The following is a 121,896-nucleotide window of genomic DNA, read 5'->3' as shown; positions in this document are numbered from 1 at the left end:
GCTGCCATCATGGTGTGAGGTTGCCTCTCACAGGCTGTTAGGGGAACAAATAAACAAATAGAGATAACAAGACGTTAACGCCACCTCAAATCTGTCATCTCAATTGGAAGCGATGCAACAAATAGTGCCTGCTAAAATATTTAAAGAAGCACATTTTATACAACATAAGAATGTAATCAATTCTGATGAATTAGCCAAACCGTTCAGGATTGGTGATCTTATTTTAAATTATTTCTTCTCCTGTTCAGGAAAGTGTTGAAACTCCCCGATAACTGAGAGGCAGAATGATTGCAGTTGGACACTCTTTGTATCAACCAGCCAGGACTTCGCTCCAAGTATCTGAGGTGGGAATCACCGAGGCTGCTGGCTGGTTAAACTGATCCGATTTCCTATCTTCTTAATCTCAGTGGCCTTTATCATTTTTCTTTTGGTTTGTGCTTATTTATCTGGTGCGAATAAATGGGTTTTTGTTTCAGTCTTTGATCACAGTCTCCCAGGTTTGACCCACTGCGCTCCTTGAACAGCACGAGATGCGCGTTCCTCCCCGGTAAGCCCGGAACCTTTGAACGGCCGGACTGTTTGCACTGGGGCGACGGATAGCGTGGGGATGGGATTTAGTGCTGCACAGTGACGGATGATGATTAGGATTTAGCCGGTTTGCAATGAGACGGTAACTTTAGCAGCGCCTTCATTAATAACGGGCAGGAAGGCAGCGGAGGATTCGAGCACCGACATTTCCGTTTCGGTCTCCCCTCCCCTCGCGCTGATGGTAGAGTGTTCCGGTTCCGTCTGCTGTCGGCCGTTAACCGTTGGATGACGCTGCTCGCTGTGAAATTTCGGCGGGGAAGGCTGCACTGTCAGCTGGGTGTGTGCTGTCGGGGGACCGCCGCAAAGCTCATGCTGGAAGGTTGTTGATCCTTCGTGGAATTTGGGAGCGTTTTGAGCGTGACCTGTATCCGCATTCGTCATTATCACTTTCAATGTGACTGCGACTTCACGGACCAGTCCAAATGCGGATATACGTGCAAATAATTCCTGGTATAACCTGTCTGACAGATCCTGCCACCTCTCTGATCCAACTAACCATACCTTCTCTGACTCCCCCCGCCCCAGTTCAGCCTCTCCCTATAGCCCAAATCCTCCAACCTTGGCAGTATATTAGTAAATCTTTTCTGAATCCTTTCAGGTTTAACAACATCTTTCCTGTAACAGGGAGACAGGGGTCCTGTCAATTTTGATGGGAGAGTAAATGGACATACCTGGGTCCAATTCTTTTAACAAAGGCGAGATAAAGTCTCACGACTGAACAATGAGAAAAACTGATGCTCGTGGGATAAAAGGAGCAGTAGCAGACGGACCCAACCTTGGCTCAGTGGTAGAACACACATGAGCTGCACAGCGGTAGATGGGAGTGAATCATTTCCCTGTTACCTGCAGTGTACTGGATACGTTTCAAATTAAAGCAAGTATTGCTGATGGTGGAAATCTGACTATTAGTGGCACAAAGTTAGAACTCAAAATATCAAGAGCAACTTTCAAAAGTTATAAAACTGTAGCTTAAAAGTTTCAAATGATAATTGAGACTTTAACAACTATCCACAAATATAAAACTTTTTTTTCCCCAGGGCAAGTCAATTTGTGCTGTGATCAGCATTAAAACTAAGGTGCACCTCATGGATCAAAACTTGTCTTTGCAACAGTGATGTTAGATTGGAAACGTATACAGAGAATGCTGAAGAAACTCAGCAGGTCTGATAGTGTCTGAGAGAAAGAAATGCAGAGTCTGGTATGAATCATCTTTAGACAACTAATGTGAAGCCACACCGGAGTCAAAAGTTCATGTTTTTGACTCCACGGAGTTAATTTTGTGGAAGAGTATAGAGAAGGGATCAGGGGCAGGAATTCAAATTGGCAGAATATGACCATTGGTGTCAAAGGATCAATGTTGAGGGTCTCAATTATTCACTTGCGTATTAATGATTTCAATGTGATAAAAAGCCCCATCATCAAATTTGCTGGAGAGACACAGATGATTTCGTGAGATACTAATGGACCAGTCAAATGGGTAGAGCAATGGCTAATGGAGTTCAGTTTGGAGGAATGGAAGGAGTTACTTTTGGATAAGGCTAACAAGGCAAGGGAATACACAAGCGTTCAGAATGGAGAACTGCAGAGTAATTTGGATTGCATGTTCACGTGGCTGGACAGAGGCAAGTAGGGTGGTCAAGAAGGTTTGTGGGATACTTCCTTTTTTTAACAGAGGCATAGAATAAAAGAACTGGGACAATGCTGGAACAACATAGAATGCAGTTAGAATACCGTGTGGAACATTGGTCACTGCACAGTAAGAAAGATATATGATTGCACTATGGAGGCAATTTATAAGGATGTTGTCTGGCCTGGAGAGTTCGACTACAAGGACAATTAATAGGCAAGGATTGTTTTCTTTAAGTAATTTGAGACATTTCAACTATGTTTCACATCATTGAAGGATGCATAACCAAAGTCACATATTTGCAGTATGTGTCCAAAGGTTTAGATGCGATTTGAGGGGAAACCTTTGTATCAATAGAGTATCTGGAGTGGATGCCTGAAAGTGATAGCAGCAGAAATACTCTAAACACTTAATGTGTACGTGAATATACATCTGAAGTGCTCTAACCTGCAAGATTGTGGATCAAGATATTGGCTGTCGGATGAGGCAGGATGGTTATTTTGACTTTATATATGTTTAGGTTAACTGTGGCTTTCTCCAGTCCATATCTTGTTTTGCGTTTCACAGATTTTTGAAATAAACAGTGATTTTTTTTTCAATCAACTATGCTTTCTGACGATAATTTCTTGCATTCTCTTTGATTTTGTTTTGTTATTCATGCTAAAAATTGAATCTGAAAACATTCTGTAAAAATATGGAAATCAGGAGGTATCCATTCCTATAAGTGAGAAAACCTGGATAACGTTCAGACATAGGCAGACATTTGTCACAAAAATAATCACTTCAATAATCACAATGTGTGAATTTAGCCACGTCCCCTCACTGTTCAATGTTATTACCATTATTGAATTCTCCATTATATGTCAAGTCCTGTTTAGTTTTTGATCAGTTGTTAAAATTATGGCTTCTGGAGTGAGTAACTTACTTGACTGTCTAGATGTTCGCCATCGTTTCATGTGATAGGTCAGGTATGTGATGTAATACTCGCTTCACCTGGATGTGCATAGCTACAACAACATTCAAGAACTAAGGTGGAGATTAAACAGAGTGATCAAGGCCTCTATTTTGGTTCACATCCACCAGTTTATGTAGCTTCTTTCTCTTCCACTAGTGTGGCAGTCCTGTGTACTGCCTGTAGAGTAATTGTGATAACTCATCCATGTTTCTTTGTCAGCAGCTCCCAAACCTGTGATCTCTTTCACCTAAAAAAAACAAGGGGAGCAGCTAGATGCCATGTACAGCAATTTGCCTTCCTATCCCCATTTAATCTTGTATTGGATGTATATAGCATGGTTTGTCATACTTCATTAGACTGCTTGTTACTATATTCTCAAGACAGTTAGGAATGTCCAATGAATCCTAGCCTTGCCAGCACTCTGTTTTGTACCAAAAACAGATTGGCAATGGAAGCTCACTTTTATAATCCTTATTTATTTTCTGCACTCAGTCAAAGCTATTTGTTGGAGGATATGAGGCGAGTTTGTTCCACCTCAATGCCTCCCCACCCAGTCCATCATAATCTGCCGACTGTTTCTCTCCTGTATTTATATCCTTCCTTCAGTAGTTGCAGTTGTCCTGAATAACCACTGAACTTTAGAGTAGGAAATTTTCCTTGTACTTTTATCCAAATTATTGTGAAGATTAAACACTATGACCTGTTAGTGACAAATTTAAATCATTCCTTCAAACCAAAAACTGGGGAAAATAATTTTTTTGGAAAATATTCTTGTTGCAAATCTTGTTGCTTGCAATACACTTTACAGAGGAAAAAAAAATTTAGTCCTTATTAGAGTGTAATCTTTTCTGAATAATATTGTACCTACGCAGTTGTTTTAGACTATTTTTGCAAATCTGCAAGTTAATACTATTGTCAGCTCTTATCTTTAGTCTAACTCTCTCCTGATGTCCTAATTGCTTTTTAATGAGGAACTAAATTCTTAGATTCAGCGAACAATTCTGAATGAAGTAGCATTTTAAAATTTTATTGGTATAGATATATGCTAAGCCTTTATCAGGAATAGAATCCATAATGTGGCAGAGATTATATTGCTTTGATGACTCAAACTAATTTTACTGATGATTCTCAGTTCCAAATCCTGGTGATAAATGTTGGAGAGAGTTTATGTTCAGAGCTAGTTTCTAATTATGTAAAAACTTATTATGAATTTAAAATGGAGAAAGCTAGTTTATTCTTGTTACTTTTTAAAAGTTGCAAGAGTGAATGGAAGAAAAACTCACCCAAAGAAATAAAAACAGTAGCTAGCCATTCATCATATCAAACTAACCACGTAGTTTATGTATTTCTAAAATCCTGCATTGACATCTGGCCTGGAAACTGAGTCACTTGCACAGATTCTAAATTAAACAAAGCAAAATTAAGCAAAACTTTCAAAGGTGCCAAATAAAATAATAAATTGACTCATTTCAAAAGTCGTCTAGCGAGTACTCTCAGTACTTAGCTTTGCAATTGATTAAATGTGGAGTTGCTAACTTTTCTGCAGCATTCTTCAAATATAGGAAGATATTTCCAAATAATTGCAAAGAATACAAGCCATGAACAATGATCAGTAAGAATAAACATGAAAGTTTAAGGTGGGAGATTACAGGATTAGTGGAAGCTATATTTTTGAAAGCAAGAATAGAGATTTGAAGCTGGAGTCAAATAAGCATGAAGTTCTCAATGAGTGGCAAAACACTGTGGAAAGAATAACTAGATGTTAGAGGACTCACTCCACCCTTTGCTGAATGATTTTTCTCATATGCCCACAATTTCTTTCATCAATCACCTTAAATGTTTGTTTTCTGTTAAGTGAAAAATGTATTCCCGATCCACTCTATCTAAGCCCCTCGTTAACATTTTAAAAATTCTGCTGTGTCTTCTCTCTCCACCAGTTCTGTCCTTCCTATAATGTGGTGATCAGAACTGTACACAAATTGCTGGTTATGGCCCAACCAGTGTCCTACTTAGTTCCAGAATTACATATCTGCTTTTGGATTCACACTTTTGCCAAGGAAGGAAATCATCCCTTGTTACTTTTTTAACCACCTTGTCTTTGGTCCTGCCATCTTCAAGGACCGAAAGACATGCAAAGCTTTAAGAGCAAGAAGGGTATGCTGGAACAGCATAAAAAGTTGGTTAAGCTACAGTATTGTGTGCAGTTTTGGAATCCGCAGTATAGAAGAGGTCTGATTGAATGGGAGAGGGTGCATAGGAGATTTACCAGGATGTTGTCTGGGCTGCAGAATTTTGTTTACAAAAAGAGATCGGATAGACTGGGGCTGTTTTCCTTGGAGCAGAGGAGATTGAGAGGGGACATGATTAAGAAAGATAAAATTATGAGGGGCATAGGTCAGGAGACAGGAAAGAACTTGACCAGGCAGCATAGATTTAAAGTAAGATGCAGGAGGCTTGGGGGAGGTATAAGAAATTTTTGTCACCTGAAAGATGGTGTGAATCTGGATCTCAATATTTGTAAGGGTGGTAGAGGCATAGATCCTCAACATTTAAGCATTTGATGTCTAATAGACGTTGGTTGTAGTAGCAGCCATGTGATGGTGCTTAACTCTTTGAACTCAGATTTTATTATTTGAACTTTGAAAAAGTTGATAATTGAACGATAACCAGGGAACAATAAAACCATCATTCTGTAGCTTTAGCAGCCACAATTCATCTGACTTAAATGTGGTTCAAAAATCAGTTCAAAGATTGGTTTTTCTACCTGTTATTTGTTTCCCAGCATTCTCTTGCCACTGACCTTGCAAGGCCCTTGTTAACATTCAAACATCTGCTGTTTGTTTGAACAAAATGCTTGTCCGGAGTTGACACATCGATAGAGTACCTTGAACAACATTAACCTGTAATTAACTTCCAGGCCTGGCTCAGAAGCAAACATCAGCCCCGTTTTGTTCTCTTTATTTAAAAAAAAAAGCTGCTGCCTACAATCCAAAGACCATCTTCAGCTCTTTGTACATGGCTCCAAACTAAAAATGATCAAAATAAAAATAATGAAGGTCTCAACATGATAGATTAGACAATCTGGGTTTGTTTGCAATGGAGTTAGAAAAGTGAAGGGCAACTTGTTTGAAGTATATAAGATCCTGAATGGTCTTGATAGGGGTACATCTGCAAAGGATGTTTCCTGTTGTGTGTTAATCCAGACTGGGGTATTCTGATTTTTAAGATTACGGATTGCCCTTGACAAAGATGAGAATTTTTTCCCCAGAGGATTGTACAGCTTTAGGAACACTCCCTCAAAAATGGCATAATTTTGCTCCTATTTTGTTTGTTTAAATAAAGTACCTTGGAAAGACACTGTTATTGAACTGATTTGTTTACCTACAAAATTTACAAGTGCATTAGACTAATGCAATTGTAAAATGTTTCAGTTTCTTCTGACAAAATATTATTTCTTTGGATGAGGGTAGTTAATTGTATTTTAAATCTATATTTGATGGTTATAGTCCTTCAAACTTGTAATAATCATCTAATTTCTGGGTTTATACTGATAATTTAGATCTATAACAGTTACTTGTGGAGAATTAAATGTTTAGATGAAAGCGAACACCACCTGTGGAGGACATTGATGCCAGACTACTGACAATATTTGCACATGAGATCCTTCCATGTGTACTTGACAGGTCAAGAGTTAGGAGGATGAAAGTAATGAAAATAACAATGGTCTTCAGTCAGCAAGCCAAAGGAGATTAGTCCTGAGTTCATTAGAAATTTATATTATTCATGTAGGTCTCTGAATCCGTGTTTGGTGTTGAAACTGAGTTAATTACTGTTAAATTATTTTATTTAGAACATTCCAAATATGCCGCATTGCTATAGAGATAGTTGCAAAGAACTGCCCTTTGATGTTATTTACAGGCAGAGGCAAGTAGTTCACCTTGGAGATCCGTGAGGTTGAAACTTAAATCACCTAAGTTGATAAGCATAAGTCCTGAGTTCAGAAGGTAGAGGAAAAGAATTTCTCAAAACTGTGGAACAGATGTGTACCAGTAGAGTAGAGTTATTAGAAATCAGGGGTACTTATTATTTTCTGATGAAATCACTGAGCAGAAATTGCAAATGAAGTTCAGTCTTGCACTCAAAAGTCTCAGACATTGCAGAGGAGCTGTGGATATGTTTAGAGTAAATCCCAATAAAGTGGTTAACTTTGAAAACCTGATAATAAGCTGAAGACTTTATGATGGGAAACATGTTGAAATTTGAGGTTCATGAGAATTTGACAGTCTTTTTCCAGCATATGTGATTGTAATTTATTGCAGTTTTCCAAGTAAGTGATGACCTAAGGTCATGCTTATTTAGCAGATATAGATTTCTCTGATTATTGTCAAATAATCTATGGAATCTTGTAGCTGCTTCTTTTTGGTAATTAATGTGGATTTTTAATTTCCCTTTAAACATTAATGGCCTCCATAGGGATTGTAACAAAATAATTACTTATTGAACATGCGAGTCATATGGATTGTTAAACTAAAGTTTACAATTTATTTTCAACCAGTTTTCATCTATATCTAAGGAATTCACAAGTTCCAAGAATGAAGACTTCTGAGGCAGTTCAGTGATTGCAGACTACTAAAATGGTAAATTTATTTTTCATTATGCAAATGTTCAAAAATCATCTAGAATCTTTTGTTTTATTTTGTGTGTAGTGTAGTAGTACTTTGGTTTCTGACAGTAACATAATAGAAATAACACTAAAAAAAGTACAGGAACTTCTTATGTGAAATAGAAGCTTTAATGCTTACAGTCTGTTTCTAAATATTTTTAGAACTTCCAGAAAAGTTGGAGATTCAACGCAGGTGTTCAAAACTACGAAGGATCTTGCAAGATTAAATAGGACGAAAGTTTGCTTACTGAGCCGGAAGGTTCATTTTCAGACATTTTGTCACCATACTAGGTAACATCATCAGTGAGACTCTGGTGAAGTGTTGATGTTATGTTGCACTTTCTGTTTATGTGTCTTGGTTCCTTTAGGTGGGTGATATGATTTCCATCTCTTTTTCTCAGAGGATGGTAAATGGGGTCCAAATTGATGTATTTATTGATGGAGTTTCAGTTAGAATACCATGCTTCTAGGAATTCTCCTCATACGTATCTCTGTTTAGCTTGTCCTCGGATGGATGTGTTGTCCCAGTCAAAGTGGTGTACTTTTTCGTCTGTATGTAAGGATGATAGTGGGTCATATTGTTTTGTGGATAGTTGATATTCATGTATCCTGGTGGCTAGTTTCTGTTTTTTCTTTATCTGATGTAGTGTTTGTTACAGTTCTTGCATGGTATTTTGTAAATAACATTTGGTTGGCTGGTTGTTTGCATAAGGTCTTTTAGGATCATTAGCCGCTTTTTAAATGTGTTAATAAGTTTGTGGGCTACCATTGATGCCAAGAGGTCTCAGTAGTCTGGCAATCACTTTAGAGATGTCTTTGATGTAAGGTAATGTGGCTAGAGTTTCTGGGCGCGTTTTGTCTACTTGTTTGTAAATAGACATAAATATTCCCATTGGCAGGACAACATGACCATAGGACACAGATCTGAGTTAAAAGGCAAAAGTTTCACGGAGAAAATTTCTTTTTACAGTGGATTTTTTATTATCTGGAAGGATAACCTGAAAGGGTGATGGGAGCAGGTTCAATTATACACCCTTCTGCAAATTAGGATCAGGGCATACTCCAAAAGAGGATCCTGCTGAAGATATGAGCATTTCTTCAGCTTTACCAGTCTGCATGAACGTTAAAGTCATCCATGATTCATGAGCTACCTTTGTTACATCTCCTCATTGTCTCATGATTTATTCTCTGTTCCACCATTTAGTTACTATTAGAGGGCCTCCTACCAATGACTTCTTCCCCTTAGCGACTTTTGAGAAGATTTGTAACTCAAGTTGAGGTTCTGGATTTTCAGCAAGCAAACCTACATCCAGGACGACTTCCCCTGTTTATTTCTTACCTCCACCAATATGGATTCTACATCTTGCAATCCAAGATTATTTCTTGCTATCGTACTTCTTCCATCCCATATCAACAATGCTACCTCACCACATTTTCCTTCCTGCTATTCCTTTTAAAAAGTCATTTGAAATACCCTTGAATATTGTTCCCAGCTTTGATGTCCTTGTAGCCATATCTCTTTACCCATAACTAAAGTACTTTTTCACTGAACATCTTGTAAATACTGCCAGACAACAGCTGGAGTCACACCCTGAATCTAGAAGGTATGACGTTTCTCTGACATCATTTGAAACCTCAACAAGATCATGCTTCACCTATCATAAGTTCTTAACAGATAAGGGTAGAGTTTGGACTTTATAGTATTAGACTGTTTCGTGAATGCAACTAAAAATCTACACCCTCCATGTCAGTGTCAAAATGCTTGTAATATGTTTGGGGAAATATGTCAGTGAAATTTAATTTAGCAGAAATGTTTGAACTATTCTTAATGAGTAAACACATAATTTGGTATGACCGCAAGAAATAGCAGTAGTTGATGCAGCTCATTTAACCTGCTTTTCCATTTAATATGATCATATCTAATCTTATGCTTCAATTTCTCTCCCACTCCCCTTTTCCTAAAAGACCAAAAATCTGTCTCCCTTAGTATTCAACGATCTAGCATCCATAAGATCCTGAGGCAGAGAATTACAAAGATTCATAAACTTTTAAGTGAGGTAATTTCTTCTTGTCTCAGTCTGAATTGATTGGCCTCTCATCCTGAGACTGTCTCTTTATGTTTTAGATTCTCCAAGTAGTGGAAACGGTCTCTCAGCACCCACCTTATCAAGAATCATCAGACCTTATAGCAGGTCGGTAGAGCAATCCTTTTTCCTCTGTTCCTTTCTCTTCCTCCCTCCATCCCACAACATTGTCCTGAGTAATATTTACATGGCTCTTAATAAAGAGAACCCATTCTCTCCCTTTCACACATTAAATTACACCAACTTTACATTTTGTTTTTCCTTTTTGCCGCCAATAACAATTCCTTTGTCTTTTGCACTTGGCCTTTACAACTTTTTTCTCCTCTGCTTCTGTCAAAAATATATTTAAAAATTCCAACACGTTTCTTTTCTAAAGAGTAATCATATTGGACTCAAGAAGTTATCTGTTTCTCCTTCCACAGGTGCTGCCAGATATGGGTTTTTTAAGCATTCTATATTTGTTTCAGATTCCCAATATGTGCAGTATTTTGCTTTTACTCTTCAGAATCTTGTATGTTTCAATGAAATTATTTCTCATTCTTCTAAGGTCCAGAGAAAATGGATCCAAATTGCTTAGCTGCAAAGTGTAGGACAGTCTACTCATCACACTTGGAAGAACATCTTTCCTCAAATGTAGAAAACTAAACTGTACCTGGTACTCCAGATGTGGTATCACCAAAACCTTTATCATCGAACCAGATCTTTTTGCTTCTGAACTTTAGACCAAAATATAATTTGCCTTCCTAATTCTTGCTGTACCTACATGCTAACGTTCTGCACTCCATAACACCATAAAACATAGGATTGGATGTAAGACCATTCGGCCCATCGAGTCCATTCTGCCATTCGATCATGACTGATGGGCATGTCAACTCCACTTACCCACAGCCCTTAATTCCTTGCAAGAATTTATCAATCTCTGCCTTGAAGCCATTTAACGTCTCGGCCTCTACTGTGCTCCGTGGCAATGAATTCCACAGGCCCACCACTCTCTGGCTGAAGAAATGTCTCCTCATTTCCGTTCTAAATTGGCCCCCTCTAATTCTAAGGCTGTGCCCACAGGTCCTAGTCTTTCCGACGACCAGAAACAAATTCCCAGTGTGGACAACCCTTTCTAAGCCATGCATTATCTTGTGAGTTTGTTGTGGATCTCCCCTCAACCTTCTAAACTCTAATAAATACAATCCCAGGATCCTCAGCCATTCATCATATGTTAGATCTACCATTCCAGGAATCATCCGTGTGAATCTCTGCTGGACACACTCCAGTGCTAGTATGTCCTTCCTGAGGTGTGGTGCCCAAAATTGGACATAGTATTCTAAATGGGGCCAAGCTAGAGCTTTATAAAATCTCAGTAGCACATCGTTGCTTTTAGATTCCAACCCTCTTGAGATAAATCACAACATTACATTTGCTTTCTTAATCACAAACTCAACCTGCAAGTCAACCTTTAGAGAATCCTGGACCAGCACTCCCAGATCCCTTTGTACTTTGGCTTTATGAATTTTCTCACCATTTAGAAAATAGTCCATGCCTGTATTTTTTTCCGAAATGCAAGACCTCGCATTTGCTCACGTTGAATTTCATCAGCCATTTCCTGGATCACTCTCCTAAACTGTCTAAATCATTCTGCAGCCTTCCCACCTCCTCAGAACTATCTGCCTGTCCGCCTAACTTTGTATCATCGGCAAACTTTACCAGGATGCTCCTAGTCCCTTCATCCAGATCACTAATATATAAAGTGAACAACTACAGCCCCAATACTGAACCCTGCAGGACACCAATTGTCACTAGCTGCCATTTCCGAAAAAGAAATTTGTATCCCAACTCTCTGCCTCCTGTCAGACAGCCAAGCCTCAATCCATGCCAGTAGCTCATCTCAAACACTTCGAGGAGAAAGTGAGGTCTGCAGATGCTCAAGATCAAAGTTGAAACTTTATTGCTGGAACAGCACAGCAGGTCAGGCAGCATCCAGGGAACAGGAGATTCGACGTTTCGGGCACAGGCCCTTCTTCAGGAAGAAGGGCATGTGCCCGAAACGTCGAATCTCCTGTTCCCTGGATGCTGCCTGACCTGCTGTGCTGTTCCAGCAATAAAGTTTCAACATCTCAAACACTTGTTATACAAACACACCCAAGTGTCTTTGAACATCAACACTTCGAGTTTTCACATATTTTTGAAAGAAGTTCTGTTTTTCTGTCCTTACAGTCAAACTTTTCAGCTGGCTTTGCATCATGAGAACACTAAAATACATGATTCTCTGTCCTTTCAACTAAATCATGAATATATATGTAGTAAATCCACAAGGCCCCACACTGTCTCTCATGGTATTCCACTATTCACTGCCTGCCAATTTAAAACGTCCACTTTCATAGCACCATGAGTCCCTATCTTGCATATTAAACATTTCTGTTTTACTCTGTTGAATGCCTTTTGAAAAAAAAATTGTTCATGGAATGTATACATCACCGGCTAGGGCAGCATTTATTGCCCATTCCTTTTTGTCTAGATGGTCACCCATATTACTGTGGGTTTGTGGTCACATATAGACTAGACCAGATGGATCAGATTGGATTTATTTCACTTAACAGTGGCTACATATTGCCAACTCTTTAGTCCGGATTTTATTGAATTCAAATTTCATCATCTTCCCAGAACATTTGCTTGGGGTTCTGGGTTGCTAGTCCTGTGACATTACCATTTATGCCACCACCTCCCATGTATGCCACATCTACTAATTTCTCTTCATCAACCTCACTGCTTACATCCTCAGAAAACCAAATTTCTCAAAGAGGATTTCCCTTTTGTAAAGAGATGTTGACTTGTTCTGAGGCATTCATTAGCTTTAAATTTTAAAAAAAGTTTGACCTCATATACTCCTTTTTATATTTAAATGGCAGTTAAGACTGGCTGATCACATTTAATTTTCAATTTAATTGTTAGCCATGTTGATTAGTGGCCATTTTAATATTGAAGCTGAAAGCGAACAATTTTTGTGCACTTTTCTGTCTTTCTTTCTTTATATTTAGAAATACAGTCATTATGTCACATTTGAGTTTCTGGTAAAAGTGCTGTAAGATGCTACCAGATGCTGTATTCCTACTCCTGCATAAAGGCTGATAATGGTATAATCAGTGAAAATGAAATCCATGAAGTTTCCAGGTAAAGTGCTCTTGTATATTTATTGTTCTAAACTGAACACAGCTGTTAGTGGCTCAACTTGAATGTAACTGTCTCCTTTAAATAAATGCAAAAAAAATGTTAGGAATACTGAGTAAGTCAGGCAGCATTTGTGGAGAGAGAAAGAGTTAATGTTTCGGAATTCAGTTGAAGGGTCACAGACTCAAAATGTGAACTGTATTTTTCCACAAATGCTGTTTGACATAACGAGTATATTCACCACCATTTTCTGTTTTTATTCTAGATTTATAACATCTGCAGTATCTGATTTCTATGTTTTTATGTCTTTGTATGAGCAAGATTGTAGGAAATCTAAGTTCCCAAATGTTACCGATGAAATTTGAGTTTATTAAATAGTTGCTATTATTGTAAAAGACACAGAGTCATAGAGTCAAATAGCATGGAAACAGACCCTTCGGTCCAACTAGTCCACTCGACCATGTTCCAAAACAAACTAGTTTCACCTGCCTGCATTTGGTCCAAATCCATCCAAACCTTTCCTATTCATGTACTTATCCAAATGTCTTTTAAAAGTTGTAACTGTGTCTGCATCCACTGTTTCCTTTGGCAGTTCATTCCACACACTAACTACTCTCTGTGTGAAAAAGTTACCCCTTATGCCCTTTATAAATCTTTCTCCTGTCACCTTAAAAATATGCCCTCTATAGTTTGAACTCTCCCGCCTTAGGGAAAAGACCTTTGCTATTCACCTTATTTATGCCACTCATGATTTTATAAACCTATATTACCCTTCAACCTCCTCCAGTCCAATTAAAAAAAAGTCCCAAACAATCCAGCCTATTTTTATAACTTGGACTTTGCATTCTCAGCAACATCCTGGTAAATCTTTGATAATAACATCCTTCCTGTAACAGGGTGACTAGAACTTCACACAATACTCCAATCTCCTGTACAACCTCAACATCATGTCCCAACAGATTTATGTTCAGCATTCAACTTAAATACTGACAGTACTTTCAAATTGATTTAATCGGATGCAGTTTAATTGCACATTATTATGTGATGAAAATGTGGAAATGATTAATTCAGAGTACACTTACATATAGTAGAAGATTCGAGATCATTTAAACTGAGGTGCACTATAACATTACTACATGATGTATATTGCATCTAAAGCAGCCATAGCTAATTCAAAAAGTACAGACATTGTGGAGTGGTCACATCACTGGTACTTCAGCTGATCCAAACCAAAGTAGGTTCATGTGAGGTCTAATCTCAAGGGATAATGGCAGACAGATGCATCACTGTAAATGACATAAACACATCCACCTTAGTGTTTTTACTGCAAACCAGCAGACTTTTGATCAGATATCCTACTTGATAGGCCTTTCGTGATACATTGCAGAATATTTGAAAAACAAATGCTCTGAACTCAAATTATTTGTCAGGGTATGGGTTGGATACCATTGTGCTCAGCCCTGCTAACTGTTTTTACCCATCTCGAGAGAAGATCTTCAAGCTTAGGGCCAAACTAGCAGGAAACTTGACATCAGGATACATGAACATCAGCTGGCCACCAAAAGACACAACCCACTATCACTAGTTTGTATACATGCAGACAAAGAAGTGATTCTTGACTGGGACAACACACACATCCTAGGACAGGTGAAATAAAGACACGCACGAGAATTCTTTAAAGGCATGGCATTCTAACCAGAACTCCATCAATAAACACATCGATTTAGATCCTATCTACCTTCCCTTGAAAAAAAGAACCGGAAATGACATCACCCACCTTAAAAAAAAAACAAGACACATAAATAGAGAGGCGGGACATACCACCACCAGTGCTTCACCAGAGACACTCACTGATGATGTTACCTAGTATGGTTACGAAACGTCTGAAAACTTTCAAACTCAGCGAGCTCACTTGCATACTTTACATCCAGTGTTTTAACAATGCTTGTCTGGTAACGAATCTTCATTTCATTAAAAATCTTTCTGGTTTTGTTGGATTTGCTTGTCCTGTAATGATTCAGCAATTGCCCTGTGGTTCCCTCCTTAGAGGTTAAAGGTATGGCAAGACAGACTCTCAATAAAGTAGATAAGATGTTTCACCCTGAAGGGATTGTAAAGCCTTGTTTATCAATTAGCTTGCTGACTGCATTCCTTGCAAAATTAATTCTACAGTTGTGATTGAATGCTATTTCAAGGGCTTTGTTACTCTACTTAAAATATAACTAAACCTGTTAGATCTGTCCTAGATAACAGACCAGTACTGCAAAGCTGGCTCTGCATTCGACTTACTGCTATCATTATTTGTCACAGCTAATGTGAAAAAGCAGTGTGACTCTTAGAAAAGAGCAGAATCTACAATGTTATTGCTATAAAAAGAGAAAGCAATTCAAAGTTTTGCACTGACTATTCCATGCCTCATAAACTCCATCCACACATTGCAGTTATGTCCCCATTATTTCTGTTAAGATTCTGAAGATTACAAATGTCATAGTGCAAAACCAACCCTCTACATGTATTCTCTTACCTCCTTAACTAGCTACCCATTGAAGATCTACCCACAACCCTTTTTAATCAAATGTAAACCATATTAGATGGGAATAAATGCATCTTGTTCATGTGATAAGTCATATCATAGACAAACATGGATGAAGGACCAGTGACATGTTTGTTAGCGTGAGGGAAAAATTCAGAACTTGGTATAGAAGTGTGGTACCCTTTATCCAAGCCTTTGATCTGCTGTCCCTCTTCCAGCCAAAAGGCTATATTATCAATGAATGACCATGGTTACAGGGGACCCAGTAAGTCCCTGCCCACAGACTTTGCTCATAACAGATGTTAGGAAGTGATTCTTGAAATCCACAATGATGAATTGTATAACTCTCATTATAGATATCTGCAAGGACCCATATGTCAAGCATACATGAAAACGTTATTGATTTTCTCAGGCCTTAGGCACCAAATTGAATAGCAATGCAAAAATTGGTAGGCTTAGTATCAGATTCTCATTGCCACATTCCTGAGAGGTTTTTGATGCCTGTATATAAAAGTTCGAATTGCCTATCTATGTTGTAAGTTTCAGTTGTATTTTGAACTCAAATTTCAATATGAATTATTTCATTTGAATCTTTAACCATTAAGACAGCTTGATGCAGTAATTCAGGAAATTTAAGTTATAAATAATATCTATTAAAGTAAGGCAGTGACTTTACATATGCTACAACACTTGCTTTCTGGTTTACCTCAGGGCACAGGTCAACACTTTGTATCTGGTCTTCCTCATGCGTCATGAGGCTCTTTTACTTCTATTTGGACAGCATGGTAACTTAACTTTCAAATGTTGGTCACAGGAAAAAAAAAACTGGTGATTTAAAAAAATTTATTCATAAGTGAGGGTGTTGCTGGCTAAACAGCGGTTATAGCCCATCCCTAAATGTCCAGAGGGCAGTTAAGAGTCAACAACATTGCTGTGGGTGTAGAGTCACATGTCAGCCAGACCAGGTAAGGATGGCCATTTCCTTCCCTAAAGGACATTAATGAGCCAGATGGGTTTTTCTAGCAATTGACAATGGACTTATGGTGATTATTAGGCTTTTAATTCCAAGCCACAATATGGAGCATGATCAATTTTATTATTACATTCTGATTGGCCTAGGTTGGGCAAGGCTTATTGCTAATTGGGGAGAAAGTGAGGTCTGCAGATGCTGGAGATCAGAGATGGAAATGTGTTGCTGGAAAAGCGCAGCAGGTCAGGCAGCATCTAGGGAACAGGAGAATCGACGTTTCGGGCATTAGCCCTTCTTCAGGAATGAGGAAAGTTGGTCCAGCAGGCTAAGATAAAAGATAGGGAGGAGGGACTTGGGGGAGGGGCGTCGGAAATGTGATAGGTGGAAAGAGGTCAAGGTGAGGGTGATAGGTCAGACTGGGGTGGGGGCGGAGAGGTCGGGAAGAAGATTGCAGGTTAGGAAGGCGGTGCTGAATTTGATGGATTTGACTGGGGAGGGGAAATGAGGAAACTGGTGAAATCCGAGTTCATCCCTTGTGGTTGGAGGGTTCCTAGCCGGAAGATGAGGCGTTCTTCCTCCAACCGTCGTTTGGTTTAAGGAACCAAGAACTGTCATCACAGGAAAAGGCCCTTCTGGCTACCAAGACTGTGCTGACACATGACACCTTTCTGAACTGAACATTTTTTTAGCTGTACACTGTCTGTAACCCTCTCTTCCCTACCTATTTAGGAATCTTGTACAATACAGAGGTCGAAACCCTCTGTTAATTAAAATACCCAGAAAAGCTTGCCTCGCTTTGTAATCTGTTAAAATATGAGTAACAGAGAACTCCAAACTTCCATGATTTAAAAAAAAATTATTTTCCTAACTCTAATAGTGAACACCAAACAAAAACTATTCACAAATCCAAGCCCCCCCCATTTTTCTTAACTACTTAATATCTGACCCAAACTCTATAAAAAAAATGCTGTTCCAATAATACACTTGTTAAAAATTACTTTTAACTTAATCTCAAAACCACACAGTCTCTGTCTTCTCTGCTATCTTCAATCTTCTGGCTGCTGATCTTTCTGGGTCATTGTCTTTCTTTTTTACTGTGTGTATGTTTTACATGAAAAGGTACCTTTGATAGAGACTGTTTTCTAATTTCTTTGGGAGCAAGATGTTAGATGGGCAGTTAGCTCTCCAGCAGTTGCTCGGCTGATCGATGGCAATTGCTCTCTGACAAATTTTCAAAATACCTGCGTGTTTCTTTCCCCCCTTGATACATTACATTTATGTAATTTGTTTGGTTTCAAGGTGTCAAAACAATAAATTCAAACTTCAGTATCCTGGGCATAATTTAAACGGGTTAAATTTGAATTGTTGTCAAAAGAGCAATCACAGCACCAGGGACCCGGGTTCAATTCCAGCCTCGGACGACTGACTGTGTGGAGTTTGCACGTTCTCCCTTTGTCTGTGTGGGTTTCCTCCGGGTACTCCGGTTTCCTCCCACAGTCCAAAGATGTGCAGGTTAGGTGAATTGGCCAAGTTAAATTACCCATAGTGTTAGGTGTAGTAGTCAGGCGTATATGTAGGGAAATGAGTCTGGGTGGGTTACTCTTGAGAGGGTCGGTGTCTTGTTGGGCTGAAGGGCCTGTTTCCACACTGTAGGGAATCTAGTCTATAAAGAAATGCTCAGGTATCCAGTTAACAGCCATTTCCTATATATATCTATTTTGGAACAGCTCGTCTCCCAGGCTTTCCATTCGGGCAGCTGAGCCTTCATTTTCAGTTTACTTCAAAATTCAGAAAACAGTTTCCATTTTAAAATGAACATACAGGCTTTCAACTTTGTAACAGCCTCAAACATTACTTCTACCAACCATCTGCTTCTACCAACTCCTCTGGCAATGCATTCTAGTTGCTTAGCACCCTCTGTGTTTAAAAAAAAAACTTGCCTCTCAATTCTCCTTTAAACTTTCCCCATTTTACCTTATGTCCCCATGTAACTGACATTTCTACCCTGGAATAAAGACTCCAACTATCCATTCTATCCATGTCTCTCATAATTTTGTAAACCTTTATCAGGTTGACCCTCAACTTCCATAAGACATTGGAGCAGAATTAGGCCAGTTGGCTCATTGAGTCTGCTTCACTATTTGATCATGCTGATATGTTTTTTTAACTCCATTCTCCTGCCATCTGCTGTAACCCTTGATCCTCTTACCAACCAAGAACATATCTATCTCTCTTAAATACCCTCGGTGACTTGGCCTCCACAATCCTTTGTGGCAGTGAGTTCCACAAATTAACCACCCTCTGGCTGAAGAAATTCTTACTCATCTCTGTTTTAAATGATATTTGATGATATGTAGTCTATTCTTGGACCTTTACTTGATATAATCACATAAAATATATCAGAATTTTCACTCTGAGGCTGTGACCTCAGGTCATTGTCTTTTCTGTTGCTGGAAACATCTTCTCCATGTCCACTCTATCCAGGCCTCTCAGTATTCTGTAAATTTTAATGAGATTCCCCCCCAATCCTTCTAAACTGCATTGAGTACAGACCCAGATTCCTCAACTATTCCTCATTGATAAGCCTTTATCCCTGGGATCATTCTTTTAAACCTCCTCCCGACTCCCTCCAGTGCCAGCATATCCTTCCTAAGACATTTAAGTGAGAACAAACTGAGTTTGTCCAATCCAAAGATATAATATTCAGAAAGTAATTAAACTTCAAAGCAATTGAGCCAATGCAGAAGATCACAAAGTACAGTTGTGAGATAATCTGGAACTTATATAGTCTACAACCATGGTGAGTAAATTAAGTCAGCAAGCAAAAGTTTAGCATATTGGGTATAATGTGGGTAAATGTGAACTTAGTCATTTTGGCACAAGAATAGAAAAACAACATACAATGTAAATCTTAGAGCTGTACTAGAGAGGGATCTGGACATCCTAACATAAGGTTAGTATGTAGGTACAACTAGTAATTAAGAAGATAAATGAGATATTACCATTTACTATGAGGGGACTGGAGTTGATATGGTGGGTTCCTTCAAATCATTTGTGGATGCTCTCGATTTACTCTTTTATTTACAATTTCCGTTTTAGATATCCAACATTCACAGCTTTATTTAATCCTTGTTGTCTATTTTGCTTTTTCTGTCTTGATTTGAGATTTGAAGTTTGTGAGGTTTTGGAACAGCTATTGGTGGTACCTTTTTTTACTTGATATGTAGTCTATTCTTGGACCTTTACTTGATATGTAGTCTATTCTTGGACCTTTACTTGATATGTAGTCTATTCTTGGACCTTTTCTTGACATGTCGTGTATTCTTGGACCTTTACTTGATATGTAGTCTATTCTTGGACCTTTACTTGATATGTAGTCTATTCTTGGACCTTTACTTGATATGTAGTCTATTCTTGGACCTTTGCTTGATATGTAGTCTATTCTTGGACCTTTACTTGATATGTAGTCTATTCTTGGACCTTTTCTTGACATGTAGTCTATTCTTGGACCTTTTCTTGACATGTCGTGTATTCTTGGACCTTTACTTGATATGTAGTCTATTCTTGGACCTTTACTTGATATGTAGTCTATTCTTGGACCTTTGCTTGATATGTAGTCTATTCTTGGACCTTTACTTGATATGTAGTCTATTCTTGGACCTTTTCTTGACATGTAGTCTATTCTTGGACCTTTTCTTGACATGTCGTGTATTCTTGGACCTTTACTTGATATGTAGTCTATTCTTGGACCTTTACTTGATATGTAGTCTATTCTTGGACCTTTACTTGATATGTAGTCTATTCTTGGACCTTTACTTGATATGTAGTCTATTCTTGGACCTTTTCTTGACATGTAGTCTATTCTTGGACCTTTACTTGATATGTAGTCTATTCTTGGACCTTTACTTGATATGTAGTCTATTCTTGGACCTTTTCTTGACATGTTGTGTATTCTTGGACCTTTACTTGATATGTAGTCTATTCTTGGACCTTTTCTTGACATGTAGTGTATTCTTGGACCTTTACTTGATATGTAGTCTATTCTTGGACCTTTTCTTGACATGTAGTGTATTCTTGGACCTTTACTTGATATGTAGTCTATTCTTGGACCTTACTTGATATGTAGTCTATTCTTGGACCTTTACTTGACATAATCACATAAAATAATCTTTTTCAATAAACATTGATCAAGTTTATATATCCTACTAAAATGTATTTGGCAGCCAGTTTTACATTTGACAATGCCGCCCCCCTCTCCCCACCAAAAATTGAAACTCAGAATTTTCTGTCCCAATGATACAGAATATCAGAGCTATTTAACAGAAAGGTACTGTCATTGTCATAGAGTCATTCTACAGGGAAACAGACCCTTCGGTCCAACCAGTCCATGCCGATTATAATCCCAAACTAAACTAGTCCTAACTGCCTGAGCTTGACCCAAAGGTGAAAGTGTAAGCAGATACTGAATTATACTGAAATTATTTTGTTATTTTGTTCCTCTAACAACCAACAATTAACATTATCTGCTTACACTTTCACCTTTGGGTCAAGCTCAGGCAGTTAGGACTAGTTTAGTTTGGGATTATAATCGGCATGGACTGGTCGGACCGAAGGGTCTGTTTCCCTGTAGAATGACTCTATGACAATGACAGTACCTTTCTGTTAAATAGCTCTGATATTCTGTATCATTGGGACAGAAAATTCTGAGTTTCAATTTTTGGTGGGGGGGCGGGGGGGTGGGGGCATTGTCAAATGTAAAACTGGCTGCCAAATACATTTTAGTAGGATATATAAACTTGATCAATGTTTATTGAAAAAGATTATTTCTCTACATCGTTTCTGAACATGTTGTGGTTTATATTATTTTTCTAACTTGCATTGTTATTTAGTTACATAAAGCATTGTTTAAATGATCAAATAATTTACAGATTGCAATTTAAATGGCAATTGTAATTGAGATAGATTCCACCCGTTCTTTGTGAAACTGTGAATCATCAAATATCATTTAAATTGTCTTCTTTATTTAAGAATTCCAATTCTTCACCTTGAAAAATCTAGCTTTGGAAAGCATGAAAGCATCTTTGATTTACACTGCCTGAATCTTGGCTTATATCCAGGTCATTCAATCTTTTCTCCTAATATCAAGATCCCCAGGACGTCTGACGTTGTTCCCAAGATTCTAATTCCCTGCACAACGCCAGTTTTTATCAAACAGCTAGCTTCACATGACGTGCCATTACATTTCTATAATTGCAGTCTTTATTGGTTGCATCAAGCAAATAATGATTATGGGCTTCCTTTACATAATTCTCAACCTTGCCTAATTATCAGCGGCTTCTAGGGTTTCTTTCTAACCTGAACTGTTTTCCACAGCACTCTTAAGCATCCTCTGAGGACTTAGCCTGAGTCCTAACTGCCTGAAGTCTGCTGAAACTGCTTCAGACTCTTGCACTGATGCATTGAAACTAGAGAACATTCCACACATCTCCATGATGGTGTAGCCTGCTCTGAGTTATCACCAAGATGAATTAGGTTAATTGCATTCATTTACACCTTTTTGATCTGATGAAGTAAGTGTGTTTTATTCAGAGTTCACTGAATGCGTTCAATTGTGTTATCTTAACTCCTTGAGCAACCGTCTTTCTGGAGTGTCATTACTGCAAGTCTCTCATTCAGCAACAGTCTTTCTGGAGTGTCATTAATGCAAGTCTCTCATTCAGCAACAGTCTTTCTGGAGTGTCATTAATGCAAATCCCTAGTTCAGCAAGTCCCACCTACTGTTTCTAATTCTACCTTCTTAGCTGTTAACATTTTAAATAACGTGACCCAACTTTTAGTTGGTTTAGACCTGAAGGTGATTCAATTGCCATTATCCCATTTTCAACTGTTGAACCATAATTTCAATAACATATAAAACATGTACTAACGTAAATGAACGATGAACCAAGTATTTGCAAATAAAATCCCAATGGAGTCTACATCAAATTTAATAGAACCTCACTAACATTTAGCATGTTGGGTAGATTTAGATAAACCTTACAAACTTATTTCAGCCTTGATTTATGAAATCAATAAAAAAAACTAAACATTCTCAATATTAAATGCCTAGATAAAATTTCTAGTTTTTGCAAAATACATGGGGTAGATTCAGTAGCTTCAGGATTTTATCTAGAATTGGACTCTTGGATTCAAACTGTATATCAATAAGAGAAATAAACAAGACTAAGGAAGTTATGTTATAAAATTTCATGCCTAAACATTTTCTTAAAGCACGGAATGTTTATTCAGACAGTTCTGCTGCAAATGTTGAAGGTATTCAAAATGCGACACAGGCTAAGGAAAATAAACCGGAACCACAAACTGAACAACATAGCTGTAGCCTAAAGACATGCACTCAGGTAAGAGTTAAGTCAGACAGTTAAGTCTTCATCTGCCGAGGATAATGACAATTTTACCTGTCTGTTGGAAATTAATATTGATAACTAATATTACATTTTTCAGCCTTGTAAATTAATATTTTATCTCAGTCTATTTTTAAGTGTTCTTGTAATTTAGCTTTTATATCTGACTAATTTCTGTTACTTTTCTCTAAAATGTTCAAAATCCTTTTCAAGTAAAAATTGATACTTTGTTCACGTGTTGAAATGTTTTCTTTTCACAGGGATGCTCTATTTGTAATCGGACAGAAGCTGACTCAAACTCTGAATTTAAGGGCTTCATGGCACCTTATCAACCAAATTGCACAGGTTCTGACAGCGTAAAGCTTGTTAAAAATATTGACAAAGGAGTTGACAGGTGTGAAAGTTAATGATCTATCAATGTAATATTTAAATCAAGCCAGAGTATTAGGCAAATAATCTGAACTGGCAGCAGTTGCGTGATGACATGAGAGCCATACTGTTTGATTTAGTGTGTTCTTTGTTTTGTTAAACTTCGTTGAATCTGCCCTCATATAAAAGCATAAAATATTCAGCAGGTCTGATATCATTCATGGAGGGAGAAACAGATTATATTTCTAGGTCAGCAACCATTCATCAGAACTGAAAATTCTCAGAGATACAAGATTTTAAGCAGAGATAGGATGGAGGACGCAGTGCTGATGATGCAAGGTGAAAGGTAATGCTAATTTAAAAAGCAACAAACAATGTGTCTAGAAGATGTAAAAATGGGAAACTAAAGTCACCATCAACAGTTGGAGAAAGTGAGGGCTGCAGATGCTGGAGATCAGAGTTGAAAAGTGTGGTGCTGGAAAAGCATAGCAAGTCAGACAGCATCCAAGGAGCAGAAGAGTTGACGTTTTGGGCATAAGCCCTTCATTAGGAATCAACAATTACCAACCAAAACCAAAAAAAAGCGCAGAAAGAAAATATAGGAAGACAGAAGTTTTGATTTGAAGTTGTTGAACTCCCTGTTGAGTCCATGACCTGAGGGCATGAAAGATGCTGCAGGAGTACTCTGCTTTTTAATGCTAGTTATTTAAATTTCCTTATTTGATCACGGGGATGGGGGGGAGGGGGGATGAGGGATGAGGGAAAATCAGTCTTTTAGAAACCCTGTGGCTAATCCACACTCAGTAGAAAAATGTTTTGTGTTTTAAAGTATTACATTTCACTTTAGAATTCTAGACAGTAAGCTTTCAGTTACTTTGAGATGTTAATTTCTGTATGTGTGTGTAGTATATGACTTAAATATTGCTGAAGAAAGAAAGATGTTGTTAAAGTTTTCCATCTTACACTCATCAAGCCAAATATGGCCAAATTTGATTGGGAACAATTAAAATGTCTGAGAAAAGGTGCTGTTGGTTAGTAAATTAACTGTTCAGTTGAAGGATTGGCATGGAGAATTATTGTTTGCCACACTTTTGTTGAATTCAAAGAAAATCTCAGTGATTGGACATGTTCCATTTCCCTGTTGAAAGTAGATCCTTTTGTCTGAATATGTGTGGTTTCTAGCAAATACAAGCAAGCCACACTCAAAGCTACAGTGCACTCTGAGGGGAGAGAGTGAACAGTCACCTGAGAAGCCAGCCCATTTATCCCTTCTCTGTTTTTTCCAGTTTGCTAACCAGTCATTTTTCCATGCAAATATGTTGCACTTATGTGCTTTTATCTTTATAGCGACCTCTAATGTGCCTTTTGGAAACCCTAGTATACCATATCTTGATCAACTTTGTACACCTTGCATGATGCTACCTCAAGTAACTGTAACAAATTAGTTGAACATAATTTCCCTTTCACAAAACCATGTTGTCACTGTCTAATCACTTTATGATTTTCTAAGTAATCTACTTCATGAGAAAATGATTCTAGTGTCAGAATAATGGTGTAATTATAATTGGGGTAATTAATATAGGCTGGGTTAGCATTAATTGTTGTGTAAAGAACAGAAATACATAAGAATCTCTGGAGTATGTTTTGGAGAATTTTCTATATCAGTATGCTTCCAGTTTAATGAGAAAGGTGGCTTGCTGGATCTGGTTCTGGAAAGTGAAATGGAGCAAGTGAAATGGACATTGAATACATAAGGATCATAACCACATAAGGTTTGAATTGGTTATGCCAAACAACAAGGAAAATTCTCGAGTAAGAATAACTATTTTGGCAAGAATGAATATTAATGATGTGAGAACAGATTTGATGTAGATAAATTGAATTCAAAGATTTGTAAACAAAACAAATTGAGTAGTGTGCTTGCTGCCTTTAAAGAGGACATAGTTCCTGTGAAGTCATGGTATGTTCCTGTGGAACTAGGAGCAAACATATGCCAAAAATGTTGATGACAAAAGAGGCTGATAAACATTTGAGAAACAGGAGAAGGGTACATATGGTAATTGTCAAGTAGATAGTGCAATTGAGAACCAGGGTTCAGAGGGGAAGTGAAAAAAGAAAAAGAACAAAGTCAGCTAATAGGGGAATCCAATAGTACACTCTTGGCATGCAAATAGTGAGATGGTGGTAAAAAGAAGTATGGTGACATCTATGGATTTAAGAGGATTTAGGCAAAAGGGAGAGAGGTATGACTAAGTACTGAATGAATATTTGGCAACTGTCTTCACCATGAAAGAAGATGTTGCTCATTTCATGATTAGATTAGATTAGATTCCCTACAGTGTGGAAACAGGCCCTTCGGCCTAACCAGTCCACACTAACCCTCCGAAGAGTAACCTACCCAGACCTATTTCCGTCTGACTAACACATCTAACACTATGGGCAATTTATCATGGCCAATTCAACTGACCTGCACATCTTTGGACTGTGGGAGGAAACAGGAGCACTCAGAGGAAACCCACGCAGACACTGGCAGAATGTGCAAACTCCACACAGACAGCCCAAGGCTAGAATTGAACCTGGGACTCTGGTGCTGTGAGGCAGCAGTGCTAACCACTGAGCCACTGTGTCGCCCCTAGTGATAAAGAAGACAGTTGAGATAGATGGGCTGAAAATTAATAAAAAGGAGGTACATAATGTTATTAAATTTACCAGGATTGGATGGATGCCAAGATAATGTGGGAAGTAAGGATAAAAATTGTGGAGGCATTGGTCATGATTTTCCATTCCTCTGAGGGCGTAGGGGTGGTGACATACGACTGGAGAATTGCAGATACAATACTCTTGTTTGGCAAAGGGTATATGGATAATCCAAGCTTTTGCAGACTATTTGTTTTAATGTCAGTGGTAGGGAAGCCTTAAGAAACAATAATAGAAACAAAATCATTTGTCACTTGGTCAAATGTGGATTAATGAAAGAAAACCAAAGTATGTTTGTTAAGAAGAAGAAAATGATGACAGCAGATACTGGAGATCAGAGTCAAGACTATGGTGCTGAAAAAGCACAGCAGGTCAGGCAGCATCCGAGGAGCAGGAGAACTGACGTTTCAAGAATAAACCCTTCATTCCTATGAAATGTCAATTCTCCTGCTCCTTGGATGCTGCCTGACTGCTGCGCTTTTCCAATACCACACTCTCGACTGTGTTTGTTAAGGGCAAATCATGTTTCACTCACTTGCTTGAGTCTACAGTTGAGATGACAGAGAGAATGAATGAGGCTAATGTAAACCAATTGACAAGTCCCAAATAACTAACTAGTGTGCAAAGATAGAGATTATGGGTCAGAATAGAACAGACAGTAGCAGCAAGAATATGAAATTAGCTGAGTGGTAGGAAACTAAGAGCACTGATGATGGATAGTTTCAACTGGAGAAAGGTTTGTTTTGATGTTTATCTTGAATTGGTATTAGGACTCTTGCTGTTTTTGAAATGCATTAATGACTTGAGTGTTAATTTATTCATTTGTGCTCTGCCAAAAACAGATCTGTTGATCATTCACTCTGAGTCATTTTCTTGGCAATTTTTGAGAGCCGTGGTTTTTCAACACCTTCCACTCTTTTGGGCCAGGGAAGCCCAAAGTCTACCTCAGATGGAACAGGACTTCATCCGTAGTGTTCACGTTATTCTGAATCACATCTGCAGTCCTCACTTTCTCCTCCTTAACAAATATACTCAAGTTTTCTTTCATTAATCCACATTTGACCAAATGACAAATGATTTTGTTTCTGAATCACTGTGTAGATAAATCAACTCACCTAGATTTGGATAGAAGTCCCAAATTTAAAACCTACAGATGACACACAACATTGAAGCTTTGTTATCTGTGAGGAGGATACAAATCAGCTTTAAGAGGATGTGAGCAATCTGGTGAAAAAGGTGGAGAAGTGGCAGATGAAATTTAATTCAGAGAAATGTGAAGTAATTGCTTTTGGTAGGAAGAGCAGTGTAACAGTCAGATCCCAGGAGAGGATCCCCGATTTATTATGGTTCCCAATAAGATATTCAAATTTTTGAGCACCCAGATGAAGATAGATGAAATGAATCCAAGAAGAAAGATCAATTACAAGATATATGGTTTAGTCTTTGAGTTGTTTATGAAGAATAGATAGTGCAATGTTGATCGACAAACACATTGATCTCAGGATTTTTGGTTTGGCAGGTTAGTTGCAAGTCTTTTGTCCTATTTCCTGTTTGCTGGCTTCCAGGACTCAGAACAAGAAAGTATCTTTTTCCCCTTCTGTGTTATGCAAAGTTTAATGGCTGTTCTCAAAGCTCAACTCAAGAACATCAGGCCATTCATGCACACAGGCCATGGTCGTGGCTTATTTTTAAATCCTGTCCCTGTGCCTTCTTGAGAGATGAAAACACAAATATGTCTCTTTCTCAGACTACTATATTGTTTTTATGATCATGTTCATAATCTGAGATACTCACGGGGGATTATGTTCAGTTTGTAATGCATATCTGTCTTCCAAGCCGTCTCTTTGATGTTTCTTTGACATTCATCCGGTGTGTCACTCCGCACAGCCACTGAAATTATATCTACAGTCATGGCTGTGGCAGTCTGCCTCTTAAAAAAAATTGTTGGAACTAAGTTTGATATGTGTACAGGTCATAACTGTGGTCATGACAATGGAAAGATACAATATAAAATAAAGAGTACAATTCTAAAGGGAGTGCAGGAGCAGGTGGCCTGAGGTATATGAGGGCAATTCATTGAAGGTGACAGAGCACATTGAGAAAGTGTTCATTAGAGCTATTATCATGGCTTTCTGAAAAGAATTGGAAAATTATCAGAAGAGAAAATATTTGAAAAAGTACTAGATCTAGCAATGGAATAGGACCACTATTGTATTCTGTTGCAGACAGCTGGCACAAATAGGGTGGGCTGAATAACTGTCCATTGTAATCATTCTACGATTTTAATCTACTGCTGTTTACTTTTATCAGAACTTGTAGTATCTGCATCAGGTTGCCCCTTATCATATTCCAACCCAATGAAAAGAGTCTTAACTTAAGTGTCTCTTCATAGCTGTATTCCATTCGTTCCTCGAGATATCTATTTGAATTGAAACTGACTCTTTGCCATTCTTTTTTTATATCCTTTCTATAACTGATAGAACATCACACATAGGGTTTGGGCTATCAGCAATCTTAAACTAATTGAACACGAGCCCCATTACTTTTGTACGTTGGAATTCTAGTATTAACTAAAGGTTCTGTTTCTTTTGTGTAATTGTGGATAGTTCACCTGTTAATGACTTGTGTATTCAAAAACTACTACATCTTTATTGTGTGTTAAATCTTTCTATTTGAGGTACATTCTTCCAAAATGTTTAATTAAAAAAAAGTTAAACATTGAGTTATGTCTGCCACATATCTGCCTGCTAACCTGTATCTGTCTTGTAGTATTTCACAATTTGTCAGATCCCAAACCAAAATTTGTTACCTTCAGCAAATTTCAAATGATCATCTGCCATTCCTAGCAAGCTCTCTCTATTTATTCAAAATTCAATAACTTCATTATATTCACAAATTGGGTTAGACATCCTTTCTCTGTGAAAGTATTAGCTCCATTCAGCAGTTTACATTTTTTACAAATGCAACATTGTTGTTGCTTGTAATCAGTGTCCTCTGCTTTTAAAGGTGTCCTCTTTGGGGAAAAAAAAATTCATGGCACATACATCCAATCAATAATTGTGCGTAAGTAACTCAATAGCTATCAGTCAGTAGCATTAATTAATATTTTAAGTAACTTACCTGCATTTCTTTTATAATTCTGTGTTATTCCCATTCAGTTTTATTTGAATATTCAAATACTACCTACCGATTAGAAATTTGTGCCCACCTTATTCCACCAGCTACTTATTTTATAATGTCTATTATTGCATATCATTTCATTTAAAATAATGAGATGTTGCTGTTTCATTTCTGTTCATGTCTATATTTTGGTGTTCATCTCTCCCTAGTAGCAAACTAACTTCTTCCATATAGGTTGCATTGCAAAAGCCATAGAAGTCATGAAGAAGATGGAAGAAATGAGAAAACCCATGGATCACCCTCTGATGGCTGCAGCAGCAACAGCAGTAATGAGGAAAATGAGAGTTCTAACTATACAGCAGAAACCTTCAAACAGAAAATCAGGAACAAAGCGAAATATGGTAAAAAAAAATATTTTATTCCTTTAGTTTATTCATTGTTGAATTGTTAATAATTTAAAAAGAAGGACAGTTTAGTAAATTGATTTTTTAAATGACTTTAAATGTTGCTTAATTTTTGTCATAAAATTGTACACAAGAGTATAGATTAATTTCTAGGGAGCCAAATACCCTTGCTTTCTATTTGCATCTGAAAAGTAGTGTTAAGATTCTGTACATTGTGAACAAGCATTTAACTGCCTTCCTTAAATTAATGTTATTTAATGTGAAAGTGCTTTGTGCTTGTGGTTCTTTGATGTGGAGGTGCCGGTGTTGGACTGGGGTGGACAAAGTTAAAAATCACAGAACACCAGGTTATAGTCCAACAATCTATTTGTAAGTACAAGCTTTTGGAGTACTGCTCCTTTGTCAGGTAACTAGTGGGGCAGGATCAAAGGACTCAGAATTTGTAATAAAAGATCAAAGTGTCATAAAACTGGTGCGACGTTTTGAACAAACCTAGATTGTTGTTGACTCTTTAATCAGTTAGAATGGGGATGCAGGTTTTAATTGATTAATATGTAAATTCCAGAACTACTTTCAAGTCACAATCCCAAGACAACTTAAGGTTTTATCAGCCTAAAAAAAAGAGTGACTGCTCAGCTCAGGCAGTGCATTTAAGAGTTTGACTGTATCTCAACTTTAAGTCAGACTGGTTCCATTTCCAAAGTAGGAATTTATAAAATGTTACATGGACTGACTGCCTATAGATGGTGTGCTTTTTGAACAAAGTGGAATGTATCTGCAAATATAAATCTGCAAATGCAAATTCACCCCATAGACTTAATTTGTGCCATGAGAAATCAAACAAGTTTTAAGCAGCTGAATATAAATTGTTGTTCATTGATTTTGCTTTCCTTTCTGCTAAGGTGGACAATTCATTAAATGCCAGAAACCTCCTCCCTATTTGTCAGATGTTGATGCAACCATACAGGTAATGTATAAGTATGCAGCTAGTATTACACTTTATGGGATGAAGTTAGTTATTCTACTATGTGTTACTGAACTGAATTTGGTCAAATCTGTATTCCCACACTGCTGCGACTACTTATTTAATTTCCCTTGTTTCGGTGAAAAGAAATTTGAGCACAACTATACACATTTTTTATAAGAAACAGAAAAAAATTTGAAAATGAAGGATTGAGAAAATAATCTGAAGTATATACCAGATTCCATATGGAATGAAGGCTTTTAATAGTTGAGCCATTCAGACTGACAAAGTCACTGGAATGTGCATAATGTAAACATTACTGTGCTTGTCTGATAATCCCTGCAGTCAAATTGCCTGTCAGTACTTAGGCTGACCAGCATCTTGTATGACAAGTGGCATTTGAGAGCGTCTGAATTCTCTACATCGTGTTGGGAATATGGTCTGAATGTCCTAGGAAAATTGACACCAAAAAGAGGACCCAAAAAAAACTTGTTGATGCAGCCTAGCCGAAATTCTGCCTTGAAACTTGAAATCATTATTATACTTGATATTTTTAGTTGAGCTTGCCTAGAGATATATATAACTTCTTTTGACGGGAATTGTTTGATACATTGATTCTCCATTTTCCTGATTTGTTAGTGATGTATGTGAAAGCTTAAAGGGGCTAAATTGTCCTGAATAAGAGATAAAATAAACTTTTCATATAAACTATTCACCAGTATTATATTTATGTTAGGATTCCAGTGTTCCCAAAACATCTTTCCAGGAACATGGCTGTTTCAGTAAGTATTATGTTTCAGACTTTGTAATTAGGCTTAAATAACATTGCTAATAACTGATCACAACACTACCAATAAATATTACAGAAGCTAAAACAAATGAAAACTTTATATTGGATCATTCGCAACCTTAGGAAAATTTGCGGCATATACAGGTAATGAACCATGTGGAAATGTCATAACTGTTGTAATGTAAGAAACACTAGTCAACTTATGCACAAGATCTCACAAACAGAAATGTGATAATGATACAATCCATTTTAGTGATTTGCTTGGTAGATTAAATACTCGCAGGATTATCAAAGAACTCCTGTGGTTTTGCTGGATTAGTTAATTTTAACCTGAGGGAGAACAGTGAATCTTGGCTTATCATTTCAACTACAAGACAGTACTTCTAGTAGTGAAGCATTCTGTCAAGCTGCAATGTCATCCTGGGTTTTATATTCAGTCCACCTGGAGCGGCGCTTGAATGCTTACCTTCTGAGTTAGATAAGAGTACGATCACGAACTGCAGTTAACAGCTAAGACTGGAATAAAAACAGAATTTTGCTCAATTTTCTGTGAATCTCCACACTGGTGCAGAGAATTTAGAACAATGAAGCAGTTCAGTCAGGCCAAGTGTTTATGCTCAAAATGGTCTTCCATATGCACAGTTTTGTCATCTAATCCTCGCAGCATAATTTTTAATTCCTTTTTATCTGTAATGAATTTATCAACCTTTACCTGGAATTTTGACAACTTTGTTGTAGCTTGCTCCAAATTTGAGTAAAGAGGTTCATCCTGAATTTCTTGTTGGATTTATTGGTTACTTTTATATTTATGATACTTGGGTCTGGTTTCCCTCCCAAATGAAAAGATCTTCACTCCAGTTAATTTTATAGAACTCTTACCAAGTCTCCCCACATATTCTTCTCATTTCTAGAGGGCAAATATTGGAATCTATTATAAATCATGCAATTTGCAAAAAGCAGGATACATAAAGGGGAACCAGTAGATGTACTGTACATTTGGATGTCCAAAATCACTTGATAAAGTACTGCACATACGGCTACTGAATAAGGTATGAGCCTATGGTGTATGGGTAGTACATTAGCATGGATAAAGGATTGGCTAAGTTATAGGAGACATAAAGTTGAGGTAAAAGGAGCACTTTTAGGGTGACAATTGTAACTAGTGCCACAGGTATATTGGATAAGAATTATTTAGAATAACTTTTCATGACTTAGATGAGGGAAGAGAACGTGTTATTGCGAAGCTTGTGATGACACAAAAATAAGTGGGAAGGCAAGTAGTGAGTAAGATATAAAAAGTCTGCAGAGGGTTTTAAACAGGTTAAGTGAGTGGGCAAAAACTTGGCAAATGGAATATAATGTGAGAAAATGTTACGTCAGTCAGATTGGCAGGAAGAGTAGAAGAGCTGAATAGTATATAAATGGGGAAAGACTGTAGCAAGTTGCAACACAGAGGGACATGGGGTGCTCTTGTATGAGTCACACAAATCTTGCATCCAAGTTCAATGGTTTAATAGGGAAGGTAAATGGACTGTTATCTATGTCAAAGGGAATGAAATATAAACATGGTCATAATACAAAATAAGTATAAAGACGATATAGTTATACCCCCAGACTTGGAATATTGTGAGCAGTTTTAGTCTTCATGAGACCTTAAGAAATAGGAACAGGCCATCCAGCCCTTGCTTGCTCTGCCATTCAATAGGATCATGATTGATCCAACATTCCTCATATTCACTTTCCTGCCCTTTCACTGTAAACTTCAATTCCCTGACTGATTAAGAATCTGTCTATCTTGGCCATCATATACATACAGAATTTGCACCCATAGCTGTCTGTGACAAGGAGTTCCAAAGATTCTCAACCCCCCCCACCCTCCAAGAAATTCTTCTTCATCTCAGTCTTAAATTAGCACTCCTTTATTCTGAGATTATATCATCTGGTCCGAGACTCTCCCATGAGAGGAAACATCCTCTCAGCATTTACCCAGTGAAGCACCTTTTAGAATCTCTAAGTTCAGTACAATCATCTCTCTGTATCTAAGGAAAGATATTCTGGCACTGGAAGCAGTCCAGAGAAGGTTTGCTAGGTTAATTTTGTTTGGAGGGATTTTCTTATGAAGTAAGTTTGAATATGTTTGACCTGTACTCAATGATGTTTAGAAGAATGAGAGGAGATTATGTTGAAACATATCAGAGTCTTAGGGAGTTTGAAAGGGTAGATTTGGAGAGGTTGTCTCCTCTTATTGAAGAGTCGAGGACTAGAGGGCATAATCTCAGAGTAAGGCACCACCCATTGAAGACACAGCACAAGAGAATTTATTTCCCTCAGGGCAGTGAATCTGTGGAGGGCTCAACAGAGGGCTGTTGAGGCTGAGTTGTTAAATATATTCAAGATTAGGATAAACAGATTTTTAATCAGGACAGAATTGAGGGTTATGGGGAAAAGGCAGGAAGGTGGTGTTGAAGATTATCAAGTCAGTCATGATCTCATTGAATGGCAGAGCAAACTTGATGGGCTGAATGACCTGCTTCTGTTTCTACATCTTAAACGGAATTTGGTAAATAAGCACAAGATTTGAACTCTATTTTGCTCATGCTTTAATTTCATTGATTTTGGCAAAAAGACTGAAATAAAATTTAATTATCAACAAATTTGAAATCCAAGTATGAAGTCTGTGTGTTTTGAATTGATCCTGCCAAAAGAGCTCATCCTGCTGAAAGACGTAAGCTTGGTATCCATTTACTTATTAAACATACTTAATTTTAAAAAAACTAGAATTGTTAATGTCATATTGCCCTGATACTGATAATCTTTTCTGCCCCTTTTCTCAGAAAAAGCTAAATCATTTTGGACTAAAGTACGAGCCACTGGAAGTGTCGATCGTGTATTTGAGGAACTGAGTGACGTGTTAAACTGCCTGAAACAGAAAATCAAGGCTGGTATGGCAAGTGACCAAGGTAAAAAAAAATTGAAGTGACACATTGAGTTATCTTTCCAAAAATATTTTTACATCTGTTTGCATTTCTGTAAACAATGAGTTCTGTTAACCTCTCATTGGTTTGTAGATAACAGCTTGCTAGTTCAGAATGATAAAACAGTTACTACCTTCTCAGGAAAGACTTTCAAACAAGGAACACTTGGCCCTTCGAACCCTTCAATAAAGTTGTGGCTGATCTAATTTTAACCTCAACTGTGCGTTCCTGTATAATCCCAATAATCTTTATCCGCTTCGTAATTAAGAATTTATCTACCTCTCTGAGAAATGTTTTAACATTCTGCATTTATTGACTTTTGAGGAAGTGAGTACCAAAGATTCACAATCCTCTGAGAGGAAAAGCTACTGAATCTCTCTTTTAAAATATGATCCCTAGTTCTAGATTCTCCAGAAGGGATGTTTTACATCTACTCCATCAAGTCCTCTGAGGATCATGTATGGTTGAATTAAGTCATCTTTGACTGTTCTGTATTCCAGAGGATGCAGGCCTGTCTGCAACTCAGAATTCTACATCCTGTCACTGTTCAGATAATATGCTTCATTTTTAACTTTGTCAAAATGGACAATTTCACGTTTTCCCACTTTGTACTCCATTTGCCACATCTTTGTCCACTCACTTAATCTATTCAAACTCCTTTGTAGGCTCCTTATGTCTTATTCATGACTCACTTTCCAATCTATGTTTGCGTCATCAGGAAATTTAGCAACCATATCTTACATACTTTCAAGCAAATGATCAATATAAATTGGAAAGATGTCACATACTACTTGTGACATCTTGTCAGCCTGAAAAAGACACATTTAATCCTACAAACCTAACCATCCTGGTTAAACAAACGCCCTAGTTAAGATAACTGACAAATCTATATCCAAATAACTCAAGTAGGGCTGCCATGTCTTATAAAAACAGTCTGTTGTGTGGTGCACCATGTTTGTTTAAAAAAAAGTCCAAAGGAATGTGCTCCATAATTAATTTCTGCCATCCCAGCAAGCCCGGCGGGTTCTCAGATACCCAGTTTATCAGAATATTCTTCTGTGCACAATATGCAAGAATATTAAATAGTTTCTTCCCCTGAAGAAATTACTTTTGTTATTTTCCAATCCAAAGGAACCTTCCCAAGTCTAATGAGTTTTGGAAAATTAAAAGCAACAAATCAACTATCTCACTCGCTACTTAAATTCCATCAGGACCTGGGTATTTATGTACGTATGTAGTTGGATGCATGTTGCCCCTTTAAGACAGCAGGTCATGTGGAGAGGCAGCCTCGTACCAACTGTAGAGCTGAGAGGATGCACAATAAAGTATTCCCTGTTCAAAATCTCTTGTAAACTCATTTATGAATCTGCAAGCCTACTAACCACACCCCAGTGCTGACTCTGGGTCTTCTTGGGCAGACGTGGCTGATTCCTGGTCTATTATGTGGCTGGTGGCTTGTACCTTATGCTTTGTTCTCTGAACTGTCTCCTTTAGACCCCTGTCCCTTCTCTTGCTTGTGTTATTCTTGGCAATTTCAGGCAATATAATCCACTTGTTTACACCTGCAGCGCTTGTCTTTTCAGATCCAACACGTTGACTCCTTATGGCCGCTCTTGCCTCATCGGCGGCATTCTACTGTTGGTGCCACACTCTGCTGAGTTTCGGCTATTCAGTGCACCTGAGCATTATCACTTGATTGTGTGGCTTTGCCGGCGGCCAACTTCATTGAGGTAGCAATTTTGAAAACTGCCTTGAAATTCAGGTTTGTCCTTGTTCATAGCTTTCACTGGATGTCTTTGTGTTAGAGGTCACAAACTAAATGGTCCCGCAAGGCATCTTTGAGGAACCCTCTGAATTGGGAATGTTCCACTAACCTCTTTGAGACAGCTCCAAATTTGGTGAGGAACTCTCCTTCTTGCTATGCCTGTTTAGAAAAATGCAAATGTTGTACAGTCATCAGTGGCTTTGGTGCAAAATAACTCCCCAAAACTTTGCTTAGTTCTTGGTATGTCTCGAGTCACAAAGGGCTTGCTCCCAGCGGTACTCAAGAAAACTGGTACTGTTACGTGTTCAGCCACCTTAAAAATCTTCAAAATCTTCGGTGTACAGTGACCAACATTCTGTCCCTCCAAGAAAGGGTCCCATCTCTCCAAATTGGCTGCCATTTTGTTTACTTGCCACTCTAGTCCAATAGCAATTTGCAGCCTGAATCCCACTGGTGAATCTTGCCCCTGTCATCTGCTCCCTCACTGACTGTGTTAGCATACCATTCTTTCCTGGCATCACCCGCAGCCTGAGTCCCTTCGGAGCTGCTCTCTGCAATGACTTTGGTAAGCGTCCAGAGAGTACTCCCCTCTTGGGCCCTTAGCCGAAGTCCCCTCACAACTGCTGCTGTCAGCCACTTCCTAATGCATACTGTTCTTCTCTGGTATCGACCACAAGCCAAGTCGCTTCGCGACTCCTTCCCTCCACAATACTGTCACAAACGCACAGTTGTATGAAGTCTGGGTGACATCCTTCTTCATAACAAAACAAAATGGTGTTCGCGCAGAGTTTGTGGCCCAAAACCAATCCTCGTTGCCAGTTTTGTGTTTGTGGTTCACTAGAACCATAATAGAACACCTGGTAAACGGAAGGTTAACTTGAGCAGGGGAATACTTTATTGTGTGTTCTCTCAGCTCCACAATCATGCCTAGCAACTGCCCCCTAGCACATGCCTCCAGGTCACCTGACCAGGTCTGTTAAAGGGGCAACACATACCTAACCATATACATAACACTGAGAACTTGTCTTCTTGCAGTTCGAACAAGCTACTCAGTACTGCTTCCCTGGTAATTATAATTTACTTGGGTTTCACCCTTCCTTTCAATTTCTGATTTACATCTATTTCCACGATGTTGCGTGTATCCTCTCTTGTGAAGACTGATGCAAACTATCTATTCAGTTTGCCTCCTTTCTCCTAATCATCCATTGTTAAATCCCCAGACTCATTTTCTAGAGGATGAAAATGTACTTGTTTACTTTTTCTTTTAAAAAGTGTCTGACAAAGCATTTCCTACATGTTTTCATATGTTTGGGTAAGAAATAAGAACTTGAATTCATGCATAGCATCTTCATATCCTCAGGACATCCCAATATGTTTCTGTGTTTCAGAAGCCACTTTCTGTGCATCCAAGTGATCTAACAAATCCAATGAAGCTGTACCTAGTTGAGCATAACATTGATTATGCTAAACGTTGATCCCTGGAGTGGAATTGTTAGGAAATCAATGCACGAATTGTAGCTTTGTGCATGTGCTTCCATTCTGTGAACTGAGCATGCAACGAATATAATGTGGCACTTATTTTGTAATTTTTTTTATCATTATTGGCACAGCGTCTAAGTTCAGCATGACTTGGGTTACATTCAAGATAATCCAAGGGTATGTTTATTTTCAATGAATAAGAAATGAGAAGAATCTAGAATCATTGGTGTTTACCCTATTATGTGCTGCTTAGAATATGGCAGGCTTACTTGGACAGCATAACACCTGTTAATTGTTATTCTTGAGATCAAGGTCTTAGGAATATTAATTTTTAATAAGTTTTCATATAGTAGCTATCTAGTGATCCTCAGGCACAGATCAATCAGCACTTATCAGAATGATAGCTTACAAGCTTACCATCAGTAAAATTGTGTCAATTTTATAGCTTTTTATTTTCATTTCTAGAGTTGTTTCACACAATTGTGGAGAATTTGCAAGAATGGACAATTGACTTGAGATTATTCTATTTATACTGTATGTCTCAATCAAACTGAGATATTTGTACGGTTAGAACAACTATTATTTATATAATGTGTCTAATATGATAAACCATCCCAAGCTGCTTAACAGTGGTAGTATGAGGTAAAGTATGATATCAAGTCACATTAGGAAATGTTAGATCAGATTGTTACAGATCCTATGAAGATGAATAACTTTTCGAGATTCAAATCTCTAGTTACTGGCTGAAAAAATGACCAGACGAAATTATAAAACACCAACTGTAACAGAAAATAATTTTTGATGAAACACCATTTTGTTTTTGGAGGTAACTAATGCTTTAGACCACAGAAATCAAAATTTCTGATTTATTCTCATTACACATTACACTACCCACAGAAATACAGTCCTTAGAGCAAACAACTTAGAATATCTCCCAGCTTCCAATGGGTTATAATATCTTTGTTTAACTGAGCAGGAACGTCAAGTTCAACTTCAACCATCTCTAGACACTTGCCTTAGTTTTTGGAGAGTTTCTTAAATCAGCCACCAGCAATAAAGCTTGGTCCACTGATGAGGTGGGAGGCTTGCTGGAGGTAACAAAGACAGGGTTTCAATTGCAGATGAGCTGACTGAGGGGAAGTCGAGCAATGTTACAGAGGTGAACTCTTAAGTTACAGAAACTGTAATGTGGTTGAAAGCTCATCTTGGGATCACACATTACATTGAGCTTGCAGACAGAACAGTTTAGCATCAAGCAGTTGCTCGGGAGAAGGTTGGAATAGTGATGGAAAATCAAAGACTGTCTTTGCAGTCTTTGGGAAAAAAAAATTCTGCCCATCTTGTACTGGATCTCATGAGCAATTTGGCAATTTAGAGACATGGGGAATTTGAGAGAAATGATATGGTAGAACTGGCTTCACTGTGCTTGTAGAACTGATGGGCCTTTGGATGCTGCCATGGAGGAACCACATGTAAATGAGAAATAGGAGGAAGACAATGATAGATCCTTGGGGGTCATGAGAGGCGACATTGGAAATGACATTTTTTTGATTGCGATTATATAGAGAAGCATCGAACACACGAACAGTCAGCTAACATGGCAGCCATATATGGCAGTTAGACGGTAGTCGTTTAGTGGGAGGAGTGTGGAAAGGACAGTAGGTGCATCTTATAGGCAAATGATTTCAGAGAGAGTATGAGGCACAGTGGGAGAAAAAAGAAAGAAAATTGCAAATTCAGGGCTGTGGCAGTGAGATGCTTGTGGAATTTTAGCCTGGTGAGCTATGGGAAGGGGTGATGGTGGCAGACACAGTTGATTAGATTGTTTCAATCTAGGTGACAAACAAGCTCCTTGCACTTGTTAAAGGTAAGGGTGGAGGAGATCGGCAAGAGACGTTTAAGATGAGTAGCACTATTGCCTCACAGTGTCAGGCACTGGGGTTCGATACCACCCTTGGATGACTGTGTGGAATTTGCACATTCTCCCCATGTCTGCATGCGTTTCCTCCCACTGTCCAAAGATGTGCAGATTGAGTGGATTGGCCATGCTAAATTACCCATAGTGTCCAGGGATGTACAGGCTAGGTGGGTTAGCCATGAGATATGCAAGTTTACAAGAATAGGGTAGGGAGGTGGGTCTGGGTGGGATGCTCTTTGGAGGATGGGTGTGGACTTGATTGACCGACTGGCTTGCTTCCACACTGTAGAGATTCTATGAAACTTGCTGCAGAGAAAAGGATTCCAGAATATCCCTAAATAGTTGGCAGTTTTCCAAACCAGAGTAGAACACAGTAGCACTTCGTGATCTTGCTAGATTTGGTAGTGATGAGTTGTCTGCCATATCCTTTCAAATCTGCAGTCCTTGGTTTTAGGGGAGTAGAGATGACAGACATATCAGGGAGACAGCTGCGTGAGAACAATAATAGTGTTGATTGGGACCCTGTGAAGGTTGTTGTTGAACATTATTGTATGCTGCAGAAATGTTGTGGTGAACGAAGGGGCTACATAGTGAGCATTTTTAGCTGGCAGTTGTCAGTGAAGTCAAGACACTACTTTTCCAGAGGGCAAATAAAGAAGAAAGTAGGATTTGGAGCGGAAAGTAGGTTACAAGTGGAGAGCAATGCAAGGAATTGAACAGCGAGAGCCTTATTTGATACAATCTCTTGATTGATACTATGGGAGTATTGAGGCCATGGGAAATGCCAAGGTCAAGCAAGTGACTGTGATGATAGGGAGTTTACATTACCACAGATTGCTGACATGGTAAAGCAATGAATATTAAAAAGGTCAAGGTAAAGTCATCGTAGTCTGAGTAGACCATTGGGCTGCTCTCATCAGGGAGAAGATCACCACACCTCAAGCAAAGGGAAAGGTTGAGAATAGGAATCCTTCATAGTAACCTCAGCCAGTGGGGGAATTGAACCCATGTTGTTGGCATCGCTCTATTTAGTAACCAGCCATTCAGCCAACTGAGTTAATCAATCCCCTCCATTAAGAGATCTTCAGTATACATTCAAGTTTTCAGAATATACTCAGTCCAGTGCTACATCGGAATTCAACTTGCTCTGCATTGCAATTTAACTTTAACCATTGACATACAAAATCTTTTCAATATGTTTTACTGGTGAAGGAGATGAAGGATATATATAATTAGAACTGATCCAACAATATTTCAGCAAGCAGTGATCTTAAACAGTTTAAGCATAATTCTTCAATATAAACTTTTCAAATACAGAATTTTTTTTGATGAAGGAACCATGTGCAGGGCTCTTTGGATATTTCGAATTTCATAGATGTTCAGCTAAATCATTCCAACAAAAGAAGTCATAGACATCACAGTGTCATCAGCTAAGGCTTATAGGTTTCAACTTAGTAAGTACATGGCTTACACATTTAGTGCAAAGAGCAGGTACCAGTTTTGCAGGTTGCTATTAAGATATGAGGAATACAGAGGAACATGATGAATACAGTATTTGTTGCCTTTTGAATCCTTTAGGTTTCTTATTCACCACCTGCTCTGACAGTTTATATCTTAATAACATATCTTGATTGACTAAATAAGATGAAGACTTTTTTGTCGTCTTCTAATATACTGAGTGGCTCTAAAAGTTTTTAATTTGGAGAAACCGCAAAAGCTTTGATATGATGGTAAATATGGTTATTTTAAGTCTTACATGAATTTATATTTTTAAAAATGTAATTCTTGCAGTTGAGGCAATGTTAGTATTTATTGCCCATCCCTGATGCCATGCTAAGGTGGTAGTGAGCTGCTGCTGTCAATGCAGTATACAATAAGTGGCTTGCCAGATTACAGTATTTCAGAGGACTGTTAATAGTCAGCCATACGTTTTTAAGATTGGAGACACTTCAAGTGCAGTCTGCAGACTTCATGAGGACAAAATGTTCCCTGCCTCAAAGAAACCAATTGGCCGAAAGAACAGAGATAAAGTTTAAATACAGTATTGGGGAAAATATAGGTTTCAAACCCATATATGTAGCATATTCATGGATTAGCAAACATTGCCATAACCTTTCCATAGTTTTATGGTAATCTTTCAAACTGAATTCAAGTTCTTGCAATGCCTTGGTTTTTTTTTATTCACTTGGGCTTTACTGGCTGGCCAGCATTTGTTGCCCATCTGGAGCTGCACTTGAGAAAGTGGTGATCTGCTGCCTTCTTGAACCACTGCAGTTCATGTGCTGAAGGTTGATTCACAGTGCCCTGAGGGAGAGAATTGGAGGATTTTGACCCAGTGACTGAAAGAACAGTGATATCATTCAAAGTCAGGATGGTGAGTGGCAGGGAAGGAAACTTGCAGTGGTGGTTTTTCCAGGTATCTGCTACTGTTCATGACCTTCTAGTTGAAAGTTCTTGTGGGTTTGGAAAGTGCTATCTAAGGATCTTTGGTGAATGTCTGCAGTTTGAGATGCTATTTATACCATAGCATCATAGGAAGGTGCAGGAATAGGCTGTTCAGCCTCTGAGGCCAGCCATGCCATTCAAAAGAGTCAAGGCTGATTTGATCTTCTTTGCATCTCTTTTCTTTTCTTATTACCCTTGATTCTTCTCATCTCAACCTTAAATATACTCAAAGACTCTGACCCTACAGTCACTGTGGCAAGGAGTTTTGAAGACTCTCAACCCTCTGAGAGAAAATAATTTCTCATCTCAGTCTTAAATTGGCACCCCTTTACTTCTATGAGAACAGTAAAGGAGAAGAAGACGTTAAATTAGAGTTCTTAAAATGATGAAATGACAGGGCAAATTGAGACCAAGCTACTCCATTGATTGGGGAGCCACTATTGAGAGGCCATCAGGGAGAGTGAGGTTAGCAAAACTTTCTTTATGCAAGAACTGTTGGAGCATGGAATGCTATGCCTTGCAAAATACTGAAGGCTGAGTTTATTTGTATCACCTAAGGGAAAATAGTAAAATGTCTGAAGTAGCAGAAGTTATTGATGAGAGCAATACACTCAGATTGACCCACTCAACAAACAGTTGCTGTAAACATAATAGACAAAATCACATTTCTCTTATATGGAAACATCTATAGTTTAGCATAATCACAGGGTGATGTAATTACTGTATACCCAGTCTGAATTCTCTGTTTCCAGCACTAAAGCCAATTAACATAATATTTATCTAAGTACATATGGGTAGATTTATTCCAGAATTTCAGGATGAACAATCATTTGTTGTCAAATAATTTAGCTCGGTAAACAAAATTTCAGTTTAATTTTGCACCTTGAATTATGCTGCTTTGCATTGTCACATGACATGTTTAGTTATCTATACTGTTAGTTAATCACAGATTGAAACGAATGGGTGTTCATGTACCAGTTGCTGCAGATCTCCCAACTGGAAGTGTGCCTTCAAATAACTAGTAATGAGTTTGATGAGAAAGTATGATTTGGTAAAATGTTGAACTGTTTATTTCAAGACTTCTTTCTGTCTCCCTTAAAGTATTGTGGATAGCAAATTTAAATGGACTTTCAAAATTCAGTTATATTTTGTTTTGACCAGTTATAATCTCATAAATTGTGTTTGACTTAAGCACTTCAATATTTCCTGTCTTTTACCTGACGCAAGTTTACTTAAATAGTTGTTGGGAAGGATGGCTGCTACACGAATATCTTTATTGAAGAGACTCTTCTGCTTATCTAAACTCATAGCCTGTCTAAAAACCTGTTTACTTCTTGCAGAGTATTTGAAGGCTTTGATTTTAATTAACAAGGCTGGAATCCAAGACTCTTTGCTTTCATTTGATACATCAGGTAGGCTAAACATATTACTGTTTTATTATACGTCATTGATATTAAGTTGAGGACAGTAGGAAAAGCCCAGTATATATTGTGGGAAGAGCAATAATTACTTGATAAAAGTGATAGAATTTCAGGGGGCGGCATGGTGGCTCAGTGGTTAGCACTGTTGCCTCACAGCACCAGGGTCCCGGGTTCGATTCCAACCTCGGATGACTGTCTATAGAGTTTGCACATTCTCCCTGTGTCAGCGTGGGTTTCCTCTGGGTGCTCTGGTTTCCTCCCACAGTCCAAAGATGTGCAGGTTAGGTGAATTGGCCATACTTAAATTGTCAATTAGGTGCATTAGTCAGAGGGAAAAGGTATTTGGCTGGGTTACTGTTCGGAGTTTCGGTGTGGACCTGTTGGGCCGAAGGGCCTGTTTCCACACTGTAGTGAATCTAATCTAATCTAATTTTGGCTTTCTTGGTTTTTGAATTTTTCTGTTTAAGATAATTAGATTTATTGCGTAAATGTTTGTCACAAGAAACTCCTGTTATGTTTTTGCCACCTTAACAAGAAAGCCTCAGGACAATTAGCAAAGTTCTGTTCTGAACTCATTACAAAGGCTAAAAAACTGCAGATGCTGGAATCCAAAGTAGACAAGCAGGAGGCTGGAAGAACACAGCTAGCCAGGCAGCATCAGGAGGTTGTGAAATCAGTGTTTCGGGTATAACCCTTCTCCAGGACTGGGGGTGAAGGTGAGGGAAACTGCAGATAAAGGGAGGAGGAGGGAGGGTTTTGGGTGGGGAGGGGTGGAGTGGTAAGGTAGTGATGGGCGAACACAGGTAGAGGGTACAGCCTGGTTGGTTGGTGGGAGGAATGAATCCGATTGGTGGCTGGAATGAAGGGTCGGTAAATAGAATAGAAGGGAGGAGGAGGGGCTGGAAAGGGAGTCAGGAGGTGGGAAGGGAGCTTATTTGAAATTGAATAGCTCAATGTTAAGTCCTCTGGGCTGTAGGCTGCCCACATGGAAGATGAGGTGGTGTTCCTCCAATTTGCGATCTGATTCACTGTGGCAATGGAGGAGGCTGAGAATGATCATTTTGGAGAAGGAATGGGAAGGGGAATTGAAATGGGCAGTGACTGGGAGATCAGGTTGGCTCTTGCAGGCCTGGCTGAGATCCTTAGTAAAACATGTTTTTACTTCACATTTGGTCTCACCGATGAAGAGAAGGCCGCATCAGGAGCACCGGAGACAGTAAACTAGGTTGGAGGAGGGGCAGCTGAACCTCTGTCTCACCTGGAAGGACTGTTTGGGGTCCTGGATGGAGGTGAGAAGGGTGGTGTGCCTCCAGGTTTTGCATCTTTTATGATCGCAGGCGAAGGTACTGGGGGTCTGGCAGGGGTAATTTTGGGGAGAGTGGTGTGAACCAAGGAGTGACAAAAGTAGCAATCCTTGCAGAAGGCAGACATGCACACACACACCCAGTACCTTACCCTGCAACTGTAAAAGATCCAAAACCTGCTGCCACATCAGCCCTCTCCCCTCCATTCAGGGCCCCAAACAGTTCTTCCAGGTGAGACGATGGTTCACCTGCCTCTCTTGCAACTTAGTTTCCTGTATTCAGTGCTTCCGATGTGGTCTACTCTTCATCGGTGAGACCAAACGTAAACCAAGGGCACGTGTCTCAGCCGGGCCTGCAAGGGCTGACCTGACCTGCCAGTCACTGCCCATTTGAATTCCCCTTCCCAATCCTTCTCAGCCTCCTCCATTGCCACAGTGAGTCAGACCGCAAATTGGAGGAACACCGCCTCATCTTCCATCTGGGCAGCCTACAGCCCAGAGGACTTAACATCGAGTTATTCAATTTCAAATAAACTCCCTTTCCAGCTCCTCTCCTCCCCTTTCGTTCCACTTACCGACTCTTCTTTCCAGCCACCAACCAGATTCACTTCTCCCATCGACCAACCAGACAGTACCCTGTACCTATGTTCTTCTATCACTACCTCACCCCTCTGCCCACCCAAAATCCACCCCCAGTCCTGAAGAAGGGTTATACCTGAAACACTGACTTCTCCAGTGCTGATGCTGCCTGGCTTGCTATGTTCTTCTAGCCTCCTGCTTGTCTACTCAACTGTACAGGCAATAAAATATTTTTTTGAAGTGTTGTCATATAGGAGAGCATTTTCGTACACGTTTCCACAAAAAAAAAAAGACATGATCAAGTAGTCTCTCTTTATAGTGATATAGGTTGAGGAATAAAATATTAGCTAGGACATTGGACAGAGCTCTCCAGCTGTTAACCAAAATAGAATTATTGGATCTTTTACATCCACCTGAGAAAGCAGATGGAGATCTACTTTGCAGAATTCCTCAAGTTGAACTGAAGGGGCAACCTAAATAATGTGCGAAAGCCTCTGGAATGAGAGTCAGTGAGGCCCGTACCCATAATCTCTTTGTGTGTGTGCATACATGTACGCATGCAAACATAGTCGAAGATATAATTAAATATGAAACTTATCATAGATGTATTTTATTAATGTGAAGTAAATCTCTTGGCTGCGAGATCTAAAAGGCGTTTGCAAATTGCTGTAAAGTGCAAGCCAATTGGAAATTCTTGGGTCAATATCCTTCATTAATACTGCATACCTTTGTATAAATAGAAAATGAGGAACAATTTCAGCATGACATTGAAGAGGTGGTATCAGAAAAGGTTATGATTTCTGAAGAGCCAGAAGCACATTCAGCACCAAGCAGTTCCCTGTGTATGTAAGTGTGCAATATGTATTTGAAATAGTAGGATCTCACATTTTTGATTACTTTGTGACTGACGGTAATATGGGTGCAAATTTTTTTGCATGATATTTGTTGTTAATTAAAATTAGGAGCACTGTTTAAAACTTTGTTGTTCTTCCCCCATCTGTTCTGTGACTGTTTTTGCTTCTGAGGCTTGATTCGTATGTTTGATTAATTGACTCAGCTTGAAGTCAATATTTAAATTGTACATTTGTTTTTATATTTCAGTTAGTCATATAAATTTTCTTTCTCTGTTTCTGTAAACTCGTAGCTGCCTCCTAACACTGAATTGAATAATATGCAGTTTTCTCCTAAGAGATTCATTATACCATGTAATGCGTCAGTCATTAGTCTGATTTAAAAAAAAGTTATTTCAACTAGCTTGATCCTTAAAAAAAAAGTCCTAATTGTTCCAAAGGTACACATAATGAGGTCAGCCACAAATGAACCAAGTTGGATGAAAGAGCTTTGCAGATTGGCAGTTCGTTGTGAAAATCTGACTGCTGGAAAATAAAATGACTTTTCTCCCCTCTTCAATGTACTTTTTGACACTATGGAGTGTGGTACATGCACCTCTATCAGGTTAAAAACAAAGAGGAGAAAAATTGGTATCTGCATTTCCTGTTTGAAAATAAGGTTGGCAATTTTATGCTTAATAAACTAAAAGATAAATGTCAGTGAGCTGTTAATTTCTTGCCAACTGATTAGTTTATTTTGTGGCATATACAGAATTGGTTTATTTTCTTAATTTGACATTAGTTGGTGGGACCATGCATGGTCATGATTAAAATGTAGTATAGAGTGATGTAGTTTGAAACTGCAGCCTAATAATAAAGTAACAGTTTAAACTTTAATACTAACCCTAAAGAAAAGTTTACGAAAGAAATTCTAAGCATTAACAGGAGATAAATAAGAGCGGACTGCAGTGATTTATATAAAATCGTTGAGGGCAGTTTAGTCTGGAGTACCATTTAAAGCTCAAACATCACCTTAGAACAAGATGTTTAGATTCATGCTAGTAATAAGCAAGTGCAGGACTGATTTTTGGAAATCCTTATTCACTCATGTTGAATACATGTGCAATGTTTTTCCTACTGGCAGGAGATGCTAAAACTTGAGACACTTGGTTGCTGTGGTACAGGAACTGTCAGTATGCATTAAATGTTAAGCTAAAGGAAATAAATAAAGAAGGTTTATAGTCGTATGACAGACTTCAAATCTCTATAAAATTAACAGTCTGCTAAACCCTTTTGAATTGTCGTCAGTGCTCGAATGTATGAAATCTTATACTGCAAGATCCCACAGTAAGCATTGTGATTATGACCAGATAATCATGTTAGCTGAGGGTTAAGTGTTGGCCCAGAGAATTTGACGTAGGATTTGAACCAGCAGCCTTCTGACTTGAGATGCAAGCATGCAACCACTGAACAATGATTGCACTAAATAATGTTGAATAGGGACTATCATTGACATATGATTTTGCTTCTGTTTCCATCATCAAGAGTTCTCATTTTGATGAATAAAAATGACATAAAAGGCTTACCAATCCTCTTTCTTGTATTTGCACAGAAGTCAGTGTATAAATTAAGCCTTTGAACAATCCTGTCAAAACTGTATTAATTTAGGGAAAAGATGAGCTGCCGTCTTGGATATGAGCAGTTGCAGTTTTGAATTGTGTTCAGTATTTGATGTGAAGGGTTGACATAGGGTTGTAGAGATGTACAGCATGGAAACAGACCCTTCGGTCCAACCCGTCCATGCTGACCAGATATCCCAACCCAATCTAGTCCCATTTGCCAGCACCCGGCCCATATCCCTCCAAACCCTTCCTATTCATCTACCCATCCAGATGCCTTTTAAATGTTGCAATTGTACCAGCTTCCACCACATCCTCTGGCAGCTCATTCCATACATGTACCACCATGTGTGAAAATGTTGCCCCTTAGGTCTCTCTTATATCTTTCCCCTCTCACCCTAAACCTATGTCCTCTAGTTCTGGACTCCCTGGCCCCAGGGAAAAGACTTTGTCTATTTATCCTATCCATGCCCCTCATAATTTTGTAAACCTCTATAAGGTCACCTCTCAGCCTCCGATGCTGCAGGGAAAACAGCCCCAGCCTGTTCAGCCTCTCCCTGTAGCTCAGATCCTCCAACCCTGGCAACATCCTTGTAAATCTTTTCTGACATGTTTTGAACCCCATGCATCTTCATAACATGGACCATCTCACCTGCTTGATCTCTTGTTATAAAACTATAAAGTATTGTGAGTAAATCCTGCATTTATAAATGAAAAATTGATGGTGACTACTAATGCAAGTACAGCACATTATGGATGAAAAAAAGAGACATGTCATAAACCAAATGCATTTAAATGTGATTTTAAGGGATGGAAAAATGGTGACTTGTGTCCAGGACTGTTATAGATGGTCTACTTTTCTAAAGTTGACAAGGAATAGATATTTTAGCTTGTAAAGCTACAAGTTAATGAAGAGGCAAAACAATTCTGAGATTAGTGTTTAAGAAATTGTTGAATTTTATGAACATAACTGTACAGAGAAAGGTACATGTTTAAAAAGGGACTTGACTTCTTTTTGCATTTGAAGTGTATTTATTTCTTTAATGTAGGTAACAAAAACTTTCTTTTTAAAATGATTTTCTATTAAGTGAATGCATGTCTGCACTATTATGGAAAGTAAAATTTAATAGTTCAGTCAACAGAGTCATAGAATTGTATAGCACGGAAACAGTCCAACTCATCCATGCAACCAGATATGCTAAGTTAATCTAGTCCTTTTTTTTTTTTACAGCATTTGGCACATATCCCTCTAAACCGTTTCTATTCGTGTATCCATCTAGATGCCTTTTAAAATGTTCTCCATACTTCTAACAGTATAGACTGATCACACATTAATTGATCTCTCTGTCAGTAGTAGCACTGCAGCTACCCTATTGGCAAGAGGCCACATAGCAGTATAACAAGTTTACGCAGGCAGTTTCTAGTATATTATAATGTACATATACATTTAAAACAGTTATATTAAGATGGAATACTATTTTAGAATGCAATCAGCCCTCTTATTTCCATGTATTTTGGATAGCAACATCTTTCTATGCTTTGACATGTGAAATCACCCCTTGTGAACAAATAAACTGATAACTATAACTGTTGAAAATGGTTTATCATGGAGTTTCATAACATTTACTAGACTGGCATAATTTGTAAATGATTCATTTATAACCACCTCTTGAAAATCTGTTTCAACAGTTGCATCGGTAAAATACAGCAAGTTCCATTGTTGCTAGAGTTCCAAATGGTCATTCTTTCTTTTAGGATAATTCTTTCTTTTCTCTCCAGACAGACATCTGTGATTAAAAGTGTGGCTTCCTCCCCAACCTCTAAGGATGAACTCATCCAGCCTAACCCTGCCAATCAGTTGACCTTTCAACAGCACCAATGCAGTGGTTTGTGTATTGCAAGAGTCACACCTCCAACTCCTGATCATTTCAAAGGGGAAAATCCATTGAGAATTCCCATACTTTGTCAGTTTCAAAGACGACATGGGAAGTTGCATTGGGATACTGAGGTCATGAATCCTCCTCATGTCACTTACAAAGCTCCTTGTGGAAGAAGTTTGAGGAATTTCAAGGAGGTGTGTAATTACATTCTTGAAACCCAATGTGACTTTCTGCAATTGGACCTTTTCTCTTTCAACACTTACGTCCAGCTTTCACGGACAATTACTTGCAAGAACCCAGTTATTTATGAAGCCGACATAAGCCATGGTATAGAACCTGTGCCAATCCCTCTGTATAATGCAATCGATGTCTCCAAACCACAGTATTTTAAATATAGAAAAGCACGGTTGCCTCATGGATATCTTATTAGCAATTCAGCAGAGATGTTTCAACAGAAATGCAACTGTACAGATGGCTGCAGCGACAAGTTAGTATTTTTTTTGTATTGTGCTCTTGATGGGTAAATAACATTTTAATACTTTTGACAATTGAGATTGCAACTAAACCTCATCATGCTGTATGGAGAATGACAATTAAAAAATAAGGTATGGTAGCAGAAGATCTTTGTTTCTCCAAAAGCAAAATGCTGCAGACGGTCTAATTTTAAAATTCTAGAAATACTGAACTGGTCAAACAATGTCTGTGGAAAGAGAACCAAATCACATCGTGAAAAATCATCATCCTTGAATGTTAATTCTGGTCTCCTGACAAATGTTCCCTGACCTGCTTAGTACCTCAAACATGTAAAAAAATTGATCCTGAAGTTATTTGAAAACAAAAGTTAATGTAATATTCCAGTTTACAGACAGCAGGAATGCGATAAATGTTCACATAATAGAGATGTGATGTTGGTTGAGACATAAATATTGGCCACGATGCTCTGAGAACTCCCTTGCTCTTTAAGTAGTGCTTAAAATAACCTTGCATTTATCCACATAAATTTTAAGTCTCATCCAGGAAACTGCTCTTCCTGTGATGCACGTCCTCAGCAGTTGGCTGCGTTATCTACTGAGACTATATATTCAAGTTTCTGGAGTGGGACTTTAAGCCACAAACTTATGCTTTAGTGAGAGATTTTGGTTTAGGTAACCTGACCTGAATGGATAGATATCAAGACTACCTCTGATGAACTAATATCTTCAAATCTGCTGAACATTAAAAGTGATGAACAGTTCAAAACCTGTTAGATAAATTCCCTCAAAGAGACTGTTAGCTCAGTTTGAAGGACATGGAACTTAGGGCAAATTATTCATCTGGTTATAATAAGCAGCAAAAAGCAGGGAATGACTGTAATTGGCAGAAAGTGACTATTATCTCATGAAGATCTTTGTTGGAGGTTCATCTGTTTACTCAATGTATTATAATGACATAGAAAGCCACGTAACCAAATCTGATGATTAGACAAAGATAGTGAGTGAGGCCCCTTTCGGTCATGGCTTGCATCCTCGTTGTTCTGGCGTTCTGCTATCCTGAAGCAACGTCACTTGTGACTGAAGAGATCAATGCTGGAGTATCAGTCGTGGTCGCAGAGGTCGCATCAGTATGTGGTCGTTGATCTGTTAGAACTGCTGCACTCCTTCCTTCGTGCCCATTTGTCTGCTGCAGAGCTTGTCAGCTTCCTTTCCCCTGTATTGAGCTGTTGGTTTAGGGTGCTTCTCCATCTTGTGCAGTCAGTTGTGAGCCATTCCCAGCGCTCTGTAACAATAACAAGAGCTTTCATGTCTCTCATGTAGACAACATGTAGCGCAGCTGGGGATGCCCAGTGGGTCTCTTCCTGGATGCAAACTCTCCATAGAGGATATTCTTTGGGATGCGGCCGTCCCCCATGCGGTGGACGTGGCCCAGCCAGTGCAGTCTCTGCTGCCTGAGCAGAGTGTACATGTTTGACAGAGATAGGTGGCATTGTAATCAAGTGTAGATTGAAGTGTAAAGTTATGAAGAGTTATTGATCGTGTAAATGAATAGGTATAGCTAACAGTTGGATTTCACTGTGGGTAGATGTGAAGCTCTTCATTTAGGACTTTAAAGTATAGAACAGGGTAGTTTTTTAAAATTGGTGAAAATTTGGAGCTGCAAAGAGACTGGGGTGGAGGGGTGGCGATCCAAGTACATAGATGTAATGAGCAGACACATCAAGTGGAGAACAGAATATAAGCTGGTGAAAGTTATAAATCAACAATACAAAGTCCTGTTTAAACCACAGCTGAATTAGTGTGAGCTATTGTGTGGGCAGTTCTGACCAGTGGAAGGACATTTTAGTCTTGGAGAGAGTGTAGCTGTAAAGTTACCAGAATGATACTTGGACTCCAAAGTTAAGTGGAAGAGAAATTACTCGACGTAGGGTTGCATTGTTTGGGACTTAGAAGAAATCTTTTCATCAAAACTCTCCAAATACAGGGGTCATACAACTTACACAAAATCAACATTTCTTTATGAAAGGAAAATCATATTTGGCAAGCTTACTAGAATCTTTTGAGGATGTAACTAGTAGAATAGATGAGGGAGAACATGGTGTATTTGGATTTTCAGGAAGCTTTTGGTAAAGTTCCACGTAAGTGGTTTGTGTGCAAAATCAAAGCATGTTGGATTTGTGGCGGTACAGTGTCAAGGTTTGAGGATTGGTAAGCAGATGGGAAATAAGAGTATGAATGAATAGGTAATTTTTGGGGTGAAATTCATTTACAAGTGAGGTATCACAGGGCACGCTGCTTGTGCCCCAGCTATTCACATTATATGTCAGCAGTTTGAATTTCGGGAATCTGATTTAATATTTGCAAGTTTGCTGATGACACAAAACGATGTGGGATTGAGAGTACTGTGGAAAGTTCAGGCTGATTTAGACAAGTTGAGTGAGTGGGCATCGACTGATTCTTGGGGGATTTGTCAAATAAGGAGAGATTGGATCAACTGAGCGTGAATTCACTGTAGTCAAGAAGAATGAGAGAGGATCTAATTGAAACGTGACATATTAACAAAGTTAATCAGACAGGAGCAAGGATGATGTATCCCCTGTCCAGCGAATCTGGCACAAGGAGTCATGGATATGCAGTTGACCATTTCGGATTGAGATAAGAAAGTTCTTTACTCAAGGTGGTGAACTTGGGGGAACTTCTACCACAGAAGGCTGTGGAGGTGAGTCTAAGAAAGAGGTAAAAAGATTGCTAAAGGCTGAAGGTGTCCAGAGGTGTGAAGAGAGAACAGGTGTATGGAGTTGAGGTGGAGGATCAGTCATGATTGTGTTGAATGACAGAGCAGGCTCAATAGGCCCAATGACTTTATTATCGGTGTTTCTTTATAAGGTACATGGAGATTGTTTCCATTTTTTTCAGGAATGAGGACTGGACAGCATAGTCAAAAGGTCTTTAAGGAGTCAAGTTAGGAAACATTTGTTCACATTAAGAGTGGTAGAAGTGTGATATACCTTTTGCATAATTCATAAAGATCTGTTAAAATTAGTTTTAATTTGTTAGCCAAAAATGATAGGGGATATGTGGCAAAGAAATTATATTGAGTTGATCCACAAACGAGCCATGGTCTCATTGAATAGTGGAACAGGCTACAGTGGTCTTAGAGTTGTACAGCAATAAACAGACCCTTCAGTTCAACTTGTCCATGCTGACCAAGTTTCCCCAAACTAAACTAGTCCCACTTCCCTGTGTTTATCCCATATCCCTCTAAACCATACTTTTTCATGTACTTATCCAAATGTCTTTTAAATGTTATAACTATACTTGCATCTACCACTTTCTCCGATGGTTCATTCCACACACGAACCACCCTCTGTGAAGAAGTTGCCCCTCAGGTCCCTTTTAAGTATTTCTCCACTCACCTTAAAAATATGCCCCCAAATTTTGAACTCCCCCACCTTTCCCACAAGTGAAGTGACCCTTTGCTATTCACCTTATCTGTGCCCCTCATGATTTTATAAGCCTCTATAAGGTCACCCCTTAACCTCCGACAGTCCAGTGGAAAAAAGTCCCAGCCTATCCTTATGACTCAAATCCTCCAGTCTCAAGTGTAGCATATTTTAGTCTGAACTCCCCAGTTTCATGGACGTCACGATCTAATGGACTGTCCTTCATCCTGCCATTGCCTCCCAGGATATAGTTGTCAGTTACCAGCTAATGATGAAAGAAAAGATTTCATTTTAGAGTTATAATTGCTTCCAATATTATTAACCACTATTTTTCTGACTTAGGCCTCATTTCTTCCCATCACAACACCTTTATAGTTGTGTCTGTAATTATGTTGCGTGTTTCTATAGCTATCTGTCATTGAAATTTACCTGTATTGTATCACTTATGGAAATTATTGAACTAGAGAAATGAAAAGCAGAAAGATTTCAGTTGTCATTTATGAAATAGGTATTTAAGTTTGGTCTACAGATATTAAAACATGGTGTATTTGCAAGATCTAGGTGTGCCTGCCAACAACTGACAGCAAATGTCAACAAAAGAATTAAAGAGGCATCTGGGTATGAATATAAACGACTTCTACAATATGCGCCTTCTGGGTGAGTTAATCAGGAACAAATTTTTTTTTTGTAATCTGTTTACCAAAGCTATTTAATCTTCTAATATGTCCTCCAACATTCAAGCCAGATTTACTTTGGACCGTTTTGTGAAATTCCTTGGTGTATAGAAGGACTAGTGCAAACTTCTTATAGCAGCTTCTTACCTGTAAGCACATTTAGAATAAAATTTCAGCATAACGGTGAAGAGGTTCTCACTTTGCTCTTTTCATATTTATACTGCTCAGAGATTAGACCCTCAACTAAATTTCTGACTTTTTTCTGATAGATAGTATGGGTATTCCTGGAGAGGATTAGTTGAACAGTCTATACTTGTGCAGAGATGACATTTTTCTCAGTGCCTTTAAGTAAAAGCACTGTCTGGGACAACACACACATCCTAGGACAAGTGAAACAAAGATGCACATGAGAATTCCTGGAGGCCTGGCATTCTAACCAGAACTCCATAAATAAACACCGATTTAGACCCCATCTACCTTTCCTTGAAAATAAAAAGAACCGGAAATAACATCACCCACCTTAAGAAGTCAAGACCTATAAATAGAGAGGCGCAACAAATCACCAGCGCTTTACTGGAGACTGTCACTGATGTTGTTACCTAGTCATGATGACGAAGCGTCTGAAAACAAACATTCCAGCTTAGTGAGCTAACTTACATCCGTAAATACTTATTCCTAGTACTCTGTTGTTTTTTGTAATGATTGCATTGCCTGATGGTAAATATTACCTAACCGCCAGTGATTGTAAAATGAAATACATTAAGTAGTAAAATCCATTATTTATCTTCCAGATTATATGAATGTAATAAATGGTGCAAATGCAATGAAAGATTGTGTGTGAACAGAGTTGTACAGCATGGCCTTAAAACCCGACTACAGTTGTTTAAAACTAAAAGGAAAGGCTGGGGAGTTCGTTGCAGAGATGATATTGACAAAGGAACCTTTGTGTGTTGTTACGCAGGTAAGCCTAGAGCAAATTCTGACTCATCTGAATATGATGAATCTTTTCAGAATATGCCTTAATACCAGGCAGATGGCAGTGATTTTTTTTTTCAGCTACTTCTAGAATTAGTAATTTTTTGACACTCCATAGTTGTAACGTTTTACAAATTCCTTTATTCCAAACCATTTGAGATATCTCTCCTGTTATGTAGTGATGTTGTAATCTCGAACTGTGAAACCTGTCTGTAAGTTTAATATTTAAGAGTGTTTGCCCGAATAATGCTAATGCTGTTATTAATCATTGTTATGTATGCTGTGGTTATTCTGGAAGATATGTAAATGCTATGAAAAGGTTGAAGGTTTAATTAAAATAATGTGTAAAAAAAATTGGAATTTATTTTTGTCACAATTTTGTGCATTATGCATTATGCATTATGCATTACAAAAGGTGAGTTGTAAATTACTGAAATTATTTCAAGTATTTGGGTTGTACATATTCTGTGCTCATGATGAATTTGAGAGAAAAAGCATTAACTTAGTTCACATACAGGTCGTTCTCCTATAATGCGAGTTTCGTCAACTCCATTTGGCTGTAACATGATTGGTGAATTGGGGAGCATTTTTTTAAAAAGCAAACTCCTGTTGGCTATTATGCAATTCCATCCCCAGCACTAAATGTTGCGGTGCACTGAGGACTGGACTCGCGTCGACATAGCATGGTCAGTTGGCTCATGGGCTTTGTGGTAGAGTGCTTCCTGAACGGTACAGTGCTGTGCTCCGTAGTCTTCAGTCCTGTTTGTTGCAAATTTCGCTGTGTTTTCCGTGAATATGGAAGAACAAAGTTGCAAGAATGTCGAGAGGACTGTACAAGAAAGGCTATAACACTTGAACAGAAGGTAGATGATATAAAGTGTTTTCAGCATAATGAAAAAGCATGTGATATTGTTCGTGTAACAGGAATAAAGGAGTCTATGCTCAACACGATTAGAGACAATGTGGAAAGGAATAAAGCAAGTTACTTTGCTGGAGCAAGTCTGAGTGTTAGCAAGTCTATGAGATCACGTACAAAGGAACTTGAAATGGAGCGGTTTCTAAGTGTGTGGATAGAAGATCAATCGACAAAGTGATCTGGGATCACCTTTCTCACCATAAGACAGAAAGCCTATCAATTTATGAGGACCTCAGAAAGAAAAGCTGAACATCCTGCAGACGTGCCTGCCTTCAGTGCAAATGGTGGCAGGGTTGCAGGTTTTAAGAGCCACCATGCTTTTCATAATGTAAAGTTACATGACAAAGTTGCCAGTGCAGATGATGAAAGGGTGCTGTCATTTCCTTCCGTGGTGAAAAAAAAATTGATTGAGGAAGAAGGCTACGCCTTCAATTAAATCTTCAATTTGGATGAGACAAATTTATACTGGAAGCGAATGCCATTCAGAACCTACATTTCTGAAAATGAAGGACTCGCTTCAGGTTTTAAGGTCGCAAAGGATCGTATGACTGTTGTTGGGTACCGATGTTAGTGAAGATTTTTAGCTTAAGCCTGTATTGGTGTACCACTCTGCCAATCCACAAGCCTTGAAAGATTACCTTAAGACCACTCTAGGTGTTTACTTCAGGTCAAACAAAAGAGGTTAGATGATGGGCAAAGTTTTTCTGACCTTTATTGTTGATGCTTTTGCGGATGTCTTTAGAAATTGTTGCAGGAAAAAAAATTCAGAGCTCAAGATTCTCCTTATACTGAACAATGCACCAAGCCATCCTCCCACCATTCGTGAGATGTTTGAAAACATCAAAGTACTATTTCTACCTCTGAACACAACCTCTCATTCCATCCATGCACCAGAGTGCAATAACCACTTTTAAAGCTGATTATTTAAGGCACACATTCAGGAACCTGATTGCAGTTACTGAGGGGGATAATGAGGATAGTGTTCTTCAATTTTGGAAGAGCGTTAAGAATACTATTGACATCATTGTGGAGGCCTGGGGTGATGTCAGTAAGGACTAGTTGCATGCAGTTTGGCGGAAGCTTCTTCCAGATTTTCTTTATGATTTAAAAGGCATTGAACAGTCAGAGGAGTTTCCAGCAACGAAAGAACATTGTGTCGCTCTTGCAAAGCTATTTGGATTTGAAGAAGTGGAGACTGAGGATGTCGAGGAGCTGCTTGAGTCCCATTGTGAAGACTTCTCCATGGTTGATCGACAACAACTTGTTGGTGTGGGGGGGAAATTGAAGTTCAAGATAAAGACGATGAAGTCCAGGATGCAGCACAATGAGAGCTTTCCACTTCTCTTTTGTCTTCTATCCTGAGGGAGGCTGAGCAGCAGTTGCAGCTCTAAGAAGACAATGAGTACAGTGCAGACCACAGGAGGATTGCGGTTCGTGACATAATGTCTTATCTGGCACCCTATGAACCGCTTCTTCATGCAAGACAAAAGATGACAAAGCAGCAAAAACTTGATGCTTTGGCTTTTTTTCAAGCCAACTCCCCAAGAAACAATCTGAGGACAATGAAACACAGCCATCCACCTCTCGACTAAATTTTTTTTGTATAATCCTGCACCCAGAACTGCACCTGAAAGTGATGATTGATGTTGATGATGACCCTCAGCCTCTGTCTCGATACAATGATGTAACTCAGCAAACTCAAAAACCCCTTCAAGTTACCTTCCAGTTTTTCAAAGTAAAGTGTTAAATTTTCAGGGTAAAGTCTTATTTCATCAAAATACATAATTTTAATATTTACTTAGACTGTGCTATCATTTGTGTTAGGCTAACTACTATTTTTGGTACAGTTTTTACTGGTTGCTTGTAGTGGTCTGCCCCAACCCTGTTTTTCCCACAAGCCCCATTATTTCCATTGCACAATTTTCTATAATGCAAAGTTGTATGAGAACACAACGATCACATTACAGAAGGACAGACTATAATATTCTTTAAGGACTTGTAATGACTCAAAGTGCTCCACAGACCATGAGATGGAACCATATTTATAGTCAGGACTTTAGCAACTAAAGTCTGAGATGAATGACTCCACTCTGTTTTAATTATGTTGGCTGAGAACTCCCCGACATTTGCTTGAAATAGGATTTTTAAGTCCACTTTAGAGTGCAGAGAGCCTTGGTTTAACAGTTTACCTGGAAGCTGGCATCTGCAAAAGTATACATTCCTTTAAGTTCTGCACTAAAGTATCTACCTAGTTAATAGCCTAGATTTTATAGTATGGTAATAGTGAAGCTGTTAGTGCTCACTTTTAGTTTGGAGTAAATCAGTTAGCAATGTCTCATATCTGGAGTGAAAGAAGGATTTCAGGAAGCTATTGTCAGATTTATTCAGTTTCTCCAGGACCTTTGCTGTAGCTCACTCAAATTTGGCATTCAAACACATGAAAGGCCTGAATAGCAGCATTTGCTCACTAAGCATGCCAGGAAAATTGAGACTTGTTTACTGCCAAACAACTTCTTGTAGTCACTGAAAATTATTTTTTAACTTTGTGGAGTCTCAGATTTTAATAATTGTTCAAGATTTAAGAAATTGGAATATTTCCTTCACTTTTCTATTGTCTCTCATCTTTATCTCCATCTCTCTTTTAAGTGGGCGGCACTGTGGCACAGTGGTTAGCACTACTGCCTCATAGCGCTAGAGACCCGGGTTCAATTCCCACCTCAGGCGACTGACTGTGTGGAGTTTGCACATTCTCCCCGTGTCTGCGTGGGTTTCCTCTGCGTGCTCCGGTTTCCTCCCACAGTCCAAAAAATGTGCAGGTTAGGTGAATTGGCCATGCTAAATTGCTCATAGTGTGAGGTGCAGGGGTAAATGTAGGGGAGTGGGTCTGGGTGGGTGCGCTTCGGTGGGTTGGTGTGGACTTGTTGGGCCGAAGGTCCTGTTTCCACACTGTAAGTAATCTAATCTAAAAAGTCCAATTTTGTATTGTTTGCCCCCACTAATTGTTTTGTTTTTATTTGCAATTTGCACCGAATTAAATATTTTAAATTAGATTTTTTACTTTATGTTCTGTGGATAAAACATTTGGGCTCCATCAACGGTCTGGAATGGAGGTATTTCGAGCCTAAACGTACAAGCATTGACTGAAGTCCTAGTCCTTTATGACTGTGTTCCCAATGGTCGTTTTAGGGGAAGCAGGTTAGGACCCCAGGGAATGTTGTCCACTCTCTCTAAACCAATTATGCTCCTGCAAAGGCAGTGATATTTCATGATGGGAGGCAGTTTAACTGTCTGGAGACCATCTCCCAGTAACAAGCTGAGGGCCCAACCGTCCAAGCAGGGCTATAGGCTTTGGAACAGATGCAGCCACAGGTTGCCTTAAAGAGGGAATTACAACTCTACACAGTTCCAAACCTCTGTCTGTCTCATCCTCCCATCCCATTTACTTCCAGTGCCTTCTCAGTTACTTACTCAGGATGAGCATGTGACTCTGGCTGTCCAACTCAGCTAGATTGCTGCACTCATTGGGTAAGGATTTCTTGGTAGTTAATGCCCTGGTCAAACTCTTGGCAGGGGAGTGGGTAACAAAGCCAAATCCTGATCCTATTCCCAAAATCACAGTTCAGACCGTTGTTCAGAAAGACCCATCAATCTGTTTCATGAGACCCAATTTTGCTTGCCCTGATCAGATAGATACTGAGTTTAGTAACAATAAGCTAGGGGAAATAACTGAATCCGATAGACAGAACTAAGTGATCCCACATCTAGTTGTGAATGTCAATGGACAGTTAAGTAACTAAAAAGGGGAGATGGTCCACAAATATTCCCATCCTCAATTAATTGAGAAGCATAGCAATTCCTTGCAAAAGACAAAGCTAAAGCATTTACAACCAGCTTTAGCCAGAACTGCCAAATCAATGATTCCTTTTCACCTGGGGTTCCAGCATCACAGAATGAGCTGCATCTTCAAACAATCTGTTTCTTTGAAGCTATGGCAATGCCATCTACTCCACAGTACTGAAATTTAAACAGGTTTACCCTATGCTCAAACAGCAGCACAAATCCATCCTCGTCAAGTACCACCTCAGTGTACACTTGACCATCAGCAAAATGATTGAAGGGGCCCTTGATAGTGCTATCAAATAGCACGGTCTCACCAGTAAACTGACCACTGGCATTCAGGTTGAGTTTTGCTTGGGGCACTCCTGACTTGATTACAGCTTTGGTCCAAACAAGGGCAAAATAGTTGGAGTTAAAGTAAGAATGACCGCCATTGATGTAAAGGCAACATTTGGTTGATTACTCCCAGAGACAGTACATGCAATCTCCCATCAACAACCTTGGGGTTACCATTGGCCAGAAACTTATCTGGGTCAACCATATAAATACTGTGGTTCAGAGGCTGGCAACAAGTAACTTCAACTTCTGACACCCCAAAACCTTTCTAAAACACAATCGTATGACTGCTGTAATATTCTTTGCTTGCCTGAATGAGTGCTTCTTGAATAATGTTCTAGAAGCTGAATACTATCCTGGACTACGCAACCTGTTTGATTGGCACCACATCCATCCCTTCATCTCTCAATGTGCAGTGGCAGCTATGTAAACCATCAGCAAGATGCAGCAACTCACCAAAGCTCCTGCAATTATCCTGTTTATTGTCACAAAGTTTCCTTTTACGATCTTATTGAAATTAACTAAAACTCCTGCGATAGAGCCTTTCAAATCCACAACTTCTACTGCCTAAGTGTGACTTCATTCTACAAGTTCTAGTGAAGTGAAGTTAGTGAAGTGGACTTTTTCCCTTCACTGATGCTGCCCGCCCTGCTGATTTTCTTCAGCATTTTGTGATGGTTTTTAATCAAAAATATGGTATTGACTCTTGATGCCCAAAAAAAGCATTCAAGAAGCCTCGCTAGTGTGAAAGTAGTTATTGAGCAAAATATATGCTCCTTAACATCATTGACACTTTAAAGGTTTTTAATTTGGGTTTCATTTAGAAAGATTCAATCAGTCAGTGACTAAATGCTTAATTTTAAGTTTACTTCAGGTGATCCAACTGCAATCCAAGCTGGTTAGCTTGGTTGGAAAGGGGCTTTCCTCTGGTGCAGTGGTAGAATACCTGCCCCTGGATCTAGACATCCAGGTTCAGAAGTGTGTAATAACATCAGTAATTTAAACAAAAAGCTCAGTTGAATATTTGGCAACTTTATCTTATATTATAATAAAAATAAACACACACTTAAAGCTTAGTCATAGCCCATTGTTATGACATGGTGTAAGCCCTCCTGCTTAATGTAAAACCAGCAATACAAAAAAAAATTATCCTGTGCAGTAAGCTGTGAAAATTCAAGTGGCCAAGAACTATTTAAAGTAAAAATTAACAACTTTGTTTCTTAAAGTATAACAGAGAATAACTAACTGACAGCTATATACTAGTCCTTACTCTAACCTATCTTTTACCTTCCCTTCTATAATACTAGTCCGATAAAACTCTCAATTAAGATTTACAAATCTAAACTTCTTAACTCAAAACCAGGCAACTTTTGGTTCTTTTACTTGGATCTTCCTGCATCTTCTTTTCTTCTTCTTAGGGATTTCTGCTTCACAGGTTACTGATTGAAAAGGTACCTTTTAAGGGAGCTGTTTTTCAGGCAAACTGTTTACATGTTGGGGCTTGGCAGTTCTCCTCCCAATTGTTCATTTTTGCCTTGGTCTTATACCCCAGAGCATAGGATTGGCTTTTAAGACTGTCAATATACTCAATTCAGACTTGATTGGAATTTGGTATTTTTCAGGGTATAATTTAAACTGATTGGCCTAATTTGAATTTGTTTTGTCTCCAGGCACCGAGCTAATAGAGCTGTTCAACCAAGTGTTACTTTGTTACCTTATTGAGAACACTTGGTGCTGTGTCCGGTAGTTCTGCTGCTTTTAACTCTCTTAAAGTACACCCACAACTTCATAACGCCATTTTAAAAAAAACTGTATTGTTCATAACCTTGGGATGTAGAAAAGTATTTCTGCCAAATACTTGGAGGTGCAGTCGTGTTTTAATGTAAGAAGCATGTAATCTAGTTTGTGCAAAAAGATTATTGTAGCACACTACTAGGTCTGGAATTTCTTTCAATTGCTAATTTGTTTTTGATTTTCATGATCTTCCATTCATAAATACAATTTATGCATGTAAATCTTGCGAGAACAAGTTAAAGTGATGACTTTAATATGTTTTGTTTCAGGGAGAGTACTAAACATTGTAAATGCAGTGGAGAACCAGAGAAATGGTGAAATGATTCATTATGATGTCGATGTGGGACGTAGCAACATAGTAAAGCCTTCCAGCAAAGTAGAGAGAAAAGGATCACATTTTGAATCAGATGGTGAACTAATGGATACGATGGAAGAGGTAAAGACTGATGTGAAAGTAGAAGAAGCACCTCGTTTGCGGAGAGCTTCATCCTTAACTCAAAAAGGGTAAGTTTCAGGTCAGCCATCAGAAAAGCTGTTGAAATTACATTAATTGAAATTTCAATTCCTTAGATTCTTCTCAAAATACTTACTCAAGATATTAAAGGTTACAAAACAAAATAGGTAAGTTGAATTGAGATGCAGGTAGTAAATGATTGAAAGTGACAGGACATTTTCAATGTCAAAATGTATCCATCTAAGCACATTTTAAGAAGGGTAAATTGTGTTTGACTAATTTCTGGACTTCTTTAAAGATGTAACAAGCAAAATGAATAAGTGGGTCCCGTAGATGCAGTATTTCTGGACTTTGAGGAGATGCTGCACAAAAGGTTAACACATAAGGTAAAAGCACACAGGATTAAAGATAATATATTAGCCTAGATGGAGAATTGGCTAACCAACAGAAAGCAGAGTCTTTTTCTGTTTGGAAAGCTATAAGTAAGAGGGTGTGGCAGTGTTTGTTATTTGGGCCCTACCTAATTCAATCAGATTAATAACTTGGATGCAGGGATAGAATGTAATGTAGCCAAAATTTCAGATGGCACTAAAATAGGTGAGAAAGTAAATTGCAAAGAAAACTAAGAAATGTACAAATGGATATGGGTAGGTTAAGTGTACGAGCCAATGTTTGGTCAATGGAGTTTATTGTGGATAATTGTGAGGTCACCATTTTGGTTGGAGGAATGAAAAGACAGATTATCTAAATGAAAAGAAACTTCAAAATTCTTTAGTGCATAGGAGCCTGAGTGTTTTTGTACATAAATTGTAGAAAGCTAGTACAAAGGTACAGCAGGTAATAAGGACAGCAAATAGAATTTTGGCAATGTTTACTAATGGAATGAATATAAACATAGGCAAGTGTTCTTGCAATTGTACAAGGCATTGGTGAGACTACATCTGGAGTACTGCATACTGTTTTGGTCCCCTGGCTTGAGAAATGATGTAATTGCATTGGAGGCAGTTCAGAGAATGTTCACTCAACTAATTCCAGAGAGGAAAGGCATGTCTTATGAAAAGACACTGACATGTTAAGGCCTGTAGTTAGAGTTTAGAAGAATGAGAGCTGATCTAATTGAGGTACGTAATATGTGAAATGGGATTAACAAAGTAGTCGAAGAGGGGCAACATAGAATGAGAGGTCATGGTTTTAGGCTAAGGGGTGGCAGATTTAAAACATTGATGAAGAGGAATTACTTGTCTCCATCGGTCCTCAAATCTATGGAATTCACTACCGCCAAGTGTGGTGGATGCTGGGGCACTGAGTAAACTTGGGGAGATAGACAAATTTTTAATTAGTAATGGGTTAACTGGTTATGGGGCGAGGGCAGGAAATTGAAGTTGAGGTTGAGATGAGATCAGCCATGATCGTATAAAATGTGGTGTGTGGACTTGAGGGCTGAATTGCCTACTACTGCTCCTAGTTATTTTAGATTAAGTGAGAGAGGCTAAATGGCCTACTCCAGTGCCTATGAAGATGAATGCATGTGTATAAATACACAAACATAAGAATTTGTAATTCAGAACACATGAACACTGGAGTTTGGCCTCTGCATTCTGCTGGTGCGAGTCCATTTCATTAGTGGCGTAATTTATACCTAGATGCTATGTACTTAAGATGGTGCCTTGTGTGGTGACATTGTACACATTTCACTATACTACTGTATTTTGTACTTGAGTACACATGACAATAAATCTAACTCTAATTCTAATTTAAACATTGAAGTTGAGCTACTGGTCTTAATGATACCAGTTAGATGGGAAATAGACGGAAGTTTAACTGCGAGACATGGAACAATGGAAGGGAAAAGGAGGGGATGGTAAAATGGGAACATGGATGGGAGGGGGATATTTCATGTTCTAGTATCCATTTGTTGGCTGAGGCAGCAAAAGATTTTCAGAGATTTATGAAGATTTTATTAAAAATCCAACTGTAGAACAAGTGTCATTTTCCATCTTTCCTTCTGGATCCTTTCTCTGTCCAAAAGTCAGCACTCTGCTATGCAAGAAATTGGCTTTTTTTCTTAAAATAAAGAAACCCACCACAATGGCACGGTGGCTCAGTGGTTAGCTGCCTCTCAGCACCAGGGTCCCAGATTCGATTCCAGCCTCGGGTGACCTACTGTGTGGAGTTAGCACATTCTCCCCGTGTCTGTGTGGGTTTCCTCCGGGTGCTTCAGTTTCCCCCCACAGTCCCAAAGATGTGCAGGTTAGGTGAATTGGCCATGCAACGAACCAGAATTGGTCAGGGACCTCAAAGTGAAGGAGCCATTGGGAAGTAGTGACCATAATACAATAATGGTCAATCTGCAATTTGAAAGGGAGAGGGTACAATCGGAAGTGACAATATTTCAGTTGAATAAAGGGAACTATGGAGCTATGAGGGAGAATCTGGCCAAAGTTCAATGGTGCAATACCTTAGCAGGGGTGACAGTGGAGGAACAATGGCAGATATTTTTGTGTATAATGCAGAAGATGCATAAGCATAAGAGAATAAGACATAGGAGTGGAAGTAAGTCCATTCGGCCCATCAAGTCCACTCCGCCATTCAATCATGGCTGATGGGCATTTCAACTCCACTTACCCGCATTCTCCCCGTAGCCCTTAATTCCTTGTGAAATCAAGAATTTATCAATTTCTGCCTTGAAGACATTTAGCGTCCCAGCCTCCACTGCACTCTGTGGCAATGAATTTCACAGGCCCACCACTCTCTGGCTGAAGAAATGTCTCCACATTTCTGTTCTGAATTTACCCCCTCTAATTCTAAGGCTGTGTCCACGGGTCCTAGTCTCCTCGCCTAACGGAAACAATTTCCTAGCGTCCACCCTCTCCAAGCCATGTATTATCTTGTAAGTTTCTATTAGATCTCCTCTTAATCTTCTAAACTCCATTGAATACAATCCCAGGATCCTCAGCCGTTCCTCATATGTTAGAGCCATTCCGAAAAAGAAGAAATATCCTTAGAGGAGGCATGGGTGGCCGTGGCTGACGAGGGAAGTTAAGAAACATATAAAGTTAAAAGAGAAAAAGTATAACATAGCAAAGATAAGTGGGAAAACGGAGGACTGGGAAACTTTTAAAGAACAACAGAAGATTACTAAGAAGGAAATACGCAGAGAAAAAATGAGGTACGAAGGTAAACGGGCCAAAAATATAAAGGAGAATAGTAAAAGCTTTTTTAGGTATGTGAAAGGCAAAAAAATGGTTAAGACTAAAATTGGGCCCTTGAAGACCGAAACAAGGGAATATATTACGGGGAACAAAGAAATGGCAGAAGAATTGAATTGGTACTTCAGATCTGTGTTCACTGGAGAAGACACAAGTAATCTCCCTGAGGTAACAGTGGCTGAAGGACCTGAATTGAAGGGAATTTATATTTGCCAGGAATTGGTGTTGGAGAGACTATTAGGTCTGAAGGTTGATAAGTTCCCGGGGCCTGATGGTCTACATCCCAGGGTACTGAATGAAAAATCGTGGATGCGTTGGTGATTATTTTCCAGAGTTCGATAGATTCGGGATCAGTTCCTGCGGATTGGAGGGTGGCTAATGTTGTACCACTTTTTAAGAAAGGTGGGAGAGAGAAAAGAGGAAATTATAGACCAGTTAGTCTGACCTCAGTGGCGGGAATGATGCTGGAGTCTATTATAAAGGATGAAGTTACAACACATCTGGATAGTAGTAACAGGATAGGTCAGAGTCAGCATGGGTTTATGAAGGGGAAACCATGCATGACTAATCTTCTGGAATTTTTTGAGGATGTAACTCTGAAGATGGATGAGGGAGATCCAGTAGATGTAATGTACCTGGACTTTCAGAAAGCTTTTGATAAAGTCCCACACAGGAGGTTAGTGAGCAAAATTAGGGTGCATAGTATTGGGGGCAAAGTACGAACTTGGATTGAAAGTTGGTTGGATGACAGGAATCAAAGAGTAGTGATAAACAGCTCCATTTCGGAATGGCAGGCAGTGACCAGTGGGGTACCGCAGGGATCAGTGCTGGGACCGCAGCTTTTTACAATATATATTAATGATATAGAAGATGGTATTAGTAATAACATTAGCAAATTTGCTGATGATACTAAGCTGGGTGGCAGGGGGAAATGTGAGGAGGATGTTAGGAGATCTGGACAGGTTAGGTGAGTGGTCAGATGTATGGCAGATGCAGTTTAATGGGGATAAATGTATGGTTATCCACTTTGGTGGCAAGAACACGAAGGCAGATTACTACCTAAATGGAATCAATTTAGGTAAAGGGGCAGTACAAAGAGATCTGGGTGTTCTTGTACACCAGTCAATGAAGGTAAGCATGCAGGTACAGCAGGTAGTGAAGAAGGCTAATAACATGCTGGCCTTCATAACAAGATGGATTGAGTATAGAAGCCAAGAGGTTCTTCTGCAGCTGTACAGGGCCCCGGTGAGACCACACCTGGAGTATTGTGTGCAGTTCTTGCCTCCAAATTTGAGGAAAGACATTCTGGCTATTGAGGGAGTGCAGCGTAGGTTCAGGAGGTCAATTCCTGGAATGGTGGGACTACCTTACGCTGAAAGACTGGAGCGAGTGGGCTTGTATACCCTTGAGTTTAGAAGACTGAGAGGGGATCTGATTGAGACATATAAGATTATTAAAGGATTGGACACTCTGGAGGCAGGAAACATGCTTCCGCTGGTGGGTGAGTGCCGAACCAGAGGACACAACTTAAAAATACAGGGTAGACCATTTAGGACAGAGATGAGGAGAAACTTCTTCACCCAGAGAGTGGTGGCTGTGTGGAATGCTCTGCCCCAGAGGGCAGTGGAGGCCCAGTCTCTGGATTCATTTAAGAAAGAGTTGGATAGAGCTCTCAAGGATAGTGGAATCAAGGGTTATGGAGATAAGGCAGGAACAGGATACTGATTAAGGATGATCAGCCATGATCATATTGAATGGGGGTGCAGGCTCGAAGGGCAGAATGGCCTACTCCTGCACCTATTGTCTATTGTCTATCTATTTTCTAAATCGCCCATAGTGTTAGGTGCATTAGTCAGAGGGAAATGGGTCTGGGTGGGTTTCTCTTCGGAGGGTCGGTGTGAACTTTTTGGGCCAAAGGGCCTGTTTCCACACTAGGGAAACTAATAAAAAAAAAGTTATCCAATCATCCAAATAAGAACTCAATTATTTTTAGATTTTCTAATCAACCAGTTTGGAGGTGGCATTATATACCTCTAGAGCAGGGACTTTGACTCATAGGTAGGGATACTCCCACTGCATAACAGGGTTCCTTCAGCTTTTTATAAATTTTATGACCCCATTATCACATCACCTGAATAACAAGTAACAAATATCCCACCAGGGATGAACTCAGCTCTTTTTTATTGAAGCCAGTCTGTTGAAACATGCTAAGATACATGTCCAGGACACACGACACTTGAACCTGAACTTTCTGGCCCAGTGGCCCACACTACCATCAGGCACTAAAAATTGAGTTCTTCAATAATTATAAAAAAAAATTAACCAAATGTTCTAATCAACCTGATAAGAAGTGTTGTTACACATCTCTGCAGCAAATGGGACTTAATCCTGGGCCTCTTGGTCCTGGGTAGGGACACAACCAGTGCACCACAAGAGTGCCCTCTGAACTCTTTTTTTAAATAACCTATTATCCAATCACCCATTTCAGTACTTACAAAATCAAGTAATAAACACTGCCAACTAATGGCAATAACACAACAGAAAATGAATGCAGCATGGGGAAATAAAGAAAGGGAACCCAATCAAAATGGACCTGGAAAGGGACAAAATGCACTTGAGTCCCTGGGGTTCCCACCTCTCTAAAGGCTTCAAGGGTGATGGTAGAAACCACACCACTTTCAATTTTTCTCTCTCTTATATTCCAAAAGTGCGCTCTCACACAATTTAATGATTTTTCCATCACCAAATCACTGCTGTTTTGCTTTCCACCATTATCAATACATCACTTGTGTTTTTTGAATTGATTAATTTTTATGTACAAAACCCATTAAGGTTAATGTGGACCATTAAAAGTAAGGGAGAGATACGGAAATGGGAAGGGTACTAAATCAAAATGGAGTTCGAAGGGCAACACATCTTTATTAACTACCGCCATTTCCAAATCCATTTCCTGGGGAAAACTGATAGGGGGAAAAAGTGACAAAGACACAGAATGCTTCTTTGAGGAGGTCATGTGCTTTGTGAAGGAGAAAGGAGAGTGTCAGTATGAACTGAGATACTGTCAGCCGGCAATGTCAGAATCAATGGCTATATAAATAAAAGTCTTCATTCCTGCAAAATAAAACAGGGAATGAACTGCTTCCATAAACTCAATACTTGAGAGTGATGAGGAATGAGAGAGAGAAAATGTGGTATCAAAGGAAAGAATTGGAGACAAAATGGAATGGGGAGGTGGGGGTAAAAAATAAAAGCAAAAGATCTACAAAGCAAAAGTAAAAGAGGGATGAGAAATGTCTTTTTTACGGGGATGGAGGACATGGAGAAAGGAGATGTGAGTAAGGAAGATATCAACAAATGAGAGAAGGAATGAAGCTGCATGAATGTGAGAATGGGATGAAAGTGTACAATCTAGATTCCTCGTCAATAGTTGGAAGCAAAAATTTTAATAACTTATTTATCCTTTATTACGTCTTTGATAGCCTACTTGCAGCTAAAGGTGAGGATCACTGAGCATGTTAACATATTTTTCAGACTCTTTAGTACCCAAAGTTTAACTTTTAGAAGATGCACAGATGTCTGGTCATACTTTGGTAACAGTATTGTGATTTTGAATTCTCTTATGTTGCATTTTGTTTCACAACTCTTTGAATAGCACAAAGAAGCCTGAACGTGGAAGGTCAGGTTTTCACACTTCTGAAAAGTCACCGAATAAAAGACCTAAAACAAAGACAGCCCTTCTGCAGGCTCAACGAAGAAGGCTTCTGGAGCAGGTAAAGGACGATTGAAAAGATTAACAACACTGGTGTAAACATGAGTCCCTTACTTTGTTTTCTCAATTAACTAACTTGTGGGATAAGAAGGTGGGAGCAACAATGAACGAATGCTTCTATTAATCAGTTGCAGTCATTGTTGAGGAATAAATGCTGGTCAGGTTACTGGAAGGCAAGTCTTCTAATTTTGATTAGTGTTGTGGCTCTTTTACAGCAACTTGAACAGGCACATATGCTTTAGTTAAACTTCTATTATTTGTTCATTGTATTTGAGCATTGCTGGCAAAGGCAGCATTTGTTACCCATTCCTCATTTCCTTTGATAATGAGATGATCTGCTGAAGTCTTTGAGGTGTAAGGACACAAACAATGTGTGGTGTTAGAAAGGGAATTCTGGTATTTTGAACCATAGAGTCATAGAGATGTACAGCATGGAAACAGACTCTTTGGTTCAACCCGTCCATGCCAACCAGATATCCCAACCCTATCTAGTCCCACCTGCCAGCACCCGGCCCATATCCCTCCAAACCCTTCCTATTCATATACCCATCCAAATGCCTCTTAAATGTTGCAATTGTACCAGCCTCCACCACATCCTCTGGCAGCTCATTCCATACACGTACCATCCTCTGCGTGAAAAAGTTGCCCCTTATGTCTCTTTTATATCTTTCCCCTCTCAGCCTAAACCTATGCCCTCTCGTTCTGGACTCCCTGACCCCAGGGCGAAAGACTTTGTCTATTTATCCTATTCATACCCCTCATAATTTTATAAACCTCTATAAGGTCACCCCTCGGCCTCCGACGCTCCAGGGAAACAGCCCCAGCCTGTTCAGCCTCTCCCTGTAGCTCAGATCCTCCAACCTTGGAAACATCTTTGTGAATCTTTTCTGAACACTTTCAAGTTTCACGACATCGTTCCGATAGGAAGGAGACCAGAATTGTACACAATATTCCAAAAGTGGCCTAACCAATGTCCTGTACAGCCGCAACATGAGCTCCCAACTCCTGTACTCAATTCTCTGACCAATAAGGGAAAACATACCAAACGCCTTCTTCACTATCCTATCTACCTGCAACTCCACTTTCAAGGAGTTATGAACCTGCACTCCAAGGTCTCTTTGTTCAGCAACACTCCCTAGGATCTTACCATTAAGTGTATAAGTCCTGCTAAGATTTGCTTTCCCAAAATACAGCACCTCGCATTTATCTGAATTAAACTCCATCTGCCACTTCTCAGCCCATTGGACCATCTGGTCCAGATCCTGTTGTAATCTGAGGTAACCCTCTTCGCTGTCCACTACACCTCAAATTTTGGTGTCATCTGCAAACTTACTAACTGTATCTTTTATGCTCGCATCCAAATCATTTATGTAAATGACAAAAAGTCGAGGGCCCAGCACCGATCCTTGTGGCGCTCCACTGGCCACAGGCCTCCAGTCTGAAAAACAACCATCCACCACCTACCTCTGTTTTCCACTTTTGAACCAGTGACAGTGAAGAATCAATGATACAGTTTTAAATCAGGATGCTGTATGGCTCAAAGAGAAACTTATAGATATTAGTGTTCCCATGCATTTACTGCCCTTGTCCTTCCAGATAATACAGACTTGGGAGGTGTGGTTAAAGAAAGCTTGGTGAGATACTGCCATGCATCTTGTAAGTAGTACACATGTATGGCAGTGGTGGAGGGAATTTATTTTTGAAGTGGTGAATGAGGACAAAGGGGGCTACCTTGTCATGTGTCGTTTGAACTTCTTGAATGTCGTTGAAGATACACTCATCCAGGCAACTGGAAAGTATTCCATCACACTCCTAACTTGTACATTGTTGTTTATGGGCAGGCTTTGGTTATCCAGGAGGCTTACCATAGAATTTCTAGCCTCTGCCCTCCTCTTGTAGTCACTGTATTCACACGGTTGACCCAATTGATTCGGCCAATGGTGACCCTCAGGATATTGATAGTGGGTATTTTTTAATATTCATTTGTGGGATGTCAGCATCCCTGGCTGGCCACCATTTCCTGTCTTTTGAGAAGGTGGTGGTGAGCTGCCTTCTTGCACTGCTGCAGTCCACCTTCTGTGGGTTGACACAAAATGCTGTAAGGGAAGCAATTTCAGGATTTTGACCTAGTGACAGTGAAGGAACAGTGATATATTATCAAGTCAGGATTGTGAGTAGCTTGGAGCGAACTTGAAGGTGGTGCTGTTCCTGTGTCTCTTGTGTCCCTGTCCTTCTAGATGGAAGTGGTCGTGGGTTTGGAAGGTGTTTTCTGTGGTGAATGTCTGCAGTGCACCTTATATATAGTACACACTGCTACTACTGAAGGTGGTGGAGGGAGTGAATGCTTGTGGATGCAGTGCCAATTAAGTGGGCTGCATTGCCCTTGATAGTGTCCAGGTTCTTGAGTGTTGTTGGCACTGCACCCATCCAGGCAAATTGGGAGCACTTCTGATTTGTGCTTTGTAGATGGTGGAGTCAGGAGGTGTTTTACTCTCTGGAGTATTCTTAGCCTCTGACCTGCTCTAGGAGCCACTGTGTTTATGTAATGAGCCCAGTTGTTTCTGGTCAATGATAACCCCCAGGATGTTGATAGTGGGAATTCAGTGATAGTAACATCACTGAATGTCAAGGGGTGGTTAGATTATCTCTTATTGGTGATGGTCATAGCCTAGCATTTGTGTGGTGTGAATGTTACTTGCCACTTGTCAAACCAAGTCTGGGTATTGTCCAGATTTTGTTGAATTTGAACATGGACTGATTCTGTATCTGATGAGTCATGAATAGTGCTGAACATTGTGCAATCATCAGCGAACATCCCCACTTCTAACCTTATAATGGAGGGAAGGTCATTGATAAAGCAGCTGAATATTGTTGGACCTAGGACACTGCCCTGAGGAACTTCTCCTTCGGAGATGTCTTGGAGCCGAGATGACTGACCTCCAACAACCATGACCATGTGCCAGGTATTACTCTACCAGCAGAGAGTTTGCCCCCAATACCCATTGATTTCTGTTTTGCTAGGGCTCCTTGATGCCACACTCAGTCGAATGCAGCCTTGATATCAAGGGCAGTCACCCTCTTCTCACTTCTGGATTTCAACTTTTTGTCTATGTTTGAACCAAGGCTCTGATGAGATTCGGATCTGAGTGGTCCTGGTGGAATCCAAACTCGGTAGCACTGAGCAGGTTATTACTGAGCATGTGCTGCTTGATGACCCCTTCCATCACTTTACAGACGATCGAGAGTAGGCTGATGGGGCGGGAATTGGCTGTGTTGGATTCCATACTGGGAAATTTTTGACATTGGTGGGCAGATGCCAGTGTTGTAACTGTACTAGAAGAGCTTGGTTAGGGAAACGGCAAGTTCTGGAGCACGAGTCTTCAGTACTATTGGTGGAATGTTGTCAGGCCCCATAGACTTTGCAGTATCCAGTGTCTCCAACTGTTTCTTGATACCACGTGGAATGAATCGATGTGGCTGATGACTGGTTTCTGTAATGCTGGGGACCACTTGAGGAGGTTGAGATGAATCATCCACTTCGCACTTTTGCCTTAAGATTGCTGCAAATTCTTCAGCCTTATCTTTTGCACTGATGTGTTGAGCTCTTCCATCATTTGAGGATGGGGATATTTGTCCACCACCATTCACAGCTGGACGTGGCCAGACATGGCTTGAAGGTAGGAGACAGAGGATGCTGGTAAAGGATTGCTTTTCAGACTGGAGGCCTGTGACCAGTGGTGTGCCGCAAGGATTGGTGCTGGTTTTACTTTTTGTCATTTATACAAATAATTTGGATGTGAATATAGGATGTATGGTTAGTAAGTTTGCAGATGACACCAAAATAGGTGGTGTAGTGGACAATGAAGAAAATTATCTCAGAGTACAACAAGACATCAGATGGGCCAATGGACTGAGGATTGGCAGATGGAGTTTAATTTAGATAAATGTGAGGTATTGCATTTTGGTAAGGCAAACCAGGACAGAATTTTACAATTAATGGTAGGGCCTTCGAGAGTGTTTCCAAACAAAGAGACCTAGGGATGAATGTACGTAGTTACTTGAAAGTGGGAGTCGCAGGTAGCACAGCATGGTGAAGAAAGTATTTGCCTTCATGGGTCAGAACATTGAGTGTAAGAGTTGGGGATGTCATGTTGCAGCTATACAGGACATTGGTGAGATCACTTTTAGAATACTGCATCAAATTCTAGTCACCCTTCAGTAGGAAGCATGTTGTTAAACATGAGAGGGTGAAGAAAAGATTTACGAGGATGTTGCTGTGACTGGAGGGTTTGAGTTATAGGGAGAGGCTGACTTGGCTGGGGCTTTTTTCCCTGGAGTGTTGCAGGCTGAGGGGTGACCTTATAGAGGTTTATAAAATCATGAGGCACATGTACAGGGTGAATAGCCAAAGTCTCTTTGCTGGAGTGGGTGAGTCCACAATTAGAGGGCATTGGTTTAAGGTGTGAGGGGAGAGTTTTAGAAAGGACTTGAAGGATAGTATTTTCATGCAGAGAATGATGTATGTATGGAACGAGTTGCCAGAGTAGTGGAGGTGGATATAATTACAATCGCAAATTCAACCCAAACTCTGGGTCAGATGACACCTTTGTAATAATTAAAAACACAGAAATAGAGAACACATAATGGATCATCAACGCCACACTCACAGGAATCCGATTCACCAGAGAGGAAGAAAAGGACAACCAACTCCCATTCCTAGACGTGATGGTACAGAGAACACCGAACGGAGAATTGACCACAAAGGTATTCAGGAAAGCCACACACACAGACCAAGTCCTAAACTACGAAAGCAACCATCCCAACACACACAACACCAAGGGCCACAACACACTGCAGTACACCAGAATTCCAAAAAGAGGAAGAAGAACACCTATACAATGTATTCGCCAAAAACGGATACCCGTGCAATTTCATCAACAGATGCCTAAGGGAAAGACAACGGAATGAGGACATAGAACATAGAACATAGAACATAGAAGAATACAGCGCAGTACAGGCCCTTTGGCCCTCGATGTTGCGCCGATCCAAGCCCACCTAACCTATACTAACCCACTATCCAATGCCCGCTTAAATGCCCATAAAGAGGGAGAGTCCACCACTGCTACTGGCAGGGCATTCCATGAACTTACGACTCGCTGAGTGAAGAACCTACCCCTAACTTCAGTCCTATATCTACCCCCCCTTAATTTAAAGCTATGCCCCCTTGTAATACCCGACTCCATACGCGGGAAAAGGTTCACACTGTCAACCCTATCTAACCCCCTAATCATCTTGTACACCTCAATCAAGTCACCCCTAAACCTTCTTTTCTCTAATGAAAACAGCCCCAAGTGTCTCAGTCTTTCCTCATACGATCTTCCTTCCATACCAGGCAACATCCTGGTAAACCTCCTCTGCACCCGTTCCAGTCCCTCCACATCCTTCCTATAGTATGGCGACCAAAACTGCACACAATATTCCAGATGCGGCCGCACCAGAGTCTTATACAACTGCATCATGACCTCAGGACTCCGGAACTCAATTCCTCTACCAATAAAAGCCAGTACGCCATATGCCTTCCTCACCGCACTATTTACCTGGGTGGCAACTTTCAGAGATCTGTGTACATGGACACCAAGATCCCTCTGCTCATCCACACTACCAAGTATCCGACCATTAGCCCAGTACCCCATCTTTTTGTTATTCTTCCCAAAGTGAATCACCTCACACTTAGCTACATTGAATTCCATTTGCCACCTTTCTGCCCAGCTCTGCAGCTTCTCTATATCCTGCTGTAACCTGCCACATCCTTCCTCACTGTCAACAACTCCTCCGACTTTCGTATCATCCGCAAACTTGCTCACCCAACCTTCTAACCCCTCTTCCAGGTCATTTATAAAAATGACAAACAGCAATGGTCCCAAAACAGATCCTTGCGGAACACCGCTAGTGACGGCACTCCATGAAGAAACTTTGCCATCAACTACTACCCTCTGTCTTCTTCCATCCAGCCAATTCCTAATCCAAACCTCCAACTCACCCTCAATGCCATATCTCCGTATTTTCTGCAGTAGCCTACCATGGGGAACCTTATCAAACGCCTTACTAAAATCCATATATACCACATCTACCGCTTTCCCCTCATCAACCTCCTTCGTCACCTTTTCAAAGAATTCAATAAGGTTTGTGAGGCACGACCTGCCCTTCACAAAACCATGCTGACTATCCTTGATCACATTATTCCTATCCAGATGTGCATAAATCCTATCCCTTACAATTCTCTCTAAGACTTTGCCCACAACAGAAGTGAGACTCACCGGCCTATAGTTACTAGGGTTATCCCTACTCCCCTTTTTGAACAAGGGAACCACATTTGCTATCCTCCAGTCTTCTGGCACTACTCCTGTAGACAAAGAGGACATAAAAATCAAGGCCAATGGCTCTGCAATCTCCTCCCTTGCTTCCCAGAGAATCCTAGGATAAATGCCATCAGGCCCAGGGGACTTATCTATTTTCACCTTTTCCAGGATTTCCAACACCTCTTCTCTACATACCTCAAAGCCATCCATTCTACTTATTTGTGACTCAGTATTCGCATCGACGACAATGCCCTGTTCCTGAGTAAATACTGAAGAAAAGTATTCATTCAGTGTCTCCCCAATCTCTTCCGCCTCCACACGCAACTTCCCACTACTATCCTTGACTGGACCTATTCCTACCCTAGTCATTCTTTTATTCCTAACATACCTATAGAAAGCCTTAGGGTTTTCCCTAATCCTACCGACTAAGGACCTTTCATGTCCCCTCCTTGCTGCTCTTAGCTCTCTCTTCAGGTCCTTCCTGGCTACCCTATAACTCTCAATCGCCCCAATTGAACCTTCACGTCTCATCTTAAGATAGGCCGCCCTCTTCCATTTAACAAGGGATTCCAATTCCTTATTAAACCACGGCTCCCTCGCACGACCCTTTCCTCCCTGCCTGACAGGTACATAATTATCAAGGACACTCAATAGTTGCTCCTTGAACAAGCTCCACATATCATTTACACTCTTGCCTTGGAGTCTACTTTTCCAAGCCACACATCCTAAGTCATGCCTCACCGCATCATAATTTCCCTGACCCCAGCTATAACTCTTGCCCTGTAGTACACACTTATCCCTCTCCATCACGAGAGTAAAAATCACCGAATTATGGTCACTATCCCCAAAGTGCTCACCTACCTCTAATTCTAACACCTGGCCTGATTCGTTACCCAGAACCAAATCCAGTATGGCCTCACCTCTTGTTGGCCTGTCTACATATTGTGTCAGGAAACTCTCCTGCACACATTGAACAAACACTGACCCATCTAACGAACTTGAGCTATAGCTTTCCCAATCAATATCAGGAAAGTTAAAGTCCCCCATAACAACCACCCTATTACTGTCACTCATCTCCTGAATCACCTTCCCTATCCTTTCTTCAATGATTCTAGGACTATTAGGAGGCCTGTAAAAGACTCCTAACAGGGTGACCTCACCTTTCCTATTCCTAACCTCAGCCCAAACTACCTCAGATGGCAAGTCCTCATCCATCGTCCTTTCCACCACTGTAATACTATCTTTGACAAGCAATGCCACACCTCCCCCTCTTTTACCCCCACCTCTGACCCTACTAAAACATTTAAATCCTGGAACCTGCAACAGCCAATCCTGTCCCTGTTCTAGCCATGTCTCCGTAATAGCCACAACATCGAAGCCCCAGGTACCAACCCACGCTGCAAGTTCACCTACCTTATTTCGTATACTTCTTGCATTGAAGTATACACACTTCAAGCCACTTTCCTGTTTACAGGCACCCTCCTTGGAAATTGATGCCATGTTCCTAACCTCCCTACACTCCAGGCCCTGCACCCTGAAGCTACAATCTGGGTTCCCATGCCCCTGCAGAGTTAGTTTAAACCCCCCCCAAGAGCACTAGCAAACCTCCCCCCAAGGATACTGGTGCCCCTCAGGTTTAGGTGTAGACCATCCTGTTTATAGAGGTCCCACCGTCCCCAGAAAGAACCCCAGTTATCCAAAAACCGGAATCCCTCCCTCCTGCACCATCCCTGTAGCCACGCATTTAAGTGTTCTCTTTCCCTATTCCTCGAATCTCTATCACGTGGCACGGGTAACAAACCAGAGACAACAACTCTGTTCATTCTAACTCTGAGCTTCCAACCTAGCTCCCTGAAAGCCTGTCTAACATCCTCGGCACTCCTCCTACCTATGTCGTTGGTGCCAATATGGACCACGACTTCGGGCTGCTCCCCCTCCCCCTCCAGGACCCGGAAAACACGATCAGAGACATCACGTACCCTTGCACCTGGGAGGCAACATACCAAACGTGAGTCTCTCTCGTTCCCACAAAACCGCCTATCTGTGCCCCGAACTATCGAGTCCCCAATTACTACTGCTCTGCTCTTCATCACCCTTCCCTTCTGAGTAACGGGGACAGGCTCCGTGCCAGAGACCTGAGCCCCGTTACTTACCCCTGGTAAGTCGTCCCCCCCACAAGTATCCAAAACGGTATACTTGTTCTTGAGGGGAACGGCCGCAGGGGGTCCCTGCACTGGCTGCTTCCTCCCAGTCCCCCTCACTGTCACCCATCTATCTGCCATCTTTGGAGTTACTACTTCCCTATAACTCTGATCTATGACCCCCTCTGCCTCCCGAATGATCCGAAGTTCATCCAACTCCAGCTCCAGTTCCCTAACACTGTCTTGGAGGAGCTGGAGATGGGTGCACTTCCTGCAAGTGTAATCGGCAGGGACGTCGATGGCATCCCTCACCTCATACATGTTGCAGGAGGAACATTGCACTGCCTTCACTGCCATCCCTCTAAAGCTAACTTTTATTTTAAAAAAAACTGGGTCTAAAGAATACAACAAGCAAAATTCAGCACTTACCTACTTACCACAACAGGTGTTATTATTAGGTTAGAGGAGGAGGGCGGGTGGGAGGCACTACCCGTGTAGTGCCTCGGGTTCCTCTCCTTCGTGCTTTTAAAGGGGGAAAAAACCTACCCAGGTAAGCTTACATGCTGCAACCCAAAGGACTAGCCACACTACCATACATCAAGAGTATTTCCGAACTGACAGCCAGACTACTGCGACCACTAGGACTCATAACAGCACACAAACTAACAGCCACTCTCAGACAACAATTCACCAGACGAAGGAGCCGATACCCAGCATGAGCAAAACCAATGTAGTGTACAAAATCCCATGCAAGGACTGCACAAAACACTACACAGGACAAACAAGAAGACAGCTAACGATCCGCATCCATGAACACCAACTTGCCACGAAATGACACGACCAGCTATCCTTAGTAGCCACACATGTAGATGACAAACAACATGAATTCAACAGGGACAACATTACTATTATTGAACAAGCCAAACAGAGAACAGCCAGGGAATTCCTAGAGGCATGGCACTCATCCACAGATTCAATCAATAAGCACATCGACCTGGACCCAATATACCGACCACTGCCATGCACAGCTGGAACTGACAACCGAAAGCGGCAGATTCAAACCACTACAAATGCCGGAGGAAAGATCACAGAAGCGCTTCACAAGAGGCTCCCTAGCACTGAGGATGTCACCTAGACAGGGGACGAAACGTCTGCAACACAAATTCCCAGCTTGGCGAACAGAGCCACAACAATATTTAAAAGACATTTGGATGTGTATATGAACAGGAATGGTTTTATGGGCCAGATGCAGACAAATGGGACTAGGTCAGATTGGGATGTCTGGTTGGCACAGACAAGTTGGACTGAAGAGTCTCTTTCCATGCTTTGTGATTCTATGACTGCAGAGCTTAGATATGACCTATTGGTTATGGAATTATTAGATCTATCCATCACTTACCGCTTATGGTGTTCGCAAGTAGTCCTGTGTGGTATCTTCACCAGGCTGACACCTCATTTTTAAGTTTACGTGGTGCTGCTCCTGGTATACCCTCCAGCACTCTCCATTGAAACAGGGTTTATACACTGGCTTTATGGTGATATTTGAGTGGGGGATATGCTGGCCAAGAGTTTGCGGATTAAGCTGGAATACAATTCTGTTGCTGTTGAGTGCCTCCTGGATGTCCAGTCTTGAGTTGCTAGATCTGTTTGAAATCTGTCCCATTGAGCATAGTGCCACATAACATGATGGAGGTTATTGTCAATGTGAATATGGGACTTCCACTCTGCAATGACTATGCAATGGTCACTCTGTTTTGGCACTAGGCCTTACATGGTGAATTTTCCAGGGTCAACAGGGCTGTTGTCTATTCTGGTGCCTAGGTCGATGCCAGATGATCCGTCCAGTTTCATTTCTTAGAGATTTTGTAGTTCTGATGTAATTGAATGGCATGCTCGGCCATCTCAGAGGGCAGTTGAAAGTCAACCACAATGCTATAGGTATGGAGTCACAGGCAGATTTTATTCCCTAAAGGACGTTAGGGAACCAGATGGGTTGTTCCAATAATTGGTTATAGTTTCATGGTCATCAGTGGAATTTTAATTCCAGATTTTACTATCATTATTAAAAATTATTATTCAAATTGCACCATCTGCCACTGCAAAACTTTAACCTGGGTCCCCAGAACATTAATTGGGTTTCTGGATTAATAGTCCAGTGATAGTACCACTAGGCTATAGCCTTCCCCGTCATTCAGCAATGTTAATGATGTGGAGATCAAGGGAATTGCTTCGTATTTCTTTTGTTGGAGATGTTTTTTGTTCGGTGCAAAGGTTTCTTCTCACTTATCAGCTCATGCCTCAGTATTCCAGTTCTTGCTGCTTATGGACACATTGCTTCTATATCTGAAGAGTTGTGAGAAATTCCATTGGGATTGATAGAAGCAAATGTAGCAGCCAATTTACACGTAAGGTTCCACACCACAGTGAGAGAATGACAAATGATCTTTTTCATGATTTTGGTTAAAAAGTAATTACTTCCAATGGGACGATTTCAATTTATTTTCTCATGTTGCAAAGAAACCTAGTTGGTAGATGTATGCCAGTTACATTGAAATTGATACTCTCACTAACTTTTGTGGTAGAAATTGCTTTTCACAACTGTCTGATGTTGGTATTAAACTCTGCTCCTTTTGGGCGAGATGTCAAGGTAAGAGCATTATGGTTAACTCGAGAAAGAGAATTGATGTAAAGTTCAGGTTATTTGCCGATAGGAATTACCCACATTGTACTTGTGATAGGAAAACTTTGTAAATAAGAATGAAATGTTATTTGAGATTCTCAATGCTTCCAAACAGTGCAGTTAATAAGTATAATGCCAATCTGTTTTATTAACCAATGAAACAAATGACATCTCTTTTGATCTAATTTAATACTGGAATATAATTTCTGGCCAAAAAAGCTCTATTTGACCAGGCGACCCTGCTTACTTCAGCGGATGCCTGCAAGCTAAGGACAGATGTATTTGGTGAAAAGTAACTCTTCTTTATTCTGGAGATTATAATAGTGTGGACTTTGTTACAAGAATATAACATGTTATTGAATTTGAGATTAGAGAAGTAAACTGCGAAAGGTCATCGGTCCAACATTTGTTATAGTTCCTTAATTGACTCCAGATAATGTTATAATCCATGTGGTATATTTATACAATGTGTGCAAGAATCCAGAAAGTTTGAGACTTCTAAAGAGGAGGTCCATCCCTTTTTAATTACTTCATACAAGTATTTCTAAAATAATTTTGAGCAAAGTGCATCCATTGTTGTTATGCCCTACCAAATATTTAAATGATGCTTGTTTTTTTTAATTTTGTTTTTTGTGCATAGCATCAAATACACTGCTGATTGTCATCATTGAGGCTCAGCCCTGGCTGTAAAATTCTGATTTTGATTTTGTATTTCAGGGGCAGATTTCAGTCGCATGCAGCAGTTCAGAGGAAGACAACAGTGAATCATCAGGGCGGCGATGCAGAAAACTCCTAAGAACACTTGAGCCATTTTCACTGAAGCAACACACTACTCTGTCAGATGATCAACGTTTCAACAGTGACAAAGGTATTTTAGTACAGAGCGACTTATAGTTTCAAGGCCTGAAACCTGGATGAAGGAGGGTTCTTAATCTTGGTGGACTTGGTATTTGAGCAGTTTTGTTTATTTATGGTTCCTGCCACTTAAATGGATCATGCATATCACAGGGAGCTGCCTTAATCTGAAAAACATTGTTGTAGGAATCTCTGCATTGGTGGTAGTTAAATGTATTCTTCACTGTGTTGCAGATAGTTTGTATAAATACTTGCAACAGTGGAAAAGCCCTGGATTTGAGGCAGTGTTGAATATTCAGTCAGTTATTTGTACCTGGTTAAAGTGCAGTTACCTTGCTGAAATTGAACTGTGATGTGGGGCTGTCGCATCCACAACGAGCAGTAGAAACTGTACCATAGGAAATGTGAAGTGATTAACGTAGCATTGCTTTCTGTTTAATATCTCAGTTCCATAAGCTCAGTTGGTTGAATAGCTTGTTTATGATGCAGAGTGATGTATGTAAATTCAATTCTTGCACGGGATGAGGTTGTCATAAATGGCTCTCTTGGAACCATAGAGAGTCATAAAGTCACAGAGATGTACAGCATGGAAACAGACCCTTTGGTCCAACTCGCCCATGCTGACCAGATATCCTAATCTAATCTAGTCCCATTTGCCAGCACTTGGCCCATATCCCTTTAAACCCTTACTATTCATATACCCATCCAGATGCCTTTTAAATGCTGTATTTGCACTAGCCTCCACCACTTCTTGCCATACACGAACCACCCTCTGCGTGTAAAATTTGCTCCTTTGGTCCCTTTTGTATCTTTCCCCTTTCACCCTAAACCTATACCCTCTCGTTCTGGACTCCCCCACCCCAGGGAAAAGACCTTATCTATTTATCATATCCATGCCCCTCATGATTTTATAAACCTCTATAAGGTCACCTCTCAGCCTCCAATGCTCCAGGGAAAACAGCCCTAGCCTATTTAGCCTCCCCAACCCTGCCAAAATCCTTGTAAATCTTTTCTGAACTCTTTTTCAAGTTTCACAACATCCTTCCGATAAGAAGGAGCCCAGAATTACACGCAATATTCCAAAAATGGCCGGACCAATGTCCTGTACAGCCGCAACATGACCTCCCAACTCATATATTCAGTGCTCTGACCAAGAAAGGAAAGCATACCAAATGCCTTCTTCACTATCCACACGGTGCTCAGTGGTTAGCACTGCTGCCTGACAGCACCAGGGTCCCAGGTTCGATTCCAGGCTCGGGCGACTGCGTGGGTTTCCTTGGGTGCTCCGGTTTCCTCCCACAGTCCAAAGATGTGGAGGTCAGGTGAATTGGCCATGCTAAATTGCCCATAGTGCTCGGTGCATTAGTCAGAGGGAAATAGGTCTGTTACTCTTCGGAGGGTCGGTGTGGATTGGTTGGGCCGAAGGGCCTGTTTCCATATTGTAGGGAATCTAATCTACCTGTGACTCTGCTTTCAAGGAACTATGAACCTGCACTCCAAGGTCTCTTTGTTCAGCAACACTCCCTAGGACCTTACCATTAAGTGTATAAGTCCTGCTAAGATTTGCTTTTCCAAAATGCAGCACCTCACATTTAACTAAATTAAACTCCATCTGCCACCTCTCAGCTCATTGGCCCATCTGATCAAGATCCCGTTTTACTTCGAGGTAACCTCCTTCGCTGTCCTCTACACCTTCAATTTTGGTGTCATCTGCAAACTTACTAACTATACCTCCTATGTTCACATTCAAATAGTTTATATAAATGACGAAAAGTAGTGGACCCAGTACTATTTCTTGTCACAGACATGATTTCCATGCACTAAACCTTGCTGACTATCCCTAATCAGTCCTTGCCTTTCCAGTACATGTACATCCTGTCCCTCAGGATTCCCTCAAACAACATACCCACCATCGACGTCTATAGTTCCCTGGCTTTCCTTACCACCTTTCTTAAATAGTGGTCCTGCTGATCCCTCTCCCCTTTGAGAACATTCTGCACCCTCTCTGAGACATCCTTGATCCTGGCACCAGGGTGGCAATACACCATTTTGATTTTTTGCTGCTGGCCGCAGAAATGTCTGTCTGTGCCTTTGACTTGACAGTCCCCTATCACAATCGATTGCTTGGAACCCAACGTACCCCTCATTACATTTGAGCCAGCCTCGATATCAGAAACTTGGTTGTTCGTGCTACATTCCCCTGACAGTCCATCACCCCCTATATTTTCCAAAACAGTATACTTGTTTGAAATGTGGATAGCCACAGGAGACTCCTGCAGTACCTGCCTACCCCGCCTACCTTGCCTGGAGTTAACCCATCTACCTGACTGTAACAGTGGCTTTTCTCCCTTCCTATAACTGCCATCCATCACATCCCCTAGCTTTTGTAAATTCCTCATTTCATCTAATTGTCACGCCAATCGATCCATGCAATCTGATAGGATTCCCAACCATAGATTCTTCCTGCAGACATAATCATCAGTAACATAGAAACTGTCCCTAACTCCCACATTTGACAGGAAGAGCATATCACTCTACTAAAGGTCATCTTTGCTCCTTCACAATCTACACACCCAGAAAATAGCACAGTCGTATTGCTCTAAAAAACAGTGCTCCAGGCTAACTTAATACTTATGGTTTATATTTCTAAAATTTGATCAAGAGACAGATTTTAATAAAACATGAAATCAAGAAAGAACCCACTGTACTCCCTACTGTAGACTTACAGCAAGGTTACATGTTAGAAAGCACTTATCTGTTCGCTCTCCACAGGTTCCTCCAATGTCAACTGTGAATTTCTCTGTTTGTTAATTTTGCTGAGATGTACTCTGGTGTCCAGAGATACATGAACTCAAATAGCAAAAGCAGTAGTTATGCAGATTCACTGTTGTGTCAGTTAACAGTATATGTTTCTTTCTCTTTCTCCCTCACTAACCATGTGCTCACTGCCTTTTGTCTGTTTTTCTCCTTTCTTTAAAAGTGCAATTGTTTTGACTTTTTTCCCCCCAAAGTTCCAAAACAATGCAATAGCGCATAAAATAGTAATTTCTGCTCCTGGAATTCGAGGAAATCACCTCCAACACCGAAAATACTTCAAAAAAGGAGCAGCTGTTACAGCCTCAATTTTTTTTCCCATCCTCCATCTTGGTTACTCAGAATCCTCCATCTCAACCTCACTGTCATCTGAGACATGGTGATCCTCGGGTTAAACCAACACCATATAGGTTACTGGGTTCATTTATCCTCGGTGTTCTTTATTCTCTGACATTTCTCTAAATGCTTTTCAGCATTTTCATTATTCACAAAAAATTAATTTCCCTCTGTTCAAAGAACTTTAAATATGACAAACTGAAAGTAGTCAAAATTTCATAATTTGACAATCCTAGTATCAAAATTTCATAATTTAACAAGTCTAGTATCTAATTTTGGGTGATGCCTTTCTATATAGTAACAAATAAAGGGAGGGACAGAAAGAAAGGATGAGAAGCGAAGAAACAGAGGAAGAAAAGTTGAAAATGGGAGGGAAAACTGATATTTCAAATCTCTAAAGAATAATTCATACTCTGCAGGCAATCAACTTATTAGGTTCCCAGCTAGTGGTATTTTCATAACAATCATATTCTGCACAAGTCAGTTTGAGTATTGGATTAGTTTTTAATTGATATTTACGCTCAAGAAAGCATCTGCTATAATATAGCCTTTGCCTTGTATGTGAATAATTTTAACTTAAATGGTTTTTGACTATTGAAGCAGTTTTTTGTCATGGTGAGAAAGTGCATATAACGTATGAGCCGTTAGGGGAAGAGTTAAGTTTTGGATTGTGTGACAAAGGCTCAGCTAGCATGACTTTGACCAGGTAAGAACTTGCAGTAAACAATGAGGTGCTGGAGGCAACGGTAGTGGGTTAACGGGGTAAAAAAGCATCCATTGTGTAATGCCAGATGGCTTAAATCTTTACAGTTGATGCTCGCTGATTGCAACGGTTACCCAATCAACCTGGATGTTACCTTTTTTGGATGCTACTCCCTGTATGTGACTATATAATTCCTTAAGAATCTGCTGTTCAAGAGAAGACCGAGAACTCATGTCTTTGTGCACATGGTCAATCGTTCTCTCTCTGTCCAGGGCCCGGAATAAAGCTGGAGAAGTTAAAACCATACTGTGAAAGTTAAAGCTTCAACTGATACGGGGCTGGGGAAATAGAACGACAATGGAATCTCTTAACTGGAAAAAAGGTTGTGGACCATGTAAATAATCGTTTCTCGAGATTTGTTACATGTGTACTCAACAAGTTGATGTGAACTCAACATTGGACTCAGTGTTTCTTTTTTCATTGTCAAATATTTTACCTATTTAGTTTCCTGGAAAAATAGCTGACTGCCCATTTGATACTTACTGTGTCCTTTATTATTAGCTCTGCACCAATACCAATGATGCTGACATCAACAGTCAATTTAAATGACTTCCCGTTATTCAGTGCTGCTGAATTCCATGTTGTTATTCGCACAGTTTTCAAATTGTCAAAGACACTGACTTTTCTTTCTGTCCATTCAAATTTCTTGCTTCACTAGATGTAACTTTGCCTTGTTTCATAGTATGGCCCAAATAAATTGGACAAATTTGATTTTTGCCACTACAGCGTTGAAATTTGGAATGAACTTCTGAACTAGTAAATTCCTTTTGTGCTGATTCACCACAGGATTTGGCATTTATCTTTGGCACGTTTTGCTTCTCTCGGTACAACTTAGTCTTGCACTGTAATCTATGACTTGGTTCAATAATGTCATTATTCATCATGAACTTAATCTCTTCTCTCATTTGAGGTTGCTTTTCTGGGTTTAATCTATACAGATGTGTTTTAGAGGTAATGCATCCCTTGCATTAGCTTCTCCTACTCCAAGTTGCTATGTTTACACTAATGATACATAGCCAAAGAGATGGATTTCCTTGATTACTTACACAAATCAATTCAGGAGTTGTTTTCAAAGATTGTTTTCAAAGATTCTCATATTCCATCTAAACTTTTGAAGTGCCTCTAAATGATCTAACCTGATTACTGGAGCATCAACTTGTGGATTTAAATTTCTGATTAATTTTTGAATTATTCTGATTTTTACTTTTTCTCTTTTTACCATTTATGAATACATTTTTGGTCTGACTATCCTTCAATGTTTTGTTGAAGCTTTTCATCTTGCACACACCACAAGTATTCCAATTTAAGGGAAAACCAACAACAATGTTGCATTGGAAGACAATGTGGGCTGTGATAGAGGCATTGCCATGGAGCATGCATCAGTTCATGATAATGATTAACTTCCATGCTTTGTTTAAATTTGAAACCAGGCAGATTAACTGTGATTGGTCAAGGTATTACACAAACTAGTTTAAAATCTGATTTCAGTAAAAGCTACAGCCATGAACTGCTGTCACCTGTAGTTTCCTGTGTTGACCAAATAAGGTCAGTGTCATAGCAGTCTGCACTATGGCACCACTACTACTTTATATGGAGTTTGGAATATCACTTCTTTGACTTACTGGTAAACAACTCTTAAATGTTTACACTAAATTTCGTTGGCTGGGATAAACAACATGATCAGGCTTTGATTAATCCATTGACTGAGTGCCAGAGGTCTTTCTGAAATGGATCACATTTCAGATAGGTTAACAGAACAAAGGATGTTTTTCAGAAGACTCCCAAATCACGTCAGAAAAGCACGTGCGCTGAAGTTAATTTCAGAGAAGACAAAGAACCATGAGGCGAGACTGCACAGAGACAAAGTTGGTCACTTGACTCGAATTGGATTCAATTTGATTTAAGCCAAACTAAAAGTAAGAGTTAGGGTTAAATATGGATAAAGTAAAGGGAGGTAAAGTGCAGTTAAATGAACTAAGTTAAAGCAGTTAAGTTAAATGAAATAAGAAGTAAATGTTGCAATTAATTAATGTTTTATATTAAATATTAGTACTTAAGGAATTAAAGTATACATTTTTGGTCTGACTATCCTTCAATGTTTTGTTGAAGCTTTTCATCTTGTTTGATTCCCCATGTTTTGGGAATACTTAGCTTGAGTGCTCCTTTTCAGCCACAGCAGGATGACAGCATCTTATTTGTGTTGAAAATCATATCTGTTCGCTCTGCATAGTAGCAGTGTGGAACAGTTAGCTTTACCTGTAATACCAATTTCTGAGAATTTTCTGAAGAAACCTGAGATACACTGGACACTTTTTCAGAACTAAGAGTGACCAAATTTTACTTGTATATTGGTTCTGGTTTACTTTTTGAGCAGGCTTTGTGGAAGAACTTAATTCAGGATTGGCTTATTACTTTTCTACTAAATAAGGTGGACTAAGCATGTCAGCCTTGTTTTTCTTTCCTTTATCCTTTACATTTAACTTTACTTAAATTGTATCAGATAACTACATTTTCACATCATCTCCCCTTGTCATAGATTCAGACAGGAAGAAGAGGAGTCAATGGATTGGAAGATTTAGTCACAAAACTGGCAAGAAACAATACAATACTTTTCTGCTCACGATTCTCTGTTGCTTTGATCTCCACTAGTAGTTCCTTGTTACACCACCTCAGTGAGGCTGATTTTTGAATCAACCGTGTAATTTGACAAGATAAAATCTATTCCTTCTAAAGGGATCTGTTACACTACTCTTACCACAAATTCTGTATTTATTTGATCACTCTTTATATTGGGTCCAGTTTGTAATTTCCAAGTATACCTCCAATGAAACATTTCTCCTTCACAAATCCGTCTGGAGGACATGATTTGGAGATCCCGGTGTTGGACTGTGGTGTACAAAGTTAAAAATTTCACAACAGCAGGTTATAGTCCAACGGGTTTAGTTGGAAGCACACTAGCTTCCGTCTGGAAGAGAAATTGTATCAATCAACATCAGCAATTGATTTGTTCCAAGCTGTTGTGTGATTTGTAACTTTGTACACCCCAGTCCAACACCGGCATCTCCAAATTATGATTTGCTCCAGTGTCTCTCAATACCTTTAGTTATTTAACTCTGTGGATAGAAGAAGGAAATACTACTCCATTTGAACTGAAATACTCAGAACCTTCAATAGTCTGACTCTTCTTATCAACTCTCAAAAATTGTTTTGACTGTTTTGAGTCATCTGTCTCTTTGAAGGTTGAAAGGGAATGATAGCTCCAATTTTAATACCCGTGCCCTTTCCTGATGTAGTGTTTTGAGGATTTCTTAGACATTGCCAATTGCAGTTGGTCTCACATTTGACATCAAGCAATTGGTTTTAGTGTGTTCACTCTCATTACAATGGAAGCACTTTTAAAGTTCTAGATTTCTTTATTATTTTGTCCTTTTGTATATTGCCTAAAGCTTGCATCTGCAAATGTTCTACTTAACTATTTCCTGACGTTTGATTCTGTGTGAGATATCATGTGAATCTCTCTCCTTGGATGTTTGACACTTGATACTTATCTAAACAATGTTTGAGGTTCATTGTTGGTCTGTTTGCTGAGCTGATAGGTTTGGTGGCAGACATTTCATGCTCTTTCTAGGTGACATTATCAGTGCTGTGTTGCCTCCTGTGAAGCACTGCTATACTGTTCTGTTTTGATTTTATGTGGTTCTGTTTGAGCTGTTTCTGGTTGGTGCCGGTTCCTGTTTTTCATTGCAGCAGTTTGTATGTCAGATCCAGGACAATGTGTTTGTGGTGGAGTCTGAGGATGAATACCATGCTTCTTGGAGTGTTTGAGATTCTGTAGAATTGAGTTGTGGAATTCTTTCATAATTATGACTTCCCTTATTCATAATTATGACTTCCCGTGGGCGGCACGGTGGCACAGTGGTTAGCACTGCTGCGTCACAGCGCCAGAGACCCGGGTTCAATTCCTGACTCAGGCGACTGACTGTGTGGAGTTTGCACATTCTCCCCGTGTCTGCGTGGGTTTCCTCTGGGTGCTCCGGTTTCCTCCCACAGTCACAAAGATGTGCGGGTCAGGTGAATTGGCCATGCTAAATTGCCTGTAGTGTTAGGTTAAAAGGGTAAATGTAGGGGTATGGGTGGGTTGCGCTTCGGCGGGTCGGTGTGGACTTGTTGGGCCGAAGGGCATGTTTCCACACTGTAAGTAATCTAATCTAATCTTATATTTTGAAAGCTTTGTTTCTAACTTAAGTGATTGAAACCATTGATCCCATGACATTTTTTTATCTTGCAAATTTTTATTAGGTTTCTTTGTTGTAGTTCTACATTTTAATTGATGAGGTTTAGAGACAAGCCCACAAACATTGAGTATTGTTTTTGTAAACCATTTGATGGACTTAGATTGTTCTTCTGATAAATTGGTGTACACATTTTATAACTTTTTCTGTTAAAACACTTTATAACATTAACGTCCAAACATATTTTGACCACTTCATTTTCCCAGCTACCTTTTCAAATGAGGTGAAATTTCTTTCGACTGCATCTACTTTAAATTTAGCCACTATGCATAGATTTTTAGTTAAACCAACCTCCTTTATTGGAATCAGAATCATCTTCTGAGCCACTGACTTTTGTTTTTTGCTTTAATGTTATCTAACTCCCCCCTCCACACTGAAATTAAATTTTTTAAAAATTCCATTTCCATTTTTTTTTTCATTTAATTCTATTTCCATTTCCATTTCTCTCCCATCCTTTTCTTCCAGTTATTTTTTTTTTCATTTTTTTCTTTCTCTAGTGAAAGTTCTTTGCATTTCTAAGTGAAACGTAGCTAATTATTGAGGCAACATATCAGCTTCAGGATTCCTTCCTTTTAATTCTAAATGTTGGGTAATCCCTTTTAACATTCTGAGAAAATCCTGACTTTATTTCTACCTTGAAGTTACCTGCTAACTCTCTCTGTTTAGCTCAAATATTTCATAGGACTGCCTTCCACTCCATACAAAGTCGTCTTGTCATTGCAATCCATAAAATGAACTTCATGACCACTCTTGAGTTTTATGTCCAGAATTTCCATATCCTCCAATTTCTTTTATATTGATCCACGGATCCCTCTTAAATTCAATGAATTACTTTCCCTTACAAGCCCCCACTTTCTGATGCTAGACAACAGTAAACCTGGACAAGTCAGATCCCAGTGTGAAATATGGTTTGATAGGTCATAAGTTTAATTTTCAAAGTTTAGTTAGTCACTGAAGGTATTAAGGTAAGTCTGCCATGTCCTTCAATAAAAGAAAACCAGTTTATTACACAAATGGTAAAAAAACAAGCTACATATATATGATTATTCAAAAAATTAGCATGAACAGCAATATCAAGCTGCATTTTTTTCTGAGCAACATCCCTGACAATCAGTGGAGAAAGCAGTTTGGACCCTCAAACCTGCTGCACCATTCAGTAGAACCGTGGCTGATCCGACACTCCTCACTTTGACTTTCACACCCTTTTCTGTTAACCCTTGATTCACTTGTTAAATAGGAAGGATTTCCAATACATCTATCAACTTGAAACTGAGCTGTGGGTCACCATCAGGAGCAATATTGTTTTCACCCATGATTTGTAAGTTCATGGCCCAGTAAATCCTCAACACTGCCATTCATCCCTATAAGATTGGGGTATCAACCTTTGTTCGATGAAGCATGTAGGAGAACATGCCTGGAGCAGCACCAAGCATACTTAGTAAAATTTAGATGTCAGCTTAGTGGAGCGTATTGTCTCTCAAAAGGTACTTAGATTTGCAGGATGTGATCAGTAGTGTCCTACAAGAGTCTTTTTGGGTTAGGGCCTCAATTATTCACATTATTTAGAATCATAGAATTCCAACAGTGTGGGAACAGGCCATTCGGCCCAACAAGTCCACACCAACCCTCCAAAGAGCAACTCACCCAGCCCCATTCCCCTAACCTAATGCACCTATCCTACACATCCCTCAGCACTATAGATAATTTAGCATGACCAATTCACCTAACCTGCACATCTTTGGATTGTGGGAGGAAACCGGAGCTCCCGGAGTAAACCCACACAGATACGGGGAGAACGTGTAAACTCCACATAGACAGTTGCCCGAGGCTGGAATCAAGCCTGTGTCCCTGATGCTGTGAGGCAGCAGTGCTAACCACTGAGCCACCATGCTGTCCTTTTAATTACAGATATTTATTAACAACTTCCATAACAGCTTAGAAAGTCACGTATCCAAATTTGCTGATGATACGAAGTTAGGCAGCATTGTTGACAGTATAGATGATAACGTAAAGTAACAAAGGGATTTTAATTAGACAATGTGAATGGGCAAAACTGTGGCAAATGGACATAAGTGAGTGTGCAGTTTTCCATTTTGGTCTGAAAACTGCATAGGTCAGGCTACTTTCTAGATGGTATGAAGTTGACTACAGTGGATGTCTAAAGAGACTTGGGGGTTCAGGTGCATAGATCTTTAAAATGCCACAAACAGATAAAGAAAATAACGAAGAAAGCCAATGGAATGCTGACCTTTAAATCTGGATGACTAGGGTACAAGAATGCAAAAGTTAGAAATCCCTGGTTAGAGCCTCTTGGACTACTGTGAACAGATCTGGGCATCATACCTTAGGAAGGATATATTGGCCTTGAAGGGAGTACAACGTAGGTTTACAAGAATGAAATCTGAACTTCAGGGGTTAAAATTATGAGGAGTAACTATATAAATTAGGCCTGTTTTCTCTAGCATTTAGAAGGTTAAGGGGGGATCTGATTGAATTCTCAAGACATTAAGAGGAAAAGAGAGGGTCGATAAAGATAAACTATTTCCATTGGTTGGGAATTCTGGAACTAGAGGATAGAGTCTGAAAATTAGGGCCAGACCGTTCAGGAGAGATGTTAGGAAACATATCCATACGCAGAAGGGTAGTGAATATTTGGAACCCTCAAAAGGGTGGTTAAGAAGACATTTAGCATGCTTGCCATTGAGTATAGGAATTAGGACATCATGTTATGGTTGTATAGGATGTTGCTGAAGCCATATTTTGGAGTACTGTGTAAAGTTCTGGTCAACCTGCTATAGGAAGGATGTTATTAAATTGGATCGGGTTCAGAAAAGATTTACAAGCATAGAATGCAGAGTACCAAGAAGTAATTCTCAGTTGAGTGGATGTGGTTAAAGATTACAATCAACAAGAATGCAGAGACTCAGTGCTGCAGCTTATTGACAATAGCAGTTGTACCAATGTCAGACAAGAATGAGACAGGCAAGATAGGCCAAATGCAGGAAAATGGGACTAATTTAGTTTGGGAAACTTGGTCAGCATGATGAGGTTGACCGAAGGGTCTGTTTTCATGCTGTATGACTCTAACAAATAGCAGTGGAAGTAGAATCAAAGGTATTAAGAGATATGGACCAAAGGAAGGTATATAGAGTTACATGGTTTATGGTACAAACTAAAAGGGTTGACTAGCCTACTACTGTTCCTATATTTCTACATTCACTATTTTATCTGTATCATTCTTGTCTGACATTAGCACAACTGCTACTATCAATAAGCCTCAGCATAGAGTCTCTCTGCATTCTTGTTAATTGTAATCTTTAACCACATCCCCTCAACTAAGGACTAATATTTGGAACGCTGTGTTCTACATTTTCTGAAAGTAAGCTATTCTGTACAACATACACAGGATCTTCCATAAGGTTTTGATGAACATTTCAGTTTCTTACTGTGACAGTGTATCTAATGATCAGTTGTTGCTAGATTGGTAATCCACACGCCTAGACTGATAACCTTGAGACTTATGATTTTGAATTTGTGGAAAAAAAATCAAATAAAGTCTGAATAAAAAACTACTATCAGTTGGGACTGCAAAGCTATCAGGTTGTGAAAACCTAATTGATTTACTGATATCATTTTAGGGAAGGAAACTGCTATCCTTGCCCATAATTTCAGTGTATGTGATTTAACTGAACTGTTTTCTGAACTTGACTAGCAAGCCACTCAGTTGTATCAAACTCATGGAAAGAAGGGTAATAAGAACAAACTAGACTGTTCTGCTTTGACTGAGGTCAGTGGTTCACCAATGCACACTCAATCGAACATTTCCTGAGTAATGCTTTATTTAACATGAGGATAACATTACTATATGAATGTGTGACAACTTCATTATGTTTGGCAATTTTATAGGAGGCTTGGACAATAGAAGCCGTGCTGGTTATGGAATAAATTACTCTATTCGCTTGGGTGAAAAAGATTTTGAGAGTCTAGCATGTAAAAGATCATCTGAACAGGAAAATGAATCAAACAAGAAAAAGGCAAATGTACAAGACACATTGATTCAGAATAACCATCACAAAGAACAGGCTTCAAAATTACAAAGTATGTGTAATGCTAATGAGCAAGGGGATTCCTGTTATTTTTTGGATGCTACAAAAGAAGGAAACATAGGCCGATTTATTAACGTAAGTAAACTAACTGATCTAAGAGATTTTCATGAATTGGAAACTGTTCCACAATAATACCAGTTAAATATTCTGTGCAATTGCTCAAATTTCAGTTGACTGCCAAAATCAGATTAAGGCATTGTGAGTAAACAACAGCAACTTATACTTATGTATCGCCTTTAACTGAATGAAGTTGCCCAATGTCCTTCACAGGAACATCATAAAGCAAATTTTGACACTTAACCAAATATAGAGATTTTCAGGCAAATAACCAAGAGGTTGGTTTTAAAGAATCACTTTCAAGATAAAAGTGAGGTAGAGCTATGGAAGGGATTTGAGAACTTAGCGAGTGTGAGTCCAGTGGTTAGCAATGCTGCCTCACAGAGCTGGTTTGTTTCCAGTCTTGGGTAACTGTGTGGAGTTTGCACATCCTCCCTGTGTGGGTTTCCTCCAGTTCTTCTAGTTTCCTTCCACAGTTCAAAGATGCACAGGTTAAGTGGATTGGCCATGCTAAATTGACCCATAGTTTTCAAGGATGTGCATGGTAGGTGGGTTAGTCACAGTAATTGTGGGGTTACAGGGATACGGTGGAGAACTGGATCTGGGATGGGATGCTATTTGGAGGGTCATGTAGATCACTGGGCCAAATGGCCGCCTTTTGCACTATAGGGATTCTGAGTCAAATTGCTGCAGAAATCGCAACTAATGGTGGAATTATTTTAAATCAGGACTACTCAAAGTACTAGAGTAGAGCGTAAGTGTCTCTGACGATTGCTGAACTGGAAGAGATTCCAGGATAGGGAGGAGCACAACCATTTAAGACTTTGAAAACAAAGATAAGAATTTTAAAATGAAGTATTGTTTAACTGCAGTCAGGTTAGCCTGATAGATGTTGATAACTCATTATGACTAAAGATACAGGGAGCAGGGTTTTGTATTTTCTCATGTTTATGTAGAAAAGAAAATGTAAAATCTTTCAGGAGTGTGTTGAAATAGTCAACTCTGAAGATAATCAAGATGTGGTTGAAGGTTTCAGCTACAGATGAACTGAAGCATGAGTAGATTATAGCAAATTTATGGATATGCAAATTGGGGGCCTCATTGAGCAATATGAAATAATAGTTTCCAGTTAAGCAAAAGTATACTCGTCAAATGTAAAGTTCTTTAAAAAGGTCATGGTTTAGAGGTTTTGGTGTGTGATCCTTGGTCGTGCAGTAACCACTTAACCATCAACTCCAACAACTGCTGCTGCCACCATCCTGTTGTCTTCACTTAGCTCAGGATCTTAGCAGTTGCTGGAAAGTTGCCTGTTAGAGTAAGATAAGGGCCCGTGGTGTCAGAAGCAAGGTGCTAGGATAGATAGAAGCTTGGCTGTCTCGCAGAAAGGAGAGAGCAGTGATGAATGGATCCTTCTAAGGATGGTGACAAATAATGTTCCGCAAGGCTCAGGTTTTGGACCACAACTTTTCACTTTATACATTAACAATCTAGATGAAGGAACTGATGGCACTCCGGCTAAATTTACAGACAATACAACGATAGGTAGAGGGACGGGAGGCAGAGAGGCTGCAGAAGCATTTGGACAGGTTTGGAGAGTGGCCAAAGAAGTGGTAGATGGAGTACAATGTGAGAAATTGTGAGGTCATGCACTTTGGTAGGAAGAATAGAGGCATGGACTATTTTCTAAATGGAGAGAAAATTCAGAAATCTGAAGTGCAAAGAGACTTGGGTGTTCTGGTCTAGGATTCCCACAAGGTAAACTTGCAGCTGAGTCAATAGTTAGGAAGGCAAATGCAATGATAGCATTTATTTTGAGAGGTCTTGAATATAAAAGCAGGGATATACTTCTGCGGCTTTATAAGGCTCTGGTCAGACCATATTTGGAGTATTGTGTGCACGTTTGGGCCCCATATCTTGAGAAGAATGTACTGGCCCTGGCACATGTTTGGAGGAGGCTCATGAATGTAAAGCTTAACGGATGAGGAATGTTTGAGGACTCTGGGTTTATACTTGATGGAGTTCAGAAGAATGAGTGGGAATCTAATTGAAACATACAGAATACTGAATGGCCTGGACAGAGTAGATGTTGGAAAGATATTTCCATTGGTAGAAGAGGCTAGACCTGAGGACAGAGCTTTAGAGTAAAATGAAGACCTTTTAGAACAGAGATAAGGAGAACATTCTTTGGCCAGAGAGCTGTGAATCTACGGAAATTATTGCCAGAGAAGGCTGTGGAGGCCAGGTCATTGAGTATATTTAAGACTGAGATAGATAGGTTCTTGATTGTAAAGGGAATCAAGGGTTACAGGGAGAAAGCAGGAGAATGGGATTGAGAAACTTATCAGCCATGATTGAATTGCAGAGCGGACTTCAGGGGCTGAATGTCCTAATTTCTGCTCCTATGTTTTATGGTTTTATGGTCTTATCTAGCCCAATAGCAGGTGCGCCTCAGACCTTACCGTTCGAGACCATTAATTGTTCCTTGCATTTTTCCCAACCCCAAGCCACCCCATCCAAATTCTAGGCTAGCGTATTTTGATTTTGATTTTTAAACTTGTCGGGACAGGAATGAATAAAGTAATTGTCATTGGAAGTACTTCTGCTCCTTGCACATTTGTTTTCCTTGGCTTTTGCATAATGATCTGATTCTTCCACAATCTGTTTGTTTATAGCATAGCTGTGATCCAAACCTTATGGTACAAAGTGTTTTTGTAGATACACATGACAAGAATTTGCCGTGGGTTGCTTTTTTCACTAACAGGTAAGTGAGTATTAACAGGTAAAATCACAATATTTGTTCAGTGAATATTGTTGATAGCATTTCAAATAAAATTTAATCATTGGTTCCATTTTATCGTGCATATTTGCATTTTTTATAATGACTCATGTTTTTTTCAGTAAGTGATAATCTGCAAAACCAGTTCAGTCATTTAATGTTCTACCTTTGATCAGTCAAATCAAATTGAGGTAGTCTGGGGACAGTGTTAGTCTCGACTTCCGATACTGAATTTATAATGTCAACTTGATTTTACACAGTACTTTAGGCATTGGGGAAAAAAGAAAATCACCAGATGCTTCACAGTAGCATAATCAAACCAAAGTTAACACTGAGTCACAAAGATATTAAAACAGGTGACCAAATGTTGTGTCAAACAGATTTTAAGTATGCCTTAAAGGGGGAGAGGTGTGGAGGGATCTAGGGAGGAAACTGCAGTGCTTTTCAAAGTTTTCCCACTGCACCTCATTTCAAGGCTTGAAAACGGTTGCGATTCCTTGGAGAACTGAGAGTTGGGGGAGAAGACTGGAAGAACCAAGGGAGCTTGCTGGAGCTCCTCAGCAACCAATGTTTCCTCTGAGATTGCATCTCCAAAACTTTAGCCTATGATTTTTTTTGGGGTCCCATCTCCCAATGTGGGAGCCCTAATTTAGGGACTTAGCAGCTGGAAATAGGGGTGCCAATCATGGAACAAGAGGAAGAGACAAGAATTTGAGGTGATGGTTGCATGTGTCACTTTATTTCTGAATGAAGTTACAGTATAATGCATTTGAAATTTTTTATTGAAAAGACATCAGTTAGGTTGACTAGCTGCTTGCATTGAGAGTGATCAAATGAAGCTGTCTGTCTGAGAGAGAGAACTGCAGTTTACATGCAGCAATTTCCAAATGACATTGCGTATTGAACCTTAGATTTTGAACCTTTTCGGTTGAGTTCTGTTAAAATGGGTAATATTAATATCAGTCATCAACAGGTATGCTGATGGAACTGTTTAGTAGGCATTAATTAACTCCCTTTGTGCAGTGTGTTTCTGAATTTTGTTCGTGAAATTTTAACTCTTTTTAGACTTTTTACTCTTTTTGAACACTCTAACTGCTGGAAATTGCTCCACTTTTTCTACCTGGTCTTTCATCTGTGACATCTTGAAAGCTTTGACCAAATCACCCCATAGCCTTCTAAATTCTAAAGAATATAACCTTAATTTGTGTAACTACTCCTCCTAACTTAATCCATGGACCCTACTTATCATTCTGGTAAATGTATGCTGCACTTTATCCAATGCCATGACATGCTTCCTAAGCTGTGGTGCCCTGAACTGCTGTCAAGACTCTGGAGTGATTGTCCTATCCTAGTAACTATTCCCACTCAAATCATTTCAAGAGAAATAACAACTCATTGTCATACCAATACTGCAACAGATAAATCTCTTTGAAATAGTCTACAGGAGATAAACTGATAAATATTAAAATTTATTGATGTGCTCATAGATAAAAACATGAGTGAAACTCCCAATTTCGCCCATTGTAAGCCTGAGTGTTCTGCGTATGATATTGCAATATATTTTACACACCCTTCTCTCCACACGTACACCCAAACATGCACTCATCACAGATTAACAGAGAGCTACACCTAACTTTGAAAAAACAGAGTTAATGTTTCAAGTCCAAAGTCATCTTTTTCCAGACAGGAGTAATACTGATCTCCAAATGTTAACTCTATCTCTCTCCACAGATGTTGGTTTGTGAAGCGATTTCTGATTTTACATCAGATTTCAAAGATCAACAGTATTTTGATTTTGTTTAACTATTATGAGAATGGCTCAGAGGATTAAGAAATTTAGTCATATAGACAGATTGCGGGGTGGGAGGGTTCCAGCTGTGCTCTTCACAGAAAGAGAAGGTTAAGTTGGGATTCATTTAATGGAAGCAGTCAAAAGTCATGCATGATTTAAACGGAATTGATAGAGAAACTATTCATACTGAGAACCAGAGTACAGCAATTTAAAGGAGTTGACACAAGAACAAATGCTGACATTAGAGAAGACCTTTATACTCAGTTAGTGGTTCGGATCTGAAATGCACGAGCTGCTAGTATAATGAAGGCAGATTCAATCATGACTTTCAAAACCGAATTTGATAACTGCTTGAAGAGAGAATATAGTAAAGTGTGTGACCAACTCTTGCAGAGACAAGACATGGGGACACAATGGGTTGAATGGTTTCTTTCAGTACTATAATGAGTCTGTGATTCCAAATGGATTGATTCTTTGCCTAAAGTGATTTTTAAACATGGGCTTAATTTAGTAACTAAGATGCCTTCCTGATATTGATATTTAATGATATTATGAAAAGGTTGATTGTTGTGCTATATTTAACCATGTGTTCTACCTCAGTATTATGGAAATTCACAATGGATTTGAAGCCTACTTTAACAAGGAGGTCCAAGGTATTCCTTAATGTTCCTTATCATATGTGTATTTTTGTATTAGGTATATCAAAGCAGGATCAGAGTTGACATGGGACTACAGGTACTCCACAGGAAGCATGCCTGAAGAAGAAATTCCATGTCTTTGTGGATCTACCAATTGCAAAGAAAGTATAGTGTAATACTTGTAACAAGTTCCAAAATCCATTATTATATGGTTGAAAAATGCAGATCTGAGTCTCTACCTCTTATCAGCAAAGATATTACCATTTATTGGTACTGAAATGAGAATAAAATCTTTTACATTAAATCTAAATTAATATGGTTCTCCAACTCCCATTTTTTGAGCTTTCAAATTTGTGTTAGACAAATAATAATTTTGTGCCTTTTGAAATTTATAAGCTTTTTATCTGGTTTTACAAACATTTCTTGCAATACAAATACTAAAATTGATTGAAATGATCATCTTATCATTGCCTTGAATTTATGGGCAGTACACAGTAAGGTGAAATTTTTCTGCGGACTTAGTAACACATACCTGAAGATCCCAGATTTGCAGCAAGATATGATCTTGGATTTTACAACATCACAATCTCTCACAAAATCTGAAGAGGAAAGCTTGAATGATGCTTCCAGTTCCAGTTTTAATTAATGATTCATGCTGGTAAATGCATGCATATAAAGACTGGTTGAGAATTGCATGATTACTTCCCTCATCATGCACCAAGGCTTCAAAACTACAGTCAAGTAACCTAGTGATAATCTTCAAAGGGTTTTCATAGACATTGGTCACTCAGGAAAGGAAAGAAGATGGTTGATAAAGTAATTCTTTCATAAAATCGAGAGCATTGAATCAGATACAAATTCTTTGTCCTTGCATTGTTGACAGAAAGCCGTAATGCAATTGAGGTTGCAGGTTTCAGAAGAACATTATATATATATTCTGTCCAAAATTAGTTCATGTCTTCTGCAGTTGCTTTGGTGGGGTACAAACCTTTCCTACCTATATGCATAGGAGCATTTTGAGAATATCTGTTGCTGCTCTATCTCCCATTTGTTTAAGATTCCTTGTGACTTTCAGTCAGCAGCATGTAACACAGAAGAAAAGCTTGCAAAGCTTCACCTTGAAGTAACAAATGCACCTGATGATGATTGTCATGTTCTGCAGACTGATTGATTGCTTTAGTGTTGACTGTGGCAAATCTAAACATGAGTTGAAATATATATCTATACAATGGCAATGTTTGAATGTTACAGATGGAAGACCTTCAATGAAGGTTTTATCCAATTAAAAATGTAAATATGTTTTTGTAAAAGTAGAAGTTAATTTTCTGTTGCTGGTTTTCACTGATCAGATTACTGAGTACTAGGTATAAAATGTACACTTGCATTAGCAAGTTTTGAGAAGATTTGTAGCTCAGGTTGACGTTCTAGATGTAGGTTTGCTCACTGAGCTGGAAGGTTCATTTCCAGACATTTCATCAACCTACTAGGTAACATCTTCAGTGGGCCTCCGGGCCAAGCAGAAACATGCACAAGAATTCCTAGAAGCATGGCACTCCAATTGGAACTCTATCAACAAACACATTGAGTTAGACCCCATCTACTACCCCCTAGAAAAAGAACAGGAAATGACATCACCACAGGAAATGACATAACCAACCCAAAGAAACTGAAACATATAAATAGAAAGCAGGAATTATCAACAGTGCTTGGCCTGGAGGCCCACTGAAGATGTTACGTAGTAGAGTGACGAAATGTATGGAAATGAACCTTCCAGCTCAGTGACCAAACTTACATCTAGTACATTTGCATTTTATTTGATATTTTTGCATTATGTCAGGATGATTGTCAAAAAGATTACTTCTGGGCTGACTCTTTGTTTTGTATTGTAATGAAATGCAAAATACCAAGGTTATATATGTAATTTTCTATTTTCAGAATTATCCTTTAATGTTTGTGGTTTGGTGTCCAAATTAAAGTGTCAATTTAATATAGCATCTTTTTTTTTTTAAAAAAAACTCAATAGTATTATGTTTTGGTGTTTTTATTTAAGAGCACAACAACCTTACCAACTGGGAAGGCATCAAGTAAAGTTGAATATGCACTCCAGTTGCATATAACAGGAACGTACATAGACTCCGGGGATGACTTTCAATAGCCTGCGTGGTCTTTTCTCTTCACTGATTCGTTTTGTTATAAAACAGGGTAAGAGAATGCTGAGTGACAAAGTGATACCAAATTTAGGGTGACACCGTGGCTCGGTGGTTAGCAATACTGCTTCACAGCACCAGGGACCTGGGTTTGATTCCATCCTTGGGCAATTGTCTGTGCGAGTTTACACTTTCTCCCTGTGTCTACATGGCTTTGCCCTGGTTTCCTCCCACAGTCCAAAGATGTGCAGGTTAGGTGAATTGATTATGCTAAATTGACCATTGTAGGTATCAAAGGAAAAAGAGAGAGCCTATAAAGTGGCCTAGAGCACTGGGAAATCAGAAGATTGGGAAGACTACAAAACAAACAGAGGACAACAAAGAGAGAAATAAGGAAGGAGAGGATCAAATATGAAGGTAGGCTAGCCAGTAATATTAGAAATTATAGTAAAAGTTTCTTTCAAAACATAAGAAACAAATGAGAGGCAAAAGTAGACATCGGACCGCTCGAAATTGATGCAGGAAGGCTAGTGCTGGGAGATAAGAAAATAGCTGAAGAACTTAATGAGTACTTTGCGTCAGTCTTCACAGTGGAAGACATGAGTAATATCAATTAAGGAGAGTCCGGGGCAGAATTGAGTATGGTAGCCATTACAAAACAGAAAGTACTAGAAAAGCTAAAAGGTCTCAAAACCGATAAATCTCCTGGCCCAGATGGACTACTTCCTAGCGTTCTGAGGAAGGTGGCTGAAGAAATAGCAGAGGTGTTGGTTGTCATCTTTTAAAAGCCACTGGAGTCAGGGAAAGTCCCAGATGATTGGAAAATCGCTGTTGTAACCCTCTTGTTCAAGAAAGGATCAAGACAAAAGATGGAAAATTATATGCCGATTAGCCTAACCTCGATTGTTGGGTAAAATTCTGGAATCCATCGTTAAGGAGGAGATTTCTAAATTCGTGGAAGTGCAGGGTCAGATTAGAACAAGTCAGCGTGGTTTAGTAAGGTGAGGTCATGCCTGACAAACCTGTTAGAATTCTTTGAAGAGGTATCAAGTAGGTTAGACCAGGAAAACTCAGTGGATGTTATCTACCTAAACTTCCAAAAGACCTTTGATAAGGTGCCTCACGGAGACTGCTGAGTAAGGTGAGGGCCCGCGGTGTTTGAGGTGAGCTACTGGCACGGATTGAGAATTGGCTGTCTGACAGAAGGCAGAGTGTTGGGATAAAAGGTTCTTTTTCAGAATGGCAGCTGGTGACAAGTGGTGTCCCACATGGTTCAGTGTTGGGGCTGCAGCTGTTCACTTTATATATTAATGATCTGGATGAGGGGACTGGGGGCATTCTAGTGAAGTTCGCCGATGATATGAAGTTAACTGGACAGCTGCTAATACTGAGGAGGTGGGGAGGGGAGAGTAGTCCAGAAAATGGCTGATGAAATTCAATGTGAGCAAATGCGCGGTCTTACACTTTGGAAGAAAGAATACAGCCAAAATACAAAGGGATCTGGGAGTGCTAGTCCAGAATTCTCTAAAGGTTAACTTGTAGATTGAGTCCTTGATTAAGAAAGCAAATGACAACATTACATTCATCTCGAGGGTTGGGATATATAAGTGATGTGCTTCTGAGACTTTATAAAGCTCTCGTTGGGCCCATTTAGAATACTGTGTCCAATTTTGGGCCCCTCACCACAGGAAGGATATACTGGCACTGGAGCGTGTCCAGTGGAGATTCACCCAGATAATCCCTGAAATGGTAGGCTTAACATAGGATGAACAGCTGAGGATCCTGGGATTGTATTAATTAGAATTTAGAAGGTTGAGGGGAGATCTGATAGAAACTTACAAGATAATACATGGCTTACAAAGGATGGACCCTGGGAATTTGTTTCCATTAGGCAAGGAGACCAGGACCCATGGGCACAGCCTTAGAATTAGAAGGGTTCAATTTAGAATGGAAATGAGGAGACAGAGAATGGTGGGCTTGTGGCATTCATTGTCATGGAGCGCAGTGGAGACTGGGATGTTAAATGTCTCAAGGCAGAGATTGACAAATTCTTGATCTTACAAGGAATTAAGGGCTGCGGGGAGAGTGTGGATAAGTGGAGTTGATGTGCCCATCATCCATGATTAAATGGGGGAGTGGACTCTGGGCCAAATGGCCTTACTTCCATTCCTAAGTCTTATGGTTTTAAATTTGATATTTGAAGCTTTATGATTAAAGGAGGAAGGCATGCGGTGGAGGTTGCACTCCATGATTTTGAGATTCTTCAAAATAGAATGAGGATATAAGGAATGGCATGATGGCTCCGTGGTTAGCACTGCTGCCTAACAGTGCCAGGGACTCCTGTTCAATTCCAACCTCTGCCGACTGTGTGGTGTTTGCACATTCTCCTCTGGGTGCTCTAATTTCCTTCCATAATCCAAAGATGTACAGGTTAGGTGAATTGGCCATGCTAAATTGCCCATAATGTTCATGGATGTGTAAGGTAGGTGCATCGTTCATGAAAAATGGGGTAGTGGAATGGGTCTGGGTTGGAGACTCTTTGGAGGGTCAGTGTGGACTTGTTGGGCCAAATGGCCTGTTTCCACACTGTAGAGATTCTAAGATTGAATAAGAGAAGCACATATGATGGAATGTTCACATGTGGTGTAACCAAATGTTAGTCTGAATGTATGAACTTTTAGATCAGATCCCCTACAGTGTGGAAACAGGCCCTTCAGCCCAACAAGTCCAAACTGATCCTCTGAAGAGTAACGCACCCAGATCCATTTCCCTCTGACGAATGCATCTAACACTATGGGCAATTTAGCACAGCCAATTCACCTGACTGCGCATCCTTGGACTGTGGGAAGATACCAGAACACCCGAAGGAAACCCACGCAGACATGGGAGATTGTGCAAACTCCACACAGTTGCCTGAGGCTGGAATTGAACCTGGGTCCCTGGTGCTGTAAGGCACTGAGCCACCATGCTGCCCCTTATAGTAGTTTAAGATTAAAATGATGGATATGTTGAGGTTAAACATAATTTGACTGAGCACAATTGTTGGGAAGATTCAAACCAATATTGAGCAGATTGCCACTGTACAAAAGTGTGCCTGGCCTGATGCTGCAACATACGTTTTCTGGAATCTTTTGCATCCCGACCGTCAAAGATCAGTGCAGCATTCCCTGGGGAATTGTGTCAGTAGAGCCAGGAGGAAAGGAGGCACACAATCCTTTTTATGGTACTGGTTGCTGAATGATAAATTTAAATTTCCAATCTTTTTGAATAGATAAGAGTGAATGGGGATATGGTTGGCAGGCAGGCAGGTGAATGTATATTTGGGTAAGGAGTTGTCAAATGGACGGGAGGAAAATAATAAAATTTGAAGGTCTTTGTGCTGGAAAGCAAATGACCAAAAAGATAATGGTTTGCAGTGAAAGATGTTGATAATGAGACAAAAGAAAAACAAAAGATGTGTCTGGAATAGAAAGTGCTTGTGGAAAAACGCAATCAGGAAAAACTGCTACCATCCAAAAGTATGCGTCAGGCAGAAGTCATGATCTAAAACTGAGAACTTAAAAAGCTTAATTGGAAAATGAGGTGCTGGTCCTCAAGCTTACTTCAAACTTTAATGAGAGATTATATGAAACCAAGGCCTGAAACTAAGGTTGTATTAGGAAAATAAACTTGAAACTAGCAATGAGAGAGGAATAAAAACTGAAAGAACTGCAGATGCTGTAAATCAGAAACAAAAGTTGCTGGCAAAACTCAGCAGGTCTGGCAGCATCTGTGGAGAGAAATCAGAGTTAACTTTTCATGCTGCATGACCCTCAGAAGCGCTGGTGGCTAGGAAAGTGTTGATTTATATGCAGCAGATAGATGATTGAGGTGTTAAGGAGTATTGTAAACGATAGGTGAGGGATAGAGCCCAAAGAGAGAGATGAACAATTGGACAGACAAAGTAATTGCCAACAATCTGGCTAGGAGGATGAATAACTATTAATGGGGACTGTTGGTAGTTAACTATCAGTTAGCCACTAACAGTCCCCATTGATACCTAATGAGAAAGGAATGGCTGTTTGGCAAGGACTGAAAGGTCAGAGCAAGATTGGAGCAGAGAATTAAAATGATAGGCATCTGGAAGCTTTGAGTTACAGTTGTAGACAAAATTCGAAGTGCTTATGTAATGTTATCATCCAATATGTGTTTAGTTTCTCTGATTTTTTTTTATTTCAAAAATATATTTTATTCATAAAATAATTTGGTCTGTACAGTTGGTCATGCCATACATATGTAAACATGTACATACAGCGATCAGAATTTATCATTTTTATATAGGTCTGTACATTTTTCAATCATATGCCCATATAATTAGCTGAGGCGTCAGCAGAGCCCAAATGACTGCATGAGCCCCCTGTTCTTTGTTAGGCAGGCAGACTTTACACAGTGGTCTTTCCCCACCGCGCCTTGGCGGCAGCCGCCCCAAGCTTCAGCGCATCCCTCAACACGTAGTCCTGGACCTTGGAATGTGCCGGTCTGCAACACTCAGTCGGGGTCAACTCCTTCAGCTGGAAGATCAGCAGGTTTCGGACCACCCAGAGAGCGTCCTTTACCGAGTTGATGATCCTCCAGGCACAGTTGATGTTCGTCTCGGTGTGCGTCCTGGGGAACAGGCCGTAGAGCACGGAGTCCCGCGTCACGGTGCTGCTCGGGACGAACCTCGACAAACACCACTGCATTCCTCTCCAGACTTCCTCTGCATAGGCACATTCCAGAAGGAGGTGTGTGACAGTCTCGTCCCCCCCGCAGCCACTTCGAGGGCAGCGTGCGGTGCGGCTGAGAGTCCGGGCGTGTATAAAGGATCTCACAGGCAGAGCCCTTCTCACCACCAGCCAAGCCATGTCTTGGTGCTTGTTGGAAAGTTCTGGCGATGAGGCATTCTGCCAAATGGCTTTGACAGTCTGCTCAGGGAACCGCTCGATAGGATCCGCCCTCTCCTTTTCCCGAAGGGTCTCAAGGACACTACGTGCTGTCCACTTCCTGATGGACTTGTGGTCAAAGGTGTTTTTCTTCATAAACTTCTCCACGAAGGACAGGTGATACGGAACGGTCCAACTACTCGGAGCGTTCCGTGGCAGCGAGGCCAGGCCCATCCTTTGCAACACCGGGGACAGGTAGAACCTCAGTACGTAGTGACACTTGGTGTTTGCGTACCGGGGATCCACGCACAGCTTGATGCAGCCACACACAAAGGTGGCCATCAGGGTGAGGGTGGCATTGGGTGTATTTTTTCCCCCATTGCCCAGATCTTTGTACAGCGAGTCCCTTCGGACCCGGTCCATCTTTGAACTCCATATGAACTGGAATATGGCCCGAGTGACTGCAGTGGCACAGGTTCTGGGAATAGGCCAGACCTGTGCCACGTATAATAGCAATGACAGTGCCTCACACCTGATGACCAGGTTTTTTCCCGCGATGGAGAGTGACCGTAGCGTCCATCTGCCCAGTTTCTGCCTCACTTTGCTGATACGCTCCTCCCAAGACTTGGCGCACGCCCTAGCCCCCCCGAACCAAATACCCAGCACCTTCAGGTGGTCGGTCCTGACGGTGAAGGGGATCGAGGATTGGTCGGCCCAGTTCCCGAAGAGCATGGCCTCGCTCTTGCCTCGGTTTACCTTGGCCCCCGAGGCCCGTTCGAACTGGTCACATATGCACATGAGTCTGTGCACGGACAGCGGATCCGAGCAGAAAACGGCGACGTCATCCATGTACAGGGAGGCCTTAACCTGCAGGCCCCCGCTGCCAGGAATAGTCACCCTCTCAGGCTCGCATCCTTCCTGATGAACTCGGCAAATGGCTCTATGCAGCACACAAACAAGGCAGGAGAGAGAGGGCAGCCCTGCCTGACTCCAGATCTGACTGGGAAGTTATCTGATTCCCACCCATTGATTGAGACTGCACTGACAATGTTGGTGTGGAGCAGTCTGATCCAATTGCAGATTCCCTCCCCAAAGCCCATTTTGGAGAGAACATCTCTCATATACCTGTGTGATATCCTGTCAAAGGCTTTCTCCTGGTCCAGGCTGATCAGGCAGGTGTCCAACCCTCTGTCCTGCACGTAGGCGATCGTATCCCTGAGGAGCGCGAGACTCTCAGCGATCTTCCTGCCCGACACAGCACAGGTTTGGTCAGGGTGAATCACCGACCCTAGAGCAGACCTGACCCGGTTGGCGATTACCTTTGACAGAATTTTGTAATCCACGTTCAATAGTGAGATTGGTCTCCAATTTTTGAGTTCCTCCCTCTCCCCCTTCCGCTTGTAGATGAGGGTGTTGATGCCTTTCCTCATGGATTCTCTCATGGTACCTGCCCGAAGCATACTGACATACACCTCCAGCAGGTCCTGGCCAATCAAGTCCCACAGAGCAGAATAGAGCTCGACCGGTAAGCCGTCGCTTCCGGGAGTTTTATTCTTTTCGAAGGACTCGAGGGCCTTGGTCAGCTCGTCCAGAGATAGAGGCTGGTCCAGCCTCTCCCGTGTTCTGTCGTCTAAGACCTCCGTGATAGAAGACAGGAATGACTGGGAGGCCGTGCTGTCAGTCGGCTTCGTGTCATACAGACTGGCATAGAAGGATTGACTGATCCTCATGACATCAGCCTGAGATGACATTAGCGAGCCATCTTCTTCCTTCAGGCTGCTGAGCACAGAGCTCTCTTTGTGCATCTTCTGGAAGAAGAAACGTGAGCACATCTCGTCCTGCTCCACCGAGCGGACCCTGGACCGGAAGATTATCTTGGAGGCTTCCGAAGCAAAGAATGAGGCTTGCTGGCCCTTCACCTCCTTGAGGTCCTCCATGACATCCACCCCCATCGTCTGCAGCAGGAGCAGGTTCTGCATACTTTCCTGGAGCTGGGACAGTTTTCCCCGTGTCTCTCTCGCCTCCTGAACACCTTTGAGGATGAAGAACCTCTTGATGTTCCCTTTTACTGCTTCCCACCAGTCCGCTGGGGACTCAAAGAGGGGCTTCACGGTTCTCCAACCTGCGTAGTCCCTCTTGAGCTCCTCAATGTTTCCCGGGGTCAACAGCTTTGTGTTCAGCTTCCACGTTCCCTTACTAGCCCGCTGCTCATCCTGTAGGTGACAGTCGGCCAGCAGGAGGCAGTGGTCAGAGAAGAACACCGGCTTGACGTCGGTGGATCTGACCGAGAGTGTTCGTGACACAAACAGGTAATCTATCCTTGAGTGGATAGACCCGTCTGCCCGTGACCAGGTGTATCTACGCTGCGCTCCGTCTGCAGGGGTGCTGAAGACGTCGTGCAGCTTGGCATCTTTTACTGTGTCCATCAGGGCTCTGGACGTGGCGTCCAGTTTACTGTCTCCCCCCCCGCCGGATCGTCCATCTGCATCAATGATACAGTTGAAGTCTCCGGCCAGAATGACCAGCCTGGACGTAGCCAGCAACAGTGGAAGCTGCTGCAGGACGGCCAACCGTTCACTCTTACCTACTGGGGCGTACACATTAATCAGTCTCAGGGGAGCATTCCTGTACATGATGTCGGCGACGAGGAGGCGCCCGCCCACCACCTCCTTAATCTCGGAGATGGTGAAGTTGCCTCCTCTCAACAGGATACCCAGGCCAGAGGCACGGCTATCGTTGCCCCCCGACCAAACTGACAAGCTCGACCATCTCCTGTAGCTGCTGAGGTACGGTATCCCACACTCCTGCAGAAACAAGACGTCGGCTTTAACATTGGCCAGGAAGGCCATCGTAGAAACACATCACATAGCCGATTTAATGCTACGCACATTGATCCTGGCAGTTTTTAACCCCATTTTAACAGTTTACAAGGTTAACAGTGTCCATTTGCTGCTGGTCTTACCCCTCTGGGGTAGCTGTGTGCATCCCCGTGGTGACGGCAAACTGCTGGACCCTCCCAGGGCTGAGGTAGCTGTCCGGCTCCACGCTGAAGCCATTTCCCCGCTCTGGTGTCTTCGGGTCGGGCCCAGGGTCCGCATAGTTCAGTTCTCCATCTGACAGCGGGGCTGTCACAGGACCGCTGCTCCCAGTTACCTGGAGCTGTGGGCCAGTGGGTACCTCTTGGCTCTCACTGGGTGGGGGGAGGCCTTTACCCGTCCCCTCAGAGGGATCATCTTTTCCTGCTTGGGCGGTGCTGCCCTCCTTTTTCTCCACGGCGCTCTGTCTCTTCCTCTGGTGACGACCCTCCTTGCGCCCGTCCTCACCGTCGGAAGAGGACGTGTAGATGTCGCTTGTGTAGATGTCGCTTCCCCCCTCGCTGGGTTGCTTTGGGAGGTTTCCTCTTCCTGCTTTTCACAGTAATCCAATCCTCTACCTCCTTTGATCCCTTCTCTTCCATTTCCTCTGTCTGTCTTGCAGGAGCTTGGATCGGCTGCTGCACCTCCCCGCTGTCTGCCGTCTGCTCCGCTACAGCCCGCCCTTCTGGTTGCCTCCAGACACCGTTCCCGTGCTGTTTTGTGGTACCTTGCTGGTCTTGGGCGGTCCACGGCTCGTGTTGCCACCTCCGGCCATCTGTGCGTAGGTGGCGGCCCCTCGTCTTGGACAGGCCTTGTACATGTGGCCCGCCTCTCCGCACAGATTACAGTTCTTGGCCTCCTTACATTCCTTGGTCAGGTGGCCTTCCTGCTTGCAATTTTGGCAGACGGTTACCTTGCAATCCGCCGCCATGTGGCCTGATCTCCCGCAGGTTCGGCACACTTTTGGCTGCCCTGCGTATGTCAGGTAACCTCTGCTTCCTCTGATGGCAAAGCTGGAGGGTGGGTGGAGGATGTTCCCACTGGCATCGACCCTCAGGGTTACCCTGACCTGTCATTTGCTGTCCAGATCCTGAAAGGATCGATCACATCAGTACTCTCTCCCTCGACCTGGTCGTATCTTCTCAAGAAGGTCAGGACATCTGCTGCTGGGACGTGAGGGTTGTACATCTGGATTGTTACAACCCGACTCCTTTGCGCAGGAAGCACACACAATGGGACCGCCGACAAGATGGAGAACAGAGGTTCCCCTTCCTTCTCCTTGAAGACCTTCAGGAGCTGCTCGCAATTCTTCACACTCCTGAAGGTCACATCGAAATAGCCTGCTGCAGGGAAATCCTGCAGGCAGTACACATCCACTGCTTCAAACCCGCAGCATTTCAGCAAAATCTTCTCCAGACCACCGTCCGATTGACCGGTGTGTGCTCCTCCACCTTCTTCACAGTCACCCTGACTGTGTTGCGAATGCCCTGGCCAGGTCTGCGAGCAGCTGCTGAGGCCATAGCTCTGAGGTTGGCTGGTACCTGAATTGGCGTTAGGCCGAAGCCAGCATAAAGATCCACCAAGAGCAGGTCAGCACAACCAAACGATCCTCCAACGTCCAATCACGACCCAGCGATGGTCTCCAGCAGCTCCGACAACTCGCAACACGATCCCCGTGGTTCTCCCCCACCAGCACACGTCCGCTGCGTCGAACCGACAGCACTCGAGCAGAATCTCTTCCTCTGGTCCTCAGGAACTACACATATTCCAAGCCAAAAGGCCGAGAAACGATTCTCTGATGTAATGGAGACCATACTGAATAGTTTGTTTCCCTGTGAACTGACACTGCATTGTGGAATTAAGCAAAAACATATCTGGAAACCAACTGTGATATTTGTGGTGAGTGGACTGACCGTCATGCAAAGCCCAAACTGCTTTCCACCAACCTTGGATTGTCAATAATAGTTGGTGCGATCGATTTCCACTCCGACTCAGATTCCAGTAGAAACAGAAAATACTGCAGAAAGTCAGATCTGCTAGTATCTTAGAAGAGAGCCACAGTTAACTTTTCAAGTCCAATGACAACTTTCGAACTGTGGTAGAGGTGGATTTGAGTAGTACCTCCTCACTGCCTCAAGAACAGATGCTGTGGTCCAATAGATAGCATTTCTGTCTCTGACAGAAGCTCTTAATTTGAGTTGTACCCTAGCCCTTGATGGCCAAGAAAGATGTGTTTATAACACCTCCATTGATTTTTGATCCCCAAATCTTACATACACATCAATGATAGTTGGTAGGAAAGGGAGGGATTCGTAATTAGTAATTTGAATTGAAAAGGACGTTGGAGCCTATTACTGTAGTTGCAGACTCCAACATGCAAATGAGAGTGAATCTCATCTCAGTAATTTGCACTCAGTGCAATCGTTACCAAGTCACCACGATGAACTATCAGAGCATATGTGGCAGCAGGAGACGTGATGGACAGTTCATGAGCGTTCCAAATTTCTGCCTTTCTTTCTGTGTACATTTATTTCTTAAGTGTGTGCACTGAAGGACTGGTGAATACTATGACTCAGGATTTGTCTGAAAAATTTCTAATTTAATATCAAACCGAAAGTTGTCGAATTGTTTGCTTGCCTGAGAAAATAGAAAAATTCAGTTACGTGAAGATAATGGGAATGCATTCGACAGTGAGTCCTTGTGATGTACCTTATTTTGAAAAGAACGAGCGTTCAGAATAAGAGGGTGTATTGACGTGCAAAAACGAGCAGGAAATATTCTGCCCTGACGCAATATTTATTTCGTTTGCGTGGTGCCAGTTGCAATAGAGCTTTCATGGGTCCCCCTTTCTCGGTTGTGAGTGACTTCTGGTAAAACGAAACTACTTAAGGCCGTGGGTTGGAGGAGGTCTCTCGCTTTCCTCGTCAGCCCCGAGTAACATTCCTCCGAGAGAGAGACGGATTTCTTGTCAGTTTCTGTTTTTGCACGGCAAGCTGACGTCTGCTTCAAGGGTCCCGCGTTGAACCGACGCGAAGATGAGCGACTGTGGCCTTTGCCTCAGATCAGGACAAAGCCGAGAAACTGGAAGATTATTCACCGATGGCCGAATCGCTGCACATCAGAACTGCATGGTAGGTGGAGAGTAACAACGGACTTGGAAGCTCTCGTTTGCTTTAGCAATGACAGGACCTCAACTTGTCTCCATTTTATTATCTGATTTTTTTTTTATTCGGGGTCTTCTGATTAATTTTCCTTCGCTTTCAATTTCCTTGACTTATGATTTTATTGTAACTTTGGATTCAATCACGGACTTGTGTTCCGTTTATATCAAGCGGGCGGAGTTCAGGAATTTAATATGTGGGATATTTTGACACCGTGGTAGAGAACTGGTAAAAGCCAGCGGAGGGAATAAGTTCACTGCATTCACCATTAGGGAGCAGGGGTGTTTTCCTACATTTGTTTGAAAGTACAATCTTTCGGAGCGCTGCTTCGTATCGGGAGTGGGATCACAGGACACAATTTACAGCTAAAGATAGTGTCATACAATTGATGCGATATATGGAACTAACCTCGATTGTTGTGAAGTCTTTTGTTATTTAAGATAGGTTTCGATTTATTAGTATGTAAATCCCAGAACTTGTTTCGAGTCGTATTCCTGAGATAATTGAAGGTTTTATATTTTAATAAGTGGCATCTCATCTCAGACATTGCATTAAAGATGTGAGGTTAGAATCTGTATGCATTTCAATCTTGAGTTAGATTGGTTCTGTTTCCAAAGTAGGAATTTATAAAATGTTATATGGATTATAAAAAATATTGACTGCCTGCAGATTGTGCTTTTTGAACAAAATAGAATGTATCCGCAAATCTAGGTTTGTTCAATATATCGCATCAGTTGTATGATACTATGATCTTTTGCTATACATTGTGTCCTATGATCCTACTGCACTAGCTGCCTGATGAAGGAGCAGTGCTCCAAAAACTTGTACTTTCAACTAAACCTGTTGGACTATAACCTGGTGTTGTATGATTTTTAACTTTGTACACCCCAGTCCGACACTGGCACATCAATCATTCCTGCAATTGGACAGGCCTTGGTTAAATCACTCCTGGAGTATTGTGTGCTGTTTAGGATGTACTGGCTATGGAGGGAGTGCAACTTCCAGAAAGCAACCATCATAATCAAAGACCCAAAAACAGAAATTCCTGGGAAACCTCAGCAAGACTGGCCGCACTTGTGAAGATAAATCAGGATGAACAATTCAGACCATGTGACCCACCCTCACTTCTGAGGAGGTTCTCAGTTCTTGTGTCTGATTTACAGCATCAGCAGTTCTTTCGGTCTTTAATCAAAGACCCCTCCCACTCCAGTTATACTCTCTTCTACCCTTTTTTTGGGCAGAAGATACAAAAGCTCATGTACACATACAAATAGATTCAAGAATAGCTTCTTCCCTGCTATTATCATACTTTTGAATGGACCTCTCGAGCGTTAATTCTGATCTTTCTGTTTCTCTCTCTCTCTTGGTCTCTGCACCTTCTCTGTGGCTGCAGCACTGTTCTGCACTCTGTTCTGTCACCCTAATGCACTTCATATATGGTATGATTTACCTGTCTAGCATGCAAAGCAACACTTTTCACTGTATCTCAGTACTTTTGTGACAACAATAAAACAAACAATAAATCAATCAGTCATCTGAGGTTAATCAGATGGATTCCTGGCATAGAAAGATGGCCTTCTGAAGACTAAGTGGATCCGGGACTGGCACTTTTTTAACACCTATTTAAGAAGGAAATGTTACATTCATTACAATATCAGAAGTACATTTGCTGTGACTTAGCTGGAAAGTGTGTGCTAATACTCATGCCTGACTGTTTCACAAGCAATGACAAAATGCATAAATCCCAATGGCCAGTTTACCCGACTGGCTTTTCTTCTGGTCACAGGGTATCCACATCAGATTCCTTCAGTAACAGAAAAATAATCTGTTTAGTGTAATATATTGAACGTCAACAAGAAAATAAAGGATTCCTAATTTATGTAACTTACACCATACCCCTTCAAAATCCAGAACGCACATGCACTCAATGACCATTTAAGACAAATGGTTTACCACATATGCTGTGGGTGGAAAAAGAATATTGTTAGGATGAGCAAAGATCAAAAGTCCAAACCACAGTGGGGGGTGGGGGGGGGGGGGGGAAGGGGAGTTGTTTTTGTGAAACCTTTTGATTTTTGCAATGATATACTCTTCTCTGTATGGCGATAGTTGCTCTTTGATTTGATGGTTGACCAGATTAATTTAATTGGCTATCTTGGATGAATGTGTTTTTTTTAAGCTTTCTTGGTTTTACGGTCCTATTACCCATGAGAGAATGTTGGGGGCTGGGTGTGGGTGGGAGTGGGAAGAAGAGAAGTGGATGCTTCCTGTCTGCCGGCTCTGCCTGTTTTTTTCCACTATGCAGCTCTCAGTTAAACCAGAGGGCTGTTGTTAGGCAGAGACCTAAATGAAAAAGATTCTGGTTCATACTCAGTCTCAAAGTCTCCCTCTTATTGTTTCTAAAAGGCAATAATATATTTTACAGCTAAGCAATGCCCATTACTGGATTTTCAAATTGTTAAACTTTCCTTTCAGTTATTGCAGTCCAATGTCCATTTTAGTTTATATTGTCAGTTCTGCTATAACACGTATTTCTTCAACACAAATTTGCTATAATGTGATTAAATAATTTAAACTATTATTTGTAGAACGCAACTTTCCTTATTTATATTGGCTGTAATGTGATTCTAGTCCCATTGGTTTAAATGGTGCTGTTATTACGTGATTTTTTTATAACATGGAATCGCACAGGAATGGATATTTTGCGTTATATCAGAAGACAGTAGTTCCAGAAAGGATCTCACGCACATTTCCACATTCAAAAGGAATGTGATATTGTCTGAGTGCTGCTGCATATTTTTTAGGCCTTCAATTTGGGAACAGAAACTCTTTTCAATTATTATTACTTGTTAAAACATCTTAACCAGGAGCAATGGCCACAGTCAAGTGATGAAGGTGAAATGTTTCGAGGTTCTTACCCCTTGGTTGCAGTACACTGATTGTAGCTGTCTGTATAACTGGCATCGCTCTATTCCACACCAAAATCTGCAAGTATTCGTCAGTTCTATTCAGCAATGTAACATGGCCACTGGAGTGATGTGGCAGAAAGCAGTCTGCACCCATGGATCTACAAGCCAGCTTTTGAAGCTGTAAGAAAATAGAAACAAATGTTGGAGTATCTGTGATATATTTACATTGTATTTCTCTCTTTTTTTTCAGCTTTTTTCTTCAAACCTTGTCAACCACAATTCAAATTTTGAAGATTTCGGTGGATTTCTTGTTGAAGATATCGAAAAAGAAATTAAAAGAGGAAGCAAGTTGGTAAGGCTTCAGTAAGAAAGCATTTATAAATAAAACTAACATTTTTGAATCCTAATGCCATCTGTGCTAAATGTACTCATATTCCAGACAGGCTGTATTTCAGCAAGATCTGCATAACATCATAGCTTGGTCTGATGAGTGGCAAGTAGTGTTCATTTGTTCATGTAAAATGGGCATCATTGCCTATTCCTAATTGTCTGAAGACAGAGGTGGTAAGTTATCTTCACGATCTGCTGTAGTCATAGTCATACAGCACAGAAACAGGCCCTTTGGTTCAACACATCTGCTTTGACTAGACATTTTGATCTGACCTAATCCCATTGTCAGCAGTTGGTCCATATCTGTCCAAACTCTTCCTATTCATATACGCATCTAGATACTTTTTTAGATGTTGTAATGTGGATGTGGTGCCAGTCAAGCGTGCTGCTTTGTCCTGGATGGTGTTAAGCTCTTTGAGTTTATTGGAACTGAATAATTGAGGAGTATTCTATCACGTTCATGACTTGGGCCTTGTAGATGATGGACATTCTTTGGGGAATTGGGAGGTGAGTGACTTGCTGGAGGTTTCATACTCTCTGACCTCCTCTTGTAGCCATTGTAGCCATTTCAATTTAGTTTTTGGACAATGGTAATCCCCAGGATGTTGATAGTGAGGGATTCAATGATGGTGGCACCATTGAATGTCTAGTGAGGGCCAGTGGTTAGATTCTCTTGTTGGAGATTGCCATTCCCTGGCATTGGCATGATGCAAATATTACTTGTCATTTTTCAGCCCAAGCCTGAATATGATCCAGGTCTTGCTGTATTTAGTCATGGACCATTTCAGTACCTGATGGGTCGCGCATGATGCTAAACTTTCTGCTATCTTTGGTGAACATCTCCACTTCTGACCTTATGATGGAAGGAAGGTCATTGATGAAACAGCTGAAGATGAATGGGATTTTGACATTACCATGACTAATCCTGTAGAGCTGTCCAAAGCCGAGATGCTTGACTTCTAGCAATTACAACCGTTTTCCTATGTGTCAGGTATGACTCTAACCAGTGGAGAGTTTGCTCTGATAACCTTTTGCTAGGGCTCCTTGATGCCACACTCTGTCAAATGCTGCCTTGATGTCAAGGGCAGGTACTCTTGTCTCCCCTTTGGAGTTGAGATGTTTGTCCATGTTTGAACCGTGGCTGTAATGAGGTCAGGAGTGTGGCCATGGGGAACCCAAACTGGGAGTCATTGAGCAGATTTTCACTGAGTAGGTGCTGCTTGATCGCACTTTTGATGACCCCCTTCCATCACTTTACTCACGATCAAGAGTAAACTGTTGGAGCGGTAATTAGCTGGGTTGGATTTGGAGAAAGTGAGGACTGCAGATCAGAGTCAAAAAGTGTGGTGCTGGAAAATCACAGCCGATCAGGCAATATTCAAGGAGCAGGAGAGTCGACATTTCAAGATTAAGTTCTTCATCAGGAAAGGTTTGGATTTGTCCTGCCTTTTGTTTAGAGTACATCCCAGGGCAAATTTCCATATTTGAACAGATCTATCCCTCAAGACTCTCAATCCCTGAGAAGCTGTGGGCCATCAAAACCAGCAGAATCATACTCCAACATAATCTGCAACCTCATGGCACGGCATATTCCCCACACTCCCATTAATGGGCGGCACAGTGGTTAGCACTGCTTCCTTACAGTGCCAGAGACCGGGTTCAATTCCCACCTCGGGCGACTCTCTGTGTGGAGTTTGCACATTCTCCCCGTGTCTGCGTGGGTTTCCTCCGGGTGCTCCGGTTTCCTCCCACAATCCAAAAATGTGCAGGTTAGGTGAATTGGCCATGCTAAATTGCCCGTAGTGTTAGGTGAAGGGGTAAATGTAGGGGGATGGGTCTGAGTGGGTTGCGCTTCGGTGGGTCGGTGTGGACCTGTTGGGCTGAAGGGCCTGTTTCCACACTGTACGTAATCTAAAAAGATTACCATCAAAGCAAGAACAGCTGTAGTTCAATGAAACATGCAGGAGGGCATGGCAGAAGCAAGCAACACCAGACATATCTAAGAATGAGGTGTCAACCTGGTCAATCTACCAAACAGGACTACTTGCATGCCAAACAGCAAAAGAGGCAAGTAATTGACAGAGCTAAATGACACAACAAATAGTGAGTCAGATCTAATCCCTGTAGTCTTGCCACATCTAGACATGAATGGCAGTGGATAATTCACAAATTTGACTGGAGGAGACTGTACAAATACCTTCATCCTCAATGATGGAAGAGCTGAGCACACACATGCAAAGGGCAAGGCTGAAGTATTTGCAACAATATTCAGCCAGAAGTGCAGAATGGGTGATCCAGTGGTTCCCAGTGTCACAGATGTCAATCTTCAGCCAATTCAGTTAAATACACATGATATCAAGAAATGGTTCGAGGGCCTGTATAAGGTAAAGGCTATGTGCTGTGAAAACATTCAAGCAATAGTACTGAAAAAGTCCCTAGAACGTGCCACTACCCTGACCAAGATGTTCCAGTCCAGCGACAGCACTGGTATCTATTCAGTAATATCAAGAATTGCTCAGGGATATCCTATACAGAGAAAAGAGAACAAATGTAACCTAGTCAACTATCGCCCCATTAATCTACTCTCGATTATCAGTAATGTGATGGAAGGTGTAATCAACGATGCAATCAAGCGGCACTTGCTTAGCAATTACCTCCTTTATTGATAGTCAATTCAGGTTCCACCAGGGTCACTCAGCTCCTGACCTCATTGCAGCCTTGATTCAAACATGGACAAAAGAGCTGAATTCAAGAGGTGAGAGTGATAACCTTTGGCGTTAAGTCTGCATTGGACTGAATGCTTCATCAACGAGCTCTAGCAAAACTGGAATCAGAGGCAAACTCTCCATTGTTTGAAGTCACACCTGGCACATGGGAAGATAGTTGTGGTTGCTGGAGGTCATTCATCTCAGCTCATTATCATATAGTTAAAATAGCAGCCAGTTTGCACATAGCAAGTTTCAACAAACAGCAATATGATAATGATCATACAAATGATCAGACTTTTTTGTTTGCATTGTTGGTTGAAGAGTAAACACAGCCCAGGATAGGAAGAACTCTAGTGTTGTTCTTCAGGATACTTGTATCAGATCTTGTCATTCACCTGAGGGTAAAAACAATAACTGCAGATGCTGGAAACTAGATTCTGGATCAGTGGTGCTGGAAGAGCACAGCAATTCAGGCAGCATGCAACGAGCAGCGAAATTGACGTTTCGGGCAAAAGCCGAATAAAGGAATAAAGGCAGAGAGCCTGAAGCGTGGAGAGATAAGCTAGGGGAGGGTGGGGGTGGGGAGAGAGTAGCATAGAGTACAGTGGGTGAGTGGGGGAGGAGATGAAGGTGATAGGTCAGGGAGGAGAGGGTGGAGTGGATAGGTGGAAAAGGAGCTAGGCAGGTCGGACAAGTCCGGACAAGTCAAGGGGACAGTGCGGAGCTGGAAGTTTGAAACTAGGAAGAGGTGGGGGAAGGGGAAATGAGGAAGCTGTTGAAGTCCACATTGATGCCCTGAGGTTGAAGTGTTCCGAGGCGGAAGATGAGGCGTTCTTCCTCCAGGCGTCTGGTGGTGAGGGAGCGGCGGTGAAGGAGGCCCAGGACCTCCATGTCCTCGGCAGAGTGGGAGGGGGAGTTGAAATGGGCCACGGGGCGGTTTGGTTGATTGGTGCGGGTGTCTCGGAGATGTTCCCTAAAGCGCTCTGCTAGGAGGTGCCCAGTCTCCCCAATGTAGAGGAGACCACATCAGGAGCAACGGATACAATAAATGATATTAGTGGATGTGCAGGTAAAACTTTGATGGATGTGGAAGGCTCCTTTAGGGCCTTGGATAGAGGTGAGGGAGGAGGTGTGGGCACAGGTTTTACAGTTCCTGTGGTGGCAGGGGAAAGTGCCAAGATGGGAGGGTGGGTCGTAGGGGGGCGTGGACCTGACCAGGTAGTCACGAAGGGAACGGTCTTTGCAGAAGGCGGAAAGGGGTGGGGAGGGAAATATATCCCTGGTGGTGGGGTCTTTTTGGAGGTGGCGGAAATGTTGGCGGATGATTTGGTTTATGCAGAGGTTTGTAGGGTGGAAGGTGAGCACCAGGGGCGTTCTGTCCTTGTTACGGTTGGAGGGGTGGGGTCTGAGGGTGGAGGTGCGGGATGTGGACGAGATGCGTTGGAGGGCATCTTTAACCCCGTGGGAAGGGAAATTGCGTTCTCTAAAGAAGGAGGCCATCTGGTATGTTCTATGGTGGAACTGGTCCTCCTGGGAGCAAATACGGTGGAGGCGGAGGAATTGGGAATATGGGATGGCATTTTTGCAAGAGATAGGGTGGGAAGAGGTGTAATCCAGGTAGCTGTGGGAGTCGGTGGGTTTGTAAAAAATGTCAGTGTCAAGTCGGTCGTCCCTAATGGAGATGGAGAGGTCCAGGAAGGGGAGGGAGGTGTCAGAGATGGTCCAGGTAAATTTAAGGTCAGGGTGGAATGTGTTGGTGAAGTTGATGAATTGCTCAACCTCCTCGCGGGAGCACGAGGTGGCGCCAATGCAGTCATCAATGTAGCGGAGGAAGAGGTGGGGAGTGGTGCCGGTGTAATTACGGAAGATCAACTGTTCTACGTAGCCAACAAAGAGACAGGCATAGCTGGGGCCCATACGTGTGCCCATGGCTACCCCTTTGGTCTGGAGGAAGTGGGAGGATTCAAAGGAGAAATTAAGGGTGAGGACCAGTTCGGCCAAACAAATGAGAGTGTCGGTGGAAGGGTACTGTTGGGGACGTCTGGAGAGGAAAAAAACGGAGGGCTTGGAGGCCCTGGTCATGGCGGATGGAGGTGTAGAGGGATTGGATATCCATGGTGAAGATGAGGCGTTGGGGGCCGGGGAAACGGAAATCTTGGAGGAGGTGGAGGGCGTGGGTGGTGTCTCGAACGTATGTGGGGAGTTCCTGGACTAGGGGGGATAGGACAGTGTCGAGGTAGGTAGAGATGAGTTCAGTGTGGCAGGAGCATGCTGAGACAATGGGTCGGCCAGGGTGGTCAGGCTTGTGGATCTTGGGAAGGAGGTAGAACCGGGCATTGCGGGGTTCCCGGACTATGAGGTTGGAAGCTGTGGGTGGGAGATCTTCTGAGGTGATGAGGTTCTGTATGGTCTGGGAGATGATGGTTTGGTGATGGGGGGTGGGGTCATGGTCGAGGGGGCAGTAGGAAGAGGTGTCCTCGAGTTGGCGTTTGGCTTCAGCGGTGTAGAGGTCAGTGCGCCAGACTACCACTGCGCCCCCTTTATCCGCTGGCTTAATGGTGAGGTTGGGATTAGAGCAGAGGAATTGGAGGGCTGCGCGTTGTGAGGGTGAGAGGTTGGAGTGGGGGAGGGGAGTCGACAGGTTGAGGTGGTTAATGTCCCAGCGGCAGTTGGAAATGAAGAGGTCGAGGGCAGGTAATAGGCCAGCGCGGGATATCCAGGTGGATGCACTGTGTTGGAGGTGGGCGAAGGGGTCCTCGGAAGGTGGGCGGGAGTCCTGATTGTGAAAGTAAGCTCGGAGGCGGAGGTGACGGAAGAAGTGTTCGATGTCACGGCGTGTATTAAATTCATTGATGCGTGGACGGAGGGGGATGAAGGTGAGTCCTTTGCTGAGGACTGATCGTTCGTCCTCAGTGAGTGGGAGGTCTGGAGGGATGGTGAAAACTTGGCAGGACTGGGAGCTGGGATCTGGTGTGGGGGTGGAGCTGGGAGTGGAGTCTGAGCCAGTACCTGGAGTGGGTGTGATGGTGGGGGGAATGGGGGTGGAGGCATGAGCAGGGGTAGTGTTCCCCTCGGGGTTCTGGGGGGTGGGGATAGTGACAGTGGGGTCTGTGGGGGGCGTGTCAGCAGAATGCAGGTGAGTGGCGCTGGTGGGGGCGGAAGTGGTGGCAGATACGGCAGTAGGGGTGGCGGAAGTCACTGAGCGTGTGGCATCGGCGATGATGTGAGGGCCGGAAGTGGCTGTGGGAGTGGCCATGATGGGGGCGGAAGTGACATCATCATTCAGCGTGGGGGTGGTAGCTGCATCAGCCCCCATGGCTAATGGCGTTTCCGAGGCCAGGGGAATCTTCTGGAATGTTTGAGGAGCGCTGGTTATGGAGGTGGGTGGATAAAAGTTTGTTGTACTTACAGTTTTTGATGTTTGAGATGGAATTGAAATACTGTTTGTTGAGATTATGAATTCTCCTGAGGATGTAGTACAGAGTGGCTCTCCACGCTTCAGGCTCTCTGCCTTTATTCCTGATGAAGGGCTTTTGCCCGAAACGTCGATTTCGCTGCTCGTTGGATGCTGCCTGAATTGCTGTGCTCTTCCAGCACCACTGATCCAGAATTCACCTGAGTACAGAGTGTTTTGGTTTATTGTCTTCCTCAGAAAGACTGTGTCCCTGACAGTGCAGCAGACCTTAGTACAGCAACAAGAGAGGCCCACATGTACTCTACCATGAAGGAAGGAAGAAAGGATTGCAATTATTTTACAACTCTTTGTCCAAAGTTCTTTGCCTGCTCAAAAATTCAACT

The 121,896-nt window shown here is 40.8% G+C and overlaps 2 protein-coding genes across 10 annotated transcripts in view; both read left to right on the top strand.

Annotated features, from left to right (window-relative positions):
- Positions 1-679: 679 nt before the first annotated feature.
- LOC122554951 (histone-lysine N-methyltransferase SETDB2) lies at positions 680-101,030 on the top strand. 5 transcript variants are annotated; one of them, XM_087993010.1, is made up of 22 exons: positions 680-907; positions 7,726-7,807; positions 7,996-8,124; positions 9,959-10,025; positions 12,947-13,079; positions 22,872-22,977; positions 23,241-23,374; positions 29,401-29,567; positions 30,473-30,537; positions 31,271-31,316; positions 34,159-34,284; positions 43,247-43,318; positions 45,950-46,055; positions 49,438-50,025; positions 54,010-54,111; positions 54,920-55,089; positions 62,256-62,490; positions 69,302-69,419; positions 81,316-81,466; positions 93,565-93,839; positions 96,494-96,582; positions 99,086-101,030. In XM_087993010.1, the coding sequence occupies exons 5-22, from the start codon at positions 13,006-13,008 to the stop codon at positions 99,201-99,203; spliced, it is 2,742 nt and encodes a 913-aa protein (XP_087849136.1). In that variant the 5' UTR covers positions 680-907; positions 7,726-7,807; positions 7,996-8,124; positions 9,959-10,025; positions 12,947-13,005; the 3' UTR covers positions 99,204-101,030. The 5 variants fall into 5 exon arrangements, with proteins under 5 accessions (XP_087849136.1, XP_087849133.1, XP_043556349.2 ...); XM_087993007.1 differs by having other exon boundaries at positions 681-907; positions 7,744-7,807; positions 22,868-22,977; XM_043700414.2 differs by having other exon boundaries at positions 681-907; positions 22,868-22,977.
- Positions 101,031-111,424: 10,394 nt separating this feature from the next.
- The window catches only part of phf11 (PHD finger protein 11), a 73,561-nt gene continuing 63,089 nt past the window's right edge, over positions 111,425-121,896 (top strand). For 4 of the 5 annotated variants that reach the window (XR_015758936.1, XR_006313120.2, XM_043700419.2 and 1 more), the window contains exons 1-2: positions 111,426-112,061; positions 115,251-115,352. Coding sequence is in view for 3 of the 5 variants with exons in the window: in XM_043700419.2 (XP_043556354.1) it covers positions 111,966-112,061; positions 115,251-115,352 (198 nt within the window). In the remaining 2 variants the exon portion in view is untranslated. Of the gene's footprint in view, positions 112,062-115,250; positions 115,353-121,896 lie in introns of all 5 variants that reach the window. The other variant, XM_087993019.1, reaches the window with a different exon arrangement.

Source organism: Chiloscyllium plagiosum, unplaced genomic scaffold (assembly GCF_037043375.1).
Source record: "Chiloscyllium plagiosum isolate Xiang-an unplaced genomic scaffold, Cpla_swu_hap1 HiC_scaffold_12, whole genome shotgun sequence".
In the NCBI taxonomy this organism is placed as follows: domain Eukaryota; kingdom Metazoa; phylum Chordata; class Chondrichthyes; order Orectolobiformes; family Hemiscylliidae; genus Chiloscyllium; species Chiloscyllium plagiosum.
Note: the sequence above shows the minus strand (reverse complement) of the source record. Positions and strands in the feature narration are given on the sequence as shown.

What these genes read in the sequence shown, in the direction of transcription:
- LOC122554951 (XM_087993010.1), top strand. Translation starts at nt 13,006, where the DNA reads ATGCTGTATTCCTACTCCTGCATAAAGGCTGATAATGGTATAATCAGT. An exon ending in ATTGACAAAGGAGTTGACAG is followed by an intron (nt 23,375 to 29,400) that starts GTGTGAAAGTTA and finishes TCTTCCATATAG; the next exon opens with GTTGCATTGCAAAAGCCATA. An exon ending in ATGTTGATGCAACCATACAG is followed by an intron (nt 30,538 to 31,270) that starts GTAATGTATAAG and finishes TATTTATGTTAG; the next exon opens with GATTCCAGTGTTCCCAAAAC.